Source organism: Dipodomys merriami, unplaced genomic scaffold (assembly GCF_024711535.1).
Source record: "Dipodomys merriami isolate MVZ:Mamm:240054 unplaced genomic scaffold, mDipMer1.0.p SCAF_573, whole genome shotgun sequence".
Lineage (NCBI taxonomy): Eukaryota > Metazoa > Chordata > Mammalia > Rodentia > Heteromyidae > Dipodomys > Dipodomys merriami.
In genome coordinates, this window is record NW_027206150.1 from 456,939 (window position 1) to 601,117 (window position 144,179).

At 37.2% G+C, this 144,179-nt stretch overlaps 1 long non-coding RNA gene and 1 other non-coding gene across 2 annotated transcripts; both read right to left on the bottom strand.

Moving 5' to 3' along the window:
- Positions 1-57,064: 57,064 nt before the first annotated feature.
- LOC138812971 (uncharacterized) lies at positions 57,065-110,400 on the bottom strand. Its single transcript, XR_011367670.1, has 4 exons — positions 110,131-110,400; positions 108,982-109,089; positions 104,274-104,324; positions 57,065-57,248 (listed from the first exon to the last, which is right to left on the bottom strand). It is a non-coding gene; the product is annotated as an uncharacterized lncRNA (long non-coding RNA).
- On the bottom strand, positions 86,934-87,035 carry LOC138812975 (U6 spliceosomal RNA). Its single transcript, XR_011367672.1, has one exon. It is a non-coding gene; the product is annotated as a U6 spliceosomal RNA (small nuclear RNA).
- Positions 110,401-144,179: the final 33,779 nt, after the last annotated feature.

The window sequence follows — 144,179 nt, forward strand, 5'->3', positions numbered from 1 at the left end:
CAGGGTTTTCCTAATTTTTAATAACTAATATATGTCTGGGATAAGCAGAAAAAGTCAAAATCTATGCACATATGACCAGATAAGATGATGTTAAGGGAAATGAACGCCCAAATAGGAACACAAGTGTTTTTTTTTCTTGCTATTGTTTCGAACGTACTTATAACAGTCTATGTGATTTTTTTTGTTTCTTTATATGTTCCTCCCTCATGCTATAACCCCTGTTTTCACTGTATTTGAATTTGGTGTGCCCACCTCTTGTATATACGCTCCTCTAATTTGGGAAGAGGAAGGAAAAAAAAATGCTTAAGTAGGGATTCAAGTTGACCCATTGTAACAATGAGATGCACAAGACACTATGGTGAAAAATGAACTTTACAATTTAGGCAGGGGAAGGGGGGAGGGGAGTTTACTAGTAGAGGTAAGAGGGAAGGGACGGTAGACGGAAAATAAAGGAGGAGGTAACAATCCTTGTTAAGAAATGTACTCATTACATGCTCATGTAAATGTGACCTCTCTGTACAGTATTTTTAAAATAGAAAAGTATGAAAATGTTCTGAGATGGGAGAGTTTATTTCCTTTATTTTACTCAAACAATATGGCTAACAAAGAAATTAATGCAAAAACCTGATATGAAGGTATTTTGAATGAATGTGTGTGTGTGCACGTGCACATGTTCTCATGCACTTGCATGTATGTTGGTGTGCTCACAGTTTGAAAAAAGGGCTTCAAAGTCTTGCTAGGCCTTTCCTCTCTAGATTGGTGAGCTACTATATGAGCTACATCTCCATTCCTAGCCCTTTGCTAACTCATTGAAATTTTTGAAAAATAATCTCATGAATTTATTTTGCCCTGATTGGCTTCCACTGCTATCCACAGATCTCTGGCTCCTGAGTAAATATGCCGAGTAGTTAGGATTACAGGTGTGACCAACCAGCACAAGGCATGCAGAGTAATTTTAAAAGTAGAAGAAAGTTTACTTCACGGGGGCCTGTTTTATCATCTCCTACTTTTAAAGCATTTTGGAGTGATTATGTGTGAATTTTTTTTTCATTTTTTGGATTCTTAAGAAAGTAAGTGATGATATTTAAAAGTTATTACTTTTTAAAATGGAACCTGGAAAAATGGGACAGAATATATTTGTCTTTCTTATAAGCTCAGCTCTGTGCATGATAACCCAATGTCACCAACACAGTCTGTGTTGAAGAAAAAATGTAACAGAAAAAATAACCATGGGCAATAATTGCTATGGTATTATTTCTTGGACAATATGAATATTGAATTGAGAGTGTAAGAGAATGGAGAGATTTTACTTACCTTTTGTGTATTGCTGAAAGACTTTTGGAAACTTTGACTCATTTTCTTCCTCACAGTGTGTGTTTGGGCCATGCACTTACTGCCTTTAATTACAATTTTTCCCAACACTAAAATGGTAATAACATTAGCATTATAGAAAATGTTATCTTAAGAATTAAGGAAAATAAAACTTGTGAAATACTTAACATAAACTTCCATGAATGAGTTTTGAGTTTAGCCAGCAGTTTTTTTTAAATACTAAAAAGAATGTGATAAGTATTACAGAAACCATTGCATATAGTGAGCAAACAGAAGTAATGTAATCTATTGGCCATACTCTTCTTCCAAGGAAGCCAGTTGGATTATTTCTCATGCTGTAAATCAAACTGGTTATCTTATGTCTTGAGAGTGTAAAAATATCAGGGACAAAATAATGAAGGAATGTTGTAGACTGAGGTGAAGTTCATATGAAAATGTGCAAAACTGATAAAAATTCAAAGCATCTGAGCATTATATTGTGTTTTACATCATTTAAGGTACATTGCAAAGTTAAGAAAGACCTAGAAGAATGGATTCTCTTTTCGATGTCTTATCATTGGTTCTTGGATGAACACTTTCCTCATTCTTGTAAAGGCATCATAAGATGAGGGGAACTATATTATTTTTTGTTTGCTTCTGTCCATTTATTCTTCATTTGAAATCTGAACTACTTGAGACTGAAAGAAAACAAGGAAATTAGACACGCAGTCTTTGGAAAAAACAATCATTGTGAAATAAATAAAATGCGTATGCATTTTATTTATATAGTTATATAGTTATATAGTTATATAGTCTCAAGCATAAACAGAAAATGATTAAGCAATATCATGTTATTTAAAATTGAAAATGTTAGGAGTTGCTAAAAATTGTTGCTTTCTAATACCTTGAATTAATTATTGATTTTGTATTTGAAAGATTAAAGATGATATTAACAAGAAACTTGATTAAAAGTGTACAAAAGTTCTGAATAGACATGTTCTCCTTAAAGCCCTGAAAATTTCCAGTGGGCTTACAAAGTTATTTAATACCACTTCTATGCTGGTTTAATTCTTTTTGAGCAGAACTCATTAGAGAAATGTAATTCAAAATTACTATGATACTACTTCATAATTATTGTAACTGTAAGTTCCGTTCCACCGTCCTCACAGCAAAGTCTCCACCTAGTATCTGCGTTAAGCAACTGGGACACTTGGAAGAGGTCACATCTGAATTTGATGTGGCCACACCTTTCTCCACCCATACCCTAGATAAGGCTTAGCCCAGGCCCAGAAGCTCTCTCTGCTTTTCTAGCTCTTTCTCAGCTCTCTTCTCTGTCCTCTCTCTCTCTGTTCTTTTCTAGCTCTCTCTGCTCTCTCACTCTTCTCTCTCTCTGCTCTCTCTCTGCTCTTTTCTAGCTCTCTCTGCTTTTTTCTATCTCTTTTCTAGCTCTTTCCTCTCTCTTTCCCAGCTCTCTCTCTTTCCCAGGCCTTTCCCAGCCACGTGGAGTGCCAACCTTGCCTGGTCCCAGCAGGTCTACTGAATAAACCTACCCCTTACCTGAATACCTTGTGCGTGGTGCTGTTCTTATTTGACTACCTCATTTTAAAAACCTAACTAACTTTTATCAAAAAAATCAAAGGAATCACGTGTGGTGGTAAAGGCTTTTAACTCCAAGCATTTAGGAGGTTGGATTTAAGTCTAAGGCCAGTCTGGAGTACTGAAGAGAATAAAAACCTGCCCTTTATTACCTTTTAACAAAGGTAATAATGCTGGGAGTGGAGAAAAGGAAATTTTCTACACTCTTCAACAAAATGCAGGTTAGTATTCTCCTTGTAGAAAGTAATATGCAGCTTTCTAAAGAACTCCAAAGTTGAAATATAATCTGCCCCACCAATCAAGTGATTATTTCTCTATTTGTAACTCAAATATATTTGCAGTTCATTGTAATCATCATTCACAACAACAGCCAAGATATAAATCGAAGTTCAGTGTTCAACTACAGACTTATAAAGCAACTGTGGTACATGCACAAATATCTTTTTCTGTTTCATCCTTAAAATAGCAAGAGACTTCTCCCATTAGCCACAACTTACAATGACCTGAAAGATGTATTCTAAATGAAGAAAAATATTGTCTTCTGATCTTTGTAAACACACACACACACACACACACACACACACACACACACACACACACACACACACACACACAAACATCAAAAATTAAGAGAGAAATTTTTAACAAGTAAAGCAACGTGGAATTGTTGGGGCATTTAGGTCACAATGTAGAATATAGTAGATATACAGGATGAATCAGTATATAGTTGTAATGTACAACATGAGGATACAGGAGACAACACTGGCCTTACATGGTTTCCCTGATTTGCAATATCTAGTATATGTCTGAGTCAAGTAGAAAAGGTCTGATAAGGTGATGTTAGGGAAATGAACCCTTAGATATGTATTCTTTTTTTCTTTCATGCGATTGTTTCTAACACATTTATAAGACTATTTCATTGTTGTTTGTATGTCCCTTCCCCACAGTATAACCCCTGCTTTCACTGTATTTGATGTTCGGTATAATTTGTGGAGGGGAAGGGGAAAAACAAATCGTTTAAATATGGATACAGGTGGATCCATTGCAACAATGAAATGTACAAGTCGTTATGTCTAAAACGAACTTTACAATTTTAGTGGGGGGGGGAAGCGGGTAGGATTGGGTGGGGGGCGGAGGGAAGATGGGAAGGGATGGGAAGGGGAAACAAAGGAGGAGGCTACACTCTTGTTAAGAAGTGTACTCATTATCTTGCCCGTGTAATTGTAATCCCTCTGTACAGTATTTTCACACAAAAAAAAGAAAGAAATGAATGAAGCTAAGTAAGTAGGAGTTGTTCTTATGAGTAGGGGTTGCTCTTTTTGTTGTGCTTCCCTCAGTAATGGATAAGATGAACATAATGTTGCATGCTCAATATAGAACAAAATTTCAAATTAAAATACATGATATTATCCTTGGTGTAAACTAATTATTGCAAATAAAGGAAACCACGGGACCTATGTTTCTTTGTTTAGTTTACTTCACTTAATATGATTTTTTCCAAGTTCTTCCATTTCCTTAAAAATGAGATGGTACCTTTCTTTCTGATGAAAGCATAGTATTACATTTATGTATATCTCTTTGGTGTGTGTGTGTGTGTGTGTGTGTGTGTGTGTGTGTGTGTGTATGTTTGTATGTGTGTGTTTCACTTTCTTGATCCATTCATCTACTGAGGGGCATCTGGGTTGATTCCATATCTTACCTAGGGTAAATACTCCTGTGATAAACATAATTGGGCTGGTAGCTTTAGAGTGGCCTTGTTTGTGGTCACTAGGGTAAATGCCCAGAAGTGGGATTACTGGGTAATTGGGGAACAGTATTGTGTACATCAAGGATAATATTAATAGTTGAGAAGAATAGCTCAAGAGCTATGTACATATGACTGTATAAGGTGATTCAAAGTTAAATCAACAAATGTTGATTTAACTTTTTGTTGTTCTTAATGTACTACGTGATTTGTTTTTATCCTTTTGTGTTTTCCCCACCTATGGTTTATTGCCTGAAGTCACTGTATTTTAATCTGATGCCCTGGGTATTGTAAATATGTTGATTTGAACTTGGGAATGGAAAGAGAAAAAACAAAATGGTGAGACAAAGGTCAAATAAGTAACCTATGCAACTGTCATACTCACAAGACAATATGTTGGAAATAATCTTGAGGGGGGGGGCGTTGGGAGGGAAGAGGGTAAAAAATTGGAGAAGGGGTAACAAGTTAGAAAAGAAATGAATTCCTTGCCTTTCTTGTGTAAGTATAACCCCTCTATACTTTACCTTAACAATAGAATTTTAATAAAAAATAAAATATATGAGAGCAGCATTACAGGAGATAGGAAAGGGGGAAATATTGTAGTATAGTGCAGTAAAACAGCTGTGGAGACCAGAAATTTTACTTTTACATAGGAAGAAATAAAATAGCACACAGATTTTCAGCCTCATGTCAGTCATTACAAAGAGAAAACAAAATGCACAATCAGCAAACCAATATAGATAAAATAGAAAATTAAACAAGTTGAAGGGATGACTTGGACCAAGAATAACAAATGACACAATTAGGTAACAAATAACAAGCTGGTAAGTTTAAAAAGTATTACCCATAATTCTATTAAATGTTATTTACATCACAATTTGTTAGCACTATAATTCAAATCACAGTTAAATAATATATCATTTTTATAATGTTATTTATTTTTGATTTCTTAATATTGAATGTTTAATATATAATTTTAATTTTAGCAGCTATAGAAAAGAAGAAAGTGAAACTAATTTTAATGATATATTTTATGAATTGTAAAACTGAGAAACATTAGAATTTAAACAAATATTTTATCATTATTGTTTTATTTCTGTGAATTAATGTAATAATTCAAAGTGTATTCTACACTTAACACTCATCTTAACATGAAATAATAAATTATTGTACATAACTCGGTTTTAGGTGGAAGGATTCAGAACTGTGGTAAAATTCACACCACACAATACACGTGGGAATGACCCCTCTCCTCTAGTTTAAGTTGTGGAAATTTGATTTCTACATGAATGTAAAATTCCTGTCTAGGTGACATTTATACAAGTATATACAATTATATGCATGAGGAGTACTTCAGATGATACTTAAAAGTCATATTCATTAATTAAATTTTTATGATTTTGTACCAAATAAATATTTATAGAGAGACTGAATGTCTGATTAGATGATGGTGTATGTGGGCCAGATTATGCGTATTGAGGCTTATTTTATATTCCTGATATTGTTTCTACAGTTAGATTTAATTTTTCATAACTGGGTCAAGTGTATTATATTGCATATATGAAAGTAATTCTTTGCCATTAATCCTTTGCCATTTGTCAAATACTAATATAATTTATCCATGTGTTAGAAGTAATGGAAATAACAACAGATATAAGCAAGATAAATCAGTCTGAAATAGAAAAGTATTTTCACCTTTATTTTCATAGCTGGTCCTCTTTTACACTACAGAATATTCTTGGGAAAATGTGCTCCAGGATGGCCACAACTGCAGAATATTATGGTTTGATCTATCATAAGAGAAAGAAGGATGCAGAACCTCCCTTCCAAAAGTCTGCTCCCAGGGATGTAATCTGCTTTATGGTGGTTAATTGAAAATGAACATTTTTCACAGTCAACCTTGAAAAGCCATCTTGATAGACCATTTCTGTAAGTGGATTACTACAGAGTTATTCATGGCTTTGTAAGGATGCCAGATTGCCTCATTTTGAGACAATTTTACAGGAATTTAGTCACCAGTTCTTTGTATCTTTCAGGGAAAAACCAATTGAATCTAGGCCAGGGAAGCACTGGGGCCCAGAGAAGCTACTACCTTGAATAGTAATCCTAGACCTCTAAAACTAAACACACACACACACACACACACACACACACACACACACACACACACACACACACACACACACACACAAATCAAACAATCAAACAAACAAAAAAATTCCAGTTAGTACAGCCAGTCAGGTCTGCTATCACAGCCTACTTAAAATCAGGCAAAAAAAGAGAAGCTGAGAGTTATTTAGATGATAACTAATATATTTTTTATGAGGCAGACTGAAATGAGACCCCAGAGAGAGGGTCAGGAAGACTGATAAGAGAGAATAAAATTGGTCACACAAAGATTGGAAAATAAAATTCCTTGCAGAACAAATAAATCATAGTAAGCCTGCGCATATAAGAACAAGACAGCAGACCAAATTCCAGAAATGCACATTTACTTAGAGGTCAGCTTAATGAATTATCAATGGAAATATTTGAATTCTTAAATATTTTACAACATGTGGAAGAATGCTGAAGAGAAAGAAAATGCCATCACTCTGTTAGGAGGTCCAACATCACATTAGGAAGTAATCAAGCACAGATTTGTAATAAAAAGAGTAAATAATTATTCCAAATGAGGGCTTCATTTGTTTTGATCTAACAGTTCTTGATTTAGGTGCTAGCAATTACCATACAATTGATGCAGTCCCACAGCTGAGTTAATACTGACCGCAGCATTCCCACATGAAGGAAAAGAGAAAATTTACAAATGTCTGATGAAATGAGTAGAGGGTGAAGTGTTCTAATAGTGATATCTAGGTTTAGACACAGGTGATGAGGTCGATTTTCTTTTCTAAAAATCCCCCATTTTTAGCCTACTGCCAGTGGCTCACAGCTGTAATCTTACCTACTCAGGATGCTGAGATCGGAGGACGGCGGTTCAAAGCCAACCTAGGCAGGAAAGTTCCTGAGACTCTTATCTCCATTTAACCACCAGAAAACCAGAAGTGGCACTGTGGCTCAAGAGGTGGAGCACTCACCTTGACTTGAAGAGCTCAGGGACAGTGTCTAAGTCCATACTTCAAGCCCCTCGACCAACAACAAAAATCTCCCTTTTCTTGGACTGCCTACATCTTTTCCTAACATTCAACAAAGAAGCCATTTTATCAACCACTACATTTAAGTCCTATTCTAGCTACTGCAAATAGAATGATTTGGTATCCTATGTCAAAAGGTTCATATTTGCAGAAATAACAACAGTGGTAAGTTTTTTTTTTCCAGTCCTTGAACTCTGGGCCTGGGCCCAGAACATGGTTATGCTGGTAGTTTTCATGTGAGCTTGTTTGTTATTTATTGGATTATTGCCAATGAGGGTAATTACTGGGTCTAAAGGGAGATCTATGTTTACTCATTTCAGGAAAATCCGTACTGCATTCCACAGTGGTTGAACAAGTTTAGTTTCCCACCAACAGTGTAATAGAGTTCCCAATTGGTTACATCCATTCCAGCATTTTCTATTGCTAGTTTTCTTGATAATGGCCATTCTAATTGGGATGAGGTAGAATCTGTCTTGGTTACTTGTAGATTTGTGGGTACCTTATAGCTACCATGAATAAATCCATGAAATCTATGTTGCTGAGAGTCTGCATTCCTTTCTCTTTTCTCTTAGTATAATTTTCCCAAGCCTTTCCTTTTCCTTAATACTGGTGAAAAGTCATCCTTTCTAATGGGTGATTAGAATTCCAGTGTGTGTGTGTGTGTGTGTGTGTGTGTGTGTGTGTGTGTGTGTGTGTGTGTGTGTGTGTGTGTGTGTGTGTGATGATTATAGGCCCATGAGTTCATTTCTATGTCTTCTGTTTCATGTGTACTTTTGTAATTCCATATTAAATTTGGATTGCTTTATTTATTGCATTGAAGAATATTGTTAGGATTTTGATGAGTATCGCATGGTCAATTGTTTGGGGCAGTATTGCAGTTTTTGCCACTTTAATTCTTCCAACCAGGAACATTGAAAGATTTTCCATATCCTTGAATCTTCTTCAATTTCCCTTTTTAGATTTTAATGTTTTCACAGTAGAGTTCCTTCACATTTTTAGTTAAATTAATTAATTCCTAGTTTTGTTGTTGTTTTGTTTTGTTTAGATTAGATTTGATTGGATTTTGAGGCTAATACATATGAGATTGTATTTTGGATTTCAGGTTGGTTCTTCCCATTGTTGGTAACACAGAAAAACTACTGATTCTTGTGGGTTTTATACCGTGCTACATAGCTCAAGGTTAGCATCACCTTTACTAACTTGAGGGAAGAAGCTATAAGGACTTTTAAATACAGGATCATTTCATCTGTAAAAAGGGATAGTTTTACTTCTTCCCTATTTGTATCCCCTTATTTTCTCTTTCCAATTGCTCTTGCTAGAAAGTCCACTACCATTTTGAAGAGTAGTAGAGAGTGAACATCCTTGTCTCATTCGTGATTTTGTCTTAATGCTTCCACTGTTAGGTTAAGGCTAATTAACTCTATCGTAACCAAACTCTGTATTATATTGAGGAGTGTTCCATGCATTCCTAGCTTCTCAGACTTTTTTAATCATAAAGGGGTATTGGAGGTTTTTAAAAGCTATTTCTATATCCATATAGATGATCATGTGTTTCTCACCCCTGCATCTGCTGATGCTTTGTGTTATGGTTACTGACAAGAATATTGAATCAAATTGTATCCTAGGATGAACACAATTTGATCATACTATATGTCTTTTTTGTTAGTTACTGAAAATGGCTGGTGAGAATTTTATTAAGAAGTTCTGTTTTAATGCTTATCAAAGAATTCTCTTTCTTTGGTGATTCCCTATGTGATTTGGGGAAGTGTGTAATTCTATCTTCATAGAATGTGTTTGATAATTTCCTTTCCCTTTCCATTCCATTGAAGAGTTAGACCTGCATATTGTAAGTTCTCCGCAGTCCTTAATTCCATGGTAAATTCATTGAATCCTAGCTTTTTCTGGAATGGGAAGTGGTTTATTGAAATTTAATATTCATTACTTCTTATATGTTACTTCTTGCTTCAGATTCAGTATAGGAAAGCATCAATTTCTCCAGGATTCTCCAGATTATTGGCATAAGGTTTTCAAAATACTCTCTTATAACAGTCTCAATTTTGCTTATATCTGTTGTGTTGTCTCATTTTTGTCTCTAATTTTCTCTATTTGAGTGAGTCCTCTTATTTTTTTTATTATGAAAGTGATATAAAGAGGGGTCATTACAGTTACATAAGTAATGAGTACATTTTTTTAAATGTTAACCCTTCCCCATTTTTTCCTGCTTCCCCCAACCCTGACATCCCACTCCACCAAAGTTGTAAAGTTAATTTCTAACATGATGTCTAGTGTATATCACTTTTGCTTTGGTTAATCTTTGTGCCACCATTTCTGTGATTTTTCTCCCCTTTCTCCAAATCAGATAAACATGTATAAGACAAAGCGTACCGAAATAAAAAACAGTGAGTACAAGGAATAAACCAAAGGGTAAAAACTTAATATAAATAACCCAAAGCAGCTCACTATACAATCATCTTGTATCCATTTCTTGGAGCTCATTTCGATAAGCATCATTTTATATGGTGATATGCATATTGCTTTTGAGCTATTGTGAATATTGTAGACATATTCTATTGTTTCCAAAGGAGTGAAAATCAGTGGCCTATGATTCTTTGGGTCTTGCTTGTTTGACTTATTATATTTTCGAAGTGATTCCATTTCCTTACAAATGGGGCAATGCCATTCATTCTGATGGAAGCATAGAGTTTTGTTGTGAACGTATATGACATTTTCTTGATCCCTCATTCCTGGCTCATAAGGGAGCTCTATTGAGAAACCTCCATACTTCTTTACAGAGTATTTGAACAAGTTTACATTTTCACCAATACTATAGTAATGTTCCTTTTTGGTCACATCCCCACCAGCCCAGCATCTGTTATTTTTAGTTTTCTTCATAATGGTCACTCTAACTGGGGTGAGGTGGAAGCTCAATGTTGCTTTGATTCACACTTCTTTTATGGCCAGAAATGTTGCATATTTATTCATGCGTCTATTGGCCATGCATATTTCTTCTTCAGAGAAGTCTCTCTTTAAATCTTTAGCCCACTTATTAAGAGAGTTGTTATTTCTTTGAGGATATGTTTTTATTTGGGGGGGAGTTAACTTTTGGGGCTCTAAATATATTGAGATATGAGGCCATAGTGTGTTGTAGAGCAAGTAAAGATCTTCTCCCAATCTGCTGGCTTTTTATTTACTTATCTATATGAGTTCTCTTCTTAGTCAGACTTGGTATGGTTGTGTCAAGTCTGTTAATTTATTTAAAAAAAACTCTGTTTTTTTTAATTCTTTCTATGTTTTATTTTGTCTTTATTTATTTATTTCTGATTTTTTACATTTGTTTCTGTCTACTGCTTTGGTTTAGGGCTTGCTCCTGTTTTCAAGGAGTTTGAGGTACATAATTAAAATATTTATTTGAGATTTCCCCAATTGCTTGAAGTAGGCACTCAGAGCAATAATTTTTCCTCTAACTACTGCATTTCCTGTGTCCCAGAGAAACTAGTATTTTATGTGTTCATTCTTGTTAAATTCCAGAAACTTTCAGTTCTTTTCTAATCCCTTCAGTGTCCCACTGGTCATTCAACAACGTGTTATTCAGTCTTCATGGGTTTTACAATTTTTTTTTTGTTTTAGCTGTTTAATTCTAAGTTTATTCTGTTACAGTCTGACAAGATATGGGAATTCAATTAATTTTTCTTTCAATTTGGACAGAATTTCTGAGTGACATAGGATATGTTCTATTTTGGATAATCTTCCATGAGCTGCTGTGAAGAATGTATATTCTGATGATGAATGTATATTCCGTAGATGTCTGGAAGGGGTAGGTGGTCAATGTAGTTATTTAAGTCTGTAGTTTCTTGGTTGAGTTTTTCCTGGATGGTCGGTCATTCATGGATGACAATGATGTGTTGAAATGTGTTTTTAGGTTAAGTAGTATCTGGTTGATGATGTTTAGACATGTTATATCCTCCTAATTGAGTGTTGTCTTTATCAATATGTAATATCTCTTTGTACTAATTTTAATTCTATTTTATCTTATGTTAGTAATTCTACTGCAGCCTGTTTATGGTGTCCATTTGCTTGAAAATTTTCCTTCCAGCCTTTCAGTTTCAGTATGCGTTTGTTTTTGTCAATAAAATATGTCTCTTTTAGATGCTAGATGGATACGACGTGTTTTTTGATACCACTATTTAATCTATGTCTTCTATTCGGAAATTTAAGTCCACTGATCTAGAGAGTTAAGACTGAGAATTGCCTGATAAGTCCTGTTATGTTATACATTTGCTGTTCGGAGCCGTGCCTCATCTACTCTTAATATATTTACTTTGTTCTCTGATAGGGAGCATTTTACATAATCAGTTGCTGTTCTACTTGGTCTTCTCTATGTTGGATATATTTGATTAACTTCTATCCTGCTGACTTGGTAGAGATACATTGCTTTAAGTTGCTTTGTAATGAAATATTTTTATATTTCCTTTAAATGTAAAGGAGTTTGGCTTGGGCCCATATTAACGATTGGTAGCTGTTTACCTTTAATGTTTGTCATATATCATGCCAGGCTCTCTTTTTGCCATATCAGCTAAAAAATCTGTAATTTATCTCACTGTATATCCTTTATAAATAATCAGTCTTTTCTCTGTAGCATCCTTTCCTTGATCTTTAATGATCCTCTAATGGATTATGATGTAGAGGTTGCTTGTTCAGTACTAGAATTCTCTGTTTGGTGTTCTAAAGGTTTCTCTTTTCTGAATGAGCCTATCTCTCTGGATGTTTGGCATGTTCTCTGCTATATTTCTGTAATATGTTTCCCATCCATTTAGTTTCTTGCTCTTCTCATTCTTGATACCTATCTACCCGAAATTTGATTTCTAAATGAGTCTTGTACTTCTGGCAATATCATTTCTTATTTCGTTTATTTGTTCTTAATGATAATTTCCTCTTTCCTGTTAAACCTATTCTGTCTTTGACCCTGAGATTATCTTCTATGTCATTTATTTGCTGTGGAGACTTTCTGTTTTGTTTTCGATTTCCCTGTCTTCTAATTGGTCCTTTTTTAGGGCTTCTAACTCTTTATTAAAGATTTGTTTTAAGTCTTGTATGGAATTTCTGTACATTTTTTCTTTGGGTGGGGGGGTTGCAAAGGTTGTTTTTTTTAGCTGTGTCTTCTCTCATATCTTTTAACTAGGCATCCATTTTTTCCTTGGACTCCCTTTACTTCTCAGACTTTATCTTTGTTTCTTATCTCCATGAATTATTTTGCTAATCTTTGTTTGGTCTCATCTTGTTCACAAATTTCCTTGTAGAGGTTTTCTATCTTTTCATTAATCACATTTTCAGCAACATTTGTAAAATATTTTGATAACAATCTTCTAGGTCCTTGATTGTCTGTTCTAATGCCTGGTTATTTACTGTGTGAATTGAAGTACCTTGACATATTTTTCTTGTATTTTTTCTGATTGGTTGTGTCCATTTGGAGGTTTTCTCTTGGGGAAACAATGATGTTAATAATTGACTCTCTATGTTCTTGGTTGATTTGCTAGGTGTTGGTTTGGTCTTCTCTTTTGATTTGTTTTTCTGGAATTAGGTTTTTGTCTATACAATTAAGTGTAGAAGTGTAAATCACTTGTGGTGAGACTTTGTGATGTTAATACTTATGGTTCCAGTGACGGTTCGGACTGTCCAATGGTATGTTGAATTGTCTCTGTGTATGCATGTGGTTTTCTCTGATGTACATTTCTGTTCCTACTTTTTTCTATGTAGCCCTTTTATTTCTACACTGCAGATGTGCTTTTGAATATGTTGGCCAATACAGTCACAGCAGTCACCTGCCTGGCTGGGCACGTTTTCATAGATTTCTGTTTTCTAGTGAAGATAGTATAAAATCTTTTTATGAATTTTATGTCTATAATTATATCTATAATTACAGCTGCAAATCTATAATTATGGCTATCTTGGTGTGACCCTCTAGAAGTGGAGTACTGGCCAGGAATCTAAATCTCTGTTTCATTAGAGAGAGTTAGGGAAATTTTCTGTTGTTATTCTGCCATTGTTTTTCCTTTTCCTCAGATTTATTTTATATATTGTTATTTTTTTCACATAATTTGGGATTTGTGATGGTTGTATCAGGTTATTTTTGTTTTTCTGCTCGTGTTATTTTGAAGTAGTTATTTCAGGCTTCTATGAAGAGACAGAAAGAGAGAAATATTTGTTATTACATTAAGAGAAATAGAGAAGACATTTTAACCTATTTGCTACAAGTAAATTAGTATTAAGCAAAGCTAATGAAAATAATTACTTCTTACGCTACAGAGGACGAGTATAGTACTGGGGATTATCTTGGAGGAAAAGACTTTAGAATAATAACAACTGATGCCTTATATTGAAATTACTGGCTAAACATTCTTCTTCAGAAAGGCAAAAGCTCCATTTCTTTCATATTAATATTATAAAATCATAAACCTGCATGTTGAATTGTTTTCCTCAGCTATTTTCAATTCCATGCTTCATCCATTACATATCTCTGAATGACCAATTCCTTAAAATACCTATATTTCTTTTATTGTGTTATAAATCTCAGTAATATAAATACGAATTTATCTCTGAGCCTCATCTTGAGCTACATTCATATGTAATTTATGCAGTCTCAAGCAAGAAACCTATTTTACTCTATTATATGTCTTAATCAATAAATGCATTCTCTTTAGAAATATGTTCTTATCTTTTATATTGCTCCAGTAAACATCATGTATCTAGTACATTTAATGAAATATAAGGTTTGGAACTGGAAGCTACCCCCCCCATTATCACTTTAACGTAAACTCCTGGAGACTATTTTGCATAAAATATATAAAAGTGCAATCCACATGTTTATATATAAATAATATAATGGTTAAGACAATTAGACACAAGGACTACCACATCAATTCTCAATTGACTTAAAGGCACCAAAACATTGTGTTCATGAATATCACTCATTGTTAGAAAATGACTAGTCAATACAAAGTTTATATTATATTTGAAGTTTACTAAATGAAAATTACACCCAGATTTGCTGTCAATATCTTGTTTCCAGGGATACATTTTTTCAGCAAACAGGGAAATAAAAATAAGGGTTTGACACAGAATGTAAGACGTAGAAGTAGACTGTCTGTCCTTAAAATGATAAGTACCTGCAAATCATGTGATATATTAAAAGATACTATAAAAATTCATAAGAGGATTTATGATCAAAAATGATATGTAAGCAAAGTAACTGGAAAACTGTATATGTAAATTGAACTTTCAATATAAGATGGCAAGTTTTCAATAAATGGGCCCATAGAATGTAATTCTGTATTTCTAACTCACATACCATATTCGGCATTTTTCCACATACTCCCATTCTCTTACCTCAGTTCCTGATCAATATTCTTGTATTTCATGTTGTCAATTCCTACTAAAATAACAAGGTGGATTTTTTTTGGTCTCTAGATCCAATACATTTTAGTATTTTGGAATAGTATGAATTCATGGAGTTTGACTTGAATGTCAAGATTGTAGATATTGTATTCAGGTTACTGTTAATTGGCCTGAAGCATACAAAGACACATAGTATACTAAGAAGAAGGGACTTGATCTCAGGGAAACATACATGTCCAGGCAAGATCCTGAAGCAAAGAAAAATAAATGTAGCAAACACCAATCAACTATAATTACAAAGGAATGGAACTGATCTCTGATGTTTCTGGGTGGCAGCTGTGTGTGTTTGCATGTGTGTGTGTGTGTGTGTGTGTGTGTGTGTGTGTGTGTGTGTGTGTGTGTATGTGTGTATGTGTGTGTGTGTGTGTGTGTGTGTGAGTGTGTGTGTGTGTGTGTGTAGAGAGAGAGAGAGAGAGTGAGAGAGAGAGAGAGAATTTTAGTGTGGCTTCCATATTTATAGACCATAGAGCATTACTTATTAAGGAAGAGGTGCTCATATCAGAGCTCTGATACCATTGTCATCACTTTTTACTGCGAAAAACATTTGCTTAATCTCTAATTAAATAGGGAAAATAAACTAACATCTAACGTGATTGTTTTCACAATTTATTAGCATATTGAAGGCTAAAGGGAGGAATCAGAGATCAGTTTAACCTTCTTCCTCTCTTCTGAATATTACACAGCAATAGATGTGATTTCAGGAGTCTCTTGAAATGTACTGACAGCTAAATTATTAATGTGCTTTATAATATAAAACATATGATGGAGAAATAGATCAGCCAGCAAGCACAAAGTACTAGTGATAAGATCGAACTTTTGAGCAGGTTGCCATATCTTTTAGGAATGTAATTCCTGTATATGAACTTCAAATTTTGTGGCTTTCCCTGTGTGATCAAATGGTAGGAAAGTCCTATAGGAAAGTACTGTACTGTTCAGCCAAATAGAAAATGCTCATGATCCCATCCTCATGTTACAATTTTCCATTCCATACAGACTCTCTTTTAGAGTGCTTTCATTTAATATACTGCAGCACCTCATCCTTCCCTGTGGGAGACAGGAAAAAAGATAATTTTGATTGAATATTAAATTACATAAATTAATGTGTACAGGCATGATTTGTAAAATTATAGAAGTTTGTAATAAATGTAAGTAGGGAACATGTCACAAACAAAAAATATAATTAAAATCAAATGACAAGAATAGAAGACACAGCATTTTCTGCAGGAAAACATACATTAGATTAGTTGCAGAATTTCTCATTGGAGATAAATTTTATATTAGAGCATAATTCCCTTTACCCAAGGATTGAAACACTTTATTGAAAAATATATTTCTTAGAGATATTTTTGCTTCATAATATTAGGGATACAGGTGGACCCATTGCAACAATGAGATGGACAAGTCATTATGTCGAAAAACGAACTTTACAACTTTGGCTGGGGGTGGAGATGGGAAGGTATGGGAAGGGAAAACAAAAGAGGAGGCAACAATGCTTGATAAGAAATGTACTCATTATCTTGCCCATGTAATTGTAACCCCTCTGTACGGTATTTTCACAATAAAAAAATAATTTTAAGAAGAAAATAATCCCAAAGTAATTATTTTCCTATTTCCATCTGATTTACCTCCAAATTAGAAATCCAGATATATGATTTAATTTACTTTAACCAAATCTATTATTGAGAATAAGGTTCTTATACTCTCTACATTCGTCACACTAAGATCGTCAAATATGGTGACTTTGAAATGATTAGTCTCTTTATGAACTATGTTAACATTATTTACAATATGAGTGAAATGTTTAAAAATAGTATTTATTTAGTTTAATTACTCTGAAGAGACAAGAACTCATATAATAAAAGGTTAAAAATGATTAGTTTTTAACTTTAGAATTTAAGAAATGTTTTTGACCACACTGGTTACTGGAGCCTTCACAATAAACTCATGAGATAATTTATATTGATGAAGCAAAAATCCTAGAGCTTAGACATTTACAAATACAAAAATCAAGTCATTCTGAATATTTAGATCATATATTAAACAGAAAACTTAGCATTCAAATATCTGAATATAGTAATACATTTAATTGCAGGGTAAGTACTTGTTCTGAAAGGAGATAAAATTGCATTTATTTTTAAAAGTAAACCTAAGTATATATTTGAATAAAATACAATGTTTAAAATATCACTCATGCAAGACAAAAGATGTACAGTTCATTGCTTTTCATGACAATTATGTTCCCTAACTTACTAGAAATACTAGATTACTAACCCTAAATCTTTGCTTTGTAGGGAAATAGAAATTTAGTTTCCTAAAACTCATTACTACAACTTTTTTCAAGCAATTACTAAGTAATTGTTTATATTTTCTGTCATGGAATCTTATTTGATTTTTATTCATTAAATTAAATAATTAGCCAATAACAATATAAATTATGTGTAAACAAAGTTTATCTAACATATATATTTCTTTCAAAAGACAAATGGCACTCTTAAAAACACTGGAAGGGGCTGGGAAGGTGGCTCAGTAGTAGAGAGCTTGCCTTGCATGCCTGAGGCACTGGGTTCGATTCCTCAGCACCACATAAGCAAAAAGAAAAAAAAGCCGGAATTGGTGCTGTGGCTCAAGTGGTAGAGTGCTGGCCTTGAGCTGAAGAGCTGATTGACAGCGCCCGGGCCCAGAGTTCAGGCCCTACGACCGAACCCCCCCCCCCAAAAAAAAATAGAACACTGGAAGTCAGTGTTATGTATTTATTAATTTTTAGTTATTTTGTTAATGGTTATTCATTTTCAGAAGTGGCATTTTCATTATGCTCTTTCCATAATATATTTAAAACTTTTGATTATACTCCCTCTATTTCCGTTTTATTATTCTTCTCTCCAAAGCTCTTCTGTTTTTCACATCAAATTACATCTTTATATATGCACATATAATCTAATTTGGAAAATTTAATGTGAACTGCAGGTTAATTCAAGTTTACAGTGGATTAACAGGATGAAAAAAACCTTGATTATTTTCAGTTAACTTCTGAATTGAGCTATCATTATTATTTTGGTTAGGGTTAGGATCCCAGACAGAATTAGAATTAGGGTTAGAGTAACAGAAAATTTAGGTTCAACACAGGATGACCCATTGAAACAATGATACTCACAACACACTCTGTTGAGAATGAACTTTACACCATTGAGAGAGAAGACTGAGGGATGTAGGAGAGGGAAAGGATAGTGGGACAACTCCAATGCTCTACAAGAAAAGAACGAATTACCTTACACATGTAATTGTAATCCCTTTGTAAGCCTCTTTACAATAAAATAAGATTTTAAAATTAATGAAAAATAAAACCTGACATAGAAATATAAGTAGAAAATATAAATAGAAAATGAAATAGAAAAACACTTTAAAACTTTAAAAATTTAGGTTCAAAATGCAAGTAAAATTTAGACCTACACGCTGAGCAAGAGATATGATAAATGTGAAATAGAGGCTTGCTATTAACATTATGATTCAGTTATATGTAGGCTTAGGATTAGGCAAGGTGTTCCAGTTAGAGCTGGGGTTAGGATAAGAAAAAAGATGTAAGATATTGTGTAAAACTGCAACATATTTTAAGAAGAATGAATGGTATCAAAGTTAGAATGAATGAAAACCAATGTGGGTGTAATTTCAAACATTCAGATATAATTTGGTTTAAACTGTGAGTTACTGTTTTAGTTCTTGTTAGGATTAGGGAAGGACAAGCTTTAGGGTAAAATTTACTTTTCCACTAAGAAGTAGAAGCAAAAAAATGAGTGATTCAATAGAATCCAAACAATTTTACTTACATTAACCATTTGTTGTTAACTCGGATTGTGATTAGGATTTGGTTTCTGGTTAAAGGGCGTTGAGGATAGAGTAAAGAAATGGATTAAACTCGTGGCTTACGCCTATTATCCTAGCTACTTAGGAAGCTCATTTCTGAGGAACACAGTTCAAAGCCATCCCAGGCAGGAAAGTCTGTGACAATTTTATCTCCAATTAACCACCAGAAAACAAGAAAGTGGTGCTGTGGCTCAAGAGGTAAAGTGCACACCTCTAGTTAAAGAACTCAGGGATTGTGCCCATGCCTAGAACTCAGGGATAGTACCCAGGCCCAGAAATGATGCCCCACTAACAACAAAAAGAAAAAAAAAAGGAATGGGATAAATGTTTAGTAAATCTGAACTTATTTTAAGTTCTAGGAATTCAGGAAAAGATATTAGAAATATATTGTACTTCCATTATCACAGCTTTTCCTGAATGTTCCAGTTAGGGTTAAGATTAGAAAAATAACAAAATATTGGCCAAAACTACAAACTATTTTATAAAAAATGGATTGAATCAAAGAAGGGATTAATAAATCTAATGTATTTGTGTGGCTTTTAGAATCCAAATGCAATTGATTCTAGGGTTAGTGTTACCTTTCTAATTTATGAACTAATTAATTAAAGGCACAATTCTTTCATTCTTACAAACCAAGACAGTTACGATTGTGAAAACAAATTCAATTTTCTACCTGAAAATGTGTCTTAAAATATTTTCCAACCAGGATTAAAGAATAGTGAACAGGGTGTCATTTATTACAATTAGGTAAGTTGATGACAAAGGTTTCAAAAATATCTAAATACATGGGATAAAAATTCAGACATGTTATTGGGAAAACAGACATTCTACTAGCTCTAGCTGGGAAATTGTTTGTTTGTGTGTGTGTGTGTGTGTGTGTGTGTGTGTGTGTGTGTGTGTGTGTGTGTGTATGTGTGTGCACCCACCACAGGTCTTCAACTCAGGCCTGGGTCTTGTCATCAGCTTATTCTCTGCAAGTATGGCACTAAACCTCGTAGCCACAGGTTTTCTTCTGGCTTTTTAATAGTTAATTTGAGATACATATTTCATGGATTTATCTGTCAGGACTTAATCTTCTGATCCCCAGCAATCCTTGGGTTAGCGTTACTGTGGGTGCTACCACAAAGTGACAGTTCATTAAACTGGGAGCAATATGGAATACTTTTACTAGATACAAAATAACCAGTTCATTAATGTGGGAGTAACAGGATCACACTAGATTGCCTTCAAACACATTGTTTCTAATGCGTTTAACTGAATCCCAAAACATAATCAAACTTATTAGCCACAATGTATGAAGTAGCACAGATTTATGATGTAGAATATGTACAATGAATTAAATCCTGAATCAAAAGTCTTTTCTGGATTTGCAGTAAAGATAGAGTGTCATTGAAATGAAGTCCCAACTGGAGGCCTGTAGTGAGCAGCAGAGCATCTGCTTAATGTGATTCCAACCCCCAGGACAATAAAGAAGTAGAAGAAAGTGAAAGTGTAGGAGAAAGAGGAAAGGAAAGGAGGAGGAAGGGGTAAGAAAGGAGGAAGGGCATAGATGGAGGAAGAAAAAGAGGGGAGAGGGAAAAAGTAGAGGGGAGGAGAGAAGCAAGAGGGGTACATTACCCTGGGAAGAGGATCAGGAGAGGAGTCACGAGGAGGAAGATAAATGCAATATAACAACAAGAATTGTTGGAAAACATTTTGCAGAGAGAGATAGCACAGTGACAATAGGTGTGTTACCTGTTGCTCAGTTATTTTATTCATTCTTCAGTGAGGAATTCAGATGAAATCCTGAGTTTGGTGTTTTACAGAACACTTCAGGATTTCTTTTTCATGAATCAAACATGAGAAAGAACTAAATGCAACCTCCCTGAATTAAAAAAAGAAAGTTTTAGTGGATGCTTTTCATTTTTTGTCTTTTCATTTTTTTTGGCCAGTTTTTCAGTGCTACAAGGCTGTGCCCTGGAGCCCTTTCCAAGTCCCCATGTGAGCATCCATTCCTGTAGTCTCTGTTGTTGTAGGTGCCTTCTCAGATCACCCGTTGAGAAGTGTGGCCCCTTCCCTTGCAGGGATGTGCAGTGAGTATATGTGTGTGCATACTCCCCAGCATTGTCAGATGAGTCCCGCCCCCCATGCCCACCTAACTTCCCAGTCTCAGTTTTTCCATTTCACCCAGGAGCTGGCAGCCATGGGGCTGGAATTGAGTCCACTGATGACCTCTCCTCCAGTTGTGCTGGCACTGCTCTTCAGTGGTCCTGGGTGCTAGTGCCATCCCAGGGAGACTGTTATGGGGTCACTGCCTACACCCATGGGTGTGGGGTGGGGGGACACTATGTTTGTACACTGCACAGTCCATGTGAGAAGGAAGGCTGGGTGTGCAGCTAGCCACTTTGGGGCCAGGCAGCGCAACCTTGGTTCACCTCATCAGTCTTTAAGTTCGTCTGTGGACTGGAGCCATGTGCTAGCCCCTCTGCCAGTGGGCTTGTGAAAGCTGCAGAAGCTCAGCAACCTGGATCCCCTTCAGCATCTCTGTGGACTTCCATTTTCTGGTCCCTGTGGGCTCGGGTGCAGGGCCATCCTTGCATATGCCCATCACTGCCAGAGGAACCTGGACTTGCAGAGTATCAGCTGCAGCACCGGGGGCACGAAGCCCCTTTGGCTTTGCTGTGTAGCCTCCTCCGTCGTCCTTCTGGTCCACATGGGCCCTTCTCTGGGTGCCATTCCGGGGATGCTCTTTTTGGAGGCAACGGGCTCACCCCCTACCATCGATGGTGTCCAAAGCAGGGGAATGGATTTGGCCTTGGCAATGTAGGCTGCACAGGTAGAAAGCAGGACTTGGGGTCTGCCCTGACTAACCCCATGGCTTCGGCACCTGAGTCTGGATTGCTTGGTTTGATCAATGATGGACCCTTGTTGGCTACAGCCTACTGCAACAAGTGCTGCACTTGCTGCAGCACCAATGTAGTGTCTTGGACCCCCTCAGGGACACCAAACGGACATCTGATGGGTCTACATGGGCTGGATGTGGGTTTCATCCAAGGACTTCATTAGAAAGTGCTACTCCCCTTCATTGTACTGTAAGCAAGAGGTGCCACGTATAATTTCTACTTTCTAACATTTTCCTTCACTGAGATAAACAGAACTGGGAAATATAAATAAGTTTTATAAAAACAAAATATATAACCTATATCACTTCAACCTGTTAAAACACTGTAATATTTTTTATCCGGTAGGAATTCTGTCTGTAATTACTTATTTTACTTTGAATGTAATTAATATAATATATTTTGTGTTTACTTTAGTATTCTAGTATAACTTTATTTGCACTACTTACAAACAATTTGTTTTCAAATTCTGAGATTTAATCATGTGTTTTTTGGATAAGAGTTTTGTTGTACTTTTATTTCCATTTGCCATTATGGCCTTATAAATACAAACAATAAAATCCATTCTTGTTAGTATCAAGTTTAATGATTTTAGACTAGAGACTCAAGGATATATCATTATATATCATACAGTAATGTGTATCACTTTGTTTAAAACTGCTCCATAAAATAATAGGTAATTCAGGCAGCAGCCACTTCATCTGGCATGCTGGTCCCTCTGGTGAAGTAGGACCCCAGTTGGAGCCTGCCCAGCTCGGGCCATTGTGGGCACCTCACCTGGGACTGTGGGAGAAGATCAGGATGTACCTGTTGTTGGGCTAGGGAAGCAACACTGAGGCTGCTAAATGAATGACACAGTGCCACTAACTCACATCTAGCACCCACCTGCTCCACGGGCTTGGGTCCTGAGGATCAGCCCCTGGGAGCATACACACCGTGTGGCCAACCTAGGAAGGAGTGCAGACCGAAGAGAAGCCACTCTGTGGTTCAGCTTGTACAGTATTCATATTTATCCTTCATGGAGCAGGGGACTATTCTGCTCCACTGTGGGGAGAAGACAAAAAAAGACAGGCCCAGGAGGGGTGATGCCAACTTTTGTATTCAGGCTGGCAAGGAAACTTTCCTCCACGCATGCTCAAGAAGCCCTTCTATGCTTGGAGTAGCAGCCAGGGACACTCCCATCCGATACTCCTGGCTGTTCTTTTGGGTTTGTATGTTAATTTATACAGAGAGCCCCTCCCTCAGACAGCAGAGTTATATTCTGGGTTTTGTTAAACATTCTGCATGTGAGCATTCCCAGTGTTTGGTTTTAGTATTGTTGCTTATAAATGCGTTGTGAAATTAGTGTTTTATGTATTGAGGTGTGGGAGGAGGAGACAGATTATGAACATAGTTTCCTACAAGCCTTTCATCTAAAAATGAAAGCAGATTCTCTCTAAAAATGCCTTTCAGGAAAAAATTTGAGGGGGGAATAAAGGCTGTTTTCTCATGAGATCAAAATGTGCTATTTTATATGCATATTTTATGGTTCAAAATACAATTAAGTAATTTACTATCTAGGAATAATTTTCCAGAACTAAGACTTAAGTGTCATGGGAGCTAGAGGCAGGATTTTTTTTTTAGCTTTATCCAAAGGGAGGGAAGAAAGTTAAAATCCATACATTACTTTGTAGAATCAAAGTGGTAATACAAAATGAGAACCACTAAAAAACCTCTGTGCTATTTGGGTTTTTTATTGTTCCATTTGAATTTTTGGATTACTTCTATTTCATTGAAGAGTGAGATTGGGATATTGATAGGTATCACATTGAATGTGTATATACCTTTGTCAATATTGCCATTTTCATGAGGTTAATCTTCCCAATCCAGAAGCATTGGAGGTTTCCAACTTCCTTAGTTCTGCTTTTATTTTCTTTTTCAGGTTTTTAAAGTTTCCATCATAGAAGTCCTTCATCTCTTAAGTTGACTCTTAGGTATTTTATTTTGTGTGCAGCTATTAAAAAGGAATTGCTTTCCTAATTTCAGCTGAACTCTTATCGTTTTTGGAATACAGGAAAGGCATTGAATTCTGAGGGTTAATTTTATACTTTGCTAGTTTGCCAAAGTTTCTGATCAGCTCAAGTAACTTGGGAGTGGAGTCCATGCAGTTCTTTAAATACAAGATCATGTCATCTGCAAAGAAGGAGACTTTTACTTCATCTTTCCCTATTTGGATTTCCTTTAAGTTTGCATCTTGTCTTATTGCCCCAACTATCATTCTAATACTAAGTTGAAAAGTAGTGGAGAGAGCAGACATTTTTATCTCATTCCTGAATTTATAAGAAATGGCTTTAACTTTTCACCATTAAATATATGCTAGCTGTATGTTTGTCAATCCTTAGCAGAAAAAAACAGAACTGGAGCAATATCATTTCCAAATTTCAAACTCTACTAAAAAGCTATAGTAAAAGAACAGCATGGCACAAGAACAGACCTGAGGACCAATGTAATAGGAATGAAGACTCAGAAATGAACCTACTGACATAGGAACATCTAGACTTTCACAAGGAAGCTAAAAACATAGAATGGAAGAAAGACAGTCTTTTGAGTAAATTGTTTGGGCAAAAGTGATTAAACTAAACTAGAAAACTAAAGCTATATCTCCGTGCACGAGAGTAAACTCCAAATGGATCAAGACCTCAAAATAAAAGAAGACACCATGAGAACATTACATGAAGGAGTAGGAGAAACGCTAGGGCTTTTTAGCCCAGGCAGATATTTTCTTAATAGAGAACCAGAAACAAAAGAAATATTGGACAAATGACATTGCATGAAACATCAGAGCTTCTGCAAGGCAAAGGACATAGCTAGCAAGATCAATAGAAAGTCTATGTTCTGTGAGAAGATCTTCACAAGTCATAAAATGGACCAGGTCTTATATCTAAAATATATTTAGGACTCAAAAAATTAAATCCGGGCTGGGAAGGTGGCTCAGTGGTAGAGCGCTTGCCTTGCATGCTCGAGGCCTTGGGTTCGATTCCTCAGCACCACATAAGCAAAAAGAAAAAAAAGCCGGAAGTGGCACTGTGGCTCAAGTGGTAGAGCGCTAGCCTTCAGCTGAAGAGCTGAGGGACAGCGCCCAGGCCCAGAATTCAGGCCCCACGACCAGACGCCCCCCAAAAATTAAATCCCCCCAACAACATATCCTCAAAGTAACAACTGCTCGATAACTAAGTGGGCTAAAGACTTAAAGAGAGATTTCTCCGAAGAGGAAATAAAAATGGACATTAGACACATGAAGAAATGCTCAACTTTTCTATCCGTAAAAGAAATGCAAATCAAGACAACATTGAGGCTACACCTCATTCTAGTTTGAATGACTATAATCAAGAAATATAATAACAATAGTCGTTGGAGCAAATGTGGCTAAAAAAGAACCCTACTGCATTGTTTATGGGAGTGTAAACTTCTTTAACCTCTTTGGAAATCAGTATGGGAGTTCTTCAAAAGACTCCACGTAGACCTGCCCTATTACCCATCAATCCCACTTCTGTATATTTACCCAAATGTTCACAAACTAGGTCATACCTAAGCTGCCAGGACAACCATGTTTATTGAAGCATTATTCGCCATAGCTATGATATGGAACCAACCTCAATGCTCCTCAGTAGATGAACGGATCAAGAAAATGTGATATATAAATATATGATATATGATATTAATATATGATATTAAGTGAAGTAATCCAGGCCCAAAGAAACATAGGTCCCATGGTTTCCCTTGTTTGCAAGGACTAGTACATGTCTAGCACAAGCAGAGAAGATCAAAGGCTAATGCACATATGACCATATAAGATGATGATAAGCAAAATGTACCCCAAATCAGAGACACAGTGGGTTTTCCTTTCTTGCTTTTGTTTTTAATATACTTATAATGTGCTATGTGATTCCTTTGTAGGTTCATCCCATCACGGTATAACCCTTGTTTTCACTGTATTTGATTCCAGTGTTCTGCATCTTGTATATACATTTTTGTAATTTGGGGAGTGTGAGGCAAATAGCAGAATGCTTAAATATGGATGGAGGTTCACCCATTGTCATGATGAGATGTGCAGGACACTGTGTCGAAAATGAATTTACAATGTCAGGCAGGGGTAAAGGAAGGAGGAGTTGGAGAGGTGCGGAGGGAAGGGATACTAGGGGAAAAACAAAGGAGTAGGTAACAATGCTCAATAGGAAATATACTCATTACCATACTCATGTAACTGTAGACTCTCTATGCAGCACTTTTACAATAAAAATATATAAAAACTCTCTGCCTGATGTAGATTTCCAGCACTTCTCTTGGCATTGCATTTTTTTGCCTTTTCTGGCTGTGGTTATGTCCACCTGCCCAGTGGAACAGTAGTCTTCAAGGCATCTTGGTCATGAACTGGGACTTGGGTTATCCAGTGGTGGTTGGAACCAGGCCAAGGACAGGACAAAACCACTTCCAGGACATGGCTTCTTAATTCCCAATGCAACGAGGATTGCAAGCAGAATTTCTCTGAATCTGACTCCAGAAAACTATCACTGAACCAAAAGGCATTCTCTCCTTTCTTCCTCCTTGGGAAAGTACAAAATATTTTTGCAGGTTTTGGCACACAAAAATTGCCCACCACTCCCCTGGTAAACTAGGTTTCAAGTCACTAAATCATGTAAATGGATAATGCGACACTCATTATTCTGGACATCATCTTCAGGTTATTTGATGCTTTAATTGGTTGTTGGTGGTGGTTGTGGTAGGGGGCCTGAACTCTGGGTCTGGGTGCTGTCCCTGAGCTCTTCAGCTCAAGACTCGTGCTCTACCACTTGAGCCCAACGCCATTTCGACTTTTCTCTGCTTATGTGGTGCTGAGGAATTGAACCCAGGACCTCATGCATGCAAGATAAGCACTCTACCACTGAATCTCCTTTCCGGCCCTAATGTTTTAATTCTTTTAAGTTTATTTTTGTCAGTCGTAGGTATTGAAATCAGGACCAGGGTGTAACATATCCCTGAGTTCTTCAGCTCCAGGGAAGCATTCTACCACCTGAGCCATAGTGTCACTTATTGTTTCTAGATAAGTGACTCTCAGACTTTCTTGCTAGGGTTTGCTTTGAACCATGAATTTTAAAATTATTTTTCTTCTACTTGTTTATTGGAACATTACAGTTTTTCTGAAATTTAAAGTTTTCTGTAAACATTTGTTTTCAAATAATCCAACAGCATTAAATATTACACTTAGAATCTATCCTGTAGAACATCCTTTTTGAAATTCTTATGTTAAGATGAAATTATTATTCATTGTAGATAAATTCCTTTAATGTCCAAATGGGAAATATGCTAATTTCAGCAGCCTTGAGTCTCCTTCCTATTTTTTTTTCTCTCTACTATCTTTTCTTGTTCTGGATCAAGTATCATGGACTGTCCAAACATTCAAAGGAAGCTTATTCCATTAATTTAATAGAAAAGGAATGGGGCCTGCCTGCATCTCAAGGCATCTTTGAGTACCTTAATCCGAAAATTCACACCAGTGAATTTTCAAAGTTATTTTGATACTTTTTTAAACCATTCATTAAAGAAGTTCCAAATAGCCAGAATAAAAAACAATGTTCTGCTTTCTAAGAATGCTTAAAAAGCTAGTAATGCAACAAAACACATTCTATTCTTCCAAGATTCCATGGTGAATAATTTCACTTTTATCATAACCCTGACACTGACCTCTCCCTTCAAACTTGTAGCTTTATTCAGTTTTCTTGTTCCACCTTTGTTTTGGTACCAGCATCCGTAATCTCCTTGTAGTATTTGACAATGAAATTCCATTTGTTGTTAAAAAGCTCAATTAATATTGCCAAAGGCAGCCTCATGAGCATATCACAGAGCATAAACTATTGAATATCATTAATGTGATCCTATGCAACTATTCCACCAATTAATATAAGTACCACATAAATCGCATCTTCATATAACTTTTAAAATACAATAGTTACATATCTATGTCATAAAATAATTCAGACTACTAGTAGAAGAGACTAAGCTAAACCTTTTATATCATCCCCAAAAATTTATGTAAAATTTTCTTTTCTCATTAACATTCACCTTAGGGCCTTCTTTTCCTAGCACCAAGTTATAAGTCATGTACTTGGATTTTAGTCATCTCTGAGTAATGTCCTTTCTTTCCACTGCCAGTTAGTCCCTCATGTTAAATACCTGAGGAATTACTTGTCCCAATGTGCCTGCAAGAGGAGTATCCAAGTCGACTGTCTGTAACCACTCATCACTTACTTTGTTTCGGGATGGGGTATCAGAGACAGGGGTTCCAGGGATCAGGTGGCTGGAGCCATGGTATTATGAATTATGGTAGCAGAAAAGAGTAGTAGAGACTAGGATACCAGGGAAATGGTAATTGTGACTGTAATTGCTGAGTTGCAGTAGCATGAAATTGGGTAGCAGCAACAGCTAATACAGGCATACAAAACTCTTTAGCAAGGACAAGAAATCATAGAAAAAGTGAAAGAATAAAAGTTGTGAGGGATTGTGGGGTACAATCAGGGCAACAAGATCATGGGTGTGAAAATGGGTAGCCAGTACTATGGTAGAAGCAATTGGAATGGTGGGCTGATGTGGTTCAAACTCTAGGTTTGCCTCTCCAGTTTTGGCTGTTAGATCTTTAGGGAACTACCTCTAGCAGTTCATTATCAGCTTATTGTGTGCAGGCACGTGCCATGTATAAATACCTACTCGGTAGATTGCATTCTTGACACCAGCTATATTATCTTTGCCCTAAGCATCCTGAGAGACCACACTCCAAAATGCTGCAGAACAGGCTCCACATAGTGAGTTTCAATCAACTCAAACAACACTTGCTGCTCCTCTCCAGTGTCAATTATCATGATAGAAATGGATCTGAGATGTGCTCAACAGCAGTGCTCTGAGAAGCTGCCAAATCTTACCCTGGCATTCTGGGAGCTCCCTAGAAATGGACAAGAGCACTTGCTGATGCTCTTCCAACTTCTCTCTGTGGCTCTAGACAGCCAGACTGTTCTACCTCAGATGGGATACTTTGATGTCCAGGAAGCCTCAAACTAGCTCTATCTTTTCTCTCTAGGTGCTCATCATCTTCATCTGCCTCTCCTTTTCCCTCCAGGTAGCTTGCTTCATCTCCACTTCCTTTAAATTGCGCTTCATGTCAACCTGTGGCTATCACACCAAGCCCTTCCACTTTCTCATCTATCTCTCTAGCTGTGAATCTGGCACAACAAGCTACGTGTAACTTTTTTTTTATCTGTTTATCAAGATTTGAGCTGGAATCCCAGGTAGTACTAGCTAACTGAGAACTTGGGAACATCTTGAATACTCCCCTGACATTCACTGCTCATTGAGAAAGATGCAAATGTGTGGTGGTCAGTCTCTCTTACATTTCTTGTTCAGTAGAATAAAGTGAAGGCACAATGGGGATACTAGACAGCTGCTATGTCAGCAAGTGACCCAACCAAAGATAATTTAGTGAGGGGATACTTATCAAATGTAGTAGGATAAATCCACATATTTGTAGGACAATACTAAAGGCTTTCATTAAACTAGTTATTTTATGTCCCAAGTGACAGACCAATCTTAGGCTTTCCCCTAGATCTTCCTGATCTGAAGGCCTGAGGACTCCTACATACAACACAGACCTAATGACATGGGTGAATAGAAAAGTAGGTGAGTATGGATTAGTATTCTGAAGGTGTGCTAAGCTGTTGTCTTGTCATGATTACGATTAAATCAATGTCCTTTTTCTGACCTTCACCATATCTCTTTATTAGGCATCATTGGTAGGTTTCTTAGTGTGTCATTTTCTCCTGTTCAGTGCACAGGTTAAAATATTAGCATGCCAAACCATGGGTTTCCATTATCCTAGTAGACGTTTTCCCTTCTAGGACCTTCCTTCCAGATAATTCTCTTCTTGGGCCCTCATATGCATATATACAGAGAAGTGAATGTCTCACAAACCATGGAACATAGTTGCTCAATGATGATTAGCTAACATAGAGACTCAAATAATTTGGGTCTGGAGCCTTTCTGAGAGGCCTTGTACTATATACTGTGGGCAACATTGACAGAAATTCCTCAGAGCAATACCACTGGCAGCAAGTGAGCTCTGACTACTACTCAGCCCTTACTAGTTCTACCTCGGGTATGAACACATGAACAACCCTGATTAGCTTATTACACAGTGCCCCCATCAATGAAATAGTTTTGAGCCTAGGAGAAAATCTCCATTGGCAGTACACATAAGGAACAGATGATACCCCACACTCAAATGCTCCAGGAGAACAGAGTGTAAGGCTGTCTACACAATTGAGAAATAGGATTCTGAGGGTGGGAAAGGATGAGTTTAGATAGCAAACTTAGAAGTAATTATAAGTTTCTGAATTCCTAACCTAACTTCCGCTCCCCCTCACCTCAAATTCAGGAAGTGGTGGAATGTTTATGATCACAAAATGAAGTTTTTAATCCAGGCCCAAACTCTAGGTGTTCTTGTTACATCTTCCCACCTGCCCCTGATGTAAAAGGTCAGAAATACAAAGGGGAAGGGAGCCCCATGCACAGGAATATAATTAGAAGTCACTGAAGTCTCTGACTTTCTATGTTGAAGGTAAGATAAAAGGCAGCTTGAGTTTCTAAGAACTCAGTTTCTAAGCTATATGGCTCCTTCAGAACTTTCCCTCCTCCTGTGTTTTGAGAGCAACAGCTAGTACAGTGCTTCTGTCTCTTAGGTACAATCTTTCTCTTCACACAATGCTTAAAGTAGACAATAGGTGGAAGCTGCTATTAAATCCAAAAAGAATAAAATAGCACAAGTAAGTGCTTCTGCTGAATTCCTGGACCCAACATGTTCCAAATTCTGAAGACAAAATTATTATGGGTGAGTACTAACAACTTCCACAGAATGGTGAGCTTAGAACAATTTTCCCAAGCAGTTTCTGTCCATGTTATTACTATGGCTAAGATCTACTGGATCAATGAGCATACAGACAGTGCAAGACAGAAAAGTGTAAGATATTGAGTCCCCAAAAAAGAAACTGGACCAAGAAGAGAAAACTTATCATTGCTGGAAAAGGAGGAAGACAACTAGGAGAATGTTTCTCTGAATACAGACATGGATATAATTAGAACAAAAATGTAAGTTGTGGCTCATCAGTACAAACTATCAAATCAAATTTCACTAAAGCTAAAAATAAAATATAAAAATAAAAAACAACTATTTGGATTTCAGTACTAACATGTATTTTAAGGAGTGTGTGTGGGGGTGGTGGTCTGAGATTATTATGGGACATCATTGGTTCTTAAAAATCATCATATTGACACTAACCTTTAGGTTTCCCATTCAAGTCCGGTAGCTTTCTAGCTCTACCACTTGAAAAACACAATTCTCGCTTTCTTCTGGTTAACTGGTATTGGATATGTCAACCTGGATTGGTTCAATCTATGACCTTCAGATCTTACTGTATGGAATAGGTAATGTATGAGAGTGAGCCACTATGCTTAGCCCAGTATTTCCTGTAAGTTACTTAATCTTTCTGAATCTCAGTTTCTTCCTGTGTGGAAAGTGAAAAGAATTACTTTGTGGACCTTACAATCTGGTGGGATTTATGACTGGGTACAGGAAGTGTAAGTGTTCAGGATGTTTGGACCGAGTCGGACACTCTCATAAAACTACTGATGTTTATATGAAACGAATTCTAGGAATTGGAAACAAGAGGGATTTTGCTGTTCTCGTTTATCCATTTATGGGCATTGAGGGAGCCAAAGATATTCAAAGACAACAGGGAAACAAATGCAGCAGTTGTACTCTGTAGATATTATGTTCACAATGAGTTATAACATTGTGGACAGGGACAGGAGGAAAATCAGAGAGAGAGAGTGCAAAGGAAGTGATGAGATTGTCAAACAAGAAATGAACTCATTACCTGACTTACAAAATGGTGATCCATATGTATACTACCTTAACAATAACAATTTTAAAAATCCAGGTTTCTGATTCTTTCCTCCAGTTTTTGTAGGTGCCCTTAAGACTCAGGCCCACCGATGGAGTTTTTGAAGGTCAATTTATATGATAATGAATATAGAGCCAGAATCTCTTAAGAAATGTTATAAAAAGTATTTCATTCTTACTACCAGTTTCTCTTTGAGTGGCAATTCTATATGTTGTTGGCAAAGATTTTTTTTAGTTTTTTTTTAGTACTTGTGAGGTGTTGAAATCCTTCTTAAAGCTTTGCGACAGATGTCTGCTATATCTTGGCACCCTGCCCCTAACTAAGATGATAATCAACCTTTAAAATTAATGTACTTGAGTATGAGTTTTATTTATTTATTTTATTAGTTGATGTTGATGAAGTCTGGACCTAGTTGCTGTCCTTCAGCTCTTCAGCTCAAGACTAGTGCTCTACCACTTGAGCCACAGTACCACTTCCACCTTTTTCTGCTTAGATGGTGCTGAGGAATCAAACCCAGGGTCTCATGCATGCATTCAAGGTAAGCTGTTAACCATTGATCCATCTTCTCAGCCCTTATGAGTGGTATTTTTGTGCAGGGGTGAATCAAGAAAATCTATTGAGCAAATGTAATCATTTGCCACTAGACGTATTCAAACTTATGAATTACCTGATATTTTAATGAATAAAACTATCATTGTTACTAAGAATTTTTGTCTCCCCATGCTAAAAACATATAGGAGGTATTTTAAACTAAAACTACAAAAGAAATTTTAAGATCTTGATACTAACAAATATGTCCAGGTGTTATTACATTAAACAGAAAATTCAAAATGGTTTTTCTTCATGAATACAGAGATCAAAGGTCTTATAATACTTATTTCAAAATCCAAATTAAAGGGAAAATCAGTCAGGAGGTAAAATTTATTTTGAATGTTAGTTTTTAAAGAGGAAAAGAAGATCCTAGATGGCAGACTAAAGTCAAAGCAGTATCAGATCTCTATGTGCTCAGTAATAAATAAGAAGCCTTAATTGAAAAATTGAGCTGGAATATGCACTTAGGACAAAGATAAGCAATCCGAGCCCACCACCAACAAAGAAACACCATAATGTATATCTCAGAAGAAAGAAAAATTTCAGACCAGGGCTCAACATCCTTATCCTTGATTTCAAGGATAACCTTTGATACACATCCATCACCCTACACACACACACACACAAACACACAAACACACACACACACACACACACACACACGAATGTATGCAACAACTCAACCTACTCACATCCATTCAACATGAATCAAAAATCATCCTGTAATATTTGAAACTTTAAAAATTTTAAGTCTTGTAAATCATTGATAACAGATGCATAAGCAATTATTTTCTGAATAACACTCTGATATGGAAATGAGAATTCATGTTGGTTATAACTACTTAAACATTTTTGAATCTTGAAAAAATTAAACAAGAGACAATCCGAATTTTGGGACTGTATTTCTACCAGCTATTCTGCAAAGGCTTAATAAGAAGTTATGAAATCCAAAATTAAATACCAAATTAATACAATTAATACTTGTGTAAGTGAAGTGAAAGACACTGATCAGAGACCTATGCTGCCTCCAGTTCTCAGCCGACTGCACACTGTGGCACCTTTGATTCTGCTGGGCCAAGCCCACAGTGTCTTCCCCAGAGCCATGGCCATGTTGGGGTTGGAGCTGGGAGCTCTGTGGATAGGTTGGAAAGCCACGGGGGAGGCCGAGCTGGGGTTGGGGCTGGGGGAAGTAAAGAGAGGACAGGAGGCCCTGGCAGAGGCTGGTGAAGAGAGGAAGGAGTCAGTAGGCCAGTGGCTCAGAAAGCAGCAGCCCCAAAGGCAGCTGGGTTCTGGAGAGTGTCTGTGAGGTGCGGAGTTTGGCCCCTGGGGCCCGGTGGCTGGGTGAAGAGAGGAAGGAGTCTCAAATCATACCCAGACAATGAGAAATGAGACAACCATGGCTGAAGAATTTCAAGAAAAAAGGCAGGGACTTGTAGGTAAACTCAGGGGTCTGGGACGGCAGCAATGCTGGGCCGGTGGTGGTCATGCTTCTCTGGAGGCCCTTGGAAGTGAGGGAGGGACAGCTTTGCTGTGGGCTAGTCCTCAGTCTCCCCTTGAAGCAGGCATCAGCAATTGCCAGCATAACCTCAGTCTGCCACACAGACCTGGCCTGGCGTGGATGCTGCAGACCAGGCAGCTGCTGGGAGGCTTTGTGCAGCTGGGCAAAGGAAGAATGGCAGGTGGGCACTGCTCCATACCAGCCAGACCCAGGGCCACTGCGGAACTTCTGGCTCTGGATCAGGACCAGGGACTGACCCCCAGACAAGTGGCCTGTGGTGACCTGCGTGGTGGCTGCCACGTGTGGGCTTGGAACTTCCTTAACATGGCTGAGGAGTCTGCTCAGAGATGCACATTTTTTCCTGTGCCTCTCCCATCTTTTGTATTCCCACTGTCCTCAAACCTCGTGCCATGTCTATCTATAAGAGTCATCTTCTCCAGGCCTCTGAGAGGTCATCCCAGAGATGCTCACAGGGCTTCCCCCTTCTGGTTCACCATGCATGCAGGGATCACAGGGTGCCATCCTCCAGGCAAAGTGTACTCCCATTTCAAGTTGGCCACACTGCTTAAGGGAACACAAACTGCATTCTTACACAGAAAGCCAGGGGAACACAAGGCTGTCCTGCAGTCTAAGTCATCCTTTGACTCCTCCTGTTCAGGTGTGGGGCAACTGTGGAGCCAATCACCCCATCACGTTTGATAATTTAAAAGGAAGAGGAAAAAGCTTCATTGTCACAGATAGAGCTGCCCTTGGAGTTCTCAATGTACACTAGTCTTGTGCTGAGATAAGGATCCCCAAAACCACCAAGGAGCCAATTCCCATGTGAGCACATGAGAGACATTTATTGCAAGTTCGAGACTGGACTCACAACTGTCACCATCCCAGCGGGTCAGAGTTGAGTACCCCGACCCTTCAGTTAACAGTGTTTTTATAAGGTATAGGGCTTAGGTAAGGGGGTTCCTAGCTTGGCAGTTTCATTATTGATTGACATTTAATGAGTGAATATTGTAACAATCTTATTGGCTAGCCTGTACAGGCTAAGCAGTAAGCAGCAAACTATGTTAACTATGCTATTTTAAGAAACATCTGTACTGTTAGGTACCTTCCTGTCATTCGTCATCCATATGAACCTGTCATCCATGGCTATTGCTAGGGGAGTGACGAGCAGAACGTTATTGGGACATTTCCCATTTTTTCCGGGAACCTGAATTATAACTTTCAGTAAAAGTCTTTCAGTAAAGGCCTTCACAATGGATACTTTCTGTAAAGGCCATCAAAATGGAGTCTAAGTCCAGAATGGCTGTTCTTTGGCTAAAACCTCTCACTAGGGGTTTGTGTGTGTGTGTGTGTGTGTGTGTGTGTGTGTGTGTGTGTGTGTGTGTGTGTGTGATGTGTGAGAGTCAGCTGAGGTTTGGGGTAAAACACTTCTTCCTTTAAGCATTGAGTTTTGTATCTAGTAGTTGTTCCCCCTCCCGAATTCTGAATTCTAAAGTTGTCCTTCCATATACTATTATCCTTTGATCTTCTTGATATTCAGATTCCTAAGGTCTGCTTGTGAACTTCAGCATTTGCTTCATGAAAGTGGTGCATTTCTTTTAACTTTTATAAAGCCCTTTGCTCTCATTAGATGCAGTTTGTGCTTTGTTAGTTGTTTTACTTAGCCTAGACTGATAAGGCCCAGGCTGTGACTTTTAATTCTGAGATTAGATTAGACCAATATGAGATACTATGCTTTCAGTCTATATAGTGGAAGAAGTTCAGAATCTTTATTGTAATAATTTCCTGGCTTTAAAAACAAACAAACAAATCCAGTGAAATAAATGTACAATCAGTTGTTTTTGTTAATTGTGCACCATTGTAATGAAAAAAAACCTTTTTACTAAAGTGAGTATTTAGAATGGAAAAAAATCAAATATTATAGAATTTAAGAATTGATCAAATACAAAAAGAAAAAGAAAGTCACTGATCAGGAATGAAGTACAAATGTAAGTTTTTAATAAGTAAATGAAATGTTTGAGATTCTTATCCACATAGGAAATACATAGGAAGATAAATAGGAAAGTCACTGAGATCCCAACTTACACCCCAGAGTAGATATCACCACTCAAATAAATAAACTGCTGGAGAGGTTGAAATAAATCAGGAACTGTATTTGGTTTTGTGGCATTGTAAACTAGGGTAACCCATATGGAGAACATAATGGAAGTTTACATAATACCAAAAAGACACATATGTTAATGACCTTTTCGGCAAGTTGGATACATATTGAAGGAATACAAGTCAACATGAACATCCATGGTCATGGCAGCAATATTCATAGCAACCAAGCTGTGTAATCAACCTAGATGCACAAGAAAGAGGGAATAAAGAAAATGCTCTATTCATAGCTTTCAACATATTCTGTTATATAAAAGAAGTGATTGTTTCTCCTGCATTATTGTTAAATATTTTGGGATATATACCTAATCCTAATTGCATAGGGTTTGTGGCATTGTATTTTTGGTTTAATGAGGGAGCTCCATATTGATTTTCAGAACACTTAAAATATGTTGAAAATAGCCTATAATATGTGTATATTAAAGCAAAATTTAAATATATAAATGAACACATCCAGGACCATCATATATATTTTATAATTTGAAGCAATTTTAAGAAGGCAACAACTGGGGGAAAAGACAATGTTAGAAGATTAATAACAAATATGCAGACATGGAAAAATACAAAAAATGTGCAACTAATTAGTGCTAATAGTAACAAAACATTTACCTCAAGTTTTAAAAATGAAACTATTAAAATAATACTTAATAATATCAAATAAATATGCCATGGAAGAAAATGTACCATAGACATATGTTTCCCCATAATTTGTTTTATTTTATAACAAATGGATTAAAATGTGATTACATGTCTGACGATGATAAAACATTTATGTGCAATTGATTGAACACAGTAAAGGAAAGCAACAGAGAAGTAGAGAGTAAGAACAACCTAGGGTATGGATGAAGATACTCAGTAGAACTTTGTGAGGAAAGAATGTCCACGGTTTTCCTCATCTAAAGAGAGCTAGGACAGCTACTTTTTGACAGAGCACTTGTTATATAGTCAGAGCAGTGGAGTTACTAATTTAGGTAGTAATTTATTACTTTTATTCCCTAATCTTATGATGTGATTCCCAAATGATGTGAGTGGTCCTAGATTATCTGAGCCTTTCTGACACCAAGTTTCTAATTCCTCCCCCTGCCAATGATTTGTCTGTTACTCTCAATTCTTCTTGTTTCTGAACTCAACTCCTGTGACTTTTTGGTTCATGAGAAAGGACTGGAGAAATAGGATGGATGGCCTGGATTCTGACCTAACATCAACTCCAGCTTGAAGGATCTGGTGAGGAACTCCACCTGGGCCTCAGAATCAGAAATTAATTGACCTTTTTGGAAAGGGAGAAACTCACTCCCTTAGGCAGAATCTGTCATTCTTTAATTTTCTCTGAAGAGATTTGGTACTAGGGCACAATTTACAGAATGAGCTTTCCCACCACCCACCACAGTCTTGTCAGGAGGAAGAGGTTGAACACTAAAAGTGGCCTCACTTCTCACAGGGCCAGTCAGAAGCCAAGAGATCACACTTCCCTCCTCATCAGGGACCTTCTGGTAGTTATAGCGTCTGAGCAAAGTCTAAGATGGAGACTGAGACTGGGTCTAAGGAGGACACAAAAGAATGACCTTCTATTTGACTACAAGTGAGTTGTGTAATGAAACATGACAACTTCATTAAAATATGAAAATATACTAGGTGAGTTATCTCATTGCCACTTTACAGGAGGTCAGTTTCCCCAAAGGAGAAGTTGTTAAATGTTTTGACTACCAGTTTGCTCTCTAGGCTGTTGTCTCTCCCACCAATTCCCATGCTAGGAATTCATTGCTTCTTTCAGGCACTCAAAAACTTGTCCTGACTCCTAGGTAGGAATACTGTAGGCTATTTTTTGGCTAACCTCTTGCATTTGAGGTAGAATAGACCTAGGCTCTGCTCATGCCAAGAGGTAGATGCAAGAAGGTGAGTATAAGCTCAGATTTGTGCTGAAAATCAATCATATTGGAAAAAATTAAATGAAATTAATAGTTGATTGATTCAGGGTTTATAGCTACTAAATTTAGGTAATTATTTGTGACACACCTAGAACCATGGGTTAGGACGAGAACACTGAAGTAGGTTCAAGATAAGATGGAAAAGACACACCATTGCCATTACAGGAGATGAGAGTGTGAAGGAACTATTGGCATAGTTCCATTTACTATCTTAGGAGTGACCTTGGATAGGAGGCTTTTAGAATAATATCTAAAAGAGAGGGATTGGTGGACACTGGTGACTCACACCTGTAATGAAAGCTACCCAGGAGGATGAGATCTGAGTATTATGATGCAAATGAAGCCCAGGCAGAAAAAGCCAGAAGTGGTGCTGTGGCTCATGTGGTAGAGCACTAGCTTGGAGCTCGGGGACACTGCCTAGGCCCTAAGTTCAAGATACAGGATCAGCAAAACAACACCAACAAAACAATAATGATAAAAAGAAATAAAAGAAGGACTTAAATATATGTGATGGAATGATGATCCTGTGTAACTATTTAGGGAACATAAAAGGAGATAAAATTTGGAGCAAAATAATACCTATTCATTACTAATCAAGGATGCAAAACAAATGCCAAATTCCTCTCTGGAAAACTACCTCTCTGGAAAACTTGGGCTGGGAAGGTTGCTCAGTAGTTAGAGTGCTTGCCTTATAAGCATAAGGCCCTGGGTTTGATTCCTCAATCAGAAGTGGCGCTATGGCTGGAGTGGTAGAACACTAGCCTTAAGGTGAAGAGGTGAGGGACAGCACCCAGACCCAGAATTTAGGCCCCATGACCGGCAAAAGAACCGCCCCCCCCAAAAAAAAAAAACAGAAAAAAACCTTCGAAACTTATCTTTTATCAAAATTGAGGCGAGGCTTCCTTTACAGGAATTCTCCTTATCTAGCTCAAGGCCATCAGAATTTCAGAAGACTTTTCTTGTTGAGATGTAATGCACCTAACTCTACTGAACCTAATCATGGCTAGGTAAGTATGGACATTGATATGTTTATTGCATTTTTCCTTATAAATTTATAATACTGTCAGGTATTATAAATAATATATATAATATACATATGCATTATATATGATATATTAAATATATTATAATATAACATGTTATATATTAACAGACTTCCTAATTTTAGTGTTAGGTACATAACATATTGAAAGACATATGCTTGAATCTCTGAGTAATTTCTCTACCACTGGAAAAATCCAAGTTTCATTCTTATTACCCAAAGAGCAACATAGGAACGCGATGCCCATGGAGGTGGTTCTCTGGATTTTGGAAACTGTCATCTGCATGTACATATATATATATATATATATATATATATATATATATATATGTATGAATATATATATATATGTATGAATATATATGTATATTTATACTAGTGAATGTGTAAAACTATAGCAACAGTTACATAAGTGAACACCTATGTGCACACACACTCAATCACTTTCGAGTATAAGACTTTTTGTCTATGTGCCCTATTCACCTACACAGAGAGTACATGATTTGCCCTTTAATTGTCCTGGAAGTTCTTTATCTGGCTACTGTAGCTTCCCATCCTTTGCTGTCTAAGTAGCCAGATTCTATGTATTCAACAACAATACTTGTTACAGGCAACAGTATCCACTCTAACACACAGAGGAACTTGGATTTCAAAAATGCCACAAATAAGTGGGAGGTACAGCAGTAATTTTCAAAATTGAATAGATTATATATCTATTAGAAAGTTTGTAAGAAAAATAATTTCAATGTAGGATGAAACACTTGAAGAAAACTACAGTTTAAAATACATATGGCCAGGTGCTAGTAGCTCATGCCTTTACTCTTGGCTAATCTGGAGGCTGATACCTGAGGATCACAGTTCAAAGCCAGCTTGGGCAGAAAAGTTCCGGAGAGACACTTATCTCAAATCAATCATTAAGACTAAAATTGATACTGTGGCTCGATGTTGTAGAGAGCTAACCTTGAGTCAAAGACCTCAGGAACAGAGCCCAGGCCCTGAGTTCAAACCCTGCAATAGACAATAAATAAAAATAAAAATAAATTACATATAATTTCTTACCGACTCTCTACAAGGAAAATATGATATGTCACATGACACATATGACTTCAAGTTACAAAGTTCCTGGGCATTTCCCCACTCTTGAGAACTAGGAGTAATCCATATTGAAAAAAATAAAAAGATGAATGATTTATACAAAATTTCAAAACATACTATATATTATACAAAGGAAATGCAATAAACATGCATTTCACAGTCTAGTAACATCATATAGTATAAAGAATCTGATTAACTGATTCATAAAAATCAATACAATGCAATTAAAACATCCAATATCTCAGGTGTCAACTTAGCAGAATACTTTCAATCTATGATGAATATTTTGTAAATTACCCAGCACTATCCATCCCACAATGGCAGAAGGCTCTTCCTGAGAAAGTCCAGAGATTTGTGAGTGCTCCATGTATACCTGTTCCCATTCTCTATTACTTGGGCATGTGATAGACTGAATATCTGATAACTTGACAAAGGTACAATTTAGGACTGGCTTCCAGTAATGCTATTTTCATTCTCAGAAAAAAAAGGAAATTGAAGACAGTAGGAAAATCTGCCAGATCCTTGAAAAATTTCTATCATTGTGCTAAAACTGTACCCTTCTATTGTCACTTGAACAAACCAGTATTTGTCACTCCAACCACATGTACAAAAAATGTCTTTCCAAATATTGACCTGTTTTCACTTTGGCAAATCAAGACACACTATTGTGGCCCCATTTTACTTAAAATATCAGCTACGGTTGGCCCAAGAGATAATTGATCTTACCAATTTCTTAAATTTTAGGTCATCACCCAATCACTTCATAGCCCTTAAACATTAAAAATGTGTATCCATATAAGTCTGCATTACATACTTATTACTGTTTTTCATTTGTCATCTTTGACATATTTGTGTATCCCAGGTCGTAGTTCTGTAATCTTCCTTCTCATGATTTTACCACTGAGTACATGTAATTATTTCTATTTTTTTCTCCTCCAGCTATGTTCTTTCTTTAATTCAAGTCCTTAATAGCATCCTGTCTACGGACAACTCCTAGCTATTTATTTTAGCAAACTCAAAAGATTCCAAAGTGAGCTTTAATCTTTAATCTACAAACCCATCCCTCATTACTATTTGATTAAGTGATACCTCTTTTAGTTGTCTTGTCAAAATACCATGGGGTCATTTCAGACTTGCATACATTTTCACACCTCATATGAAATCTATGACCAGGTTTTGACAATTTATCTCACAGAATATATAGTACATGAGTGCTAATACTATGACTTAAATTCAGGGCCTAGGTACTTTTACTTTTCTTTTGTGCTCAGGCTGTCAGTCTTCCATTTGAGCCACAGCTCCACTTTTAGCTTTTTGGTTCTTAATTGAAGATAAGTGTCTAATGGTCCATTTATCTGGTCTAGTATATATACCTAACAGACTATTTTTTATGATTTCTTATATGATTTATATAGATTTCTTATGTTATTCTTTTATGATTTCATAAAGATCCATAAATAAAACTGCTCAGAACAGAAAACAGTAGGTAAGAAGTCATAAACAATACTATTATGGTGGTCTTAATGGCTAAGCATAATGAATATGTAACAAAACTGTTGGAAGATTCATTTGCTCTTTTTGCTATTCTCTCCCCCTTCTTTGTAGAAGGTTCTTACTATGAGGTGCCAAATTGTCTGGACCTTTCAAGCCTTGTCTCAGTGACAGAAGTGATGGAATTAGGGACATGTGCTCCCATGGATGGATTTTAGGAAGTTCACAATATAGCAATACAAATACACATAAAGAAACTTTTGTGAGTGATGTGTATTCACTTCCTCAATTACCAAAATTTAATTCATATGTCAAAACATCAAATTACTTATATTATCATATATGCAGTTCAACTGGCATCACTAGCACCCCCATAAATCAGAAGCAAATTAAAAGTTCTACTTCAAAAATTAACAGATAAGGCAGTGTTGGAAATACAAGAAGATAAACAATAAATCTAAAAAGTGAGATCTTTAATACTGGCAATGAGCAGTGATAGCTCAATTTTAACCAGGCTTGAAAAGTTCGGGTATCCACTAACTTATGTGTTTAAAGTTGCAGTGTTGACCTTAGTACCAACATTGGAGGTAACATTCAAAGCAGTTAAGGTTGCTGCAGTATTGTAGCTCAATACAGTGCCACCCTGCCTGATAATGGTAAAGTACAGAGTAGAAGTTAAGTCAGTAAAATGTATAGGAAGGATTCTCCACTGAGAATAACTGCAGGGGTGATCATCACTCTTGCATTGAAAATGTATTGCCCACCATTCTACTTTAAGCTCTAGCATTTTTCTGATCTGAAGACAATTATAACATACGAATGTGCCATGAGTGCTGAGAGGTGTATATTACTCGAATCTACGTATAAATCCTCACAGGTATGGAATGGGCTGACCCTGATACTTCATTCTGTGTTGTTGCGTTTCATGAAGAAACAGTAGTAATTAGGCAATTCACACTCACCTAAGTGTAATTCAGGCAACTGGGTCATCACTCCAGTGACGTGGTCTGACCTATGAAATAAATAACATTATTTCACAATGTATATGTGTTTCTGAAAATATGTGCAATACCAAATACCAAATATACAAAAGGGACAATGATCCATCTCTTATGTTATCAGAAGTAAAGATAGTCCTGAATTGTACTTTCTTGCTAGAGGATCACAGGTTAACTGCTGATGTTTGGTATCATTCCAGGTGATCCTATACATTTGTCAGTCTTCTTTGAGGAAGTTTTTTTACGTAGTTTGTTTTGAGTTATTCAGAATATCAGTACTGTCATTAACCACAACCTTGGGACAGCAAATATGATGGGATACCTGGCCAAAGAAATGAGTAATCACAGGAAGTGATAGGAATGAAGACACCAGAGGACACAAAGCCTCATTGCCAGCTTCTGGATCCCCAAATCCTGCTTAACAGACTTTATATTCATTCTAGTATAGGGGGGTGGTCAGTGGCTACATGTATGTCCACAAACTAAGGCATCAATCTAGCTTGTAGTTATAATTATTAACATGAGGTATTGTTTGTAAATATAGTGATAATTGAATCCCTTATTGTTAGGGAGCAGAAGGGAGCAATAGTCATTACAACTATAGCACAGACATCCATCTTGTCTCCAAAGTCTTAATCTTTTAGTGTCCAACAGCTCTATCTTAAATACCCTTGAGGTAATAACTCATACCCCTGTTTTCCCTTGACTGTTTGACCTTCCCAGAGCCCAGTTCTCAGCCTTTTGATTGCTGTTTGAGATGGCTTCCCAATATATCCCTTTCCTGGTCTAAAAGCTTGACTCTAGAATCTCTCACAAGTACGGTGAGGGATGTATTATTTTGAAAAGGATATTTTTTCTAAGATAGGTTCAGTTTTTAAATTTTATTTTATTTCAGAGATACTTTACAGAGTGGTTACAGTTACATGAGTAAGGTAAATTCCTTGTTGTATATTCTTACCCATTCCATTGTTGTTCTCATATCCTTTCCCCCATCCTACCCCTCTCCCCACCCCAAAGTTGTCAAGTTCATTTCTGACATAGTGTCTTGTGAATATCATTGTTGCAGTGGGTCGCTCTTTGTACTTTTTTCATCATTATGTTTTTCCTTTCCTTCTCCAAATCAGATAAATGTATATACAAAATGGAAGGTACCAGAATTAAGACAGAGATTGCCAGACATAAATCAATGGAAAAAGACAAATGAAATAAAATAAGATCTAGATACACTACTTTAGAGATATCAAGGTTGACATCTGAAAAAAAATGACTTGTTTCCATATCTTGGAGTTCATTTCAATTAGCATCATTTCGTAAGGTCAAATGTACATACCTCTGGAGCCAGCAATCCCACTTCTGGGCATTTGTGGAAATGATCTCAAGCTAAAACTCACTAAATCTACAACTATGATTTTGGCAGCATTATTACCATATCTAAGATATTGAGCGAATCTAGAAGCCCCTCTGTATATGAATGGATCAAGAAAAGGTGGTATATATACACAATGAAATTGTGTGTTTCTATCAGAAAGAATGACACAGCCCCTTTCTTAAGAAAATGGAAAGTCTTGGGAAAACAGTCATGGAACCTAGTTCCATGGTTTCCTTCATTTTTATTAATATATGCTTAGGATAGTCCTGGCAGACAGGTTCCCATTTTAAACTCTTAATATTCCCTTTTTTCTCCCTCTTCCTCTCTCATTCCATTTGTGTGTGTGTGTGTGTGTGTGTGTGTGTGTGTGTGTGTGTGTGTCTGCGTGCGTGCACGCGCACCGCCCAGCAATGAAACTTGACGTGGAGCCTCAAACTCTTGCTTGGTTTTTTCACTAATAACTGACTGAGTCTGTACTATTTGATACAAGGTTTCAATCTGTCTTTGATTGAACAACTGAACATAAATAATTCATGGATTGCTACCCCAGCCATCAGTGAACTATGAACTTCCAATCTCAGGCTCATGACTATCTAGAAATAGGGATAAGGCACTAGCAACCAGCTCTATTGCCAAGTGTATTTGCTTTGATTTGTTTTTGTTTTTTATTGTTTTTGTGCATCCAAAATCTGTAAGGAAAACAAATCATTTATAAAGAGGACTATTCACATAAAATGTGTGTTGTTTAAAGATTACCTTAATAATGTTATCCTTTTGCATCCATGTTATGTGATTTGATTTTTTTATCTCTACTATTACAAACAGTCAAGTAACATACACATTTTGAATCTTCTTCTCTTGGTTTTACAGTTTGTTAGGTGTTTCAAAACAGAGTTTATCAAGGTTTAACTCTTCACTACTGAAGCAAGACGTTTATGATTATTCCATGTCCTGTAAATCGTAAGTTCATCATTCTTGTGGCACCTTATGAGCACAGGTAGATTGTATAATAACTACACTTATTTTAGATCTCAATGCAATGTGCTCTACTGCCAAATATTCAAGGGCATCCTTTGTAATTCTCCTGCTCTTTTCTATACTCTACAGTGCTAAGTCCCGTGATGATCTTGTTGATTTTCCCCGCTGGTACATTCATCATTTCATCTTGGGAACTACTGGTATGCACTACTGTACTTCTTTCCGTTCTCATTGTGCTTTGGCTTAACCTTTCCCCCCCCCCCCCGGAGGGCCAGAGATGGGGATATTTTATTCAATCTTTAGCTAAGACATCTATCTTTATACTTTCTAGAAATACATTCATTGAATTCTTTCTGTAAAGTCTAATACCTTGAAAATAATTACTGCATTTTCATGGCCTTTCGATTGGCATTAGGGAAGAATATAGGTCAGTAACTGTAACTTAGGTAAAAGAAGATTGTAATCATTCCTCAATAGCTGTTGTTCATTGGATAATGTTTACTTCAAGATCTGCCTGCCTGCTTCCTTTTCATTGTTTATTTTTCATTGTAGCCTTTTCTTCTGGAATGTATTTATGGGCCTAGTGAAGATCAATTTCTACTGTAATTAGTCATTTATTTTATTCCAACATAACTTCACAGATCCTTCTGACTTTCTTCAGGGTCTGTATAGTAGTGCTTCCCATTCTTAGGTATGTTTTAACATCGATGCATCCAATGATAAAGGCACTTTGCTTAAATCACCATTTTGATGACTGCAATAAACCATGTTGCAACCTCACTATATTGCAATTTTCTGGTTTTAAATTCTTTTAGATTAGAATTGATGCTTGAGAATGAACTTTCTGCGTACAATTTTATATTTTCCTAATTATTTTTAGTATACTTTACAATATTGCATAAAGTGAAAACATTACTATTTACTTAGTTTTAGGATTTCTAAAATGGTCAGAGTAAAATTTCTATTCATTCACAATTTTAAGACAATAGTGTCCCTTATGACCAAGTGAGACATATTAAACTTTTAATTTGTGATCTTTTATGGTGGTTTTGGGGAATCAAGTCCAGTGCTTCATGTGTTTTAGTCTACTGTGTGCCTCTGAGCTTGATGTTAACTGTGGTTTTATTTTCACTCAACTGGAATAAAGAAAAACTTCCCTAGGAAAGAATTATTACTTGGTTACTTTCTCCAGTATCTCTCACATACATAAAAGTAATATAAGTCTACACTGACTGAAAATAGTGTTCTTCTATTGTATTTATTAGTAGTAACTTTTTATTTTTTGTAGCCCCACTCTTCACTAAGTCTTGCCCCTTTCCTATCCCTCCTTCCCATAAAACTTGACTAGATCGAATGGAAACTCACTTCCAGTCAGCCTCCTCCTTAAAAAGCCCAACCTTAACTAACCTACCCCCTGGTAGCTCTGCTATAAACTTTCAAAGGCCTGACTGCAAACAAACTCCTTCCTGAAAGCCCTCCTCTGCTATAGGGAAATCTCTCTTCCACTCAAAACCTTCCTGGAATACCTGCTCTGCACCACCAGAAACCAGGCCACATTCATATCTCCTTCTATGTCCCACCTTGCTGCACCAAGAACACTACCTACATCAGGCTCCTCCCTCAAATCCCCAGCTCATCCACCAGATACCCCACCCTAACTACTCTAGTCCCTCATAGTTGCATTGCTCCCCTTTCCTAGTACTTCCAAGCTCTTCCTTTACCTTTCATACCCCACCCCCAACTAGCCTTCTCCCTGGAGCCCCTCCTGTTTTCATCAGAACCTCCGTCCTTAACTAGCCTACTTCTAAGTGGGCTAACCTCTCAAACCCAGCCTTGAACCTACATATTCTCACAAAACCCATCATGCAATAACAAAAACCCTTCACCTCCCTATAACTGCCCTTGAAGCCACACCTTGCTTGGCTAGAAGCTTCTCACACAGCCCATCTCCTGACTGGAAAGCCAGTCCTGTTCCCCCACAAGCCTCTCCACCTCCCACAAGTATTCTCTCAATGCCCTGCCTTAGTCTCCAGATGAACTCGACCCCTATTGGCTCCTCCCGCAGATCCACACCCTACTCCACCAGATACCCTGCCCATAATTATCTACACTTTGTATCCCTTGCACTCCTTCTCAAAGCCCCTCCTCCAACTAACCCCATGGCTCCAAGCCCTGCCTTGCTCCAGAAAAACCACACTAGAATACCCCCCCACACTATCCCATCTCTCAACACCCACATTGTTCCACTAGAAACAACTGCACCAGTTGGGCTCCATCTGTCAGCCTCAACAGGCTCAACTGTAAGTCCCTGTCCCTGTCCCTACGTATTCCCTTTTTGAAGGTTGCTTTGCCCTACTGGAAACCCTATCCAAAGACCATGGCCTGCCTTGCAACACTGAAATCCCCACCCAACATTACTCCTCTTTTCAAAGTGGTGACTGACTATACCAGAAACCCCATCTTAACCATTCTAGTGCACTTGATCCTATCAGTGCTCTCACAAAGCTCTGGTTCTGCAAATCTCCTCCATACATTGTGACTACACCCTTCTCTTCAGGAAACCCCACTTCCACCCTAACACACTCCCCAAAGGCCTGCCATTGTCCACCAGTAACCCTGCGCCTTACTAGTCCATGTCTTCCTTTTACCACCCTGACCTCTCAAAGCCAGACCCTGAAAAGCCTCTCCCTCATAGCTCCACATTCCTGCACCAGAATCCCCACCTTCTGTCAGCCTCTTGCCTACATTCACTGCCCTGCCTTATGGCAAACCTCATCCTGCATATCCCACAAGGGCTCACAATGCTCCCACAGCACCCTTCCTCTAAGTAACCTCCTCCTTTGTAGATTTGTTCTTCCTTCTCAAAGCTCTGCCCCAATCAGCCTCCAGCCCTGTGACCCAGCCTTCTTCCTAAAGTCCCGCCTACTCTACAAGAGACCAGACCCCGAACAAGTCTAGTACTTCCTGTCTCCTCTCTGCGGTCTCAAAGCCCTACACAGACTGGTCTTCACCCCCTAAGCCTCACCCTGCTCAACTACAGAGACTGTGCCAATACCAACTCCTCCTTTTAACCAGAGAGGGCTCCACCAGAAACCCACACCATCTCATCCATGAAGGTCCAATCTAGTAACTGTTATTACAAATGTGATTTTGTACTGGCCATAGAATTCATACTAACCAATATGATAAGAAAGCAGTATTGCTAAAAGGCAACAAAAATTAGATAGCTATTAGATGCCTTATTCTATTTTGGGTTTCTGTTACCAGGCAGATACACATTGTGTGAAAATGTATGAAGGTGATTCCTCTTATTGGAAACCATTCTTTAAATATCAGTAAGGTTTCATGAATGATCATTTTATTTCTCGCAAATTCGTGCATATTTGTCCCCATTAATTTAAAAAATATTAGTTATTTTAAATCCTCTTTTTTCGTTGAGGAAAGAGTATTAGATGACTCATCTCTATAATAAATAATTTTGGAGTTGCTTACCTTCCTATGTACCAGAGTTTTTAGCAACAGAAATTCTCTACCAGGGGGCTGGGAATGTGGCTCAGTGGTAGAGTGCTTGCCTTGCATGCATGAGACCTGGGTTCAATTCCTCAGCACCACATAAGCAAAAAAGAAAAAGCCGGAAGTGACACTGTGGCTCAAGTGGTAGAGCACTAGCCTTGAGCTGAAGAGCTGAGATACAGCGCCCAGGCCCAGATTTCAGGCCCCACGACTGGACCCACCCCCCAAAAGAAAAGGAAATAAGAAATTTTCTAACAGAATCCACTTAGAATTTCCTCCTTCCACTAAAGTGTCCTTTGGAAAAGATTGAAATGAGATTATACAGATAAAATGCCAGAAATAAAAACGTATTTTAGATCATAAGAAAATTATGATAAAGACCCCACCCAATGTGCTTTTAATTTTCTAACTAAGGGAACTTAAGCCTTTAACTGTAGACTTTCTGAAGACTAGAAGACAAAAATATAAGAAATGCCCTGTTATACCATGGTTCTGAAAACAAAACCAAAATAAATAAAGACAACATAATGACACAGAAGTGAATGAAGAACTTGTACATGTGATATAGAGTGTAAAAAATACACTGAATCAGGTAAAAATTATTTTGGTTACCACGTCTGGTTGTTCAATATATTTCATTGTAAATATTGTTCTTTGTTAAGCTGTGAATTAATATTAAAAGTCTCAGCAGAGATCTGCCCAGGTAATTGTGTTGTTAGTCAATTTCATCATTGCAAGATCATCAGGATGAAAAACTCCACCTACCTTAAGACACACCTGCAACCGCAGTAGACATACACTCCTATTGGTCCAACAGTGTAAGCCAGACCTGTGTTTTACCAAAGCTTTGTATGTGGTATGCTCTGGTTTATTCAGGCTGAAGAGCCAAAGTAACTCCAATTTGAGATTAACCCCACCATCTTGTGCTAGGCTTCCCTCAGAGTAATCCCAAGAGAGAGAGAAAAAAGAACACAGGTTGCCACCAATCCTGCCCACCCTTAAGAAATCAAAACAGTTGCCCAAGTGTTCCAGGAACAGTACATACCAATAGTTCAGAGAAAAGGCAGTGCGGTTCGGGTGGACTCAAACCAATCATGTAACTGCTTGTGTGGAAAGTCCCTAAATTTGTTTGTTCAATACTATAAAACTGTGCTGATTTTGTGCTCAGGGATTCTTAGCATCACCGGTTAGTGAGTGCACAGAGGACCAGCTTGGACTTGCAAATAAAGGACTCTTATACTGTTCATATTGGTCGTGGTCTCTGGGGGTCTTTTGGGAGTCTCAATCTGTACAAAATTTCTGGGTGTTCATGTGGAATCCCCCTCATAAAACTATCCAGATGCCCCACCACAGAGACTCATAAAAAACAGATGTTAAGTCAACGCACTGCTGTTCTGTATATTTGGTTGCCTGCAATTTCTGTATCTGTAATTCTGGTTTCCCACAGGGTCTGTATTCTGGTTGTAAGGACTCTTGGTAGACGTACTATAAGACTGTCAACGGGGTCTGTGAGAAGATGTCCCCAGACCCCTCGGGGTAGAGTGCTGTTCAGTACGGACTTTTTTGGGGAAATTTTCTGTCTGTAGTCTGGCACTTTCATGCAGACACTTTTTGGGAAGCTTTCCATCTGTATTGGGAAGTTTTCCATTTTGGGGGAAACTCTCCATCTGTAGTTTGGCACTGTCTGGTTTACAATTTACAATGATGCACTGTGTCTTTGTAAGTTCTGTCTTTGTGTTGAGTGTTCTGTTTGTCATTTGGAGTTTATCTTAGCCTTTGGCCTTGGCCCAGGAGGGTCTGAATATGGGGGAGAATCTGTCAGTCTGAGTAGATGGCCGCTAGGGAATTATTTCCCTTGCCCCAAAATGACGGACTTCTCTTTCACTTTGGAAGGCCCCTGGGTCAACAAATGCTGGTGAGACATCACCCCATTCACTGAGACCTGATTGTTCTCTGTTCTATGTTTCCTGATGTAGGGAAGTTCTGGGTGAGAGTGGCAGGCTCATTCAGCAGACTCTGGATTCAGCTTGCTGAGTGAGAACGGCACTGAGTTCTGATAGGGATAAACTCAACCTTTGGGTATTGAGTTTTCTAGTTCTGTTTTAGAATTGGTATGAGCTTTACATGTGGGTTTTTGGGTTTTGTGTTTTTGTTATTTATTTGAACATCTCTGGGGAAATAAAAGCTCCAGCCTCCAGCTGAGCTCAGTCACAGAGAAGGCTGTGTGGCTGGGTTTCACTTTTCAGCTAGTCCTGAAAATGTAAAGGGCTCTTGTCTAAAATTGGATAAAAATCAGGGCAGTTTAGTTTCCGGTGACCCTCCCCCCCAACATTCCTCCAACAGAGGGGATTCAAAAGACTAATTGGCAAAATGCCTTCATAAACAAGCAAGCCCAGGAAAAATGAAGCTCAACAAAGTTACTTAGTTTAAAAGAAATATTATCTTAAAGTTTTGTTTGAAAATTTTAGAAAATGTATGTACAAGTTGTTTTTATTTTTGCATGCTTAAAGATCTGTGTGAGTGTGTTTTGTATGTGTTTGTTAATATGTTGAAGATAGACATTTTCAGCATTCTGTAACAATTGGGTGAGTTTAAATTTAAAATTCAAAAGGTTATGAGGTTTGGACATTAACAAAAAATTTTAAAGAATTTTTACTTTGTTTCAAATGGCTTTTTAAAGATTCTTTAACTTGAAAATTAGAAAATCTGGTATTTTAGAATGCATAAGTCTCTTTACACTGTAATCAAGTTATCTGGCTTAACAACAAGGAGAAACTTAGAAGACAGGAGAAGGACTATTTTTAGGAGTGAAGGGTGAACATGCAGAACTGCAAGTCAGCTGGTCATGCACAGTGGAACCATGCATGGTGAAAGAAGGCAAGCTGGCACAAACGCAGTTCATCTAACCCTAAAGATCGGACTGGGTGCGTGCCCATTACACAGGAAGGGCTAAGTGGGTCATCTTTATTCTGTACCTTTTACCTTCAGATAGACACTGGAAACATGATGGTAAAACTGAATGATGTAATGATCTGATTAGCATTGCTAAAACTGTCCCTTGGATGTGTTAAAATTAAAATTAAGAAGGCCTTAAAAAGGGTTAAAAAGTTTATTTATATAATGCGATTTGTTCTCAATGATATTCTGCTATTGGATATTTTTTAAGGCATAATGGTGTTAAGTCTAGCTTCTTGGTACAGTGATGGTGATTATAATTTTTGCAATAAGAAAAAATTATTATTTGAGTTTAAATGTTTTAATGTGTATCAGTTTTAAAACAAGCAGCCAAGAGGAAATGAGTGACACCTAGCCTTGAGAGGTCAAGGGATTATTCAAAATGCAACTAAAAACTAAAGTATAGAATATTAAAATGGAGATTACAAATTAGGAATTGATTTCTGTATATAAAGCTTAAAAGTAAAAATGTTCTAATCATTTGCCTCAAAGTGCTAAAAGGAAAAATTAGGATTACCAAAATAATTGCTTAATACTTAGTTTAGTTTGCTCTCATAGGTTTTTCTTGTAACAGTTCCCAGCAGGTCCACAAAAAGGAGTGAAGATTCGTGTAAGTTTATCAGATGTACCTTTGGCTCTTAGTAATTTTCAGGTAAGAACATATTTAAAAGACACTGCTATGTTGACCACCTTGTTGCTTTTAAGTGGAGGAAAGTGGCCTTTTATGAGAATTATTGAACTGTAAACTGGTTCCACGCCAGCCCAGGCAGAAAAAGGTCCTTGTGAAACTGTCACCTCTACTCAGCCAAAAGATATCTGAAAGAGCAAGCAGAGTTGCTTTAGGACTCAAAGTGGCAGAGTGATAGCCTTGAGCTGTAGAGCTGAGGGGCAAAACTCAGGCCCTGAGTTCAAGTTCAGCAACTAAGGGAAATGCCAATGAGGCATTTTTCCCAGTGTGGAGAAGACACTCCTGGGATGAAAGAAATGGAGGAGCATCCAGAGACCATAAGCCACTGCTTGGATGGCAGAAATAATGTCAGATCCTAGAGTCATTTGTGGTTGGCCTTTCAAAAATTGGTCAGAGCCAGGGGGTCATGGGAACATATTTTGTAAGGATGCCTAATGTCTATGCCTATCTACCTTGTAAGGGACAGGAACTCGTCAGTCATCTGTGATAGTACTAAAAAGATAAGGTTTTAAAATGTGGAACATAGTTTAGATCCCAACACCTGTATGTGCCAAAAGCCCTAATTGGCAGTAAATTTTGAGCTGATGCCAGCTACATGAAATTCATCTGCTCAGGAAAAAAATCTTTGTAAACTTGAGAGTGTGTTTCTATTGATATCTGTCTGAAGGCCTGCTTAGGTAACACAGACATTCTTATGTTACTAGAGATCACATTACTATGCCATCCAGAAAGATCCTTTTGCAAACCAAAAGTCTAAATAAGCTCCACTGCTGTAGCCAGAACAAAGGTCTGTGCATTTTTTGAAAGTTAAAAGATTGTTCTTAATGACATTTAACCCTGATAACCTCTTTGTAAAATAGGCTATGGTTATTGACTCCTGGCTAACTAGGATCAACATCCCTGAGTCAGCTTGAAGAAGTGACAGAAGATGAATCTTTGCCCATCATCCCCTTTTAAGAACAAGGGACCAGATTCACTTTTTTAAAAAGGTGGCAAAACAGACAGAAGGAAAAGACAAGACATGGGAAATAATATTATGGGCCTGAGCCCTCTATATCTGCCTAGAAAATCCTAGCCTTATTAAAAGAACTATCTAGTTTAAAATGTTGGCAACTTTGTAAATTGTCCCGGGCTGTTGTCTAAATAGTTTTAAAATCTAGTGGGGTCACAGCCTGCCAAGCATATGTCATGTGTCCTTAACCAGGTTGTGTAGGAATTTGCAGCTCAGCACGAGGTGTGACTGTTCCTTGGAGCCACTGAGAGACCCTGCCGCTGCTGCTGCTGCTGCTCCTGCTGCTGCTGTTGCTGCTGGTGCTGCTGCTGCACATGCTAATGGGTAAAGTTCAACAACAGCCTGGCAGTCACCTGGAGGAAATCTACATCATCACCCAGACCACCTCCATCGCAGTAAAATAGACTGAACTCCTGCTTGATTCCATCACCTGAGAATGCTTCCCTGTTGAAATCTGCTACAAAATAAGATCTTGTGGGACATTTTTTGCTGATATCTAGTAAGCCCCTCTACTCCCACAGTGGATATTGGGGGCAAGGATATCACTGGCTTGCCTTAGGCACTTCAGGGCCATAGCCTAGTTTGTCTCTGGTATGGTAATAACCTGCTTCTTCCTGGGTGTTTTTTAAAGATAAAGGAGAGATTTTTTTAAATCAATGGAGGTAGTAAAAGGAATGAGACCCACCCTAATCTTAGCCTTAAAATCTAGCAAGCTTTTCATCCCATTCCTTGAGGCTTTCTGAGATAAATTGTTTCCACAAGTCAAAGGAAAACAGAGCAGATTTAAACTCTAGCCACAAAGAAGCTCAAGGAATCATAAAGAAGAGGAGGGTAGTAAAGAAAGCCTTACAAAAAGAATTGGAAAAAAAATTGGTATACTCTGGATAAGAAAGGATTTACAAAGTAAGGAATGTCTTAAAATGTTTGTAAAGAGGACAAACCACAGAAATTTTAAGTATGTAGCAAATGGTATGAGTATATTTTAAAATTGGAACTTATGAGTACAGCTGGTATGAAATTAATTGAGCTGGGGCTGGGAAGATTGCTCAGTGGTAGAGTGCTTGCCTTGCATGCCTGAGGCCCTGGGTTCGATTCCTCAGCACCACATAAGCAAAAAGAAAAAAGCTGGAAGTGGCGCTGTGGCTCAAGTGGTAGAGCGCTAGCCTTGAGCTGAAGAGCTGAGGGACAGCGCCCAGGTACAGAGTTCATGCCCCACAACCGGACCCCCCAAAAAAATTAAGTGAGCTGTGATATATGGAGTCAGGATTGCTGGAAGAAAATGAAAGGGCCTTTGGTACTGTTAATTTTGTTACTCACAATTGGACCTTGTAGAGTGATGTCCTTTGTAAAAGAAAGGATCAGCAGAGTCCATCTATTTGTTCTGAGATCCCAATACCAATCTGTAAATATAGAAGACTTTGCCAATTAGGGGACCATGATTGGTCCCCGATGGTCTGGAAGAGGAGGGAATGAAGAGCCAAAGTAACTCCAATTTGAGATTAACCCCACCATCTTGTGCTAGGCTGCCCTCAGACTAACCCCAAGAGAAAGAAAAAAAAAACACAGGTTACCACCAACTCTGCTCACCATTAAGAAATCAGAGCAGTTGCCCAAGTGTTCCAGGAACAGAATATGGCAATAGTTCAGAAAAAGGACAGTGCAGTTAGGGTGGACTCAGTCCAATCATGTAACTGCTTGTGTGGAAATTCCCTAAAAGTGTTTGCTCAATACTATAAAAGCTATGCTGATTTTGTGCTTGGGGACTCTGACCGGCACCCGTTACCGAGTGCACGGAAGACCAAGCTTGAGCTTGCAAATAAACGACTCTTTTGCTGTTCGCATTGCTTGTGGTCCCTCGTGGACATTTGGGGGTCCCAAGTCCGTACAACAGGGCTTGATACAAAATGTCTCTGTCCAGAGAATTAAATGATGGCATTTATAGCTAAAATGTTTTACGGTTATTATTAACATCTGACACATGCTGAGATGTTTATTTATACCTCTCTTTCTCCTTTTCTTTCTTCTTCCCTTTCTTTCTTTCTTCCTTCCTTCCTTCCTTCCCTTCTCTCCTCCTCCATCTCTATTATCTTTTCTTTCTCTTTCTTTTCTCTTTCTTTCTTCACTTTTCTTTCCTCTTTTAGGAAATGAGTATGAATTTAGATATTTTGTTTGCTCAACAAGTATTCTACCATTAAAACAATCCTTTATCAATTTAGTTACTTTGCTCATAGGTTATCAATTTTGCTGATGGCTGAACAAAGGTTAAGTTCCACAGTTCTTTCTTCAAAGCAGCTGGGAACACAAATGAATTCCAACATGCAAGACTTTAGGATGATATTAAAATCTTATTACTTTCCTTGCACACTGGTTCTGAACTGTGATCCTCTCAAATTCTACCCCTTTAGTTAGTGATGTGAATTTCAAGAGCCTGCCCTGTGTATAGATTGACTAAATGAATGATTGAAGGCAATTTCACTTTAATCTCTTTTTTTGCCAGTCCTGGGGCTGTTATAATTTTATTTCTAGACAATTTTTGTGCATATGTGCATAATAGCGTTAAAATTGCTTTCCCCCTTTTTTATCCTTTTTTATTTTTCTTGGTCATGGGGCTTGAACTCCAGGCCTGGGTGCTGTCCCTAAGCTCTTTAGATCAAGGCTAGTACTGTACTACTTGAGCCACAGTGACGCTTCTGGTTTTCTGGTGGTTAATTGGAGGTAAGAGTGTCACAGATTTCCTGCTAGGGCTAGATTTGAACTACCATCCTCAGATCTCAGTTCCTGAGTATCTGGGATTACAGGCATGAGTCACTGGCTCCCAGCTAAAATGTTATTTATTTTAAGTTCTGTGATTTAGATGAGGGACTAGCATGCGTGTGTAGAAAGTTAACTTTCAAGTCATCTTTCTGAATAGTTTCAGAGGTTGATATTCATAATATTTATTGCAGTGTTTAAGAACAGAAGCTCCCAAAGTAACAGAATGATCCTTCATTTTCTCCTTCCCATAGGTATTTTTAGAAGAAAATGAGTGAGATCTAAGTCTAAGACAATATGTACTTGAAATTATAAAAAAATTATTTTGATGACACATAAAGAGCCAGATTATGAAACTGCCTTTCATTTTCTAAAGAAAGGAACGTCAGACAAGTATATTTATTTGCAGGCTTTTTCATCTGAACAACAAAGAAAAAAAACAATATCATAAAAAAGCTGAAGGGGCTGGGAAGGTGGTTCAGTGGTAGAGCGCTTGCCTTGCATGCATGAGGCCATCGGTTTGATTCCTCAGCACAACATAAGCAGGAAAAAAAGCCGGAATTGGTACTGTGGCTCAAGTGGTAGAGTGCTAGCCTTGAGCTGAAGAGCTGAGGGACAGCGACCATGCCCAGAGATCAGACTCAACGACTGGACCCAAAAAAATAAATAAATAAAATAAATAAATTAAATTAAAACGCTGAAGAAGATCAACATCCATGTAAGTGTGATATAGCATTGGATACTTTAAGACATTAATTTATTAAGGTACAATAATTATTTGCAAATGGTATCAGTTCGTTAAATTTATTCATTGTAATTTATTCATTTTATTTTATTTACATGTCACTTAGTATATAAATATATATATATAAATATATATATATATATATATATATATATATATATATATATATATATATATATATATACCAAAAATTTAGGAAGTATCAATCTCAACAGTGGATCATGTTGAATCATGCCATTCATCTCAGCACCACAAGAGGCTAAGTTGCTGCTCAGTACCTGTGTCATATAGATCCCTGGTTCACTTGGAGGCAGTCACATCTCCTGATCCAGAAACTGGGCTGGGATTTAGCCAAGAAGAGGAAGGACTCTGCCTCATCTTCCCTGGGTGGACCTCACAGAATGCAATGTATTTGCTTGCTTTCCTCTTCCAAAAGGCTTGAAATGCCATGCTGCTAAGTGTTCACAATTTGATTCCAGTGACCTGTGGTAGAGGTGTGAGGAAATATTAAATTAAATTTCACATTTGCCAATTGAGCTGTTCTTCCCAGCCTGTGAGTTCAACTCAGCAAGTGTTCATTATTTGAGAGTTGAGAATACTGAGGTAGAGGAGAGTGGGAGGTTGAATGAAAGAGAGGAGAGATAGAGAGAGGGAGGGAGGGAAGGAGAAAGAAAAGAAAGGAAGGAAGGAAGAAAGGAAGGAAGGAAGGAAGGAAGGAAGGAAGAAAGAAAGAAAGAAAGAAAGAAAGAAAGAAAGAAAGAAAGAAAGAAAGAAAGAAAGAAAGAAAGAAAGTGATAGAGAATGGAGTCAGAAGTCACATGCCAGAGGAGCTACCTGTATTTGGTATTAGGTCTGCCCCAGCGTGCAGACCCTATGCAGACACCCCCCCCCCCCATTTCTTGGCTGTTTCCACCCTTTATGTGTTAACTAGGTATCTGACACACCTGGAGATAGCCACCTCCCCCTCCTGCTAAGTCACAACCTGGTCAGCCTCTGGTAACACTTCTCATCCAATCCTTGGCCTAGATATGTCCTGACACTAGGTTAGGTTGCTCCACCTTTTTTTACATGCCGCTCTGCCATGTATGGCATGGGCAGCAGTTAGGTAAATAAACTACTTTACCTGACTGAATACCATGTGGTGTTCATTTCGATGGCTACCTAATGAAACTTACCTAATTAATATACCTTACACTTCAGTGTTTCTTTTTTCTTTAATTTTAATTTTAATTTTTTGTAAACATATTCTACAGAGGGGTTACAATTACGTGGGCAAGATAATGAGTACATCTCTTATCAAGCATTGCTGCCTCCTCCTTTGTTGAACCTTCACATCGCTTCCCAGCCTCTGCACGCCCCCCCACCCAAACCCGCCCCCCACACACCAAAGTTATAAAGTTCGTTTTTGACATGACAACTTGTACTTCTCATAGTTGCATCGGGTCCACCTGTATCCTTAACCAACATGTTTGTCCCCATCTCCTCCACAAATTATACCGACATCAAACATAGTGAAATCAGGGGTTGTATTGTGGGGGAGGGACATACAAAGCTACAAAGAAATAATTTGTAAATGAGTTAGAATCAAATGCATGAAAGAAAAAAAAACATTTAAATACTTATCTAAGGGTTCATTTTCCTAACATTACATTATCTGACCTTTCCTGCTTGACTCATACATATACTAGATATTGCAAATTATGGAAACCATGGGACGTTTGTTTCTTTGGGCTTGGCTTACTTCACTTAATATAATTTTTTCCAAGTTTTTCCATTTCCTAACAAATGGGGAAATGTCATTCTTTCTGATGGAGGCATAGAATTCCATTGTGTATATATACCACATTTTCTTGATCAATTCATCTACTAAGGGGCATCTGGGTTGCTTCCATATCTTAGCTATGGTAAATAATGCTGCAATAAACATAGTTGTGCTGGTAGCTTTAGTGTGGTCTTGTTTGTAAACATTTGGGTAAATGCCCAAAAGTGTGATTGCTGGGTCATAGGGGAGATTTATGTGAAGTCTTTTGAGGAACCTCTATACTGCTTTCCAAAGTGGTTGAACAAGTTTACACTCCCTCCAACAGTGAAGTAAGGTTCCATTCTGTCCACATCCCCTCCAGCATCTGTTGTTGTTAGAGTTTTTGATTACAGCCATTCTAGCTATGGTGAGGTGGTATCTCAATGCTATTTTGATTTGCATTTTTTATGGCTAGGGATGCTGAGCATTTCTTCATGTGTCTATTGGCCATCCTTCTTTCTTCTTCAGAGAAGTTTCTCTTCAAGTCATTAGCCTACTTATTTATTGGGCAGTTGTTTCTTTGAGGATTTGTTGTTGAGGGATTTAATTTTTTGAGTTCCAAGTATATTTTAAATATGAGACCCTTGTCCGTTGTATGGCTAGTGAAGATCTTATTCCAATCTGTGGGCTTTCTATTGATCTTACTAGCTATGACTTTTGCCATGCAAAAGCTCTGCAACTTCATGCAATCCCATTTGTCTAACCTTTCTTTGATTTGTTGGGTTTCTGGGTCTAAATTAAGAAAATTTCGGCCTGAATCAAGGAGACCTAGGGTTTCTCCTATTCCATCCTGTAATGTTTTCAGAGTGTCTGCTTTGACTTCGAGGTCTTTAATCCATTTGGAGTTGATTCGGGTGCAGGGTGATATATAAGGATCTAGTTTTAGTTTTCTACAAGTAGTTAATCAATTTTGCCAGCACCATTTTCTGAAGAGGGTGTCTTTCTTCCATTCTATTATGTTAGCTCCCTTATCAAAGATTAGTTGGCTATATGCATGTAGGTTCATTTCTGGGTTTTCATTTATATTCCATTGGTCCTGAGGTCTGTTCTTGTGCCAGTACCAAGTGGTTTTGATTATTATGGCTTTATAGTAGAGTTTGAAATTTGGTATTGATATTCCTCCAGCAGTGTTCTTTCCATTGAGGAGCATTTTTGCTATTCGGGGTCTTTTATTGTTCCATGAGAATTTTTGGATTGCCTCTTCTATTTCTTTGAAGAATGAGGGTGGAATTTTGATAGGTATTGCATTGAATTTGTAGATAACCTTGGGAAGTCATGCCATTTTCGTGATGTTAATCTTTCCAATCCAGGAGCATGGGATGTTTTGCCATTTTCTAAGTTCTGTTTGGATTTCCTTTTTCAGATTTTAAAGTTTTCATCATAGAGGTCCTTCAATTCTTTGGTTAAGTTAATTCCTAGGTATTTTATTTTTTGAGGGGCTATTACAAATGGAGTTAGTTTCCTAATTTCAGCCACACTTTTCTCATTGTTTGCATAGAGAAAAGACATTGATTTTTGAGGGTTAATTCTATACCCTGCTACTTTGCCAAATTTTTGAATCAGTTTGAGAAATTTGGGAGTGCAGTCTATGGGATTCTTTAAATACAAGATCATGTCATCTGCAAAGAGGGAGAGTTTTATTTCTTCTTTCCTTATTTGGAACCCCTTTATGTTTGCATCTTGTCTCATTGCTGTAGCAAGGCATTCTATTACTAGATTGAAGAGAAGTGGAGAGAGTGGACATCCTTGTCTTGTTCCTGAGTTAAGAGGAAATGGCTTTAGTTTTTCACCACTAAGTATAATGCTGGCTGTAGGTTTGTCATATACAGCCTTTATTGTATTGAGGAATGTCCCATGGATTCCTAATTTTTCCAAAACCTTCATCATAAAGGGGTGTTGGGTCTTGTCGAATGCTTTTTCTGCATCTATTGTGATAACCATGTGGTTCTTATCCTTGCTCCTGTTGATGTGATGTATAATATTAATCGATTTGCGTATATTGAACCGTCTTTGCATCTCTGAAATGAATCCTGTTTCATCGTGGTGTATGATTTTTTTGTATGAATTGTTGAAGTCGATTGGCCAAAATTTTGTTGAAAAGTTTTGCATCAATGTTCATCAAAGAAATGGGTCCATACTTCTCTTACTTTGATGAGTCCCTGCCTGGTTTTGGGATGAGGGTTATGATGGCTTCATAGAGTGTGTTCGGTAGTGAACTTTCTCTTTCAATTTCATTGAAGAGTTGGAGGAGTATTGGTGTGAGCTCTGCTTTGAAGTCCTTGTAAAATTCCGCTTGAAAACCATCTGGTCCTGGACTTTTCTTAGCTGGGAGGTCTCTTATTTTCTGTTTCTATTTCAATGCTTGATATTGGCCTGTTAAGCTGGTTTAACTCATCTTGGTTTTGTTTTGTCATGTCAATATTTGCTAGGAAATGGTCCATTTCTGTCAAGTTGTCAAACTTATTAGCATAAAGTTTTGAGAAATATTCCCTTATAATGTTCAGAATCTTGGTTGTTTCCGTGGTGATGTTTCCATTCTCATCTCTGAGTTTATTAATTTGGGTGTATTCTCTTCTTTTTCTGATAAGATTTCTAAGGGTCTGTCAATTTTGTTAATATTTTCGAAAAACCAACTCTTTGTTTTGTTGATTCTTTCTATAGTTTTTTTTATTCTAATTCATTTAATTCTGATTTAATTTTAATTATTTCTTTCCATCTACTGGATTGGAGTTTAACTTGCTGCTCTTTTTCAAGGAGGTTTAGATGTGTCATTAAATTGTTGGTTTCAGATCTCTCCAATTTGTTGATGTAGGAGCTCAGAGCTATAAACTTGTCTCTGAGTACTGCCGTTGCTGTGTCTCAGAATAGCTGGTAATTTGTGTGCTCATTTTTGTTGAATAGCATGAACATTTCAATTTCCTTTCTAATCTCTTCCATGACCCACTCGTGATTCAGCAGTGTGTTGTTCAGCCTCCATATGATACCGGACTTTCTTTGGTGGCTTTTGGTGTTGAGTTCAAAATTTATTCCCTTGTGGTCAGAGAGAATGCAAGGTATAACTTCAATGTTTCTGAATTTGGACAAGTTTGCTTTGTGGCCTAAAATGTTGTCTATTTTAGAAAATATTCCATGTACTGCTGAGAAGAACGTTTATTCTGATGCTGCTGTGTGAAATATTCGGGAAATGTCTGTTAAATCTAGTTGATCTATGCAGCTGTTTAGATCTGTGGTTTCTCTGTTGAGTTTTGGCCGAGTTGATCTATCTAGTGGGGAGAGTGGTGTGTTAAAATCTCCAACAATTAATGTCTTTGGATTTATGTGGGATTTGACACTTCAGTGTTTCCAGTTTTGAATCCATGGATATTTTTTCTGACACATGTGTGTTCAGTATCTACAATACATATGTACTAACTTATCATGTAACAGTATAATTTTGCCTGGAATCTTTTTTTTAAATTTTTTTAATTGTGAAAATACCATACAGAGAAGTTACAATTACATGAGCAAGGTAATGAGTACATTTCTTATGAAGCATTGTTGCCTCCTCCTTTGTTTCCCCTTCCTATCCCTTCCCATCCCCCACCTCCCCCGCCAAATTTGTAAAGTTCATTTTTTGACATAAAATGTTGTACATCTCAGTGTTGCAATGGCTCCACCTGCATCCCTATTTAAACCATTTTTCCCTTCCCTTCCACAAAGTATACCAACATCTGAATCTTTAATAGCAGCCTAATTAACCTTAAAGTCTATTTTCCTTGCTTTGTTTCGTTTTTTGCCTAACATAAGCAAAGATTTGGTGGGACATTCTGAAAAGATCTCTGCCCTCATATTTACTAATCTCCCTGGGCTTCAACCCGTGAGGTACCAGCTCAGATGATGGAACTTTGAAATTCTGGAAAGCAGATGCACATCATAAGGCCCATGGCTTTGGGTTTTCTCAGATTATTTTTAAATGTACTTGTTACTAAGGTGTGTACAGTGAGTTTACCATTCCACAATTCATGTCATGTGTATATTTTTCTTATAGACAATAGCAACCTTTCCTTAGTTTTCTCCCAGTTTCTTTTTTTGTTGTTGTTGATGTTTTTTTTTTTTTATTTGTGTACCTGACCTTCAGCTTGAAATCATGATTGTGTGCTGCCCCTGGGTTTTTTAATCAAGGCTACTCTACCTCTGGAGCCCCAGCTTCCTTTATGGCTTTTTGGTTGTTAATTGAAGAGAAGAGTCACAAATTTTCTCACTCCTGCTGTCTTTGAACTGTGATCATCAGCCTCCTGAGTAGCTAGGATTATAGGCCTGAGTCTTCAGTGTCCAGCTACTAAAGTGTTGGTTTTATGCTTCCCTGGTTGTGTTACAATTTTCCTCGACTCTTAGCACTAATACTACATATTGCCTGGCTAAACTCTGAATTGGTAGAACATACTTGTATTTTGATTAAAACAAGAATAGGAAACTATAGGCCATAGGGACATATAAGCTAAACAATTCCCTTGGAACATGGCATAAAAACGAGTAGGTTTATTGCCAGTTGACTGTGTCTTGTCTTTACTGTTAATTCTACATGGCCTGTGAATGATGTTAAACATATCCAAATGACCATTGGCAGAAATAATGTTTCTCATCCTGTTCTAAAATTAAAACAAAAACCAACCAAAAAAAACTATATATGAGTCCAGCAATTTCCTCTAATTAAAGACCAGTCTGCCCCAGTTTATGAAAAAAAATCCTTTAGTTAGGTGCTGTTGCTTTTTCTAACTGCAAATATAACGAAATCTGTTGTAGTCTATAGAATTGTATAACACACCTGTCATTTTAATTCACAAGAAATTCAGCCATTAAAAAGTTTATTTATTTTTTGAGTCAGTTGTGGGGTGAACTCAGGGCCTGGGCACTTTCCCTGTGCCTCTGTGCTCAAATTGAGCCACAGGCCACTTCTGGTTTTTGAGTTGCAAATTGGAGATAAGAGTCTTATGGGGACTGGCTTTGAACTGTGATACTCAGATCTAAGCCTCGTGAGTAGCTGGGATTATAGGCATGAGACACTGGCACCTGTCTTCAAATAGACATTTTTGAAATGATGAACTGCTTGGTGCCTCGGGCTCACATATATAATCCTTGCTATAGTTAGTGTTACAGGTATGAGAAACAAATACTAGGTGTGTGTTGTTCATGATAGTTTATATTGGCATCTTTTAATATAATTTGTTTCTTATACTACAATGCTCTTATTTTTATTTTCTCCTAGGTGAGGGTGATAGAAACCCTAGGTCTCCTTGGCTCAGGTGGAAATTTTCTGAATAGAGACCCGGAAACACAACAAATCAAAGAAAGGTTGGACAAATGGAATTGCATAAAGTTGCAGAGCTTCTGCAGGGCAAATGACATAGCTAGCAAGATCAATAGAAAGCCCACGGATTGGGAGAAGATATTTATTAGCCATACAACGGACAAGGGTCTCATATCTAAAATATACTTGGAACTCAAAAAATTAAACCCCCCAACAACAAATCCGCAAAGAAACAACTGCCCAATAAATAAGTGAGTGAAAGACTTAAAGAGAAACTTCTCTGAAGAAGAAAGAAGGATGGCCAATAGACACATGAAGAAATGTTCAACATCCCTAGCCATAAAAGAAATGCAAATCAAAACAACATTGAGATATCACTTCACTCCCGTTAGAACGGCAAAAATCAAGAACTCTAACAACAACAGATGCTGGAGGGGATGTGGACAGAATGGAACCTTACTTCATTCTTGGTTTGAATGAAAACTTGTTCAACCACTTTGGAAAGCAGTATGGAGGTTCCTCAAAAGACTTCACATGGAATTCCCTTATGACCCAGCAATCCCACTTTTGGGCATTTACCCAAATGTTTACAAACAAGACCACACTAAAGCTACCAGCACAACTATGTTTATTGCAGCATTATTTACCATAGCTAAGATATGGAACCAATCCAGATGCCCCTCAATAGATGAATGGATCAAGAAAATGTGGTATATATACACAATGGAATTCTATGCCTCCATCAGAAAGAATGATATTGCCCCATTTGTTAGGAAATGGAAAAACTTGGAAAAAATTATATTAAGTGAAGTAAGCCAGGCCCAAAGAAACATAGGTCCCATGGTTTCCCTTATTTGTAATATCTAGTATATGTATGAGTCAAGCGGAAAAGGTCAGATAATGTGATGTCAGGAAAATGAACCCTTAGATGTGTATTTTAATGTTTTTTTCTTTCATGCATGTGTTTCTAACGCATTTATAAGATTATCTCTTTGTTGCTTTGTATGTCCCTCCCCCACAGTATATCCCCTGCTTTCACTACATTTGATGTCAGTATAACTTGTGGAGGAGATGGGGAAAAACCAGTTGTTTAAGGATACAGGTGGACCTGTTGCAACAATGAGAAGTACAAGTTGTCATGTCCAAAACGAGCTTGACAACGTCGGTGCGGGGGGCGAGGGGGAAGTTGGGGAAGGAGAAGGATTGGGATTGGGGGGAGGGGGGAGGCTGGGAAGGGATGTGAAGAGTAAACAAAATAGGAGGCTGCAATGCTTGGTAAGAAATGTACGCATTATCCTGCCCATGTAATTGTAACTCCTCTGTACAGTATCTTCTCAAATAAAATTAAATTAAATTTTAAAAAAAGACCTATTTTAAGTGGGAAGAAGGTTCTCAGAAAAATTTTTTCAGTGTTTGTGTTGTGTAGTATTACCCAAGTGTACATAAGGTAACAGAAGGAGAAACAATAGGAATAGGAGAAGAGAAATTCTGTATTTAAGTAAAATGGTTCTATACACTATAGAAGACTCTGCAAATAAGACAATTTTGAAATAATAAAGCCATGGCCAGTATGCAGATCTATGGGAGTGACATAGAGAAAGCATTACTACTAAGTGGAACATGAAGGATGAGACCACTCTCTTTCTTCTAATAGCTCTAAATCATTATAGCTAATCATTCAAATTTGTAAAAAGTAGAATGGAAGAATAATTCTGGTTCCAAGCAATTCATATATAAGACCATGGACTTAACTGGAAAAAAGGCCATGTCGAGTGCACAGGAATTATACTAGCAATGAACTAGTGGCTAAGATCACATTTCTTTTTTTTTTTTCTTTTCTTTCTTTTTTTTTTTTTTTGATGGTAGTGGGGCCTGAAATCTAGGCCTGGGCCCTGTCCCTCTATTGTTCAGCTCAAAACTTTTTCTCTACCTTTGAGCCCCACACCACTTCCAGGTTTCTGTTGGTTAATTAGAGATAAATGCCTCAGAAACTTTTCTACTCATACTGGATTTGAACTGCAATCCTCAGATCTCAGCCTCCTAATTAGCTAGGATTACCAGTGTGAACCACTTGAAACCTGCTTAGGATCACATTTCTAACAGTGTATACTCAGCATAAGTAATGTGTATAGTCATCCGTCTTTATATGAACTCGAGATACAAATCTGTGAAACAGATTAGATTTTACACTCACAAAAATGGTTGTAGTTCAAAAGTTGATACCCATGGAGAAATAAAACTTAAGAATGTAAAGGAGTCTGGGAAGTTCAGTTTGCATCCAGCTTGGGCAAAACAGTCTTTGAGACACTATAATTAACCGGCCAAAAGATGCATTAGAAGAATGTCTCAAGTGATGGAATACTAGTTATGAGCAAGAGTGCTGAAGAAGAGCTTGAGGTTTTTGCATACATATATACATACAAACACGCACATACACACAGAGGCACTTATATGTTCTAACACACATATGGAACAACTGTCAGATTATGTAGAAAAGTTAGAAAATATATCCTTAGTAAGAATAAAATCAAGTGATAATTTTTAATATTAGAAAGTCCTCAAGTGAAATTTCCCCAAAAAGCTTGAGAATATTACATAGGTGAGAACAAAGATAGTAAGAAAGTCAACTCATCATTAATAAAGGGATCAGATCCGGGGAGGAATGAATCAGAGACCCCTTCACAGCATCTGAAAAGGTTCATATCCTGTTTCAAATGTTAGAACATTTTTGAAAATAGTACATGAACAATCTGAGCCATCAGTCTAACGGAAAATATTATTGGAGAAATTCAGAATTGCTAGTCTGTATCTAGATTAAATAAAAAAAGAAAACTATTGTAGGACAATGTGATACAAGCCAGGAATTCTAGCACTCAGAATAAGACAGGTGATTAGAGAGTGGAATGACGTAGTGATACTTTCAGTGGACTAGGTAGTATAATTTGTCTCAATAAAACAAACAAAAGAGGAATAAAAAATAAGCCAGAAAGGAATACACAGTTGGAAATTTGGGCTAATTTTGTCAATATATTTTGAGAAGTCAAATTTCCTATTGAAACGCAACTCATATAATCCTCAGTTGTGTTTAAATGCCGCCTTCATTACAGAATATTACAGTTGTGTTTAAATGTCGCCTTCATTACAGAATATTACTAGATGCAAAAGAGCTCATGATTCCCAACCAAGAATTTGAAAAAGCAACCATCATTCTGTTAGATTCTAAAGAAATGTTGGATTACAAAAGCTTAAGCCTAGAGAAATAGGAAAGTTCATTTAATGTAGGACTTTGTAGACCTGGCTAAATAAGAATTTAGATTTAAAATAAATATTTTTGTTTGTAATTTAATATTCTATAGGATCGTATAAAATTGTTTTTAAGTAGAGATTTAATTTACAAATTCACAAATTATTATGGCATTCTATTTGCCTAAAATATTATTTCAAGTAAGGTATAATTAGTAGTTAGTTAACAGTTAATTTCAACAGTTCATAAGTAACATGATAATGTGAATAATCTAGATAAAGTTGTCAACAAATTGATACTATTAATTTATAAATTTACCAAAAGAGCAACTTTTTGAGACTTTGGTGTAACATGGTATGAAGAGAGTAAATGCGTGACATCTTTTTTTTTTTTTTCTACCAATACATAACACAGGAAGAAATTTCCTTAATTATGTACCTCTGTATACAATGAGAAAAATGCTACGGTTAGGGTTTGTTTTTATTTTGTTTTTGTTATTTGGTTTGTCCTAGGGCTTAACTTCTAGGCCTGGGCACTGTTCCTGAGACTGTTTTTGCTCAAGGCTACTGCTCTACCACTTGAACCTCAGTGCCACTTGTGTCAGGCTTTTCGTGACCAGTTTATTGGAGGTAAGCATCTAAGGAACCGTCCTTCCTGGGTGGGATTTGAACCAGAATCTTCAGATCTTAATATTCAGACATTCAGATCTCCTGATTATCTATGATAGATAAAATATGTAATTATAAATAATATTTGCAAGTGTTCTGATCTCAAGGGTAACACTGGGTGGAAAATGATGCAGCAAAGTTTAGTGTAGTGTTTAGTGTACGAAGGGCATCACATTAGCAGTAGTGTAGTATTTTTCACAATACTTATATGCTAGTCATGTTGTGAATTTAAGGAATTTTAACGTGCACATTACAAGTTGGAAATTGTTGAGCTAGGATGACTTTATGGCATAAAATCTTGGGATTGATGGTTATCTAAATAATGGCTTACTTGATAAACAAATGTTTACTCTAGAGGAATTAATATAGATACTTCATCGTTTTAACTTCTACCAGACTGTGGTTATTTTTTCTGTTGAATTTAAATATGTAACGCCTCATTGAAAACTGCACTTATTACATAATTAAATAAAATGCAAACAGGTACTGTTTTGAATGTCTCTAGTGTGGCATGTTCAGAATTTGAATATGAATAGCTAGTAATAATAGGAATGTTGAAGAACACATATATTCTGTCCTCCTAACAATTATTAAGTTTGAAAAGTTAAGTGTTTCCATAGAATTGAACTTTTTCTGTTTTAGTATGAGACAATACTAAAACAATTTTTTTCCAAAATAATGACAAGTATATTCTAAAAATATTGTATTGTTTGATAATATTCAAGTTGATGACCCTCTCATAAAGGGATAATTAAATCAAATTAGCAGCCAAAATGTTCATTTCTTTAAAAGGTAATACACTTAGAATAAAATTACTATACCAATACAGTGAAATTATATTTTATACAGCTCAATTTTAATTTAATTTTATTGTCAAGGTGATATATAGAAGGGGTTGCAGTAATTATAAGGTAGTGAATACATAATATGTGCTACTTTTTTTACCCCTCCCTCATTTTTCTCACACTTTTCCTTTACCCCAATACACCACATAAGTTGTAATGTAAATTTCCAACATGTTGTTTTGTGAGTATTGCTATTGCATTGGTTTGCCCTTTGTTCTTTGTCTTGCCATTTCATTGTTCCTCTTCCCTTGCTAAATTAAGATAAATGTATATACAATACACAGGATATTGAAATCAAATATAACAGGGATAAACCAAAGGGAAAACACAAAAGAAAAAAGGAATCACATAGTACATTAAAAACAACAACCACAAACAGAAAATTCTGTTCCCATATCCAGGAGTCCATTTTGCTCATCATCATCTTATATGGTCATACATACATAGTTATTGAGCAATTCTGCTCAACTGCTAGCACTATCCTAGACATTTCCTACTAATTACAAATGAGGAAACAACGGAATCTATTTCTTTGTGTCTTGTTTATTTTACTTTGTAGGATTTTTCCAAGTCTTTCCATTTCCGTATGAATTTGAAGTATAGAATTCCATTGTTGGTGGGAATGTAAACTTGTTCAACCACTTTGGAAAGCAGTATGGAGTCCTCAAAAGACTTCACATAGATCTCCCCTATGATCCAGCAATCCCACTTTTGGGCATTTACCCAAATGTTTACAAACAAGACCACACTAAAGCTACCAGCACAACTATGTTTATTGCAGCATTATTTACCATAGCTAAGATATGGAACCAACCCAGATGCCCCTCAGTAGATGAATGGATCAAGAAAATGTGGTATATATACACAATGGAATTCTATGCCTCCATCAGAAAGAATGACATTTCCCCATTTGTTAGGAAATGGAAAGGCTTGGAAAAAATTATATTAAGTGAAGTAAGCCAGGCCCAAAGAAGCATAGGTCCCATGGTTTCCCTTATTTGCAATATCTAGTATAGGTATGAGTCAAGCGGAAAAGGTCAGATAATGTGATGTTAGGAAAATGAACCCTTAAATATGCATTTTAATGTTCTCGTTTCTTTCATGCATATGTTTCTAACGCATTTATAAGATTATTTCTTTGTTGCTTTGTATGTCCCTCCCCCACAGTGTAACCCCCGCTTTCACTATATTTGATGTCAGTATAACATGTGGAGGAGATGGGGCCAAACAAGTCGTTTAAGGATTCAGGTGGACCTGTTGCAACAATGAGAAGTACAAAATGTCATGTCAAAACCAGCTTTACAATGTCGGGGGGGGAGGGGGGTATAATTGGGTGGGGGGAGGGGGGAGGCTGGGAAGGGAGGTGAAGGGTAAACAAAGGAGGAGGCTGCAATGCTTGGTAAGAAATATATGCATTATCCTGCCCATGTAATTGTAGCCCCTCTGTACAGTATGTTCTGAAATAAAATAAAATAATATTAAAAAAAAAAGAATTCCACCGTGCATACATAAACCACATTTTGTCACTTAGTTCATCTACTGAGTCGCATATTGGTTTAAAACATGACGGCATGTAATTATCACTTAGGGTCATTCAAAAATGAGAGATGTCACTTCCCCAGACATTCTAAAAGCATGATTTCTAAGTAAGATAGGATTTTATGGTGGTAGGAGTTTTGAGAAATCTGGATGAGTCTCATGTATATCTTGCACTTAATTAGGCAGGAAGATATCCAATATCAGAAGATAAATATGGTAGTGTCAAAAATATGTCCCTTGAGAAAGATATAGGAGGCTGCCAGAAGTATAAAGTAGTTCAGATAATTTTGAAGAATTTAGAAATGCAAGCTTAAGTATGTCTCTTTAAATAACAATTATGTAAGTGGAAGGGCAAAAGAAGGGGACGAGAAGAAAACAACTGACAGCAGATCATTGTCCAAAGATAGAGTATAAAAAGACATAATCTATAACTTTCAAGTTAAAGAGAGACCAATAGAATACATCTCATTTAATTTAGGTACATGCAAAATAATTACTTGGCTTTTTCCTACTTTAATGCTCCAAAACAATGGAAGATTTGTAAGAAAAGTTATGTGATTGCCATTGCTTCAACCTGAACACCAACTGTGATAAGCCTTTTTTTTCTTACTTTGCAGTTGGAATTTATCCCTAGTTGATGATATTGTGTCTGATTAGAGTCAGAGTTAGCGGCTTGTACTTGTACATTTATCCCAGAATAGGTTAAAGCAGTCCCCCCCCCCAAGATATCCAAGTACATTGTCTGAATCTGTACTTTGAACACACCCTCACACCTGAGCACATTATTTGAAAATATACTTCAGCATTTCTTGGCACATTCTACTTTGTGCCCTTGTCTTCTTTGCACATTCCTTTTGAGTTCGTAGTTGCTCTATTTACATTTCATCTGTAAAAACTGCTAAGAAAATTGTTCAACTACCACTTCTTCTTTGCACATGCCCAGTCTATGTATGAAGGTACATTGTCCATGTTAAGCAATAGGGTAGTGCTCACTCTCTGCGGAGAAAAGTTCCACAATATGACCCTGTGTCCACATTAAAGTGTGTAGAATTTAAAGCATTTTAAGACAAACAGTGATATTAGAATTGAAAGGCACCTTATGGACATTTTCTTGGAGCTCATTAGTTTACCCAAGAGAAATATAAATCATCCACAAAATCTGGATTAATATTTTTAATGTTGCCACTGTGCATGCATCCATATTAAAAATCTGCACAAATAAAGAAACAAAAAAACTAAACCTTAACAGGTAGATTGACTATGTGCTTATAACAAATTATGGAATAGATTTTGGAATTATTGCAAATTCCTAACCAGTATGAATTAGTTTCTTCTCTCCCCACCACTACACACAAATATTTAAGAGTGGCAACAGAATTATTTCAAGTAATATACTGTAAATGTTACTGCAATATCATGTGTATCTCTAAAATTCCCTTGAAAGTAATAGATTATACATTCTATTGAAATATTAGTTATTGTATTCTAGGAAACTTTTGGAAGAATAGACTGTATATCTTTGAAATGAAAAAGGTCAAAAAATAGTAGCATAAAAGCTTTAGAGGAAGTCTGTCTTCAGCAATATATATATATACATATATATATATACATATAATATGTAGAAAGACATACATTTTAGAGAATATTTGTCATCAGAAATAAATACATATATTTGAATTTATGTGTGGAACGATGTACATTATAGTGAAACAAAAATCTTAAAACATAATTAAATTAAAAAAAATACATCAAACCAAGTGACTCACGCCTATAATTTGAGCGATTCTGGGTAATGAGATCTTAGAATTGTGTTTGAAACTAGCCCAGACAGGAAAGTACTTTTTAGGGGACTGGGAAGGTGGCTTAGTGGTAGAGCGCTTGCCTTGCATGCATGAGGCCATGGATTATATTCCTCAGCACGGCATAAGCAAAAAGAAAAAAGCTGGAAGTGGCGATGTGGCTCAAGTGATCGAGCTCTGGCCTTGAGCTGAAGAGCTGAGGGACAGCGCCCAGGCCAGAGTTCAGGCCCCACGACTGGACCCCTCCATCCCGCAAAAAAAAATACTTGTTCAATTCTTATCTCCATTTAACCACTAAAAACAGGAGTTACCTCTGTGCCTCACATTAATTTCAAAAAAGCACCTTTTAACTGCTGTGAACATTCCTTAGAAACATGAATACATTCCCCTGGAAAATGTTAAGTAAAACCTATAGAATATTTATGTTTATGTTAAAGACATGACTATTCAGTTTAAGGTATTTAGGTAATGATTAGGAATTAAGAATAATGATAATATATTGGGACTGGTCTTTTATTCTATTTTATTATAGTATTAAAATGATATTTGTAATGATTGTATAAAAATACTCTTGTTTGCTATTTGAGTTATAATAAGTAATAAACATTTTAAATTGATTTCCATAGGAAAAAATCATTTTCTTAATGGTATCAATTCTTTTTTTTCTTTTCTTTTTCTTTTTTTCCTTTTCCTCACTTTTTTTAAAAAATTTTATTTTTTATTGTGAACATACTGTACACACGGGTTCCAATTACATGGGCAAGATAAGTACATTTCTTATCAAGCACTGCAGCCTCCTCCTTTGTTTACCCTTCACATCCCTTCCCAGTGTATCAATACTTTTGTAATTTCAAAACAATTAAAAAAATTAGTCGAAGGCTGATTTGCTCTAAGACTATATTTGTTTTCTTGTTCTAGTTTTTATATGTTGGTCGAAATTAAAATTCCAAAAATTCAATGGATATTGGTATTCAGGAACATCTTTATATGTACTAATATTGGAGTTGCTTAAGTGAAATTGTTTTATTTCATTTGTTATTTTCACAAATAAGTCAAGATGATTATGTATTTTTATTCTTTTCATTGCTATTGGTTCTTACCTTGATAATAATTTTTTTCCTAGCAAAGTAGAGAATACAATTGGATTGAAGATGTAACATATGACTTTCTTAGAATGCAGATGCATAGATTTGGGTCATTTGTCATTTGCTAAAAGTTTCTTCCAGAAAAGGTTATCAATTACTTATAAGTGATGCATAATTCCTAGATATTACAGTTATCATATACACTTTTTGATTGAGTTATCTCTGTATAAACTCAAAAAAAACGACCAAAAAACTCAAAAAACACAGAAATCACATCGTTGTTTTAAACGCTGTAGTTTACAAAGACTTTTTAGCCAACAATGAAAACATCTTTTTAGGTATTCTGCAATTTGTGTGAAGTATTTTTAACAATAGTTTTCCTTTTTGCTGACATGAAGTTCACATGCAATATATAATCTCCTTTTATTGTATACATTGTAGTGCTTTGGAAGTAAATTGTACAATAATAGGTTTTCCAAGCCTAATTTTCACAAACTTGCATTTCTTCAAATAGAAATGCCATAAATTTTAGAACAGACATTAAAATAGATATAAAATTCACTTACAGGAATTTGTCCAGCATACATCCTCTATAGTGTGTCTTTTCAAATTTGTTTTTGGGGATTATTTCCAGGTTCTAACACATATTATTCAAGTGTACTGTCAATGAGCTATATTCCCTGTCCAAACAAGTTTTTTACTTCTCTTTAATATATACATAGAAGTGTAATAAATATATCCTGTAAATTTTCTTTGACCTTTTGAAAACTTGCTTGATATAATGATTGTAGTATTGTACAAATTGATTTGCTATGTGGAGTATATCAATTTCTCCATAATTGCACTACTATATTTTGTGTAATCTTTTTATTTTATGGTCATACTAGTGAGTTTTCTTTTGATTTATTCTTAGATACTAAAGAGGAACTTATTTCATTTGCTCCTCCTATTGACTATCAATTTACATATGTTCTTTAAAGAAATACCCTATTCGGGAAAAATTTATATAGAATTAGAAGATATAAAAATACTTAAGATTCAGTAATATTGTAGCATTAACATTGTAGCATTAACAAATATGTTTCCTGTATCTCTTGGATACGTTTTCACTTCGGTTATAGTGTCCTTTGAATTATGAAAAGCTATCACTTGATATAATCCAGATTATTTTTGCTTTTCATTAGCCACTAATGCATTCCATGTCAAAATTTTAGAAACCTTTTACATTTATGCATTATAGGTTTTCACATCTCACATTTAGTTTGATAATCATTTTTTATATTAAATTTTTGTATAAGGATGGAAGTAGGCTCATATCTGTAACCCTGCCAGGCCGGGCAGGAACGTCCATGAGACTCTTATATCCTATAAACCTCTAAAAAACCAGATCTGGTGTTGTAACTCAAGCCGTAGGGCACTCACATTGAGCAGAAGAACACAGACAGCGCTTAAGCCCAGAGTTCAAGCCCCATGAATGTCAAAAAAACAAAACAAAACAAAAAAGGATTGAGGTAGTAGTCTAAGATCATTCTTTAAATCTCGAGAGACAATAGTGTCAATACACCCATTTAAGATTTTATTTTTTTTCATAAAGTCATAGGATAGTTTTCAAAATCTATTGATCATAAAACTAAGAATTTATTTTTGACAACTCTGTTACATTCTTCTATGTATCTGCTCTTATAGTAGAACTATTTAGTCTTCACTACTAAACATGGTAATACGATTCAAAGTTAGTATGAAGGCTGAAGCTACACAATTTTACAAGATTGTTCTGACTGACCTGTATTCCTTGAATTTACATACGAGTTTATTGAGCAGGTGGACCAATATTCTACAGAGATATCTAGATGTTTGATAGTCACTCATATTTTGTACCTTGTAAAAACACAAGACCCCAGATATTATACATAGAGAAATGTCTTTAGTGAATACTGGAAACAACTAAAATTAATTTAGGAATGAGTTAAGACTTAGATAATGCTGTAGCATCATCAAACTGAATGATAACAACTTGAGCTGTACAACAGAGGAGAGTGAGAGGGGAAATAATGATGGAACACATAGGAGCTATATGTCATTGCTATGGTGTTTCAAAAAACAGAAAGACTTCAGAGAAGAAAAGGAGAAAAGTAAATTGTCCTGAGTCAAGTTTCTTTTTAATCCATCTAATAGTTTGGACCAAAAGTCAGTGAAAATGGGAAAAAAGAAAATAGAAAATAAAGCATTGTATATACCTGTTACAATGTAAGGAAATTTAATAGGAATATGATAATTAATTCGCAAAGAAATAAGAGAAAAATTAGCTAAACTCTAAAGGGAAAAAGAATGAAGAGAGAAAAGAAGCAAAGTAAAACATTTATCAATAACAAACACAAGACTTTGGAAGTGGAAAGGTAGTGGGAATATTCTATATAACAATAAAAATTGCTAGCGTGGATAGAATAAGGATCACATTTTATCATATATAATTTTGAAAAAACATACTAGGAATGAAATTTTCAATGTCATGATTTGCAACACTATTTGGATTATAACTAGGCAGTATAGCTCAATGGTAAAACATTGGCCTAGCATGTGTGAAGCAATGGTGTGATCTCCCAAACATTACAAAGTACACACAAAGCAAACACACACAAAAACCACATAAACACACACATACACACATTTGGAATATTCATATTATCATATTAAACAGAGGAAATTATCACAAATACTAAAAGTATGTTAATATATGAAATCATAATATTACTCATACTATTTAAAAGTTTAGTAGAAATAAAATAATCACAATATACTTGGATTTTAATAGATTAAGTAAATTGAAAATTAATAGAAGACATGAGAATATTTGCAAATAAGTTTAAAAAATAAGCATTTTGAAACAAATGTCCTTTTATTTTGACAAAAGATTGATGTTACTGGTGTTTTAACTCAAGATTTAGAATATGATAGCGAGGTGCCCTATATAACAGTAGCGAGGGCTATATATCTATTCATTTCATTCTGAATAGTTTTATAATAAGGTCAGAGTTTCTCAGTATCTCTCGAATTACAAACCCTATTTACACTACCCACCATAGCTAGAAAATGGATGCCACAAATCACAATGACGAGCTCAAACTTTTTTTTTTTTAATTCAAGTAAAACTATTTCCAAAAAGTGGCCAAGTAATGAAGCATTTCTTAATAAAGTATGTGCTTCTTGAAAATACAGTAAGGATTTGTTACCTGGACAAATATGTTTATAACTATAAGAAAATAAATTTATTTAAAATCATTAACCATATAAAAATTAAGAAAAAATTGTTTAAATAGTCATGTTAAATATTATAAAAGAAAAATACATGTGTCTGAATAATTTACATGTGTAAAAATCATGCAAAAATAAATTAACTAATCCTACAACTCTGAAAAAAATGAATTACCCTAAAGAAACGAAATCATTTAAGCCCAAAATTTGAAATTTAGAAAATAAAATGAAGTGTGCTCTTTAGTTGACTCAATTAAGTGTAAACCCTCTGTATATCGATTTTATAATAAAAATGCATTAACAAAGAAAGCAGAAGTACCCATGGATCAATAGCAACAAAAAAAGCATCAGTATTTCTTGTTTTGAGTATACAAAATTCAATGGAAGGCATTACAATGTTCCTTCCCTATTAAATGTACTCAATACTTTACCTTATTTAGGTAACTGTAACCTCTGTGTACATTACCATTAAAATAAAATTAAATTGAAATTAAAAATAACCCAAATGATATACCAATTAAGAATTCGTAGAAGCCATTGGTTAAAAACTTTGTAAAAAACTGCCATAAATACCCAAGGAATATATTTGATGATATTATTTAATTACTTCAACTTCAGCAGAAAAGCCAAAAGTTTAAAAATTGTTACAAAGTAAAGTAATAAATCAGAATATATTACTATTAATAATAAACATAAGATTAATTTATAGTGGTAGTCCAATATGTAAGAAATGAGGGAATTTGCCATTCATTTGCACTTAATAAGGGAGAAAGAATATTTTAGGTCTTTTTAAATTATCATAAGTTTAATGAAGAAACTATTCTGTCACATCATATGATAGTCAGATAAAGCTGATATTAGAGCAAAGAACAGTTTTTTGAATGTTCATGTATATATTTATTTTGGTTGTGGGAAATTGTGGGTATTTCAACTTGGGGTATATTTTTCTTGCTAGGCTGGCATCATATCAGTGGCTCATTTTAGTATAGGGGTTTCCTTGCCACAAGAACTTGGACCTGATCTGTGCTTTTAGCCTTCCCATCATCAATGGCATCCGAGATGAACATCAACTTGTCCAGCCTGCTACCTTGATTGGCCTGGATCCACAGTCCTTTCCATCGTAGTAATTAGATAGTGAAGGATGGTGGAAATGTTCCAATTCACCCAGCTATAGATTGAGAAGGAATTCCACTAAACTTTTGGCCTGGGTTCTGTTCTCAAGCCTCCTAAGTAGTTAAGAGTACAGATAGGAGCCCATGGTGCCAAGCAGTAACAGCATTTTTAAAGCAATTAGACATATATATGACTTAGGCTTGTGATTACCTCAGGAAATGAATAAAAGAGCAGTGAAGCATAGAGGACAGGCAGAATTTTAACTAGCTACTCAGAGGCTGAATACACTTAACTAGCTACACGGAAGTCTGAAATCTCATGACCACTGTTCAAAGCCAGTCCAAGCATGAAAATACAAGTGATTATCTAAACAAACAAACAAAAGAAACAGAAGTGGTTGAAGGGGTAGACCACTATCCTTGGGCACAGAAGCTGAGGAATAGTTCCCAGGCACTATCAAGCCTCAAGAATGATGAATGCATGCATGAGCACATGCACATGTGTGTTTGCATACTCCCATGCGCATGAACACACACACACGCACACACACACACACACACACACACACACACACAAATGAGCATTTCAATGTGAAGTTCTTTTTTACCTTGCTGTACTTTATTACCCTGTATTAGTTCACAAATTAACAAAATCAGCTAAGGACCTATTTACATAAAATTCATCATGTTTCTCTAAAATCTACTTTCTTTTTGGAAGCTTGCTTTTAATTGACCCAAAAGTAAATTATTCAGGAAGTCTTCATCACTCTCAAGTCTATAGTATTAGATGATTGTTTAGGTTCTTCCTAGCAATATGATTTTGAGAAATCCTGCATCAAATAATATATTTCTTTCACTAGAAGGGAAGCCTCTGTCAAAAAATTAATAATAGGTTTTTCTCCTCCTGGCATGCATCCGTAGTTATATTATCTTCATATATTTCATGATCTGTGTATGGCAAAGACTACCGTGAAAGTAAAAACACCCTTCTCAGCGCTTAGCATTTTTATACCATTCATAGATATGAAGGTGTTTAAATGTTACTGAAATTGCTTTGGAATAAATAACGTTCACCCTGACTATCTTGAGAAAGAAGAATTCGTTTCTCAGCACGTTAGGTAAGAACATCAGGGAAAGAAACAAAAAGTAAAGTTAGGAACAACTCAACACATACATTCAAATGAAACAAAACAAGACAAGAAAACACAAATTAATTCAGTACTCAAGAACCTGCAGGAAATGCAAAGATTTTTTAAAAATCATCTATGACAAGCTTATGAAAATCCTGACTACATGGGAGTGCACTGTTGTGAGAACATTGGCTAAGGCCCAGACTAGACAGAAAAATCTGTACATAACACCATGCACTTGTTATTCTAAATTCCAGGAAGAATAACATAAAGTGGACTGAGACCAAGATCATACACATGTAGGAAGCCAGTTTCTATCTGAAAAAATTATCAGGATAATTTAGGGCAGGACACATGACAAAGTGGTAAGAACACCCATGTAGTGGGCACAAGATACTGTAATATTAGGGATATTAAAGAAAAAAGCTATGATTTTAATAATTGGAATAATTGTAACACTTGAGTATTTGAGTGGAGAAAAATCCATTAGAGAGATAGAATGAACCCACTTTCCAATGCTACTTTAGTGATAATGTTTAGTGGTTCTTCACACAAAACAGAGTTACCTTGCAAATGAGCATGGATATGCATTTGGGTTATGGAAATACTCTACTTACACAGGTGTAAATTAAATAGAATTTTTGTGTAGATTGTAGTTCTTGAACTAAGAGCCGGGTTATGTCCCTGAGCTTTTTCTCTCAAGGCTACCACTCTATTACTTTAAACCACAGTTCCAGTTCTTATTTTCTGTTGGTTGTTTGGAGATAAGAGGTTAATGGACTTTCATGCCCAGGATGGGTTTAAACCATGTTCATCAGATCTCAGCCTCCCGAGTAACCAGGAGTCTAGGCATGAGCCGTCGATGTTTTTAATAATTTAGTAAATTGTATAGTTACAGAAGTTAAAAATTATCGTTGTAACCTGTGTAATATATGTATTTATGTATATATATATCAATACATATGGATAGAAATAGTTTAACATATTTTTGTATCTACAGTACATATATGAAATCATCCATTATAAAATAAAATGGAAACAAAAGTTAATAAGGAGCAAAACAAAGGGAATTGTTACACGTTTCTTTTTGTTGAATGAAATATGAATCAGTTTGGAAAAACCATCTCTAACAAAATGGATAATTTCTATTAATTCTAATCCATCTATTTGCCCATATTGTGCATCCTCACACATGAGTGTCAAAATCAAACCACACTTTTTGTATGTATTTAACTCACCTATTATAATTTAGGGGATAGATGAAGTAATCAAATAAAGATTAAAATAATAGTAAGTGAGGCTATGAGTTAGAGCTGAAAAAGATTTTAAATATGATAATAGCTAATTAAAATGAATATTTCTTACTTTTACTCTTGTTATGTCTCTCATTCGCACATTACGAAAGTACATAGAAGGTTCTCACTAAATTTATGTATTAAAAATATATTGAAAAATATGGGCATAGTGTGGTTTTAGCTTATTGAGACATGTATGGGATAGTGTGTTTTTGAGGACTTGCAATACGTTGTGATGGAGATGAAAGGAAGGATGTGCTTATTCTGAAAAACTGGCTAGAGGATTGCTCACAGAAAAATATTGATGAATTCTTAGAAAAGGTTACTGTAAAATCACTTTCACAACCTTGTTCATTACTGCTCTATTCACCACAGCCAAGTTATGGAAACAGCCAAGATGCCATTTGGCGGAGGGATGGTTGGAGAAAGTGTGTCATATATACACAATTGGATTGCATGCATCCATTATGAGGACTGTTACATTATTTGCAAAGAAATGGATAGATCTAAAAATATGCTAAGTAAACGAAGTCAGAATCAGAAACACAAAGGACCCATGTTCTGTCACATATTTGGAAGCCAGAATTTTATGCAAGTTAAACAACAGTATTAACCAAAGCTTTCATTTTTCAGAGCAGTATTTAAAAGGTGTAGTAGTATCTTATAAAATTGAACTTTTAATCCAACAAAATGAATACCAGGAAACTATCACCTGGAAGATGTGAGGGGAAGACAAGGGGAAGGAATAAAGAGAGTTATGGAGTAAGAGTGAAGACATTATATTCAATGCAAATAATATGAAAATAGAAAATATTAAAGTGGGGTGAGGTTTGGAAGGGTAGGGAAAAGTTATATAAAGATCCAAACTTAAAAACTCATTTATTGAATGGAAATTCCCGTGTATACCTAGTTAAGATAATAAAAATATAATTAAAAACAATGGAGACATTTGATCTTAAACCCTGTTCTCTTAAACCATGAGTCAATATAATATTTTCTTCCTCAGAAGTTTTCTTTGTAGGTATTTTCCTCATAGTGACAGAAAAGTGATCAATGCAATGAATATCAATACATTACATTGCACATATTAAATCACAGTAAAAATGTTAGAATTCACAACATGATAAAATAAAAGGTAGAATGTGTCAAATGCTAATTGATTGTTTTTCCAAGTACTTTACCTATGGTATATAATTTAATCCTCACAATAATTGCATAAAGTGGAACTCCTTACATTTTTAATTCTCAGTTAATAATATTGAAGTCTTCAGAGTTGGAGTTACTAGTACAACATTGCACACATGGTAAGTGTTAACCTGAGGATCATGTCCCACTGTATCAATTAACCTCATTCTATTTTATGACTAAAATATCAGCACTTAGTCTACAAATTCTAGGAAAATTTCCCAGAATTATTGTTTTCAGTTTCACAATATTTCACTTTATCTTTGTTAGAAAATAGGGAACTGTAATATGAAAAGTCAAAGTTAATAATCAATGCATACCTCCTTGGTGAAAGGAACTGCTAAAGTATTACATTCTTGATTTCTAGCTCAAAATAGTAAAAATCATATTTTATCCCTTTACTCAACACTGCAATGCCTGGGGACCATATTTCTGTTTAACACTGTCTTACTGAAAGAATGACCTCCCCAATTCCTGATGGAAACAGACTGCAGGTCTTATGGACCAATCATTTTCACATTGCAGCTCAACTAAGTTGTTTACCATTCGAAGTATTTTGATTGCTTTTTGTACCTAACATTTTGAGAGAAAGGTACTACTTTAAAATGCTGTTAAAGCAAGACTGATATAAAAATCACCTTTGACCCCACATAAATATGTTACCTTTCCTATACCCAAAAATGCATTCTGACCTATCATTAATGTTAGGAATGAGAGGATAAAAAATCATAGACACCAAGACCTAAGTATGAATTAAAAGACTCTCCAACTTGTGAATACTATTGGTTTAAAAAGAAATGAAGGGCTTGGAAGGTGGCTTAGTGGTAGAGCGCTTGCCTTATATGCATGAAGCCCTGGGTTCGATTCCTTAGCACCACACAAGCAAAAAGAAAAAAGCTGGAAATGACGCTGTGGCTAAAGTGGTAGAGTGCTAGCCTTGAGCTAAAGAGCTGAGGGATAGTGCCCAGAGTTCAGGCCCCACTACCGGACCCCTCCCCTCCCAAAATAAAGACATCAATACTACCAAATTTTTTCAAAATTTCTTATGATACTGAAGACTAATGAAAATAACTCATGTTCATGGGAGTAGAACACAAAACACAAGATTAATCCTAATCATATTAAAAGACCTTTATTTATACTACAAATTCACTCATAACTACAAAGATTCTAAAAATAACTGAAGCACAGTGACACAAAAATAATTTAACTGCATCATGTACATTCAAAGGACTGTGCTAATAGAAAACAAAATTATACTTATAATTAGGTTACCCAATTCACTTACATTCTTTTATTCTATTTCTTTTAGTTTCATAAAAACTGGCTTTACATAAAATGATGCATAAAAAGCCAATATAGCCACTTACATTTTCAGATCTTAACAATATTTATTTCACAAATGTCTTTAGCTGTATAGTCAAAGAACTAAAATATTACTAAAACATTTATATGTTTTTATGAAATTGCAAAACTCTCTCTGGGGGGGCTGGGAAGGTGGCTCAGTGGTAGAGTGCTTGCCTTGTATGCATGAGGCCCTGGGTTCGATTCCTCAGCACCACATAAGCAGAAAAAGCTGGAAGTGGCACTGTGGCTCTAGTGGTAGAGTGCTCGCCTTGAGCTAAAGAGCTGAGGGACAGTGCCCAGGCCGAGTTCAGGCCCCATAACTGGCAAAAAAAAAAAAAAAAAAACAAAAAAAAAAAACAAAAAAAAAAACCTCTCTCTGGGGTGTTATTTATATTGGAAAAGATATTAGAAAAGCCTTATTTGTTAAAGTTGTGATAGTTACTCCCACAAAAGAACTATTAATGAAGAAAGCTTTGTATGTACAAAACAACTTCAAATGCATCCACAATCTGGAGATAACACATGTTTTTGTTTTTTTAAAAATATATATCTAACAAGTATAGATACAATACTGATTTTCAGTCATTATGATGGGATATTCAAACCTTAAAAATACGGGGTTTATTATCTTGGTGTGAATAGATAAGGTCTTACAAAGAAAGTTATTTTCAACTGAAATCCGGAAAGAGTTTATCCACCTTGAGTTTCACAGAAATACCCTGAGAGTAATACCTATTTGGTCAAGTCGGTCAAAATCACTCCATGAATATTTCTTAAAAATATAACCAATTTAAGAAGTCAAATACACATTTTGTACAGTCATCTTACAGAATAACTTACTACCTAATTATATGTGTATATTTTTACCTAACATATATTAAGAAATAAAAATGATCTCTTTTATCTAACTTATGTTGTAAATGCTTTGATTATGATGATTTTATTACTTAACAAATAAAATTTACTGAAATGACAGGACAGAACACTTATAAATAAAAAACATTGCAACACAGCTCTTTGCAGCCTCACCCTGTTCATATTGGCAAGCAATATTGCAAGAGCAAACTCACACACATAAACACACATGTGTGTGCACGAACACACACATATACACACATGCTAAATTCAGGGTTTATTGTACAAAAAAGTTCAAATAAAATATTAGTGATTTGGACAAATGATAATTTGCCTTATTACAAAATAATACATAATCCAGTCACCATGGTAGTAACATTTTATCTGCCCCGCCACCTGTGACCACTTAATTTATTTTAGGTAATTATTAAACTAATTCATTCCTTCATTAGTTAAATACTAATACTAGAGCTTGAACTCAGGGCCTAGCTCTGTCCTAGAATTTGTTTTTTTTATTTGTTTTAGTTTTCTCAAGGCTATCATTTTATTGCTTGTACCATTTCTAGCTTTTGCTGGTTACTTTCAAACCAGAATCTAATGGACTTTTTTTCTTGGTCTGGTTTCAAACCACAATAATCAGATTTCGTCTTTCTGATTAGCTTGGAATAAAGACATGAGCCACCAATGTGGCTCCTACTTTTTCCTATACTTATATATTGCACATACTTAGCAATTTAATATTGAGAGTATAGAAGCAAGTTGTATAGTGATTATATTGTTCTGTCAGAAATTCAAGTTAGTAATGTAAATTTCTTCTTAAGACCATACACAAAAAATACATACGAAGAAATCTGATGATGTGTGTGTATGTGTGTATATGTGTGTGTATGTATGTGTGTGTGTGTGTGTGTGTGTGTGTGTGTACTGTTGCAATATGTTTCACATATAAGTACTGTGCAGGGGTGTCCAGACATTCACAGTAATTGCGTGAATATCTGCCTTGAGCTACCAATTCATGGACAATGTCTAAGTGTCCACTCTAGGCTTCCCGATGAAGAGGGGTATACTCATCCTCATCCTCAGTATTCATATGACTGGCCTTTTTTGAAAGTAGTCTCTGCACTATAGTAAGTTGCAAGTAAAGCACTCTACCACTGAGCCAGCAACCCAGTCCAAGGATTAAGATTCTTATTTATAATTTGGTCAAAGCTATGTCTCTTTATGTAGGCTACTAAAATGTATTTACTAATTTCAATAAATACATAAATTCTATTTCAATCTCTTTTAACAAATAAAAAATAAAATTCTTTACTTTGTAAATGGATCAGAAGCATGGATTTTTTGGCCAGCTAGGTCATTGAACATCTGTATCTCTCTTCCTCTCTCTCGTTCATGATTCTCATAGACAATAAGTTGATCCATAATTATCCTAATTTATTTTGCTTTTATATTTTTGGTTGCATCATTTCACTTTCTGCTCTGCCATTTTCCAAATCAGCACCACATAAACAGAACCGCAGAAGTGGTTCTGTGGCTCAAGTGGTAGAGCACTTGCCTTGATTTGAAGAGCTCAAGGACGGTGCCCAAGCCCAGAGTTCAGGCCCCACACCTAATTTTTTTAATAAAGAATCTAAATCCTTGATGATTCTATTAACAATTCTGACAAATCAGTTGAATCACACTTTTCTTGCACAATGAAAGAAGAGATCCAGGCTAGGAAAGCAGCTAGAAAAGACAGGCAGATTGTATCTGTGACAAAACTTTGTGGAAAATGGTATCAAAGATTACTTACTGGTGATCCATTTGCATTGAAAGTATGATGCTGAACTATTGTTTGCTGATTCTGACCTATTGCTTTGATCATTATATTATCCAAGAAGAAAAACTGAAATTTAATTGATATCAAAGGACTACTAATACATGTGGACTCCTCATTAAGCATCTTCAATCATCAAAATCAACTGAAGAAAATAGATAGGCCTATTTTTTAGATGAAAACAAGTGTCTTTAAAAAAAAACAAGAATTTAGGTAGTCATACAAAGGACTTCTATTTTACTACTGCACTATACATTTTTTTCTAAGGTTGGTTACCAGTAAATAATGGATCTATTAGAAAGCACTTAAAGCTCATATATTGAATAGTAAGTTCTCTTACACTATATCTTGGTATTTTCCAAATCATTTACATAGAAGGCATTGTTTCCTATTTTCTCCTTTCTAGAATAAGCTGCCTATGAAGACAGCACTGGTCCTCATTTTCAGTCTGTGCATTTGAATACGGAGGAAAATCTTTCCTCTGCTCTCTATCAATTCACTACTCTCCAGTTAGAATAATTTAAAATAGTAAAAATGGAAAAAGAGAAAATAAATCATGGTGGATTAACATATGCAGAAAATTCACCAGATTTTTCTGACCAGTACAACCAACCTGAACTATTGGGGACATACATGGACACTTCATTTCCACTGGTACTCAAAGTCTCTGGTTAGGCAATTCTGATGAAGACAAGGAACAAGATGAAAACGTGAGAAAGGTATCAATTGCAAGAAAATAATGGAGAAGAATCCATGCAAATTTCTTCTTTGGGATGTCGAAATGAATCGGCTTACTACAGTACCGAGACTATTTTTCAAAAAGGCCACTCATATGAACACTAGAGATGAGGTAAGTATACCCCTCTTCATCAGGAATCCTAAAGTGGACATTTAGACATTGTCCATGAGTTGGTAGCTCAAGGCAGATATTCATGCTATAATTCTGAATGGCTTGGCAACCCTGCACAGTGCTTATATGTGGAATAATACCAGAATGGATTCTTTCTTACTTCATCATGATGCAGATACCAATCTCCAAACTAAAGTCCTCTTGACCCCCTTGAATCTTGTTGCTGGGAATTGAAATAGCAAAGATATGCTGTACCTCCTTCTGTTGAATCATGATATCAAACCGGATCTGAAAAACAACTTGGAAGAAACCTCATCTGATATTGCCAAAAGGATAAGTATGTATCACTACTTTTGAAGTAGTGGAAGGCTGTACAAATTGTACTCCTATGTAGTAATGGTTTGGTTAAGTTTCTTAAATTTCAAAAGTGCCAGTCCATCCTTTCTGTCCCTACAAAATATTTTCATAATACAAAACAACAGTAATATCTTAATTTAAAAATTTATGGATTCCATGGTATTCTTCCACGTGAATTGCATGACTTTGGTCTCAAAATGTATTTAAGAGTTGTTTGTATGCATCTATAATGATTTCTGCAGAGTTTGGAATATTTTTAATTTTATTTTTTCTGTTGAAATGAATAGTATAGAAATTAAAGATAATCCTGGTGATTGTCTGAAAAAAGTATCTATGTTTCTATAAAGTTCATAATCTATTTCATTGTCTTCTAGATATAATACTTTGCAGTCTATATTGTTTTATAATATAAAGGTTCATTAATAAATGTGTCCTTTCAGATTACATTCTATATAGAACAAGTTTAAGATTCCTTTTTTCCCGAGGTCCTTATATTATTTTATTTCTTTGGGATAAAAAGATAATGTTATCTAATTTCAAGTTTTTTAAAGGTTATTCTATGTAAGGGCCGTTCGAAGGTGAAGATTTAATACACTGATGTCAAACTAACCTGTAATTCTATGAATTACAGGTTTTGTTACACTTGATTTTTGTAATCAACTTTTTAATAACTGTTTTTCATTTCTTGCATTTGAAGAATGAAAAATATGGAATACTTCACACATTTTCATATCATCCTTGTGCAAGTGCCATGTTAATCTCTGTATTGTTGTAATTTGGGTAGACCGACTGCTGAAGCATGGAGTATCCTCTTAGTTTAAGTAGTTAATGATGCAATCTTTATACAGGCATATATCCTTGGTTGCCTATTTGTAACAAGGAACCTTTATTGTTCCTAAATATGCTATTGATCTTATTTCTATAAATTTCTGTATATAGTGGGAAAAACTTATATTGTTTGGTCGATTGCTCACATTTGCAATTTTTTGTCAATGACTATTTTGTCGTTTTCATTTGAAATTTGATCATATTTTGAAGCCTTTATAGCTAAGTCCAAAGGTGATGGCTTTTCAAGTACTTATCAACGGAGTTAGCGTTGTGGAGCTAATGGATTCAAAGTAAGCCTTGCATAAGAGCTACTTCTAAACTTCTGCAGCTTAAAATTTCCTAAATGAGGTCTCAGTGGTACAAATGTGTTCCTTACCCTTCACCCTTCTTCCATGTAGGAACAGACCAACCAGAATATCTTACCCTGACAGCATAGTTTTCTTACTGGAACAAAATTAATCTTAGTTACAAGGGTTCATAGAGAGATGAACACTGCAGACCGAAATATTCAGAATAGAAGGTATTTTATCAAAATATAATTGTTTATTATACCTATCATTTTAAAAGTAGCTAAAGCCAAGAATGTGAAAAAATTGTTCATATGCATGTTTACCTAATATCCTGGCCTGTCTACCATCCAACAAGGCAGGAACTTACACTACTGACTTTCTATCACCAGATATTTCCATACCTCCTAGAGAAGTCCATATGTTTCTCCTCGATATTAGGCTTAAATTGGTTATGTTTTAATCAAAGTGTTTCCTCTTGCCTCCAGGCTGTAAATTTACAAATGGTAAAGTTTTAGGTCTAACTCTACTGAAAACTGAGGTAGAGATAATGGAATAATACTTTAAAGCAGAGTTGCCTTTGATACCCTAACCACAACAGAACAATGAATAACAATTTCTCATAATATATATACTTATATATTTTATATTTATATGTATTGATCTTAAATTTCACACAGTGACTCTTACTAGAATTGATTGATAATTTGACAAATAAATTGAAATTTATTCCCATAAATAGATTGAAACATGAATAATTAGGTTTAGAATATATAATAGAATATAAAAAGTATCAATGCAATGTCCTCGGTATAAACTTGTGATACCTTCTAAGTGTTCGTGGTCTTCTGAATTCACATAGTAAAAAAAAACAGTATTGTTTTCCTCTAATCTAGAAGAGATTTCACACTGCTGCTGTGTATATTGTGTTAACTCGCTAGTCCCAAAGTGTTTTTCTCCATATTTCTGAAACATTCTTACTGATTATACCCAAATTTTGCTGATATGATGCCTAAAAGCTATTATTCTTCTGCAGTACCCACGGGTCTGAGGATATCAGGTCCCAGTTATCTGCATCATCAGGTAACATGGGCAAACCTTCTCATCTTGGCCCATGCAACATGCTAACAGAAAGTAATTAAAGACCCATCTCAATTTCTCACTTCCTATGATATTTCAGTGCCCCAATTCATTGCAGGAATTAGCAGTAAGCAATTGTGAAATGTAAGGCAACTTAAAATGAATGATGAGATCACAAAATATGAGAGAAAGTAATGTAGTTCAAACTTTCAATTTACAGATGAGCAGCCCATATGAGTAAACAAAATCCCAAATGTCACAAGATTATTTTTAATACCCCTCTCTTAATGATGAATGAAAGATTGCAGTCCAGCATAAGTAGGCAAAAAAATAATTCCTGGAATGATAGATCCATAATTGTTCTACCAAGGCTAGGAAAACTTGACTTAGAGGTCCAATATAATTTCGAAAAACATTAATTGAGAAGACCCTTAGTACTTCAAAACACTGGTACTTCAGTAAATCTTGGTTCTGTAGTATAAAAATGTTGTCATTCTCAAACCAATGATAACCTACATTTAATCTCTTGAAAGTATATAACTTTTCAAATAAACTTTTTAAAATCATATTCACCAAAATAACACTTGACAAGTAAATGACAGTGACATTAAGTTTTTCAAGTGTAGGAATCAAGTTACAATAGAGTTGATTTATTTACTCAGCACTAATGCCAAATAAGTTCAACCATTCATTAAAGTGTAGAAATAGTATCTCCCACCATTTGCGTTGATCAGTAGGTGCCTTCCAGAAATGTGTAAAATAGATCAGCCTCCCATAATTCAAACCCAAATATTGGATAATAAAGTAAATTTCATCACATAAGAATGCACACTTTAAAAAGTTACTAATAGTTGCCCAATCATGTGTTGCCTTATCATATTTTCCCTATCTGTCTAACATAGTAAGAAATATGACTTTAAGTCTTGATTATGGGTACTGATCAGATATGTGATAAACGTAAAATTTGTCTTCTATTTCTATCATATTACTCTACAGTAATAAAATTTAGTTTTCTTCTTTGTCCAAAACTTATAGGTAGTAGAAAATATCATCCCATGTAAAATAAAATAATCACACACCAATGTACAAAGCCATTTATAAAAACTGGTAGCTAGCTATAAATTCTAAGTGATTTTTAAACTTTCTTGTTGACTAAAGATTAATCTTCCAAAAAGATGAGAATAAAATCATGTCTAGGTGCTTCACGTCTCCAGTCTTACAAATTGTTATTGCAGATGAATGAATTATGGAAATATAAGCTGACATCAGTTCAAGTATATGCAGGATTGAAACTCCATGGAATGTATATAAGCCTTTCAAACTATTAACTGACAGTTTAACAGAATGACTATCAGGATATTGAAACCAGAAAGGAATAATATTAAAGACATAAAATGAATGAAAAATGGAACAAGGGGCAAGTACAGCTAGAATACTCAATGTACACATGTAATAAAGGAAGTGGTAAATCTGAAATAAGTCTTGGAGAAAGGGTTGGTTAAGAATGATAGAAGTATTGCCTCTGATCCAGGAGCACTGGACAATTAGGTGGACATATTTAATTCCAACCCACTTGTGCAACCTTTTGAAATTCAGTTAAAAACACAACTACAAACAAAAACACACAAAAATCACAACCAAACAGCAATCTCTAGAAAGTATTTATATGACCTCACAAAATTTTAAGCAGTTAATGAAGGGCAGTCTTGGGAAAAGCAAACAAAGCTGTTCAAAGATGGCAGGTTAGGGTAGGGGAGAATTTTGAACAGATTTGAATAGACTGTCAAAGGTTATAAATCACCTACATCGACTGAAAATATTTTCTTCTGTGAGTATTCTTTTTTTTGGGGGGGGCGGTCGTGGGGCCTGAACTCTGGGCCTGGGCGCTGTCCCTCAGCTATTCATCTCAAGCCTAGCGCTCTACCATTTGAGTCACAGCTCCACTTCCGGCTGTTTTCTTTTTGCCTATGTGATGCTGAGGAATCGAACCCAGGGCCTCAGGCATGCAAGGCAAGCGCTCTACCACTGAGCCACTTTCCCCGTCCCCATTCTGTGAGTATTCTTTGTCTGAACTGGTTACTCCAGTCCTGAGACACTCTTCATAGCTGACGAAAATAGAATGGAAGAAACAAGATAAAGAACCCATTACACCACTGGAGAGATAACAGTCCTCTATGGTTTTTCTCATCTTTCTCCACTACTCTTTTCTCATACTTTTAATAATGTGATTTTGAATTACATCTTTCCTTCTTTTTGAGAGAATTACTGTTTGGTAATTAAATGTCAATTCACAAATTTTGATGTCTTTTTTTTTAAGAACTTTGAATTTAAATTCCACTAAAACCTTGTTTTCACACAGTGAAAATATATTTCCTGGGTAAGGACAATTCTCAAGGGAACCTACAGGATTTACAGCAAGGTTTGTGAGGCTTGTTTGTTTAGTGTGAAAATGAGCCATATTCACCCACATTGCTCCCTCCCAGCTAAGCCTCCAAGGATTTCTTTGCATGAAAGCCTATTTTCCCAGACAATTTTAAATGTCCTTAATAGGCTATGTTGCTAAAAAGTTTGAACAATTAAAATTTACCTGTCATAAATTTTAAAACTTTTTTGAAATTCCTTTATCAGAATCGCGAATTCAACAATCCTAATTCCACCTTTACCATCAAAAAAAGTTAACATGTTGTTTTCATGATATAGTGTCCATGAAACTACTGTTTTCCAGTGGCTTTGTTATGCATATATATGTTCATATAAGCTGATGATGAGCAAAATGACCTCCAAGATATGGAAAGAGAGATATTAATTTGCGGTTGTTGTTTTTGATGTACTATGTGATTTCTATTTTCTTTGAGATTTTCCCCTATGGTTAATCCCCTGCTGTGTTTCATTTTCGTACCCTGTGTATTGTGTATACATTTACCTTAATTAGGGAAGGGAAGAGGAACAAAAAAAATGGCGAGGCAAAGACAAAGAGCAAACCAATGCAATGGCAATTCACACAACACAATAAGTTGGAAATGTACATTACAACTTTTGTGAGAAAAATGAGAGAGGGGATAGCAAGTTTGAAAAGTTATGTATTCAGTACCTTACAATGGCTGTAACCCCAGTGCACATAACTTTCATAATAAAATTAAATTAAAAATAAGCTGATGAAATAAAATTTCACTGTTTTGGTATAGTAAATATTATTCTTTATGTAGTAACTTTTTAAAAATCAGTATTATTTGGCATCTAATTTGAATTAATTACCTCTTCTTTATCACAGGATCACCAACTTGAATATCCAACTAGACAATTTTTCACAATATACTTGCCAATATTTTGAAAATAGAATAAATTTACTACTTTCTTATACTAACACAGAAAACATTTTCATTCTATGGAAACCCATAACTTTTAAAAGTAAATAAGTTGTTAAGAGGACAGAATGTATTTGTTCTTCAAAATTCCTAGGACTAATAACTACTCATTTTAAAATTCTGAACATTCCATACCTGAGAGACTCAAAATATACCTGTTTGCATGTTATGTAATTCTGAAATAGATTCATTTTCCAATGGGGTGTTACAGACTGAGAAGTGAACAGAAAAAGAGCCACATTCTGATATGGGATAAAACTATGAAGCATGTTATAATTAATTCTTCAAGAGTAAGCAGTTTTTTATCAGATTAAGCTATTATTTCATGACTATCAATCACAAGATTTATGTCATAAAGTCATCCTAGCCCACCAGTTTCCAATTTGTAGGGTGTACCTCAAAATTCCCTTAATTCACACAAGTATAGCTTATCTCCATTGTGAAAATACACTGCATCTCTGCTAATGTGATGCCCTCCTTGTTCTGGAAAGAACACCACTATTAACTGGGTTGCATCATTTTTCCTCCACTGGAATTCTTGCAAATATTACTTATATTTATACTTTTTAACTATCAAAGATAATCAGGATGCTAAGCTTGGAAGATTACAGTTCAAGACTGTGAAATCTCAGGGTCTATGTTGAAGGGGCAGAATGATGCAGGCTCCGGCCTCAGGATTATCTGAGGACTGTGTTTAAGTATTAGGAAAGCTCTTGGTATGCCGGGCTAGAGAGGAAAAATGTTCTCTCCCTATCTCAAAACACATGTCATGGACTCCTGGGAGCTGAGGAAGTAGCTCTTCTGCTTGCTTAAGCATAGTTGAACAGCTGGTCAAGCATTTTCCTGAGATTGGAAAAGTGGTTTGAGCTTATTCTAAAATAGTTTTGATAAATAATATACCAAGACAGGGCTGAGAAGGTGGCTAAGTGGTAGAGTGCTTGCCTTGCATCCATGAGGCCCTGAGTGCGATTCCTCAGCACCACATAAGCAAAAAGAAAAAAGCCAGAAGTGGTGATGTCGCTCAAGTGGTAGAGCTCTAGCCTTGAGCTGAAGAGCTGAGAGACAGCACCCAGGCCCAGAGTTAAGGCCCCATGACCAGACCCCCCCCCAAATTAATAATATACCAAGGCATTGTCTCATAGGTCAAGTAAAAATGTATCTGTTAAAATTTTTGTGTCAATGTCTTCTGACCAAATCTTGGCAAAGATCATGCTTGCTTGTCTTTAAATACCCACTAACAACAAAGCACAGCATGCAGTGGCAATTGCTGTTTGCACTCTGCATCCCCAGTGCCCTGGTGATTTCGTTACACTTACTCAGGGACCCCAAGGCACTAGACGTTACAATTGGCACCCAAACAGGGACCCTTCATGGTTGAATTCAGGAAGGGATATTCAGGTAAGTACTTTTAATTACAGGATGATGGGACAAGTTAAATCTACTCCATACTTAACTATGCTTAAACATTTACTTGCTGCTTATGGTCTAAATATTTCTTCTTCTGACATAGAAATCTGTATTAATGTAGTTAGGGAATGGAATCCTTGGTTCCCCGATGAAGGAACATTAGATGTCGATAATTGGAAATGAGTAAAGAATAACGTAGAAAGAGCTGTTCGAGAAGGGGAAAAGATTCCTATTAGATTTTGGTCCATTTGGGCTATTTTACATACCCTTTTTAAAGCTTTGAATGAGGAAAGAATAAAAGCAGACTTAAAGAAAGAGGCCACCCCTTTTATAGTAGATTTACAATTGGACTCTGAGGTTAAGGACTCAATAGATAAGGATGCATTGCAGTTCACAGAGAAAAAACAAGAGGTAAAAAAGGCTGAAAAGGAACAAACTGAAAGTGTAAACAAAATGTCTGAGCAAATGGAATGGATATTATCAAAATTACAACATATGGGGTTGGAAATTAGCAGAGTGAAAGGAGAACCTGAGAAACTGAAAGTAAAGCAGCCTTCAGCTCGTTCACTGGCCAATGCAATTTTTACAGCATCATTCCCTCACAAAACACAGGGCTCAGACAGTGACTTTGATGATGAAATGCCTATTTTTTCTTATCCTGTAATTCAACGACCCCCTATGAATGGTATATCTCAACCAGCCAGATATTAAGGTGCTGCTGTAGATGATATTGGTAAACTTAAGAAGGCAGTAATGTTGTATGGTCCGTGTAAGGTCCACTCCAGGATGGCCAGCAGACTCCACACTCCTCGCAGCAAAGTCTCCACCCAGTACCTGCGTTACCTAGGCAACTGGGACACCTGGAAGAGGTCACATCTGCATCCCCTGAGGTCACATCTGAATTTGATGTGGCCACACCTTTCTCTGCCCATACCCTAGATAAGGCCTAACCCAAGCCCAGAGGTGCTCTCTTGCTGCTCTTTTCTTGCTCTCTCTGCTCTCTGCTCTTTTCTAGCTCTCTCACTGTTCATTTCAAACACTCTGCTCTCTTTCGCTGCTTTCTCACTGTTCTTTTCTAGCTCCCTCTGCTCTCTTGCTGCTCTTTTCTAGCTCTCTGCTCTCTCCCAGCTCTTTTATAGCTCTCTGCTCTCTCGCTGCTCTTTTCTAACTCTCTCTTCTCTCTCTTTCCTCTCTTTCTTTCCTTTCTCTTTCCCAGCTCTCTCTTTCCTAGGCCTTCCCCAGCCACGTGGAGTGCCAACTTGCCTGTTCCCAGCAGGTTTACTGAATAAACCTACCCCTTACCTGAATACCACGTGTGTGGTGCTCTTCTTACTCAGCTACCTTTTTTTAAAAACCTAACATAAATGGTGCCGTGACTCGGATAAAGGGCTTAAATTCAGGATTGCTGGGATTTCTCTGTTTTTTTTTTTCGTCTTTTTTCTTGTTCTGTTTGTTTTTACCCTTTTTGCTCTGAGGAATACGCACAATTCTGATGGCCTTTTGTGAACCCAACTGTCTGCTGCGGACAGAGCTCATCGATACCATTGCTGGCCTTCATAATCCACGTCCACACCACTTCTCTACTCTGGTAAGTGAAGCTACTCTATGGTTCTCTGTTGCTCTCTCTAGAGGGCTCTGGGAAATGTTGGGACGCCGCTTCCGCCTTGTCAGCTCTACTTCACTCACCAGACTGACTCTCCTACTCTTTTAATGGGGTGCTGCGAATCACGCTTGAGCCGTGAAACCCCTTTAAAATGTCTCCTGCTCTCCCTGGAAAGCCAGAGTGCCTCATTTTTATGCCATTCTCAGATGTAGACAGTTTTTGCTACTTCAATGGTAAATGGTCAGAAGTCTGTTTACTTTTGGGCTCTCTCTGTTCTCTCTCTGCCATTCATGTCCAACTTTCCCTATCTCTCGCTGTCTTTTTTCTACATTTGGCTTGTGTCCTGAAGAGTGTGACGCAGGCTGGGTCCCAACGACCCCCTCTAGGTTCTCTTTCAAAGGCTAGCCAATTGTAGTCTTGGTCTATTTGTTCAAGGTGTCTTTGCATTTTTTTTTTCAGAAATTCACCATCTTGAGTTCACCATCTTGGCCACATGGTGACTTTAGGGTTTGGCCCTATATGGCCCTTAACCTTCCACCAAACTTACTATTCCATCCATCTATTCTAAGGTGCCTTGCTAACAAGTTGCGCTCTTCACAGGCCCTGGTAACTGAGGCTCAACCATGTGATGTGCCTTTGTTAGCAAAGATGTCTAAACATTGTTGTTAAAATTTTAGGTTTTGAGTTTTGCCTTTTTTGTTTTGTGTTGTTTATTCTACTGACTACATGGTTCTAAAATACTGGGCATATCTGTGCTAAAATTGTCATCACATCTAATGAGGTTTGTCATTTCAGAATATTTGTTGGCAATTCTTGATAAGCCTTTTTGTTTTGTGTTGTGAATTCTACTGACTACATGGTTCTAAAATACTGGGCATATCTGTGCTGAAATTCTCATCACATCTACTGAGTTTTGTCATTTCAGAATATTTGTCTGTCAATTATTGATAAGAACCAGGTCAGTTCTACTTATTCTACTTGATCTCCTTGTTGTTTTAATTGAAAATAATAAAGGGTTTTTGTGGCATAGATTGCAGTTCAAAGTCAGCCCAGGCTGAAAAATCCCTAAGACTCCATCTCCCAACTAACCTACAAAGAGCCCGGCTGGAATCATGGCTCAAGATTCTTATTTCTAAGCAGCCAAACACTGGAAGTACTAAGGTAACTCAAAGTGGTAGAGCACTAGCCTTGAGCAGAAGTGTTCATGGACCGTGCCCAGGCCTTGTGTTCAAGCCTCCTTGAATACCAACTTGGGCAAGCCATCCCAGCAATGAGCACCTAGACTCAGCCAGTCTGGGGAACAAGGGAACATGGAGAGGAGTAAGAGGAGATGTCACATCAGCTACTTTGTGCCTGCCCTTTCAAAATTTACCAGAGCCAGGAGGTCAGTGGAAGTAAGAAGCCTGCCCATCAAATGTCTATACCTGTCTACCTATTAACTAAACAGGAATTTATATTCTTGCCTTTGTCACCTGACTTTTCTACCTAGTCGCCAGATGTCAGAAGTATCTAGGGACATTTCTACATTTTCAGCCCCAAGTCCTTCCTCTTGCCATTTATTTGCTCTGGAGTATTTTTTTCCAGCCTCTCAATGCTCATCAGACTTCTCCAGGCTTCATCTAAGGACTCATGCCACCAAGGTACCACTGCTGCTCACTGCCTTCTCTGGGAGGGGACCAAATTCCAGCCTTTTACCCCTATTGTCGATGCCCCCTTGTCAGCAGGATGTAGCCCGAGAGAATCCATGCCCTATTTTATGATTATTAAAAGGCTGGAATATAAGGTCTGCTACAGGATGGTGAGCAGACTCCACCCTCCTCGCAGCAAAGTCTCCACCCAGTACCTGCATTACCTATGCAACTGGGACTCCTGGAAGAGGTCACATCTGCATCCGTTGAGATCACATCTGAATTTGATGTGGCCACACCTTTCTCCGCCCATACCCTAGATAATGCCTAGCCCAGACCCAGAGGTGCTCTCTTGCTGCTGTTTTCTAGCTCTCTCTGCTCTCTGCTCTTTTCTAGCTCTCTCACTGTTCTTTTCTAGCAATCTGCTCTCTCTCTCTCTGCTCTCTCACTGTTGTTTTCTAGCTCTCTGTTCTCTTGCTGCTCTTTTCTAGCTCTCTGCTCTCTCGCGCTCTTTTCTAGCTCTCTGCTCTCTTGCTGCTCTTTTCTAGCTCTCTCTTCTCTCTCTTTCCTCTCTCTTTCCCAGCTCTCTCTTTCCTAGGCTTTTCCCAGCCTCGTGGAGTTCCAACCTTGCCTGGTCCCAGTAGGTCTACTGAATAAAACTACCCCTTACCTGAATACCACGTTCGTGGTGCTGTTCTTACTCAGCTTCCTCTTTTTAAAAACCTAACAGTCCTCAGTCTCATTATGTTAAGGAATTGCTTAATGGGCTTGCCTGACATTACAATAATTTTGCTCCCTAGGATTGGAAGATGCTTTGTAGAGCCTTGCTTAAGAAACCGAAATACCTACAATGGCAAATGTGGTTTACTGAGTTATGTACAAAAAGGGCTAAACAAAATGCACAGAGCAGTAATCCACACCTGCAGATCATAACCTTTCCCATGTTAAGTGGAACAGAACAATATGCGGATGCTCATATGTAAGTGAACTCTCCTGAAGAGATCCATGAGGAGTTAAGAGACATTGGTATTGAGGCATGGGAAAGGATTTGACCAGTAGGAGAGCATTATGGCTTTTGGACTAAAGAAATTAAAAAACCTAATCAACCCTATGTTGAATTTTTATCACGATTGAAATTGACCTTGGAATGTACTGTTGTGGTAGAGGCTGCAGGGCAACAACTGCTACACATGTTGGCTTATGAGAATGCTAATGAGGACTGTAGACGGACCCTATTGCGTATTAAAGAATCTGGGGATGTGAATACATATTTAAGGGACTGCAAAGACGTTACATCTGAATCCAGGTGTATGCAGGTATTTGCTAAATCTATGGCCACTAACCTGGCATGCTTGCAAACAAAACCCTCTAAAGTGTTTTGGATAGGGTCAAAAAGGCTACTGACGTTAACAAGAGAGGACCAGGAATTTGCCCTAAATGTAAAAAATGGAAGCACTGGGCAAGGGAGTTTTGATCAAAAATAGACAATAAAGGAATTCCTATAAAAGTCTCCATTGGGACAGCCCCGGGGCCCAGGATTAATAATGGAGGGCAGCCAACCATTTTTTCCCTTCTTCCTGCCACAGCCCACAGCACCGCAGTGGACATACCAGCCTTAAAAGATTTTATTTTGAAAGGTGGTGATAAGCCACAAAAATATCCTACTGGAATTTATGGGCCTTTACCTGAAGGAACATTTGGCCTATTGACCTGTAGATCCAGTCTTAATGCAAAAGGAGTTTTAATATATTTAGGAATTATTGATGCTGACTATATTGGGGAAATAAAATTTTTAATGTCAGCTGCTGCACATATTTCCTTTAAAAAGGGAGAATGAATTGCTCAAATCTTGTTATTATCATATATATCTATTGGAAAGTCATTTACACTCCACATTGGGGGATTTGAAAGTACTAACCAACAAAATGTGTTTTGGACTACTCATATTACTAAAATGCAGCCTAAGATTAAGATTAATATTCAGGAAAAGATATTGACAGGACTAATAGATACTGGCTCAGATATTACAATTATTAAAACTCATGAATGGCCTAATCATTTATTATATAAAATAATCCCCTGTAATATTAAAGGAGTTAGCAATACTCCTGTAAATTTTATAGGACAAACAGTGTCATATGTTACTATAACCTCAGAAGACGGACAGAGAGCTATCCTTAAAACTTATATTATGGAAGTTCCAGTTAACATAATTGGTAGAGATGTACTGGAACAATGGGGAGCTTATATTCAATTTTAACATTTTTAGATGGAGCCCATAAAGATATTAGGGAAATTTGAGGAACTTCTTTGGATTGAACAATGTCCTATATCTAAAGAAAAATAAGAAACAGCTCATCAATTAGTTGCAGTACAGTTAACCAAAGGACATATTGAGCCTTCTATGTCAACATGGAATTCTCCAATATTTGTTATTAAAAAGAAGTCAGGGAAATGAAGATTGCAGACTGATTTATGAGGAGGTAAGGCATCCATGTACCCTATGGGGGCTTTACAACCTGGTATACCGTCGCCTGCCATGCTTCCTAAAAATTGGCCAATAATAGTAATAGATTTACAAGATTGCTTTTTTTTTTAACCATTCCTGTACATGTAAAGATTGTAAAAGATTTGCCTTTTCTTTACCACAAATAAATCATCAAACCCCTCATCAGCGCTTCCAATGGGAGGTGTTGCCCCAAGGAATGATGAATTCTCCAACTATGTGTCAGATATATGTTGATAAGCCTTAAAACCTGTTAGACAAAAATGGCCTCACATTTATATTTTTCATTATATGGATGATATTTTGTTTGGAGGACCAAATATAACAGAATTAGAAATGGTGTTACAGTGTTTACACTTTATATTTAAAGATTTTTGATTAATAATAGCACCTGAAAAAATACAAAAAGATACGGTGGTAAAATATTTAGGATATATTGTTTGTAGACAAACAGTGACAACTCAAAAAATATCTTTACGACGTGATCAATTACATATATTAAATGATTTTCAAAAGTTACTAGGAAATATTATTTGCATGCTACCAGCATTAGGAATTCCTACTTATCTATTACATAATTTGTTTCAATGTTACAAAGGGAGCCTGATTGACATAGCAAAAGAACTTTAACTAAGGAAGCTGAAAGAGAAATACAATTTGTAGAACAGAGAATAAAAAAATGTTTTTACATCGAGTAACGCTTATTCAACTCATAAATTTATATATTTTAGATACATGAAAATACCCAACAGGAATTATAAGACAAAATGAGCTACCATTAGAATGGATTTATACACTGCATAGATTTACAAAAAATATTATGCCTTATGAACAACAGTTGGCAGTTATTATTCAACAGGCCAGGCAACTGGTATTTATCCTATCAGGGCATGATTTATTTGAAATCATCTTTCCTTTGCCAAAAGACCAAGTAAAATATTTGTTAAACCTGTCTGAAATGCTACAAAGAGCATTAGTAAATTTTACTGGGCAATTTTCCTATCATTTTTTCCAAAGGTAGATTGTGGGATTGCTTGGGTAAACAACAACTTATCATTAATAATATAATTACCAAGGCCCCTATTTCAACTGCTATTACTGTTTTTACAGATGGCTCCAAAACAAAAAGTGCTATTAGACAACAAATAAATATTGGGTACAAAGAACTACTTAAGCATCAGTTCAACAAAATGAACTTTTTGCTATTATTAAGGTGTTACAAGATTTTGTGGGAGATGTTAATATTGTTACTGATTCTGCCTAAGCTGTAGGAGTTGTGAGTAATATAGTCACTGCAGTTACACATTCATCTAAACCCCAGCTAAACCAATTATTTAAACAATTACAAGCATCACTGCAACAACGTAATGCCAAAGTGTTTGTAGCTCACATTAGAGCTCACTCTTCCTTACCTGGGTACCTTGTATATGGCAATAATCAGGTTGATAAATTAATTTTGTTCTGCTAAACAGGATCATTCTCATTTACATACAAATTCTAGCTATTTACATATGCTTTATAAAATACCTTATTCTCAAGGTAAACAAATTATAAAAAGGTGTCCTATCTGCAGACCAATGCTTTGAGAGTTGTACCTGCTGGAGTAAATCCTCCCAGATTACAACCTATAGAGCTCTGGCAAATGGATATAATCCATGTATAAGCCTTTGGCTGTTTTTCCTTTGTACATGTTACAATAGGTACGTATTACAAATTTATTTGGGCTTCTGCCCTTATGGGAGAAACTGTTAACCATGTAATAGAACACTTATTGGAAGATTTTGCCATTATGGGAGTGCCTGCCAAAATGAAGACTGACGTGGACCAGCCAATAAAAGTATCAGATTTAAAAGATTTTGTGAACTTTATGATGTGGTACATATTACAGGAATAGAAAATAACCCCCAAGGACAAGCCATTATTGAATGTGTTCATGGCACACTAAAACAACAAATGAAAAAAATTAAAATGAGGAAAAGGTTGGATGAAAGTATGGATATTTTGTGGTATTCCATGCAAAATCCTAAAATAATTTTACATCAAGCTCTTTATGTTCTTAATTTTTTAAACTAACCACAAGGAGATATTTTAACTAGAGCTGAGCGCCATTTTGAGCAAATATCACAAAAACCTTATTTAAATGCTCCCGTATGGAATAAGATTGCATTGGATGCAGAATGGCAACTAGGAACATTATTACATAAGGGGCAAGGATAAGGTTTTGTGTCTACACAGGATGGCAAACAATACTAGCTTCCTGCCTGATGGATACAGACGTGGCCCAGTGAGGACAGCCCCATATCTTGCAAGGAATCCGCCACCAGTTGAGGAAAAAGAAATCCCCACTGCCCACCTGGGGGCAGGTTAAAAAGTTGACTGGAGAAGGACAAAAGATGTTACAATTTAATGGTAAACCTGTCACGGCTGAGAACTTGTTCCTGGCCATGTGCCCTGCTTATTGTAAACTCTGTCCATGCTAATGCTAATGTAAGTTATTGGGACTTTGTTCCTAACCCTCCTTTATTGGAACCTGTTGTTTGGGGAGACATGTATATAACAGTCTATACTGTTCCTGCTGTTTTATCTCCTCCTTGGAATAATTTCACATTTTGCAATAAAGATGATGGTACCTTTTTAAATTTTACTTACTATACTCATTCCTTGCCTGTTTTTCTGGGGCCTCCTCCATGTTTAGTAATGAATTGGCAACATTGGGTTTTACCTGGGAAACGCACTTCCAATTCTAAAACACAGCTGCACCAATTAACTACTTGGCCATTAATAGTAGCTGGGAAAGTGTCACTGATGGCGAGTTATCCTTACCTATGTGCCCTGATTTTACTTATATTGATTTAAAATATCAGCCTTTTGTGTGGCAAGAGGGTAGAGGAACATTTGGGAAAATGTTCAATAATTTTATTAATTGAGGACCTTTTGGACAGTTTATTAACACATGTTCAGAATGGAATATTACCAGATGTGATTTATCAAATGTTACTAGGATGCCGGAAGCCATTAATGGATAGCTTACTGGAGCTCAATTGATGGCCTAGGGAGATGGAGGCTTTGCAGATGCTCTATGGGCTTTCATGGCTGCACCCAATGCTGTTCAGACTCATCTTTGGAAGGTCGCAGCGGCGCTGAAACCCATGATGCTATCAAATGGATCGTTTTCAGGGACGGTGAACTCTGCATCCACTTATAATTTTACTTTGTACAAATCTCATGATGCAACTGCTTGTGTAGCTCTGCCTTATGCATTTTTAGTGGGAAATTATACATTTTCTCCTACTATTTCTTGTTTTAATTGTCGCCTGTGTTCTTGCATTAATTCCTCTCTTAATTTTAATGGCAGTATAGTACCATGATATTACAACAAAGAACTCATATTTGGCTACTGTTAAATTAGGAAGAGAATGGTCCCAAAATCCTTTGGATAGTGTTGTTATTGAATTTTTTACCAAACTACTACAATGTACATAGTGCATGATTGGAGCCATGGTAGCTGTCATCTTAAACTTAATTGCTATTACCACTGTTGCTGCGGTGTCTGGAATTGCCCTACACACTTCCTTACAAATTAGCACTTTGTGGAAGAATGTCACCGGGATTCACATGAATTGTGGGTCTCACAGGTAGAAAATGATACTCTATTACAAACACAGATTAATTTTCTTAAACAGACAGTGGGATGGTTAGGAAACAAGTTATTGGTTGTGAAAAAAAGTTATTGTTAAAATGTGATTGCAATTTTACTACCTTTTGCATTACTAATGTAAAATATAATATATATATATATGATTAGAATGTAATACAGCAATATTTATATGGAAATTCTACTGCTGCTCAATTGATTGCTCAGTTACAATTTGATGTACATGATATTTTTGGTAAACAATTTACAAATGATGATGCTTCTAATATTGCTGATGCATTTATTAAACAATTGGAAGGGTTGGATCCAAAAGAAATACTACAAAGCATTTCACATACTGCTAGTGGTGTGGAAATTATGGTTGTTATTATTTTGTTTGCACTTGTACTGTTATATTTGATATTTATGAAACCAATGCAAGCGTCTATGATAACTCTGTGGAAAGCTTTACTTTTAAAACAAAAGAAAAAAGAAGGAAATTGTGAAGACTCAGGGTCTATGTTGAAGGGGCAGAATGGTGCAGACTCCGGCCTCAGGATTATCTGAGGACTGTGTTTGAGTATTAGGAAAGTTCTTGGCATGCCGGGCTAGAGAGGGAAAATGTTCTCTCTCCCTATCTCAAAACACATGTCACAGACTCCTGGGAGCTGAGGAAGTAGCTCTTCTGATTGCTTAATCATAGTTGACCAGCTGGTCAAGCATTTTCCTGATTGGTTTGAACATGCTCTAAAATAGTTTAGATAATAATATATCAAGACATTGTCTCATAGGTCAAGTAAAAATGTATCTGTTGAAATTTTTGTGTCAATGTCTTCTGACCAAATCTTGGCAAAGATCATGCTTGCTTGTCATTAAATACCACTAACAATAAAGCACAGCATGCAGTGGCAATTGCTGTTTGCACTCTGCATCCCCTGTGTCCTGGTGATTTTGTTACCCTTACCCAGGGACTCCAACGCACTAGACGTTGACAAAAGCCCACCGAGGCAGGAAGGTTCTCTAGATTCTTATCTCCAATAAACTTTCCAGCAAAAGCCAGACACAAGTGAGCTGAGATTGAAGTGGTAGGGCATGGGCCTTGCGCACAAAGAGGCTCAGAGACAGTGTCTAGTCCCCGAGTTCAAGCCCTAGGTCAAACTAATAAAATAAACAAACAAAAAAAACAAATCCCAAACCTAGCAGTTTTCTCACTGTATACAGAAGACGTTATTAAGGAAATTGCTACCTGTGTTACATACAGGTAGAAGACAGATGACACACAATTATTCTCTTCATACCATGTTATACCAAAACCTCAAAAAATCGTCTTTTCTAAATTTATAAATTAATATCATCCATTTTTTGCCAACTCTGTCTACATTATTCACATTTTCATTTTATACATGAAGTGTTGGTATTATCTATTAACTGAGTTCTAATTCTCATGAAAGAATATTCTAGGCAAATAGATTGCAAGAAACATGTGTAACTTTATCAATTAAACCCTCTACTTAAAAGAATTTTGTAGTATCCTATAGAATATGAAATTACAAACAAAACCAAAATGTTTATTTTAAATTTAAACTCTAATTTAGCAAGATCTACATAGTCCTACATTAGATTAACTTTGCTATTTCTCCAGGCTTAAGCTTTTGTAATCCTTCATCCTATCCTTGGAATCTATCAGAATGATGATTACTTACTTTTTCAAATTTTGGATGGGAATCATGAGCCATTTTGCATCTAAGAATGTTCTGTAATGAAGAGAACATTTAAAACACAACTGAGGATTATATATGAGTTGCATTTCAACAGGAAACGACTTCTCAAAATATAATGACAATATTAGCCCAAACTTCGAACTGCGTATTCCTTTCTTGTTTGGTTTGTTTTATTAAGACAAAATTATACTACCTGGTCCAGGGAAGGTATCACTGTGTAATTCCACTATCTAATCTCCTGTCTTAGTCTGAGTGCTAGAATTCTAGCCTTGTATCACATTTCCCCTCCATAGTTTCTTGGTTTATTTAATCGAGATACAGACAAGCAATTCTGAACTTCTCCAGTAATATTATCCACTATACTGCTCAGAGTGTTCATATACTCTTTTCAAAGATGTTATAACATTTGACACAGAATATGAACATTTTCAGATGTACCTGCAGGAGTCTCTGATTCATTCCTCCATGGACCTGATCCCATTAATAATGATTACTTGACTCTGGTCCCTATCTATGTAATATTCTTAAACTTTTTTGAAGAAGGTTCACTTGAGGACTTTCTAACATTAAAAATTATCACTTGATTCCAATCTTACTCAGGACATATTTTCTATTGTTTTCTACCTTTTCCACATATTCTGAGAGTTGCTTCATATGTGTATTTGTGAGTGCATATATGTGTCTCTGTATATATGTGTATGATTGTATGTATGTATGCAAAAGCGTCAAGATCTTATTCAGCAACCTTGCTCATGGCTGGTATTCCAATACTTGAGCCATGCTTCCAATCCAGCTTTTGGCTGGTTAATTATAGTTTCTCAAAGACTGTTCTGCCCAGGCTGGATGCATACGGAACTTCCCAGACTCCTTTACATTCTTAGGTTTTATTTCTCCAGTAGTATCAACTTTTAAATTACAAACATTTTTGTGAGTGTAAAGGCTAAGCTGTAGCCTAGATTTTCAACGTAAGAATTCATATAAAGATAGATGAACATGCACATTATATATGCTGTGTGTACACTGTTAGAAATGTGATCCTTAGCTGGGTGGTGGTGAGATCTTAGGACAGGGCTCAAAGCTAGGCTGGGCAAGAAAATCCTGGAGACTCTTTTTCCAATTAACTACAAGAAAACTGAAAGTGGCACTGTGGCTCAAGTATAGAGCATTAGCCTTGAGCTGAATAGCAGAGGGACAGCTCCCAGGCCCAGTGTTCAAGTGCCAAGACCATCACTAACAAAAAATACATAAGTAAAGGAAAGAAAATAAATGTGATCTTATCCACCAGTTCATGGCTAGTATAATCCCTGCTCTCTCAGGATGATCTTTTTTTTCCAATTAAGTCCATGCTCTTATATCTGATTTGCATTGAAAACAGAATTATGCTTCCATTCTACTGTCTACAAAGTTGCGTGATTAGCAAGCATGATTTAGAAAGGGAGTGGCCTCATACTTCCTGTTCCACGTACGAGTAATGCTTTCTCTATATCACTCTCATAAATCTACATACTGGACTTGGCTTTATTGTTTCAATGTTGTCTTATTTGTAGAGTCTTCTATGAACCCTTATACTTAAACACAAAACTTCTCTTTCTCTTATTATTGCTATTGTTTCCTTACTGTTAACTCATGAACAGTTGGCAAATAATGCGCAGCACATACACTCACAAAAAAATGATCTGAGAATCTTCTTCCCATTTAAAATTCGCCTTAATCCATAGAGAACTTACAAAGTTTGAACTCAATATACTTATGGAAAATGTATTTAAAAGCAATATAAATTTCATATTTTCTCTTTACTAAGTTGTCTCTGAAACACGTGTAACCTCAGAGCAGGATGTCCTTGTGTTTTTTCGGTGAAGCAAGAAAACATTCATTATATCTCAGGCAGCACCGTAGATTGTTCCTGGAAGTAACTGCTACTGGATGTGGAAACTGGTCCCAGGAAAGGAATGGAACATAGAGGATTGACAAAGTTCAAGTTAAATTGTGCTTTCCTTTTTACTGTTCAAAAAATCCCAAGGCTTGAAGGAAACTCTGTCCCTGACTTTTTCGTGTGTGTATTTACTCATATATAACTTTTCTGTAAACTCCTAGTTGAGAGTATTACAAAAAGAAATAATGTGCCATTTGAAAGCCAGCATAGAACAAAAGGAAATAACGTTGTTTAAAACATGTTCTATTGCAGGGACTGGGAAGTTGCCTCAGTGGTAGAGCACTTGCCTTGCATGGATGAGGCCCAGGTTCGATTCGTTAGCACCACATAAGCAAAAATAAGCCAGAAGTGGTGCTGTGGCTCAAGTTGTAGAGTGCTAGCCTTGAGTTGAAGAGCCGATGGACAGCGCTCAGGCCCAGAGTTCAGGCCCACGACTGGACCCCCCCAAAACCATTCTACTGGTAAGAAACAAAGACATGGAGGCTTTAAAGTGTCTTATCGATGGTATTTTCACCCCTGAGATGATTCCCTTGTTTCAGGAGTCAGTTATCAATTCCTTTAGTTTGGTCCTGAATTTTCCAGAGAATAAGGATTCCAAAAAAGTATCCAGTGATTATGATCAGCAAAAGAAGCCTCTTCTCAGACCAGTACTCCTTTAAGGAGGGTCCCAATGAAATATCTGGGGGTTTTATTTGCTTGTTTTTTTAGTTTGTGTTGGTTATGGGGCTTGAACTCCTAGGCTGGATCCTGTCTCTGAACAGTTTTGTTTCCTGCTAACCTGCCCCCAAAGCTCTGCTGCTTGAACTAAAATTACACTTGTGGTTTTTATGCTGTGTAATTACAGATAAGAGTTTGACAGACTCTACTGCCATGGTTGGATTCGAACTAAGATAGTAAGAAAGCCAAGTGACATCAACTGTATAGACATCTCTCTTCAAAGAAGAAATATTAGATGTTTTTTGTAAAGCTAATATTTGACATTTTTTTCTCTTTTGTATTGTGAGAATACCATACAGAGGAGTTACAATTACACGGGGAAGATAATGTGTACATTTCTTATCAAGCATTGTTGCCTCTTCTTTTTTTCCCCTTCCCATCCCTTCCCATACTCTCCCTCTTCCCCCATCCCATCCTCCCCCCACCAAAGTTGTAAAGTTCATTTTTTGACATAATGACTTGTACATCTTATTGTTGCAATGGGTCCACCTGTATCCCTAAACGATTTGTTTTTAGAGAATATGTCCAGCACAGATTCCATAACATAACTCACCAAAAGTAGGTGCATTGAATCATTTTGGAATTAATTTTTTTTGCTTGGGAAGATTATTGATCTTGTCGTTCCTTTTGGGGAAACTTAAAGTCATATTTCACCTTTTTTGTTGGTTCTGAGGCTTGAATTCTGATCCTGGGCACTGACCCTCCGCTCTTCAGTTCAAGTTGACCTCACTACCACTTTAGCTACAGCACCACTTCCTGGTTTCTGGTGGTTAATTGAAGATTAGGTTCACATGGACTTTCCTGACAAGGCTGGCTTTGAACCACAATCCTCTGGTCTCAAACTCCTGAGTAGCTAGGATTACAGGTGTAAACCACCAGCACCCATTTCATATTTGCATTTAGGTGCACTGACACACTGTGTAGACAAAGAATTGAAATTTTAACCAAATGATGACATTGCAGCTTTTCAAAAAAATTGAGGTAGCAGTAAATATGTCCTCCTTTTCCAGTTTGTTACATTAATGAATCATGAGCTATGGGACCCTTACATTAGCATCCTGTGACATCTGTATAGGTGTATTTAGTATCAGGAAATGTTCATAGAGAAATATAGAAAGAATGAGATTTTTAGAAAACAAAGGAGATAAGATATGAAAGAACAGCATAGAAGGAGATACATTTACCACGCAGAGATTAAGAACTAGCCTAAGAGATTTAGAATGCTAAAGGCAATGAGGAAAAGCCTAGTTGACAAATAGTTCTTCAATAACCAAAAATGGTTCTCTAGACCAGTTTCTGGTATACCTTATTTACTATCATTTTTTCCTTCCATCCGGAGTTACTCCTTATTTTCTGTCATAACTATTAATTAGCCTCTGCCTTTTTGATGGCAAAACTGACCAAAAAGATTTCAAAATCACGCAGACTACTTTTCACTTTGTGATTAGCAGTGATGACACAAAATGCTGGAATCCTTGACTTTCCAGAATTAATCTTCAGCGGACATCCAAGCACATTCCTGGCATTAATTGCTGTGACTTAATGAACAAAACTTTTTTCAACACAGTATCCTAACATAAGTAAAGTACATGAATTAGGGGCTATTGTCAGGTGTCAGTATGTAAGGAGCAATTATATATTTCAAGTATGTGTTCTTTCTTTTCCATTTACTAATTTTTTTGCCAGTCCAGGGGCTTAAACTCAGGGGTAGGGAATTATTCCTGAGCATTTTTTTCCTCAAGGCTAGCACTCTACCACTTGTGGCCCAGTATTCTTTCTAGTGATTTTCTTTTTTCTCTGTTACTGAGGAATTGAACCCAGGGTTTCATGAATACTAGGCAATCACCATACCATGAAGCCACATTCCCAGAGCCCTAAATGACTTTCTTAAGAAGGCATTACATTTTCATTCCATAACTAAGTATCATAAGTTTGGCCAGGTGCTAGAAAATGATGTAGAAAGCAATACAATACAATAAGTCCAGTAAGGCTGGATGGACAATGAATTTCATGATCTAGCCAGGGCACAGTGTGGCTTACCTCAGGGTGCTGTTTCAACAGGCTGAGCTAGACAGCTCCTGACCCACAGCCCACCTCCAGAATGAGACGGTCACCTTGGATTCCAGCCACATGGGGATGCTGGGCCCCCTTCACCAGCACCCATTCAAACAGTTTTTATGAAAGAGAGAGGGAAAAGTCAGAATTAAAATTAGGTTGGGTGCCGGTGGCTCACAACTCTAATCCTAACTACACTGGAGGCTGACATATGAGGATCATGGTTCATAGCCAGCCCCCACAGGAACGTCTCTGAGACTCTTATTTCCAAAGAACCACCAGAAAACTAGAAATGGTGCTGTGGGCTCAAGTAGTAGAGCACTAGCCTTTTGCTGAGGAGCTCAGCAACAGCGCCCATGCCTAGTGTTCAAGCCCCACAACTGACAAGAACTGGACTCCCTACCACAAGAAGCGGATTGAATATCACCCATTGTCCTAGGGAGCATGGTAGTGAAGTCAGGCCGAGCTTCCTGTGAAGTTGAAGTCATAAGGAGGTTACCTGACTTCTCTGTGCCTCGGTTTCCCCAGATGCAAAATTAAACACAGTGAAGGATCCCCATCCTCATGGGTATAGGGTAACGATGAAAGAGACCCATGTTTTGTTTCAAAATCCCCAGCTGTTGCATGATTAATAACTGGCCCCACCTGAGCCCTTTGTGGGTATCTTCCTGTCATTTGCTCACAGAATTGCAGAGAACCTTCTCTGAATGCCACTCCCTCCATGCCAAGCCATGCTCCAGAGATTCCCTCTGTATAAATCCCTTGTTTCCTCAAACTGTCCTGTGAGGAGAATGAGTTCTGATGGTTGTGACCCTTCCCAGAGCTTCACCTGTGGTCAAGAATTGGCTGCTGTGGACAAAAAGCTTGGGATAATCCATCTAAATCGATGACTGAGCATGGTGCTACATGGTTACCATCCCAACTACAGAGGGCCAGGCCTGGTAGAGCATACCTTTCCCAGATAGGAAGACTTCGATCCAGTCCAATCAGAGCATATATTGAGTCTCTGTTTCAGAAATGCCCAAGACAGAAAGATGGCTCCTCAGAGCCAGGGTGAGGAAACAAGCATGGGTCATGGTGCCCAAGGAGGGGTGTCTGATCACAGTTAGTTGTGATTTGGGGGAAGCCACTCACCTGTGTTGCTGGGAAAAGCTGCTGGAGGCTGCTCCAGGTGGGGCAAGAAGCAATGGCAGCGAAACACATGGACCAAGAGCAGAGAACCAGGGCCAGGGACCAGGTCAGGGCTTTAGGCCTGGTTGGCAGTGCACCATTGCCTGAGGTTTAAAATCCTGCAACTTGGGAAGGGGAGGAGGGAGCTGGGGTGCGGGCAGGCATCTCAATTTCCTACTATACTCCAAAGTTGCTTGAGTCTCTTCCTCACCACTTAGCCACCTCTACCTTCCTCAATTGCTGGTAGTGTTGTAAACTAACAGAGGGAATCCAGGGTGCTACTAGGCAGCATGGAATGTGGGCGTGGTCACCATTCTTGTATCCCATTGGTCAGAAATAACCATGAAAGAATGGGGGTGTGGCCAGAGTTCTGTGATGCAAGCAGCATGGGCTGAGTCAAGAAGACAGCGGCTCCCCCAGCCCTTATCCCAGGGACCAATGTCCAATTCAGTTGGAGACAAGAGGGTGACCTGCTTTAGGCAGATGGCTGCACAGATTGTTGTATATGTCTGTTTGTTGCCAGACCCGGACCTTGAACTAAGGATCTGGGCACAGTCTGTGCACTGCTTTTGCTCAAGGCTCGCCCTCCACACTGGAGCCTTGGGCTTCTGGCTTTGTTGGCACTGAAGTTGGAAAAAGGTCTCAGGAACTTTCCTGATTAGGCTGACTTTGACCATGATCCTCCCATCACAGCCTTGTAAGTATCAAGGAGGACTGCTGAGAGCCACTGGTACCTATCTAATCATTGGTCTTGCTGATATTCTTGGACAGAACGGTGAGTACCCTATCCCCAGGTTGAAGTGGAGGGAGCTGGAGCCCACAGTTCGAATCCTGGTCCTGCCACCTCCAAATGGCTGGAGAGCCTATGGAATTCATTCCTATCCATATGAGTACCAATGGAATGTGATGTATGTCATGATTGAATGGGCAGCTCTTGAATGATTCCAGGATAAAGTTATACACAATTATATTATAGGACACTGATCAATTTTAGTTAATTCTTTATTAAGCAGTTAAACAATCACATTCATAAAATTGAGGCATAATGAAATGCCTAAGAATTGGGCCTCACATACTGCAAAGGTACCATTTTTCTGCCAGGACTGGGATTGAAACTCAATGTCTTGGTAACTCTATTGCACTGTGTGGGAATGGGAAGCTGGCCGCCTTAAAGTCAAGAAATTCAGTTCTGTTCCTTATGCCTCAAATAGATCTACACCACTAGAAAACATCCTATTCATGTACAATTTACATACATGATTTATATTTATATACATATGTTGACTCCATATTGCATTCAGTGTAATTACTTTATTTTTTTTTATTTTTTCATGTATTGACCATTTATTTTATTGACTATTATGGAATATAAAACATTGAATACATTGATTACACAGGATATAGGTCTGCATATGTATTCCACTTCATACCTGACATACAGGACTTTCATAAAAAGGAAAACATGTGTCACTATCATCTTCTTACTCCACAATTCATTTTTGGTAGTGCTGGCATCTGAACTCAAGACCTACAAGCCTACAAGGCCCAATTCATGAATGCGTGAGTGTTAGCATGCCATCCTAGGACAAATTTTGCTGACAGGCTGTTCCCAGGACCTCAGATCAAGCCCGAGGGGTGACCAAATAAGAAAAGATTGACATGCAGATGGCAGTATGCTAATAAATATATATCTTTATAGAGTGTCAGAGATGTCTATACAATATTCAGTTATATAGACTACATTCCTTCAAATCCCTGGGTATTAATTATGCCTCCATGTAATTAATGTAATTAATGTAATGTAATTAATTAATTGTTTTCATCCTTAAACTATTAATGAAATCAGTGTTCTGAAATTATTGCTTTCCTTTAAGTAATAATATTCTTTCAATGCTTCATAAATATTAAATCAAATCAATCAGCCTCCTGAAATGATGCTGTCTAATTTTATAGGAGCATCATTCATGATCAGTTCATTCAACCGTGACATTGACAATATTCCATCGTTAATCCTATGGATGGGAACCATTTTCTTTATCTCTGGCCATTCGTTGGTGTCAGGACAGGGATTCGAAATCAGGGCCTATGTTGCCACGTGGGCCTATGGCTTCCCTGATATTCTGGCAGCCTTCAGCAATGCAAGGTGAAGTACCCTTTGCAACAGTGTCATTCAGACCCATGAGGGTCACCATGCAAAGGAAGTAACCATAAAATGGCCATATTTTTTCTGTGCATTGCTTTCCATGCAAGACCTGGGGGTCTAGGATCCCAGGAGGAGCTGTAGGTCTAGTGGCTGAAACCCAGACTAGGGTGATCAAAGCTGAGGCAGAGTTGCCACAACCTGAATTCAAGCGCCATATTGAGAAAAGTAAAATAAATTACTCTCCCTGGCTTGCAATTCACACTGTTTATTCTTCCAGGCTTTGGATTTGAACTCAGGATCTGGGTAAATCTGCAGCAAAGTGGATGAAGGGGAAAATCACCGTGTTTGAACATAAGAAAGTTGGTCCTGTTCACAGCCGGGCGCCGGTGGCTCACGCCTGTAATCCTAGCTACTCAGGAGGCTGAGATCTGAGAATTGCGGTTCAAAGCCAGCCAGGGCAGGAAAGACCGTGAGACTCCTATCTCCAATAAACCACTAGAAAACCAGAAGTGGCGATGTAGCTCAAGTGGTAGAGCGCTTGCCTTGAGCTGAAGAGCTGAGGGACAGCGCCCAAGCCCAGAGTTCAAGGCCCATGACCAACAAAAAAAAAAAAGAAAGAAAGAAAGTTAGGCCTGTTCACTAGTCTTGAATTCAAGCCCCAGCCCTGGAAACATACTATTTATATACATTGTAAAGATAGGATTTATACTTACCTATAGATGTTCAGTCCATACATGTTTGGTGTGGTTGTTCTGGTATTTTTTGTTTCATTCATTTATTTACCATTGATTGTACTAAGATGAAACCCCTTTAATTTATTACACTGATGACATCCTATCCCAGAGCATCTAGATTTGTAGAAATGTTCTCCATCATGCCAGGATTCTCAAAATCACCCAGGATATTCAGAGAAAAGGAAAACAAGTTTCACACTTGGCTTCTTACTCCACCATCCGTTTGTTGGTAGTGCTGGGATCTTAACTCAGGTCCTAGTACGACCAATTCACCTATAAGCCAAGGTGAACACACTAACCTGTGAGCAACTAATGAGCTAAGCTATTCCTAGGATCTGACATTGATTGCCAAGGTGGTCCACTATAGTCTTGAATTCATAATTTAAACGTACGATCTATATTGATACACATGTGTGTAGAGAATCTTGTGTTCGGTGAATTTCTTCTCCTTATTTTGTCTCTATTTCATGGAGGTATTGTGTATTTTACTAAATATGGTGACAGGTATAACTTTGCTGACATGGATGACAACCTATTCCTATGGTTATAGGGTTGCCTTTGAATTCCTCTTCTTGGTTGAGACTCAGGACTTTCACAGGAGAGGAAAACGTGTGAAACAACTGGCTTCTGACATCAGGATGATGTCAATTCTAAATTCTGACATCAGGATGATGTCAATTCTATTCCATTGGTCCTGAGGTCTGTTCTTGTGCCATTACCAAGTTGTTTTGATTACTATGGTGTTGTAGGAGAGTTTGAAATTTGGTATTGATATTCCTCCAGCACTTTTCTTTCTGTTAATCATCTTTTATGCTATCCAGGGTCTTTTATTGTTCCATATGAATTTTTGGATTGTCTCTTCTATTCCTTGAAGAATGAATTTGGGATATTGATAGGTAATACATTCAATTTGTAGATAGCCTTGGGAAATATTGCCATTTTCATGATGTTGATCCTTCCAATCCAGGAGCCTGGGAGTTTTTGCCACTTTTTGTGTTCTGTTTTGATTTCCTTTTTCAGGTTTTTAAAGTTTTCATCATAGAGGTCCTTCACTTCTTTGGTTAAGTTAATTCCTAAGTGTTTCATTTTTGTGGAGCTATTATGAATAAAGTTGCTTTCCTGATTCCAGCCAAACTTTTTTCATTCTTGACATACAGAAAAGCCATTGATTTTTGAGGGTTAAATTTATACCTGTTACTTTGCCCAAGTTTTGAATGAGCTTGAATAATTTGGGAGTGGAGTCAGTGGCATTCTTTAAATACAAAATCATTCAATCTGCAAAGAGGGAGAATTTTACATCATCTTTCCATTTTATGTTTGAATCTTTTTTTTGCTGTATCTAGGCATTCTCATACTAGATTAAAGAGGAGTGGCGAGAATGGACATCCTTGTCTTGTTCCTGATTTACGAGGAAATGGCTTTAGTTTTTCACCATTAAGTATAATGCTGGCTGTAGGTTTGTCCTATACAGCCTTTATTGTATTGAAGAATGTTCCCTGGATTACTAGTTTTTCCAGAGTCTTCATTATCAATGGGTGTTGAATCTTGCCAAATGCCTTTTCTGCATCTATTGAGATAACCATGTGGTTCTTATCCTTGGTCTCATTTATTTGATGAATTTTATTAATTGATTTGCGTATATTGACCGAGGTTTGCATCCCTGAAATGAGTCCTGTCTGATCGTGGTGTTTGATTTTTTGCATGAATTGTTGAAGTTGAGTGGCCAAAATTTTGTCAGAAATTTTGCATCAATGTTCATCAAAGAAATGGGCCTATAATTCTCTTTTTTTCATGAGTCCCTGACTGGTTTTTGGATAAGGGTTATGATGTCTTCATAGAATGAGTTCGGTAGTGCACTTTCTCTTTCAATTTCATTGAAGGGCTATTGGTGTGAGCTCTGCTTTAAAGGCATTGTGGAATTCTGCTGCAAATCTTTCTGGTCCTGGGCTTTTTTAAATGTGACTTCTCTTATTGCTGTTTCTATCTCAATGTTTGATATGGGCATGTTAAAATGTTTTAACTCATCTTGTTTTAGTTTCGGCATGTCAATATTTGCCATGAAAAGGTCCATTTCTGCCAAGTTCTCAAACTTATTAGCATAGTTTTCATAAGTATTCCCTTTTAATGTTCTGAATCTTGGTTGTTTCTCTGGTGATATTTCCATTCTGATCTCTGAGTTTATTTGGGTGAGTTTTCTTCTTTTCCTGATAAGATTTGCTAAGGGTCTGTCAATTTTGTTAATTTTGTCGAAGAAACACCTCTTTGTTTTGTTGATTCTTTCTATGGATTTCTTCGATCCTAATTAGTTTAATTCTGATTTAATTTTAATTATTTCTTTTCATCTACTGGATTGGTGTTTATCTTGCTGGTCTTTTTCAAGGAGGTTCAGATGTCTCATTAAATTGTTGGTTTTAGATCTCTCCAATTAGTTGATGAAAGAACTCAAAGCTATAAAGTCGCCTCTGAGTACTGCCTTCGCTCTGTCCCAGAAGAGCTGGTAATTTGTGTGCTCATTTTTGTTGAATATCATGAACATTTGAATTTCCTTTCTAATCTCTTCCCTGACCCACTGGTGATTCAACAGTGTGTTGTTCAGCCTCCATGTGTTACAGGACTTTCTTTGGTGGTTTTTGGTGTTTAGTTCTAATTTTATTCCCTGTGGTGTGAGCGAATGCAAGGTATAACTTCAATGTTTCTGAATTTGGACAAGATTCCTTTGTGACCTAAAATGTGGTCTATTTCGGAAAATGTTCTATGTTCTGCAGAGAAAAACGTGTATTCTGATGCTGCTGGGTGAAATATTCAATAGATGTCTGTTAAATCTACTTGATATATGCAGCTGTTTAGATCAGCGGTTTTAGACTTGAGCTGAAGAGCTGAGGGACAATGCCCAGTCCCAGATTTCAGGCCCCAAATCTGACCCAAAAAATGCCTCTGCCACATCTGCCTTGCTTGCTTTGACTCACCTCATGTTGGCATACTAGGAGGCCAGCATAAGATGAAGCTCCAGAAACCTTTTTGGATAGAAAAAGTAACCACTGCATGGAAAGTGAGGGGTGTTTTAGAAGAGATTTGGAGCTGAACACAGGCAGGAGGGCTCATGGCTTCAGCCTCATCTGTCTTCTGAATCATTGCTTAGTTACCAGCTGATATTTTTTGCTCCAAAATCAATGTGGCAAAGTCTGCAATTCTTATTGACTCATCCACATACACAGACCTGGTGAGGCATCCAGAATGACTTAAAATGTAGATTTCCTAAATCAGAGAAATCTGTACCAGAGTAAATGGGCAGAAAGAACTTCATTTAATCAGGTTCAATTCATTTTTACTTGCTAATAATTTAAATGAGAGAACAATATCAAACTAACCAAGCTTTCACAAAATCAAAATATCCAATCAACTACATTTTACAGGAAGTAAATATTCACAGCACAAATCAGAATTTCTGAATAGGTGGTGCTCTCAGAAAATAAGAAATTAGGGTTCAGGACACATGTCAGATACATTTCACAACAGCATCAAAATTAAATTCATTACCACAGGTGGCAAAAGTTGCTTAATCTCAGCATGTAAGGACATTATCATTGTTTTCTGGTCCTTAGTAAAAAAGATGGAAGAGTTTGATTTCCCTTCTCAATTTCAATCTTCAAATTCACATTTTCTTCTAAGGAAGTCATTTATCTCACACACCTGACAATACAGAATATGTCTTCAAACCAGGGTCTCCAGGGCATCTGGGAGCAAAATAGGAAGAGAGAAACAGGCTACAAGAAGCTTGATTGTTCAGGAATAAATCATGTTTGTACTTCTGCTTGAAAGACCCCAGACTCCTGGGACACTTTCGTCTATGGGAGGGTGCCCCAGAGACCAAGACTCCAAACCAGTAGATGCAACAAGCAAGAGGAGTTTATTTGACGTTTGCGCAAACGGACTCTCTGTCCCGAGCAGACAGGGAGCCCCAAGCAGTGGTTACAGGCTTTTTTTAAAGGCAGAAACCCCAAGATTTACACATAACACAAGGCGTCTGGTAATTATGGGTCACTATACACTCTACCAGTCATTTTTTTACTACATGGGGAAGTTTATAACACTCTTTGTAATAAAACAATTGGCGCGGATGCTCAAAGGAGATAGTCACTCTGGGAGATAAGGGTCAGGGAGTTTACAGAATTACAGGGTTGAGATTGATTAACATTTGGCCTAGTTTGCTGGACTTGCCAGGTGGTCCTTATCTTGGGTCCCTATCTTGGGTCCCTATCGTGGGTCCCATTTGGCCACTTAGGGAATTTTCAAACAGGAACCAGGAAAACATACCTGTGTGTTCTTTATCTATGACCACAAGCCTTGTCCCAGGGGCCGGCATCTGGGCTCCGGCATCTGGGCTCCGAGACTTTTTACTCAATTCCTTATTTCCCGTGCAGAAGGGAGGAGGGTTAGTGCTAGGATGAGCAAGTTTACAAAAGCAAAATCAGCAGTTAGCAATTGTAAAATGTAATTCTAATTTTTAATCTTTCATGCTTTTTCTTTTTAATTGTGAAAATACCATACAGAGAGGTTACAATTACCTGAGAAAGGTAATGAGTACATTTCTTATCAAGCATTGCTGCTATGGAAAGACTTGATGGCACAGCTAAGCTAGTTTGGGAGTGCTTGTCCTTTCCAGCACCCAGGTGGGAAGCTGGTTAGTTGGGAGGGGAGAAATGTCTTAAAGTTTCAGAAAAAGGCAAAAGATTTGTGCATGGTTGTTCTTCTCAGAAAATAACCTTTAAATAAGATACGTTTTTCTCTTTACAAAACAATTATACTGTAGTCCACTTCACTGTAATTTCCCCTTCTGTAGTTAGTTACTGCAGAGCACATGGGCAGCAAAGGTGGTGCTGAGAGGGAGTGGAGTGGGCAGAGCCCAATTTACCTTATGTTCAGTGCTTAACCAGCCCGTGAATGCTTAGGTGCATCATAAGGTGTGACGTTGACAGTGATTGGTTGCTCTTCCTCCCATGCCATGCCACCTGCTTCTTTTGGCTTTAAAAAGGGCTGCTCTCTGTTAATAAATGAGTTTTCTTCCTGCTTGACTTGGCTCCCCACTGTGTCTGATTGTCTCCTGGGATGAGGGAGGCTGGAGAATGGGCGAGCACCGCACTTACCTTTCCTCAGACCCCTCTGTCTTTCTTGTTTGCTGGATGGACAAAGAGCCAACCAGTTACCTGTGCTCAACTGTGCTCTGAAAAGCTTAATGGAAAAACATCTCATAATTTGAAAGAGACCACATTCACATAATATCTTTATTTTTTTTGGGGGGGGGTTCTTTTTGGAGCTACAGTTTCACTGTATATATCTTTGATTATTTTCCTGCCTAGGCTTCTGTTTCCTGGAATTACAGGTATGCACTTCCACATCCATTTCACATTACTTTTTATTTTTACAGTATATTGTTACAATTTTTCTATTTTTATTAGTTACTGTTATATTTGTCTTAATGTACCTAATTTATACTTGAAGCTTTATTGTAACTATATTTCTTTGGGTAAAAGCATAAAATGGTCATCTCGGTATTTACAGTGTTGCTTCCAGAACTGATTGAGTATACTAAAATCAGCAGAGGGTCCAGTCCCATATAGAAAATAGCATAGTATATTATACAAAATAAGTTACACTATAAATCACATCAAGGTTATATGTATTACCAACATACATGTAACAGTATGTAAATAGTTGCTATATTGAATGTTTGGGGAACATTTTTTCCCTGAATATTTTAAATTTCTGGTTGATTGAATACCTAGATGTGGAAATTCTGGATACTGAGGGTTAATTCTATAAAGTACTTCATGGATTTCAGGTATTCACTTGAAATGTATATCCAGAGGCTAAACAGGAACTACTGTAACGATCAAAATGAAACTTGAACCTCTTATTTTGCCATAATTATTCATTAAATAAAATGTGGATAAATTTGATTCTGTACGTCTTGCTCCTCCTCCTCCTCTTCCTCCTCCTCCTTCTTCTTCTTCTCCTCCTTCTTCTTCTTCTCCTCCTCCTCTACTCCTCTTCCTCCTCTTCCTCCTCCTCCTCCTCCTCCTCCTCCTCCTCCTCCTCCTCCTCCTCCTCCTCCTCCTCCTCCTCCTCCTCCTTCTCCTCCTCCTCCTTCTTCTTCTTCTTCTTCTTCTTCTTCTTCTTCTTCTTCTTCTTCTTCTTCTTCTTCTTCTTCTTCTTCTTCTTCTTCTTCTTCTTCTTCTTCTTCTTCTTCTTCTTCTTCTCCTTCTTCTTCTCCTTCTCCTTCTCCTTCTCCTTCTCCTTCTCCTTCTCCTTCTCCTTCTCCTTCTCCTTCTCCTTCTTCTTCTCCTTCTTCTTCTTCTTCTCCTTCTTCTTCTTCTTCTTCTTCTTCTTCTTCTTCTTCTTCTTCTTCTTCTTCTTCTTCTTCTTCTTCTTCTTCTTCTTCTTCTTCTTCTTCTTCTTCTTCTTCTTCTTCTTCTTCTTCTTCTTCTTCTTCTTCTTCTTCTTCTTCTTCTTGTTCGTCTTCCTCCTCCTCCTCCTCGTTTCTCAGTTCTGAAGATCCAGCGCAGGGCGTTGCATATAAATGGCTTGGTCTTTAACACAGTTCTACATCCCAACCCTCTAGAGCTTCTAAAAAGCTAGTTTGAGAATATCACAATGTTTAATTATCAAAACAAACTTTTAATTTCCTTTCTAGGTTCCAGAACAGGGAAAAGTGGGGTGGGGGAATAAATGGGACAGTCACCTAGGGAAAATTTTGCTGATTATCATATTTTTATTCATATGGCATTTAAAAATATATTACCATATAATTTAAATCCTATTTTTAAAATTTCTTCGTAGGAACAATGACCAACTAAAAGTTTTTTTTGTTTTTATGTATAAGGTTCACAATGCTGTCTCTACAAGAATCTTTTAAAACATTCTTTTGACAATCTCCAAAGAGGCACAACCGAAATCTATATATTAAATATTCTAATCATCATATGAAACAATTAGGAAGGGCAAATCAATAGAAACAATGAAAACTATGTCAAACACAATGAACAGGACAATTACCCATCAAACAGAGGCTTATCATGTTTGAGAACAGCAGTCTGAAAATTTGCAGAAGTACTGACAGGACAATGTTTGAATTCAAAGGAAAGAGGAAAACCCTTAAAATATTGAAAGACAAACATGCACCAATATGTCATGTCTGTAATCCTACATACTGAGGACGCTCATTAGTGGCTAAAGAAAAGCAAGAATAAACTGGATAACATCAAATGATAACCTTTCATAATTCAAAGGACACTATAACAGAAGTGAAAATATATCCAACAGATACAGGGCACATATGTGTTAATGCTACAATGTTAATGATACAATGATCCTAAGACTTAAGTTTTTTATATCTTATAATTCTCTCTCTGTATATATATATTTTTGGGGTCCGGTCATGGGGCTTGAACTCTGGGCCTGGGCACAGTCCCTCAGCTCTTCAGCTGAAGACTAGTGCTCTACCACTTGAGCCATAGCGCCATTTGCTGATTTTTTCTTTTTGCTTATGTGGTGCCGAGGAATTGAGCCCAGGGCCTCAAGCATGCAAGGCAAGTGGTCTACAACTGAAGCACCTTCCCAGCCCCTAATTCCGTATATTTTTTTCTGAATAGTATATATTTCTTTTTTTAATTGTGAAAATACTGTACAGAGGGGTTACAATTACATGAGCAAAGTAATGAGTACATTTCTTATCAAGCATTCTTGCCTCTTCCTCTGTTTCCCTTTCACATCCATTCTCATGCCCCCACCATGTCTCCCCCTAACTCTCCACCAGGCCAAAGTTGTAAAGTTCATTTTTCAACATAACGACTTGTATAGCTCATTGTTGCAATGGGTCCATCTGTATCCCTATTTAAACTATTTGTTTTTTCCCTTCCCCTCCACAATTTATACCAACATCAAATACAGTGAAAACAGGGGTTATACTGTGGGGGAGAGACATACAAAGCAACCAAGAAATCATCTTATAAATGTTAGAAAAAATCACAAGAAAGAAAAAAAAACATTTGAATACTTATATTGGGGTTCATTTCACCTAACATCAACTTATCTGACCTTTTCTGCTTGCCTCACAAATATACATTACTGCAAATAAGGGAAACCATAGGACCTATGTTTCATTGGGCCTGGCCTACTTCACTTAATTAATTTTTTCCAAGTCTTTCTATTTCATAAGAAATGGGGCAATGTCATTCTTTCTGATAGAGGCATAGAATTCCATTATATATATATACCAGTTTCTTAATCCATTCATCTACTGAGGGGCATCTGGGTTGGTTCCATATCTTACCTATCGTAAATAATGCTGCAAGAAACACAGTAGTGCTGGTAGCTTTAAAATAATCGTGTTTGTATCATTTGGGTAAATGCTCAAAAGTGGGATTGCTGGGAAATAGGGCAGCTCTATGTGGAGTCTTTTGAGGAATCTCCATACTACTTTCCAAAGTGGTTGAACAAGTTTACACACCCACCAACAATGAAGTAGGGTTCCCTTCTGTCCACATACCATCCAGAATCTGTTGTTAGAGTTCTTGATTATACCCATAATAACAGGTGTGAGGTGGAATCTGAATGTTGTTTTGATTTGCATATATTTTATAGGTAGTGAGGTTGAGCATTCCTTTATGTGTCTACTGGCCATCCTTCTTTCCTCTTCAGAGAAGTTTCTCTTTAAGGTTTTAGCCCACTTATTTATTGAGCAGTTGTGTGTGTGAAGATTTGTTGTTAAGGGATTTAATTTTTTTATTTCTGGGTATATTTTAGATATGAGACCCTTGTCCGTTGTATGGCTAGTGAAGATCTTCTCCCAATCCTTGGGCATTCTATTGACCTTGCTAGCTTCATCCTTTGCCATGCAGAAACACTGCAATTTCATGCAATCCCATTTGTCCAACCTTTCTTTTATTTATTGTGTTTTTGGGTCTCTTTTAAGAAAATTTCGGCCTGTGCCAAAGAGAGTTAGAGTTTCTCCAATTCCATCCTGTAATATTTTCAGAGTGTCTGTTTTGACTCCAGGTCTTTGATGCATTTGGAGTTGGTTGTTGTGCAGGGTGATATATAAGGATGTAGCTTTAGTTTTCTACAAGTGATTAACCAATTTTGCCAGCACCATTTACTGAAGAAGCTGTCTTTCTTCCATTCTAATTTTTAGCTCCATTATCGAAGAATAGATGGCTATAGGTCTGTAGGTTAATTTTTGATTTTTAATTATATTCCATTGGTCCTGAAGTCTGTTCTTGTCTTCAGTATCAAGCTGTTTTGATTACAATGGTGTTGTAGTAGAGTTTGAAATTTGCTATGGATATACCTCCAGCACTTTTCATTCTGTTTTTGATCATTTTTGCTATTCAGGGTCTTTTATTGTTCTGTATGAATTTTTGGATTGCCTCTTCTACTTCCTTGAAAGATGAGGTTGGAATATTTATAGGTATCACATTGAATTTGTAAGTAGCCTTGGCAAGTATTGCCATTTTCATTATGTGGATCCTTCCAATCCAGGAGCATGGGAGCTTTTTCCACTTTCTAAGTACTGTTTTGTTTTCTTTTTCAGGTTTTTAAAGTTTTCATCAGCTGGGCACTGGTGGCTCACGCCTGTAATCCTAGCTACTCAGGAGTGTGAGATCTCACAATCATGGTTCAAAGCTAGCCAGTGAAGTTAAGTCCATGTGACTCTAATCTCCAATAAACCAGTAGAAAACCGGAAGTGTTGCTGTGCCTCAAGTGATAGAGAGCTATCCTTGAGCTGAAGACCTGTGGGACAGCACCCAGGCAGAGAGTTCAAGACCCATGACTGACAAAAAAAAAAGTTTCCATCATAAAGGTCCTTTTTGGTTAATTCCTAGGTGTTTTATTTGGGGGAGGGGGCTATTATAGATGGAATTGTTATCCTGGTTTTAGCCACACTTTTCTCATTGTTGGATTAGAGAAAAGCCATTGTCTTTGAGGGTTAATTTTATACCTGGCAACTTTGTCAAAGTTTTGAATCATTATGAGTAATTTGGGAGTGGATTCCATGGGATTCTTTAAATACAAGATCATGTCATCAAAAAGAGGGCAAGTTTTAATTAATCTTTCCCTATTTGGATACATTTTATGTTTGCACCTTGTCTTATTGTTGTAGTTTGGCATTCTAATACTAAATTGAAAAAAACTGGAGAGAGTGGACATCCTTGTCCCCTTCTTTTTTTTTTATTGTGAAAATACTTTACAGAGGGGTTACAATTACATGGGTAAGATAAGGAATACATTTCTTATCAAGCATTGTAATCTCCTCATTTGTTTCCACTTCTCATCCCTACGCATCTTCGCCCCGCCCCCACCCAATTCCCCCCTCCCCGGCACCAAAGTTGTAAAGTTCATTTTCAACATTAAGACTTGTACGTCTCATTGTTGCAATGGGTACACCTGTATCCCTATTTAAACGAATTGTTTTTCCCCTTCCCCTCTACAAATTATACCGACATCAAATACAGTGAAAGCAGGGGTTATACTGTTGGGGAGGGACATACAAAGCAACAAAGAAATAATTTTACAAATGTGTTAGAAACAATCGCATGAAGGAAAAAATAATATTTGAATACATACCTTAGGGTTCATTTCCCTAACATTAAATTATCTGATCTTTTCTGTTTGACTCAGACATATACTAGATACTGCTAATAAGGGAAACGATGGGACCTATGTTTCTTTGGGCCTGGCTTACATCACTTAATATAATTTTTTCCAAGGCTTTCCATTTCCTAACAAATGGGGCAATATCATTCTTTATGATGGAGGCATAGAATTCCATTGTGTGTATATACCACATTTTCTTGATCCATTCATCTACTGAGGGGCATCTGGGTTAGTTCCAGATCTTAGCTATAGTAAATAATGCTACAATAAACATAGTCGTGCTGGTAGTTTTAGTGTGGTCTTGTTTGTGAACATTTGGGTAAATGCCGCATAGGCTGAAATATTCTTAATAGAGACCCAGAAACACGACAAATCAAAGAAAGGTTGGACAAAGGGGATTGCATGAAATTGCAGAGCTTCTGCATGGCAAAGGTCATAGTTAGCAAGATCAGTAGAAAGCCCACGGATTGGGAGAAGATCTTCACTAGCCATACAATGGGCAAGGGTCTCATATCTAAAATATACCTGGAAATCAAAAAATTAAATCCCCCAACAACAAATCTTCAAATAAACAACTGCCCAATAAATAAGTGGGCTAAAACCTTAAAGAGAAACTTCTCTGAAGAGGAAAGAAGGATGGCCAATAGATATATTAAGTAATGCTCAACCTCCCTAGCCATAAAAAAATGCAAATTAAAACAACATTGAGATACCACCTCACTCCAGTTAGAATGGCTAAAATCAAGAACTCTAATAACAACAGATTCTGGAGGGGATATGGACAGACGGGAACCTGACTGCATTGTTGGTGGGAGTGTAAATTTGTTCAACCACTTTGGAAAGTAGTATGGAGGTTCCTCAAAAGACTCCACATAGAGCTTCCCTATGACCCAGCAATCCTTTGTCCCCTTCTTGATTTAAGAGGAAATGGCTTTAGTTTTTCACCATTAAGTATAATGCTGGTTGTAGGTTTGTCATATACAGCCTTTATTCTATTATGAATGTTTCCTGGATTCCTAATTTTTCCAGAGCCTTCATCATAAAGGGATTGTTGGATGTTGTCAAATGCTTTTTCTCAAACAATTGTGATAACCATGTGGTTCTTATCCTTGCTCTTGTTGTTGCGATGTATTATATTAATTGATTTGCATATATTGACCCAACTTTGCATCCCTGAAAGGAATCCTGTTTGATTGTGGTGTATTATTTTTTGGATGAATTGTTGAAGTCAACTGACCAAAATTTTGTGGAGAAGTTTTGCATCAATGTTCTTCAAAGAAATGTGTTTAAACTTCTCTTTTTTGATGAGTCCCTGCCTGGTTTTGGGATGAGGGTTTTAATATCCTCATTGAATAAGTTCTGTAGTGAACTTTCGCTTTCAATTTCATTGAAGAGTTGGAGTAGTATTGGTGTGAGCTCTGCGTTGAAGGCCTTGTAAAATTCTGATGTAAATCTGTCTGGTCTTGGGATTTTTTTTAGATAGGGATTCTCTTATTGCTGTTTCTATCTTAATGCTTGATATTGGCCTGTTAAAATGGTTTAAATCATCTCGGTTTAGTTTCAACAGCATGTCGATATTTGCTATGAAAAGGTCCATTTTTGCCAAGTTCTCAAACTTATTAGCATAGTTTTGAGAAGTATAACCTTATAATGTTCTGAATCTTGGTTGTTTCTGTAGTGATGTTTCCATTCTCATCTCTGAGTTTATTTATTTGGGTGATTTTTCTTCTTTTTCTGATAAGATTTGTTAAGGGTCTTACAATTTTGTTAATGTTTTAGAAGAACCAACTCTTTGTTTTGTTGATTCTTTCTATTTTTTTTTGGAATCTAATTCATTTAATTCTGATTTAATTTTAATTATTTCTTTCCATCTACTGGATTGGTGTTTATCTTGCTGCTCTTTTTCAAGGAGGTTCAGATGGCTCATTAAATTGTTGGTTTCATATATCTCCAACTTGCCCCTGAGTACTGACTTTTCTGTGTACCAGAGGAGCTGGTAATTTGTCTGCTGGTTTTTGTTGAATATCATGAACATTTGAATTTCCTTTCTAATCTCTTACATGACTTACTCGTGATTCAACACTATGTTGTTCAGCATCCATGTGTTACAGGACTTTCTTTGGTGGCTTTTGGCGTTGAATTGTAATTTTATTTCCTGTGGTCTGAAAGAATGCAAGGTATAACTTCAATGTTTCTGAATTTATGCTTTTGTTTTGTGACCCAAAATGTGGTCAGTTTTTGAAAATGTGGCATATGCTGCTGAGACAAAGTTGTATTCTGATATTGCTGTGTGAAATATTCGTTAGATGTCTGTTAAATCTAGTTGATCCTTGGAGCTGTTTAGGCCTGAAGTTTATTGTTTTTGCCGAGTAGATCTATCTAGTGTGGATAGTGGTGTGTTAAAGTCACCAACAATTAATGTCTGTGGATCTACGTGAGCTTTGAAGGAAAGAAGTGTTTCTTGGATAAATTTGCGTGCTCCATTGATTGGCAAATAGATATTTAGAATTGTAATATTTTCCTGAAGGAACAATCCATTAATTAGTATGTAGTGACCTTCTTTTTCTCTTCTCACTAATTTTAATTTGAAGCCTATTTTATCTGATATTAGGATTGCAACTCCCACCTGTTTATGGGGGTCATTTGCTTGGTAGATTTTGTTCCAGTCTTGCACTTTCAAAATGTGTTTGTTTTTATTGGCAAGTTGTGACTCCTGAAGGCAGCAGATGGAAGGATTTTGTTTTATAATCCAACTAGACAATCTACGTCTCTTAATTGGAGAGTTAAATCCGGTAATGTTGAGAGATAGTACTGAGAGGTATTTTTTTATTGTGGAAATGCAGTACAGGTGGTTTACAATTACATGGACAAGATAATGAGTACATTTCTTATCAAGCATTATTGCCTCCTCCTTTGTTTCTGCATCCCATCACTTCCCAGACTCACCTTACCCAATCCACTCCCCCCCACCAAAATTGTAAAGTTCAATTTTCAACATAACGACTTGTATATTTCATTGTCGCAATAGTTCCACCTGTATTCCTATTTAAACAATTTGTTTTTTCTCTAACCCTATTCAAATTATACCAACTATAATACAGTGAAAACTGGAGTTGTTTTTTGTTATGTAGAAAAACGAACATTACAACTTTGGCCAGGGAATGGGGGAGGGAGGGAGTGGGGATGAGTGTGGGGGGGAGGTGAAAGGGATGTGAAGAGGAAACAAAGGAGGAGGCAACAATGCTTGAAAAGAAATATATTCACTACCTTGCTCATGTAATCATAACCCCTTTGTAGAGTATTTTCACAATAAAAATCTTCACTTATTATAATTCAAATACCAAGCAAGAGTAATTTTATATAATCATTACAAGTATCATTTTATCACTATCATAAAACAGAATAAAAGAGCAGTCCCAATTATTACCTACCTATCATTATGCTTAATTTCTAATCATTACCTAAATATCTTAAACAATCTAAATAGTCATGTCTTTAACATAGACATAAATATTCTATAATTTTACCTAAACATTTCCAGGGTCATACATTCATGATTCTAAGAAATGTGCACAGCAGTTAAAAAATGCTTTTGTGAAATTAATGTGAGACATGTTGTTGTTGTTGTTGTTTGCAAGTCCTGGGCATTGTCCCTAAGCATTTTTGTGCTCAAGGCCAGCACTGCACAACCTGAATCACAGGGCTAATTTCTGTTTTTGAATGGTTAATTGGAGAATAAGAAACTCAACTGTAGTTTTCTGTTTGGGCTGGATGTGAAAACAATTGTTAGACTTCAGCCCCCAGAGGAGCTAGATTTACAGGCGTGAGTTACTGGCACTTGGTTTGATGATTTTTTAATTTTAATTATGTTTTAAGATGTTTGTTTCACTATAATGCACATAATTCTATAGATAAATTTATATATATATGACGACAAATTCCCTCTAAAAATGTATGACTTTCTACACATAACATTTATACACACACACATATAGATGTTTCTGAATATATATACTTCCTCTAAAATTTTTATGCTACTATTTTTTTACCCTTTTCATTTCAAAGATATAGTCTATTTTTCCAAAAGTTTCCTAGAGTAAAATGACTAAAGTTTCAATAGAAAGTCGAACATATTATTTTTAAGGTAATTTTAGATATACACATGATATAGTAGTAATATTTATAGTATATTAATTGAAAAATTCTGTTCAATCCCTTAAATATTTGTTTGTAATGGCAGGAAGAGGGGAAGTTAATTCACACTGGTTAGAAATGTGCAATGCTTCTAAAATCTGTTCAATAATTTGTTATAATCACATAATCAAGCTACCTGTTATGATTTAGTTTTTTTGTTTCTTATTTATTCAAAAATTTAACATGGATGCATGCACAGTGGTAATAATAAAATTATTAATAAAATACAAATAATACAAAATCATAGGCACATACCAGATTTTCAATAATTAGCACTTAAGATCCTAATAATAATTTTGTTGAAGATGATGATAAGAATGACTTTGATAATGGCAATGTTATAATTGAAAAGGAATACATTTTAGACATCTTTGAATTTAGATTTCCCACATTGAATACATAATAATAAACAGTGTTGGATTACATACAATAAGGAAGCAGTAGGGAGGTTGTCAAAAGACTTCACATAGAACTCCCCTATGACCCAGCAATCCCACATTTGGGCATTTACCCAAATGTTTACAAACAAGACCACACTAAAGCTACCAGCACAACTATGTTTTTTGCAGCATTATTTACCATAGTTAAGATATGGAACCAACCCCGATGCCCCTCAGTAGATGAATGGATCAAGAAAATGTGGTATATATACACAATGGAATTCTATGCCTCCATCAGAAAGAATGACATTTCCCCATTTGTTAGGAAATGGAAAGGTTTGGAAAAAATTATATTAAATGAAGTAAGCCAGGCCCAAAGAAGCATAGGTCCCATGGTTTCCCTTATTTGCAATATCTAGTATAGGTATGAGTCAAGCGGAAAAGGTCAGATAATGTGATGTCAGGAAAATGAACCCTTAGATGTGTACTTTAATGTTTTTTTTTCTTTCATGCATGAGGTTCTAATGCATTTATAAGATTATCTCTTTGTTGCTTTGTATATCCCTCCCCCACATTATAACCACTGCTTTCACTATATTTGATGTCAGTATAACTTGTGGAGGAGATGGGGAAAAACCAGTTGTTTAAGGATACAGGTGGACCTGTTGCAACAATGAGAAGTACAAGTTTTCATGTCCAAAACTACCTTTACAATGTCGGTGCAGGGGGGGGGAAGAGAAGGATTGGGATTGGGGGGAGGGGGGAGGCTGGGAAGGGATGTGAACAGTAAACAAAGGAGGAGGCTGCAATGCTTGGTAAGAAATGTATGCATTATCCTGCCCACGTAATTGTAACTCCTCTGTACAGTATGTTCACAAATAAAACAAAATAAAATTAAAAAAAAGAATAACAATAGGAGAGTTTCAATATCAAGAAATAACAATCACATAATCATGTGAGACAGTAAATCCCTAATGTTATTCTTGTAGTCTCTCTAATGTATATTCACTTTTCTTGGTGGTATTGTTTTCTTATAAATAAAATTGTTTATTTTCACGTTTATTATCCCACATAGATAAAATATAATAAGCTGACTGCTTTGTTATCAAATGATCTTGTTTGTTCTAGCCTTGGGAACTTAGGAGAAAGCCTTTCACCACCCACATAGCCAGTGGCTTAGTTATATATCCCTAGAAGGTAACAACACATGCCACAAGCATGCTTCACTCATTAGGCAGAAATCCTTGGTCAGTTTTAGTTTCTATCCAGTTCACTGAAGAAAATCTATGTATAAATTTATGAAGCACACTTGGCAGCACATAAAGCAATAAGAAAATTCTGATGGACTAAGATTAGTTTTCAACCTAGTGTGATTAGTTCAAGTAACTTCTCATATACATACTATTCAATAACCAATGTTTTTCAGAGATATGTTGAGTATGTTCTTCAATACAAATGTAGACACATGACCTACTTTACATAATATCAATTACATATCTGTGGTTGCCTTAAAAGGACACAGCCCTTAGAGCGAGGAGGTAAAATTTATTTTTATTTCTGCATGAAGCAATTTGTGACTTCATACCAACAAACTGAATTTGACTCTTTCCTTATTTGTAAGCTAAGGTGGAAAATGTAAGGACTCTTCACTTTTCTTTTTTCTTCCTCTAGGAGTAAGCAAAGTATTCTTCAATATTTCTGGTAGATTACATCCATTTATAGATGAGAAATGTAAGGCCAACAGTCAATTTAGTGAGTAAATAATGATACTAGAATTTGTGTCTGAGCTCTTCCCTCTGCACACTTAACAAGGAACAGTAATTTGTTGATGGAGAGGACCAATATGAAAACACTATGTGGAAAAAATATACTTTGTAAAAAGTTGTTTAAGACTAGGTGACCAGTGATGAGTACATGAAACAGACTTGTGTCAGGGGCATAAAAAGGAGTACATAGAAATCATATTAGTGCTGGGCACCAGTGGCTCATGCCTGTAATCCTATCTACTCCGGAGGCTGAGATCTGAGGATCATGGTTCAAAGCCAGCCTGGGCAGGGCTCAATCTCAGGTCCCGGGATGGACCTAACCCTCTATTGGCTCACAGAATGTTGTACTCACCATGACCCATTCATCACTTTGGTTTGCTAGGCCTTGAGTTAAAATCCCAGAACTGTCAAAAGATGAATACTGATGTGAGAAGCCAAGTGATCTTCCTCTTTTCCTGTGCTGTGAGAGTCCTGCTTCTCAACTAGGAATGGAACATTCTATATAGGCAAATCTATAGCCATGAGAACAGGTTGACATCCATGTCAGCACAGTTATACCTGGCACCATACTCAGTAAAGTACACAATACCTCCATGAATTAGACACAAATTAAGGAGAAGTGCACTGAACACAAGATGCTGTCTACACATGTATATCAATAGAGGTCCTATGTTTAAATTATGAATTTATGATCATCCTGGCCCTCCCTGGTGCTCAATGTCAGGTCCTGGAAATGGTCTAGCTCCTCAGTTGATCACATTCCAGTGTCCTCACCTTGACCCTTTCACCAATTCGGCCTGCTAGGTCCTGAGTTCAAATCGTAACACTGTCAAAACATGAATCCTGATGTGAGCAGTACATCAGTTCACCTCCTTTCCAGTCCTGTGAATGTCCTGGGTCTCATCTAGGATGGACAAGGCATATGCTACTCTATAGACATACGAATATGTTGTCATGCATGTCAGCACATTTATATCTATCATCACACTCAATAAAATACCAAATTCATCTCTGACTTAGACACACAACAAAATAAATAACTAAACTGAAAGCATGATGCATTCCACACATGTATGTAAATAGAGATCCTATGTGTAAAATAGGTAGGCATATGATTTTTGTCAGTGTTGGGCTTTAATTCAGGCACTGGGATCAGGCATGAACATGTAGTCTTCAAGGAAGGTGATGTTCCCCTTCTTCCACAGTGCAACAGAGTTACCCAGACCTGAGTTTTAATCCCAGCTCTGGCAGTAAAATGGGGAGTATTCGGACTAGGGTGCTTCCTTCATAATTTTTTTTAACAGAGTCAGAGGTTGAACTCAAGTTGTGGCAACTCTGATCAGTTCCGAACATCTTAGGCTGCAACCTCTGGACCTACAACCCATCATCGGATCCTAGGACCCCAGGGCTTGCAGGAACAAAAAAAATAGCCGCGAAGGGAAAAGAAAAGTTGCAGGAAGTTCCACCTGGCACTTTTATGTTCATTTTCCTTTGCATGGTGATCATGCTGGGTCCGAACTCAGCGGCCTGCAGAGTGAAGGTGACCTGGAGTGGCTGAAGGTCTGCTGGCTCTCGCGGAAGCCCAAGGGCATCGGGGTATCGGAGACCTCAAGGTCGAATCCAAGTCAGTCCCCCTCCATTGAGGGAATGGCAGGAGATCCTGAGATACTCTTTTCCAGCACTTGGAAGGGTCGTGGAATTTGATCAATCTCATCTGTGAATGAGTACTTTTTGCAGGATGCACCTAGGAAATGATAAGCAAGACTCATTGTGTATAGATTATTTTCAATGAAGAGTTGATGAAGCTTGACCATAATCATCACAGTCATGAAATGGAGGCATCGGGGAAGATCCAAGAATCGGTAGTCATGGGGTATATTGGATTCCATCACAGGTCGCCATCTCTCCTAATGTATGCAAATATGCAGACTACCTTCAGCTTATGAAGGGATGAGTATTGTGCTCTCCCTCTGCCACTCCTGGGGCTCAATCTCAGGTCCTGGGAACAGCTTAGTTACTTTTTAGCTCTCAGCATGGTATCCTCACCTTGACCCTTTCTCCTGTTGTGTTTGCTAAGCTCTAAGTTCCAACCACAACAGTGCCAAAAGCGGAATGCAGATGTGAGAATCCAATACATCCACTTGTTTTCCTGCCCTGTGAAAATTCTGGGTCTCAGCTAGGATGCAGAAGGCTTAAGCAATGTTACAGACATGGGAATTAGTTCTCATCCCTGCCAGCACAGTTATATCTCTCATCATAATCAATAAAATACAAAATGCATCCCTGACTAAGATACACAATAAAAAGAATAACTACAGTGAACACATGATGCATTCCAGACATGTATTTAAATAAAGATCATATGTTTGAAATAGGTGGGTATATGAATTTTACCAATGCGGGGGCTTCAATTCAGGCCCTGGGAGCAGACCTGACCTTGTAGTCTTCAAGGATGGTGATCTTCCCCTTCACCCACAGTGCTATAGTGTTACCCAGATCTGAGTTGGAATCCTAGCTGTGGCAGAAAAAATGGCAGTGCATGGGAGAGCTGAAGATGTCGGCTTCTGTGGTCAATGATCACAGAATGAGACTGAAATATTCTCTGAACAGCTGCATGATGTGAACCTTCTGCTCAAGGAAAAGGCCAGAATCTTTGATTACCTGGAGCAAGTAAGCTCAAAATTATAGGAGGAGCTGGAAGTGCTCTGGACAACAGGAAGAAAGGAATCTGCAAGTTCCAACAAGCACTGGTGGGCATGAGGTACTGAAGAGACTTCTGGACAACTTGAGCTGACTGGTGAGCACAGTGAATCTAGAGAGAGACATCTTCACAGAAGACCTGAGCATTGAGAGGTCCACGTGGAAGGAGGAGGCCCGGCTGCTGACCCAGTGGATGAACGAACTGACAGAGGAGAAGGAGCAAAAGGGAGAGGGGCGAGGCAGGTGTTTGGCCTAGAGAACAGGCTGGAGGAACCATGGCCCATCTCAGGTCGAGTGACAGTTGCAGGCCCATGCCTACTGCACGCACATGGAGTTGAAAAACCGGGAGGAATAACTTCACATCCAGGTCCAGGAAAACCAGAGGCTCCGTCTCCAGAACCCGGAGCAGCAGTAGCAATGGTGGAGACTGGAGGAGAAGGCCAAGGATTGGCAGGAGATCCCTGAAACCCTATGATGCGCACATATGTGTGACGGACAGCTGGAGGAGCAGCTGGCCCTGCTGAGGGATGCTCTCCACAGGGTGAGCGGTGAGAAGGAGGAGCTTGGGAGCATCCTGGACACAGAGCAGCAGGTGAAGAAACACCTGCGGGAACAGCTGGTCCACACAGAGGAGAAGATAGAGGAATGGAAAGAAGTGGCTGAGATAGAAAGAAAGCCAAGCATCTCAGGACCAGCAGGAACAGTCTCTGGCCCAGCTGCAGGAGCTCAGAGCCACCTGTGAACAGCACAGCATCTCCAATTAGCGGCTGAGCTCCAAGAAGGAGGCCCTGCAGCAGCACCTAGAGAGGCAGACCCAACACCTGTAGCAGCTGAAGCAAGTGCACGGCCCGACCAACTGGGGAGACTAGGTGGTGCCACCAAAGTGGCAGGACACTCTCAAGTGCTTGAAAGCAATCAGACCACAGGAAGAGGGGCGGCAGGCCCAGCTGAGCTTCCTGGCTTTCCCTGGGGAAAGGGAAGTCAAAAACCCTGGAGAAGCAAAAGTTGAGGAGTCGACTCCCCCCATACACATGAACATTGCAGAGGATGGAGCCATTCCCCAAATTGATAGGGATGTGGATTTGTGAGCACTCTTAGTGGCTGAAATCCACAGGGGGAAACTCCTGTAGTGGGAGTGGCAGGCCTGCTGTGGGCAACCGGTTCACCTGGCAGCTCAAGTGCCAGAGAAAGCTTGAGCCACAGGCCCTCCATCCCATGAGCTGGCACCACAGCCTGTGTGGGGATGGGAAGAGGGACACCTGGGTGTCCGAGAAGAAAATATACTTTGTCCACGACCTGCCTGATGAGATGGACTTCCATAGTCCAGCGGGTGATCCTCAACATAGATACAGCCAGCTCGGCACACATTGCACTGTTGAGGAGTCCCTCGTGGCATGTAAAGAGCAGATGTTCATTCTGGCTGAGCTGTGTCAGAAGAAACCTGAGCGTGTGTACCAACTGTCCTAGGAGAAGATGGAGAAGAGGAGAGAGCTGCAGGACCCGCTGTCACTCCTCACAGGGGAAGACATGGACAACGGGCTCCAGATGCCAGCACAGGCTGAGCCTCCTGTCGCTGCCGCCGCTTTGGATGCCTCCATGCTCCAGGGCGGGCGAAATGAGGGGGGAGCAGAAAAGTTTTGAAGAATTACCACTTCAACACAGTGTGGAAACTGCAAGAGGAGAGATCGAGGTTCCCAACCCCATAGAGGACTCCCCCACAAAGCACATCCTGCCGCGGCTGCCCCACATCTAGAGACACCCACAGCTCATGGGCTCAGGTGAGGAGCACTCCCTCCCTTTCTTCTGTAGAGTGATGCAGATGATGACTATGTGACATGACTCTTCAAGGCCTCAGCAGCCAACATATGTAGGTGGCCAAGTGGCCTTCTCTCAGGCCTACATCTGCTGGGTCATGGTAATGGTAAACTGCGGTTTGGGTAGGGCAAAGGCTTCTGGGAGGTGGCCCAAATTCAAGGGGCATCTAGTGGCCTATTGGTGGCCAGGGAAGAGGGCTATGTTACGCTTATCACAAAGAATAAATTGTTTTCAAAGGAAAAACAAGCCTCCAATAAAGAAGGCTGTGTGCTGAGTTATCCCAATGGGTGCAATATGCTGCATCCTTGAGAAGAGAAGAATGAGGAGAGTGCTGTCTGCCGAGTCCTGTAGACTGTTTGCTCTGTACTGATTTTCAAATGGTGCTGTGTGCTGAGTTCTTCCACAAGGTGTTATGTGCAGAGTCCTTCAAAACTATGCTATGTGCTGAATTTTTAAAAGGGTGCTGTACACTGAGTGTTTTACACAGGGTGCTACATACTCAGCCCTTCAAAGTGTGGTGTGTATGGAGTCTTAACACAGGGTGCTATTTGCTGAGTCCTGGGAAAGAGTGCTACGTGCTGAGTTTTTCAAAGCGTGCCATGCACTGAGTCCTATACACTGCGTGCTATGGACTCCCTCATTCAAAGGGTGCTGTGTGCTGAATCATCCCAAAGGCTACTATATGCTAAGTCCTTCAAAGGGCACATTGTGCTGAGTCTATTACTCAGGGTACTTTGTGCTGTTTTTTGAAGTATGCTGTGTGCTGAGTCTTCTCAAAGGATGCTATGTTCTGAGTCCTTGAGTCTGAGTATCTCTCAGTATCTCAGTCTCTCAGGCTCTCTCTCTTTCTTTCTCTCTCTCTCTCTCTCTCACTCAGTCACTGTGCACGTTCTTGATATGTGGAGTGGAAAGGCTTGGAGGAGTGTCTCCTCTAGTAGTGGAGCTGAGGGGAGATTCGATCCCCTGAGCAAGTGCTAGGGTTGGTGGGGAGTGATGAGCTGAGGTGAGGCGAATGAAATGGAAGGTAGAGTGTCAGATACAGAAGACAGAATACACCAACTGGACCAAAAAGTGACAGATATGGAAAAATCACTCAAATTAAACCAAAGGAAAATTCAAGACCAAGCAGATAATGCCAAGAAATTTAACCTTCGTATAATTGGAGTGGAAGAAGGTGAGGAATTCCAGAGCAAGGGAATGCAACACCTATTGAACAAGATAAAAAAATTATACACTATGAACAGGTAGGCTTCATCCCAGAGACTCATGGATGGTTTAACATACATAAGTCAATAAATGTAATCCAACACATCGACAGAGCCAAGGTGAAGAATCACATGATTATCGCCACAGATGCAGAAAAGGCCTTTGATAAAATTCAACATTCATTCATGCTAAAAGCTCTGGAGAAAATAGGAATAGAAGGAACATTTCTAAAAACAATAAAAGCCATTTATGACAGACCAATAGCCAATATTATACTTAATGGGGAAAAGCTACAACCAATTCTCCTAAAATCAGGAACAGGGCAAGGATGCCCACTCTCTCCACTCCTCTTCAATATAGTCCTGGAACCCTTAGCCAGGTTAATAAGGCAAGAAATAGACATTAAAGGGATCCGCATAGGGAAAGAAGAAGTTAAACTACCACTTTTTGTAGACGACATACTATACCATCACGATCCAAAAAACTCCCTCCACAAACTCTTAGAAATCATTAATCACTTCGGCAAAATAGCAGGATACAAAATAAACCCACAAAAATCAGTGGCCTTCCTGTATACTGACAATGTACAAGAAGAGAGGGAAATAAAGGGAGCATCCCCATTCACAATAACCTCCCAAAAAATAAAATATTTAGGAATTAACCTAACCAAAGGTGTAAAAGAACTATTTAATGAAAACTATAAAAAGTTAAAGAAAGAAATTTCAGAAGACACTAGGAAATTTAAAGACCTCCCATGCTCTTGGATAGGCTGACTTAATATAGTAAAGATGGTAATACTTCCAAAACTAATATACAAATTCAATGCAATTCCTATTAAAATCCCAATGACATACATCACTGAAATACAGAAAACAGTCCAAAAATTCATATGGAACAACAAAAGACCTAGACTAGCCAAAACAATTCTAGGGGATAAAGACAATATGGGAGGGCTATCCATGCCGAACTTCAAACTCTACTACAGAGCTATAATAACAAAGACAGCATGGTACTGGCACAAAAACAGACCCGAAGACCAATGGAACAGAATAGAAGATCCAGAAATAAATCCACAGGCCTACAGCCAGCTGATATTCGACAAAGGAGCCAAAGACATACAATGGAAGAAACACAGCCTCTTCAACCACTGGTGCTGGGAAAACTGGGTGGCCACATGCAGAAAACTAAAAGTGGACCCCAGCCTATCACCATGCACCAACATCAACTCAAAATGGATTAAAGACCTTAACATTAAACCTGAATCTCTGAAACTACTGCAGGACAGAGTAGGAGAAACGCATGAACTAATAGGCACAGGAAGGAACTTCTTGAACAGAGTCCCAGGGTCACAACAAGTTGGAGAGAGACTCGACAAATGGGACTACCTTAAAATAAAAAGCTTCTGCACAGCTAAATCTATCGCAACTAAGCTAGAAAGACAACCAACTAATTGGCAAAAAATATTTACCAGCAATATATCAGACAAGGGGTTAATATCCTGTATATACAGGGAACTCAAGAAACTAATCCCTCCCAAACCTAACAAACCAATTGCTAAATGGGCAAGGGAACTAAAGAGGGACTTCTCAAATGAAGAAATAAAAATGGCAAAGAAACACATGAGGAAATGTTCATCATCCCTGGTGGTGAAGGAAATGCAAATAAAGACAACCCTGAGATACCACCTTACCCCAGTCAGAATGTCCCACATCCACAAATCAGCCAACGACAAATGCTGGAGGTGATGTGGAGAAAGAGGAACCCTATTACATTGCTGGTGGGAATGTACACTTATACAACCACTTTGGAAAGCAGTCTGGAGGGTCCTTAGAAAGCTAAAGATTGACCTCCCTTACGACCCAGTCATACCACTTCTAGGCATCTACCCTGAACAACGGACACATGCACCTCCATGTTTATTGCAGCACTATTCACAATAGCTAGGATATGTAAACAATCCAGATGCCCCACCACGGATGAATGGATCCAAAAATTGTGGTATCTATACACAATGGAGTATTATGCAGCCATTAGAAATGACAAAATAATGGCATTTGCAGGGAAATGGATGGAGCTAGAAGGAATCATGTTGAGCAAGGTAAGCCAAGAACGATGAGACAAATGGTACATGGTCTCCCTGATAAGTGTATGCTAAATCCAAAATGTTAGGTTATACGACAAAACCAACAGGACTTAAGAAACAAAGAACTCCCACTCATCTGGTCGAACCACTACTAAATAACCCATGCTGCTGATCACATGTATGGTGTATAACATGTGAACACCGTTATATGTTACAGACTGTGATAGACAATTTGCTCCAGGAAAGTTAGAATGAACCTATGACTTTAAATGAGCATCATTATTCCATAATACTGTGAAATATGGGAAATTATGTAATCACTTAATCCCAATAAAAAAAAAAAAGAACCTCGGGGAAGGTAGGGAGGGAAGGGATGGTAGGAGGAAAACAATGGAGGAGGTAACAATGCTCAATAGGAAGTGTACTCATTACCTCACTCATGTAACTGTAACCCTCTGTATAGCATCTTTACAATTCAAAAAAAAAAAGTTCTATAGTTTATAGGCAAACACCCGGGGAGATTTTCTCCTGATAGCGTTATGCAAATTGGAGTGGTATCTGTCATTCCTTCATAATTAATTGTTTGAGAAATCATATGAGAATTAGAATAGTCCTCCAAACCCCCTAGCAGGTCACTATTATTTGTCATTACCTGTATTATATCCTTATCCCTCCCATCCCACGGGATGTAGAAGAGGAGGATTAGGAACATAAGTCCAGTATTGTTCTCCTGAAACAGACACTGCCTGCACAGCAATAATGGCAAGCATAGCAAGAAACATATTTTCAACAGTGATAGTCTTTCCTGTAGAAACAACAATCTCCTCCGCAGAATGGCTGAGCTTCTTAATTAGTTCCCAGGTTGGTGGTTGGGCTTCTTTTGTTGTCTTCGCCTGTTCAGGAGAAAGGTGAAGAATTTTGAGCTTTTGCATTGCTTTCTTCATTTGCATCTTCTGTTGTTTTTTTTTTCCCCTGGGTTTGTGATTAATTACAAATAAAGCATGATGGTTTCTCTAGTTAATAGGTCAGCCATCATATTTCCAAATGAAAGAAGACCTGGTAAATTTGTATGTCTCTTATGTGTTCAATAAATAATTTTTCTTTTCTAAGTTGAATTAATTTTTGTAACTGATGTAACAAGTCTATAATTTTTTATTGTCATGATAAAAGAGCTGTCTCTATGGCGGGAAATAAGTTAACCACATGCTTACAGTCTGTGTAAATGTTAGGCTGCTGGGGAAATATGGTTAAAGCTAAAATTACAGCAATAATTTCCGCCTGTTGCTCTGAAATGTCGGATGCCCTTTTAGTAATGGGGAAGTGGTCTGGAATGTATACCACCGAAGTTCCATTTGAGAACCCATCAGTAAAAACTGTTAGAGCTCCTTCTAAAGGTGTTCTTACCACTAACGGAAAATGGTTTTTATCTCTTCCACAAATTTTAATAAAGGATGTTGAGGAACATGAAATTTTTTTTGTCCTGTATAATTTAATAATGCTAATCCCCAATTCTCATCATTCTGTAATAATATTTTAATTGTTTTTTATAATAAGGTATAATTATATTATTCATTTCTTTCTCAAATAACTCTAGGCACCTACTCCTTGCCTTGGCAATGAGTTGGCTGCACAAATATACAAAAGAAGCTATCATTCTTGTCTGACTGTGAGGCAAGTGAAGCCATTCCAGGAATGCATCTTGCCATAAACATCTTGTATGGGTATAAGATGTCTTTAATATTATAAAATCCCAGTCATTATTATAGTCCAATTGGACCACTTTTGCTTGTAACTTTTATTCCACCAATGAAATTTTTCTAACATTATTGGAGTGAATCGTCTCTTAGAGTTAGGATTAGAATCACCTTTTAGGGCTTCAGACAATGGGTGTAATTCTCCTGTGATAATTTTCAAGTAGGGTCTAACCCAATTTATGTTTCCTAGTAATTTTTGAAAATCATTTAATGTTTTTCATTTATCTAGCCTAATACTCATTTTTGTGACATGATGTATTATTTTTCCTAAATATTTTAAAGGTTTATTATGTTGAATTTTATCTGGAAAAATAAGCAAACCAAAGTTGTTTAATTGCTCAATGGTTAATTGTTAAAATTTGTTCTGTTAAATGTTTACTTTCAGCAGCTATTAAAATATCTTCCATATAATGAATAATATAAGCATTAGAAAACTCTTCCCTAGTTTTTTGTAAAGCTTAATCCACAAATTTTTGACACAATGTAGGAGAATTTTTCATGCCTTGTGGCAAGACCTTCCACTGATATCTCTGCCAGGGCCTTTTCCAATTACATGAGGGCACACGAAATGCAAATCTTTGAAAATCATTAGGATCCAATTTTATTGTAGGAAAAATCCTGAAAATAAATGATTATTATATAATCTCCTTTAGGAAGAGCCACAGGAGATGGAAGTCTTGGCTGAAGAGTCCCCATGTCATACATGGTGTTATTAATGGCTGTGAGGTCTTGTAACAACCTCCATTACCCAGATTTCTTTTTAATTACAAAAACTGGAGTATTCCAAGGGCTATTGGATTCCTCTAAATATCCTTTCTGTATTTGCTCATTTACCAATTGTTCTACAGCCTGTATCTTCTCTTGAGTTAGGGACCACTGATCAAACCACACTGGCTGATCATTTTACCATGATATTGCATCAGCAAACTTCTCATCAGCGGCCCCTATGAAAAATTTTGTACACTAATGTAATCTGCGGTAACTAATTTTAGTTCCATGTTTTGCATAATGTCTCTGCCCCATAATGTAAGGGAAAAGAAGATATAATATAAGGTTGAAAGTTTCCAAATCTATTTTCACACTCCCACTTTAAAAATTTTGAAGTTTGAGCAACATTGTTAGCCATATCCAATCCCATTAATGTAGATTCTGTCTTCATAATTGGCCAGGAGGAGGGCGAGTCTTTTCCTGCAATAAATGTTGGGTCTGACCCTGTGTCCACGAGACCTTTAACAGGCTTTGTATCCACTTTTTTGGTTTTCATGGGTCCATCCTTAGAAATAGATTGTACCCAGGCCACAGTTTCTGTGGAACTGAAACCTCCTGTACCTCGATCTTGTTTTAGGATTTCATTTCGAAGATGGACATAATTTAAAATTAAGATTTGAGATAATCTTTGATCCATATGTATTTACATATTTTCTTTTAAAAACCTTACCGTTACTTTAATTTCCCCTTGATAATCTGCATCAACTACTCCAGGTAATACCTCAAAGTTTTGTTATAATTTGAGCTTCTACCAATTATCAAGCCCACAGTTCCTTCAATTACAAGACTGTAAACTTGAGTGTTTATTAGCTGAATACCATACATGATAGAGACAATGTAATCTCTTTTTTGCTGCCAGATCTAGCCCTGCACTTCCTGGAGTAGCTCTTGGCAAATCCCATACTGCAAATGAAGGTGACAAGAGATTTAATGGAACTGATCCCTTAGGGGATTTTTGTGTAACAGTAGGTGTTTCCCCTCTTTCGTTTACGGGGCTGAGGGAGCACCCCTCTTCTTGTTTTTTGTCTCCTTTTCTTCTTCTGTTAGGAGAATTCTATCCTTATGATATTTTGATCTACACTCATTTTTCCAATGATTGCCTTTATTTCATTGTGGACAAAGTCCAGGCGCTTTACCCTTTTTATTGTTACTAGGCTTATTTTTCTTTTGTTGAAAATCTTTACTCATGTGTTCTGACTGGTCACATGAGAAACAGACCCCATTTCTGGCCTGAGGTCATTTCTTATGTAATTTTTGTACATAAGCACTGAAGGGTTCTCCTTTCATTGCTGCAGCATGTGCCATTCCTTGAATGGCTGCTGGTGAGGCATCTATGCATGCTTTAACATTATCTTGCAATGATCCTGTCAGTAATTTTAAAGTACTTAATTCATAACTTTTCATATTTCTTACCTCCTCCCTCATTTTTCTCACAGTTTTCCTTTTCCTCAATACCTCTCACAAGTTGTTATGTACATTTCCCCTATATTGTCTTGTGAGCATTGCTATTGCATTGGTTTGCCTTTTGTCTTTTTTCTCACCATTTTGTTTTTCCTCTTCCATTCCCTAATTAAGGTAAATGTATACACAAAATACAGGGCACCAAAATCAAATACAGCAGGGATTAAACTATAGGGAGAAAACCCAAAGCAAAATAGAAATCACATACTACATTAAAAACAGCAAGCTAATAAAAAAGCCTCTGTTTCCGTATCTTGTAGTTCATTTTGCTCGGCATTAGCTTCTATGGTAATATATATGCATAACAAAGCCACTGGAAAAGAATAGTTGCATGGACACTATATCATAAAAACAATGTTAGCTGTTTCTGATGGTAAAGGTGGAATTAGGATTGGTGAATTCGCGATTCTGATAAAGGAATTTCAAAAGAGTTTTACAATTATGACAGGTAAATTTTAATTCTTCAACATTTTTAACAACTTAGCCTATTAAGAAAATTTAAAATTGTGGAGTTCCAGGAAGATGGCGGAGGACAAGCTGGAGGCTAAACAAGCTCTCACATATTAAGCAGTTTTAGAGTTCCAGTGAACAGTCCTAAACCAGACAATCACGCCAAGTGTGCCATCACACAACAGAGAGTTAGGCCAGAGAGGAAAAATCCAAGCAAGGGGACAGATCTGAGCTCTTCCCAGCAGCTGCCACTGCGGCAGCAGGGGTGGTGGCGGCCTTACTGCCATACCTGAAATAGTGAGAGTCCAGGAGGAAAGAGCCATACACAGCGGGTGAGCAGATTCTACTCAACACCAGCAAGAACCGACAAGGAGCAGACATTTTCATCCTGCAGTTCACAGACCAGAGATGATCCAGGAACCAAGATTCGGCAAGAGTTGAAGCCTGATGTCCTCACTCCTTCTTAGGGAGCAGAGGAGGGAAGGCCACCCTTCCCCCCTCCCCAGTACCGGAGACTCCATCTTGGATACCCACAAAGCTTGGCAGAGCTGCTAGCTCCAACTCAGGCCTTGGAATAAAAGGAGTCATTTAGCAGGTCACAAGAACTTAACGGCGTGACATGCCAGATTCAGCTCCACCCAGGGAAAAGTCACCCAGTGAAGAAAGCCACTCAACAACCATGAGAAGGAATATTACAGAGCTAAGCCCTGGGATACACAAGTATGTAAAACATGACAAATGAAGAAAAACAGTAATACGTATGTAATGCAGACTTATATGGGTAGGTATTTTTAATGTTTAAGGCTATGAACTGATTGTGTGATGACCTAAAATTAAGAAATTGATAGGTTCAACTATCCTTTGGTCCAACCATAGCTGATAGTTTAAGTGAAACGGGGCCACAGTAGTGTGCCTTGATTTACCAAAGTGAAAATAGGCCAATATTTGGAAAGCTACCATTTGGACATGTGGTTGGAGTGGCAATTACTTCAGTTTGTTGAAGTGTCAGTAGAAAGCTACAGTTTTAGCACAATGATAGAAAACTTTCAGGGATCTGGTAGATTTTCCCTTTGTCTTCATTTTCCCTTTTTATCTGCGAGCTAAAGTATCATTACTGGAAGCCTGTCCAAATTGTGCCTTTGGCAAGTTAACAGATAGTCTGTCACATGCCAAATAAAAGAGAATTGGAGCAGGTCTATATTGAGCACCACAGTAGACGGGTCTCTGGACATTCTCAGGAAGAGCCTTCTGCCATTGTGGGATAGATAGGACTGGATAATATGCAAAATAGACACCATAGATTGAAAGTATTCTGCTAAGTTGACACTTGAGATATCAGATGTAATGCATTGTATTAATTTTTATGAATCAGTTAATCAGATTCATCATACCATATGATGTTACTAGACTGTCATATGCATGCTTATTGCATTTCCTTTGTATAACATATAATATGTTTTGAAATTTGGTATAAAATATTTGCATTTTCACTTATTTATTTTTACTCTGCATTACTTTAGTTCTCATGAGTAGGGAAATGCCCTGGAACTTTGTAATTTGTTGTCATATGTAATTTTTTTATTCTTATTTATTGTCTATTACAGCACCCGGCTATGTGTAATTTAAACTGTAGTTTTCTTCAAGTGTATCCTCCTACACTGAAGTTTTTTTTTCTTACAAGCTTTCTAATAAATATGTAATCTATTCAATTTTGAAAAGTACTGCTGTACCTCCCACTTATTTGTGGCATTTCTGAAATCCAAGTTCCTCTGTGGGTCAGAGTGGATACTTTTGCCTGTAACAGTTTTGTTATTGAATACATAAAATCTGGCTACTTAGGGAACAAAGGATGTGAAGCTACAGTATTCCAATAAAGAACTTCCAGGACAATTCAAGGGCAACTCAT